General features: G+C 35.4%; 6 protein-coding genes across 6 annotated transcripts in view; 4 read left to right on the top strand and 2 right to left on the bottom strand.

Annotated features, from left to right (window-relative positions):
- The first annotated feature begins 48,271 nt into the window (after positions 1–48,271).
- Positions 48,272–49,172, top strand: LOC139864282 (uncharacterized). The gene is made up of 4 exons (XM_071852860.1): positions 48,272–48,307; positions 48,377–48,511; positions 48,591–48,719; positions 48,822–49,172. The coding sequence occupies exons 1-4, from the start codon at positions 48,272–48,274 to the stop codon at positions 49,170–49,172; spliced, it is 651 nt and encodes a 216-aa protein (XP_071708961.1).
- A 957-nt stretch (positions 49,173–50,129) lies between these two features.
- On the top strand, positions 50,130–50,631 carry LOC139864281 (uncharacterized). Its single transcript, XM_071852859.1, has 2 exons — positions 50,130–50,332; positions 50,421–50,631. Exons 1-2 carry the CDS (start codon positions 50,130–50,132, stop codon positions 50,629–50,631), a joined length of 414 nt encoding a protein of 137 aa, XP_071708960.1.
- Positions 50,632–51,885: 1,254 nt separating this feature from the next.
- On the bottom strand, positions 51,886–52,650 carry LOC139864280 (B3 domain-containing protein At2g32645-like). The gene has a single exon (XM_071852858.1). It carries the CDS (start codon positions 52,648–52,650, stop codon positions 51,886–51,888), a length of 765 nt encoding a protein of 254 aa, XP_071708959.1.
- A 17,755-nt stretch (positions 52,651–70,405) lies between these two features.
- Positions 70,406–133,032, bottom strand: LOC139864279 (uncharacterized). Its single transcript, XM_071852857.1, has 5 exons — positions 132,906–133,032; positions 71,863–71,927; positions 71,083–71,241; positions 70,586–70,747; positions 70,406–70,477 (listed from the first exon to the last, which is right to left on the bottom strand). The coding sequence occupies exons 1-5, from the start codon at positions 133,030–133,032 to the stop codon at positions 70,406–70,408; spliced, it is 585 nt and encodes a 194-aa protein (XP_071708958.1).
- A 9,503-nt stretch (positions 133,033–142,535) lies between these two features.
- LOC139862118 (uncharacterized) lies at positions 142,536–144,125 on the top strand. The gene is made up of 5 exons (XM_071850669.1): positions 142,536–142,702; positions 143,210–143,373; positions 143,462–143,684; positions 143,779–143,960; positions 144,089–144,125. The coding sequence occupies exons 1-4, from the start codon at positions 142,536–142,538 to the stop codon at positions 143,957–143,959; spliced, it is 735 nt and encodes a 244-aa protein (XP_071706770.1). The 3' UTR covers position 143,960; positions 144,089–144,125.
- Positions 144,016–144,179, top strand: part of LOC139864278 (uncharacterized) — a 13,554-nt gene continuing 13,390 nt past the window's right edge. Inside the window, exon 1 of the mRNA XM_071852856.1 lies at positions 144,016–144,179. This exon is cut by the window's right edge and continues 52 nt beyond it. Within this exon, the coding sequence (XP_071708957.1) occupies positions 144,016–144,179 (164 nt within the window).

Here is a 144,179-nt window from a genome sequence, read left to right as displayed (position 1 = left end):
CATCATTTTCACCAAGGTTTGACCATCATAACCCAAGTGTAAGTCTAAGACATGAAGCACAACTCACTTAAGTGTTGCAAGTGTTTTGATGAACCAAAGTTACATCAAAGTCTTAGATCTAACACATACATGAACTTTAAAACTAATAGTAAGTTACAAACTTGAAAGTGAACTTATGAAATCAAGATCTTAAGATATAGAACATAGTTCTTAGTTTGATCTTGAAGATCCAAGACTCAAAAGTCTAGATCTAACATAAGTGTACAAAGTTATAATTAAAGAAATCTTACTTACATGTTCTTGAACTTTTAAAGTTAACTTTAGTTCAAGATTAATGAGATCAAAGTTAACTAGTAACATTTGACCAATATTAACCAACAAAAAATGAATTTAAAGTGCATAATATGAAGTAAATAAACTAAGTAACTAGTAACTAATTCATGGGTTGTTCATACTTTAAAGATTCAAACCAAAGTTTGATCTTTAAGAAAGTAAACTTTAAAGTTTACTAACATGAATTACAAGTATGATTTACAATACATGAACCTTAAATCTTATGAAACAATAAGTGTAGAATCATGAGCTAGTAAGTTTATGTTCTTGAGTGTTCTTGTAAATACAAGATAAATAGAGAATGAAACTAGTAAGTTTGATTCTTGAAATATGTAAGTAAGTAACAACTAAGAATGAGTAACAATCAACAACAATGAACAAGTAAGTAATTAATCAACAATAACAACAAGTAATGATGATGATTATGTGTATATATGTCACAGTTTTGGGACAAAGAAAGAGGAGAGAAAAGTCTCAAGTCACTTACAAAATTGAGAGAGAAATGAGAGAAAGAAAGTTGCAAGTTTGAATGTGTGTGTAATTGTGAGAGGATGCAAGTAGAAGTAATACAAAAAAAAGAATTTGAACTCCCTCCCACCCCTTGGAAGCCCACGGTCAGCAGGAAAAAAGAAGGGGGGAAGAAGTTGATGTTTTAGCAGAGGTGTATAAAATACTATTAATTTTTAGCAGGAAATACTATTAAATACGATACAATTTTACCCAAGATATTTATTTATTTAGAGAATGGATATACTTAAACCTTGCTACAACACTTATAGGCAGTGTACCTAATCGTACAGTAGTGTAGTTTTTAGTAAGTCCGGTTCGTTCCACATGGAAAATCTTTAAACAAAGCTTAACGCTATATTAGTTTACTTTTATAAAAATACAAATATATATATAAGTAATATTATTATTATAAAGGGGGGTTTTTACCGTTTAATGACCGGTTTGTCGATTTTAAAACTTTAGTCGCAGTTAAAACCAAATGTAAAATAATAAATAAATACAAGACTTAATTTAAAGCGTAAAGTAAGTAACGATAATGAAATTGCGAATAATAAAAGTGCGATAAAATAAACTTGCAATAATTAAAAAGTACGATAATTAAAAGTGCAATTAAATACAATAACAATAAAAATACGATAATTAGAAGTGCAATTAAATATAAAATAAAGGAAATTAAATATGAAATAAAAGAATTATGCTTATTTAAACTTCCGTAATCATGATGTTTGACGTGTTGATTTTAGTTGATTCCCATGGGTTAATTGTCCTTTGTCCTAGATTATTTAATATGTCCGTCTGGTTTTTGTCCATAACAGTCCATCAGTCATAAATATAAAGTGCGAGTGTCCTCGTCAAATTATCCTTATACCCGAAGTTAAATATTCCAACTAATTGGGGACTTAAACTGTAACAAGATTTTAATACTTTGTTTAATAATTACACCAGGATGTCGACTGAGTGTAACCCAAGGTTTTAATATTTTGTTATCAATTATACCAAGTGTCCTTGTACATAATTTCACCCCTGTTTTAATTATTCTAGTGGCTATTAATCCATTCCCGTGTCCGGTTAAATGAACGATTATTCGTACATATAAATACCCCGCCCATCGTGTCCGATCGAGTGTATATGGTAATTTATAGGGACGCCCAATTGTAAATCTTTATATTAACATTAACAAACTATCATTTAGTTAAACAAATATAAAGCCCATTAATAGCCCATAGTCTAATTTCCACAAGTGTCGTTCTTTTGTCCAAACCCCAATTATGGTACAAAGCCCAATTACCCAATTTTAGTAATTAGCCCAACATCATGATTACTTCGGATTAAATAAGCATAATAATAACTTAGCTACGAGAAATTAAATTAAAAAGGTTGAACATAACTTACAATGATTAAAAATAGCGTAGCATTACACGGACAGAATTTCGACTTACTCCCTTACAACATTTGCTAACATACCCTTATTATTAGGATTTAAAATTAAAATTAAAATTAAAATATAAATTATATATATATATATATATTTACGTATATATTGAGAGAGAGATAGATTATGGATATATGATTGTGAAAAATGATCAGAATTCGGTTGGCTTTATAGGGAATTGAGTTCAGGGATACTCCGCGACTCGCGGTAATTTTTGCCTTCAAACTCCGCGAGTCGCGGAGTTTGAAAATACAGCTCACCAACTTTGGAGTCTTTCTTGCCGATGGATTTTTATTATTTATATAATATATAAATAATTATAAGAATTATTTAAATATTATATTATATTTATGTGAATAGTTGACTTGTAATTTTTAGTTCGTTGCGTCGAGCGTTGAGAGTTGACTCTGGTCCCGGTTCCGGATTTTCGAACATCCTTGCGTACAATTTAATATCTTGTACTTTGCGTTTTGAATCTTGTACTCTTGTAATTTCGAGACGTTTCTTATCAATAATTGGAACCTCTTTGATTGTATTTTGTACTTTTGAGCTTTTTGGTCGTTTGCGTCTTCAATTCGTCGAATCTGTCTTTTGTCTTCACCTTTTATTATTTAAACGAATATCACTTTTAAATAGAACAATTGCAACTAAAAGCTTGTCTTTCTTGAGGAATAATGCTATGAAATATATGTTCGTTTTTAGCATTATCAAATATTCCCACACTTGAGCGTTGCTTGTCCTCAAGCAATATCGTCTTGAAATACTAGAATCACTTCTTTATTCTTCACACTTTGTACATCAGTGATTTCTATACGGCGGTATAAACAATGGTAGTAACGATATGGTTTACAGTCCCACATGACTATAAAAATTTAGATCCATTAAGGAAATTGGATCTTTATGAAAACATTTGATCTTGTGAAAATTAAATTTAGTTTTTACCCTAGATAAGTTTTCTGGAATAACCCTTCACCGGTGTTTGCAAAATATTTTTGTGGGTTTGGTGGGTTTCAGATTTGAAAATTTTAGCTCAAAACTTATGGTTTTGTGTCACCCATTTGCTAACCTTGTATTTGGAAAGCAACACGTCCAGTTTACTTGTCCCGTATATTACCTTTCGGTAAACTACCGTCCGGTTGTAAAGGAAAGCGTTGAACAAGCAACTGTTAAGGCAATGTCCCCTGACATGCTTTTAATTATGGTCTATAACGTGTCAGACGCAATTACTATCCTTGGTAGGAGCAATAGTAAAGCTCATCCTTATGATTTTTCGGTCTGGCACAAGGTCCTGTCTTTGACCACTATGCAACCACCGTTCTTACGGTTGACACCCGATTTGGTTCAGGTGACCTAATGAATTCCAGGTGAATTTCTAGGATTTTACGTTCAATGATAATGAATGCATTGAAAATGGGTTTTCAGAAAACAAATCGGTTTATAATTTGATCAAAATATTTTCTCGTTCAAGCTCGAGTTTAGATATCATTGAATTCCATGAGTTTGAATTCTCAATCTTTAAGGTCAATCTCAAGGATTGAGTAATATCAGTCTTAAAAGCTGATTTTTAATCTTTAAGGAGATTATCCTTTCTGGGGATCTGATTCATTAGTCTTATCCAGCTAATTTGCATGGTGCCCCCATTGTACGAGATAAATCCTTCTCATGGTTAGGATAAATCTGACCACTTGGCGACCCTGTTTAATGCTGAGGTCCGTGGATTTCCTGCTGATTTTAGTGATGACTTTTCTAGATTTTTCGTCAACCTACAGCTGGTCTGGACGACAACTTCATGACCTAAATCAAGAAGCGCGTTTCTTTTTCGGAAGACTTTACTTCCTTTTAATGATGGAATTGATTCATCGTGTAGATCCATCTTTCTTACAGTAAATCAGGTAAAAAAATTTTAGATTAGTCCAAAGCAAAAGTATTTTCAGTTATTTGTACAAAAATATGTGACATATGTTTTGAATAACTTGGAGAATTTTCCCACACTTGGCTTTTATTTTCCTTTTTATTGTCCTCTATTCCATTTTAAATGAATTTTAATATTTTGGTTTGTTTCTCAATTTATGTCCTTTCCGAGGTAACAATAATTTCGGTGTTAAAACCTAGTTTTATCGTTCATAAATATGTATAAACATGATTTTGAGTTCATTTAATTGAAAATTTTGAAAATTTTTACTAGAATTGGGTAGTTAGTATATAAGACTAGGGCTGTTCTTTATTATCATAGAGCACTAGATTCTAATACAACTACTGCTTTACTAGTATTTTTAATGGTAACCAAGTGTTTAAGATAAAAATTATAAAATCCGAAAGAATTTAACCCCTTCCCACACTTAAGATCTTGCAATGCCCTCATTTGCAAGAAATCAGTAACAATTTAAATTATTGAGGGTGATTTGTGTGAAAATGATTAAATTTTTACCAAAGTTTCCAAATATATTGGCGTTTGTTTGCTGAATGATAAATGGTGCACATCATTTGTTCATTCCGTCTTGTTGTTATTTCACATATATTTTGCATCTTGTCGTCAAAATTAGTTGCTTTTGCTGAACTTAATGCCAGTCTTTGAAAATACGTTGTTTTACCCTGTTGTGTACATAAGATAAACTCTAAACATATATACATATTTTTGAAGTTTGGTATATTACCCCACATTCAAAAATTATTAAAATCTAAGAATAAAAGTTAGAAAATTATAAAAACTATTACAATATTAACATAAGTATTAAACGTATCAACATTACAAATAATAAAATAAAATAAAAACTAAGTAGACTAGGGATGAAACTGATACCAATAGGGGTACCATGCATAACCATAGGTACTATAAAATGCTTCGGCAGGGTTATACGTAGGATACGGTGGTTGCATCTCTATAGACCATGGAGGGAATATGGGCTTTGTAGTAGGAATATAGTTTCTACCTATATGTTGGCAATAAGCTATGATTTGGTTTTGATGAACTTGCCAATCTTCAAATGCTCTATGTCTAGCATTTTCGTACTCCTGTGAAGCTATAAACCTTTGCATTTCTTGCATTTCATTTCCCCCTCCTACATTACCTTGCTGTTGGTTTCTCTCAACCTGTGGATGTCTACCATGGTATTGTACTGCGGCGTTATTTCGCCTCTTCAAAACTTTCGCACCATGGTATACATTTAAACCTATTGTATCGCGGGGTTCTGGTTCTTCGACTAATAATCCCCCCCGACTTATATCCACACAGAGATATTCAGCAATCAAAGTAATAAAAATACCACCTCCTATTATGCTATGCGGTCTCATCCCCCTAACCATAGCTGATAAATAATAACCCACACAATAAGGTATACTTACAGCGCTTTGTGGGTCTCGAATACACATATGGTAAAACAAATCCTGTTCATTTACCTTTTCCTTGTTCTTACCTCTTTGTGTAATCGAATTAGCTAAAAACCTATGAATTACTCTTAATTCAGCTCTATCTATATCCAAATAAGAGTAATTTCCCCCTTTGAATCGGTGATGGCTTGTCATTTGACTCCATACACCATGTGTATCAAAATTTTCATCTATCTTTCTACCATTTAGTATCAACCCTCTACAATCGGCAGATGCTAACTCCTCAGGCGTATATATACGTAAAGCCTGAGCCATGTCTAGTAAAGACATGTGGCGCATTGAACCTCCTAACAAAAATCTAATAAAAGATTGATCGGTTAAACTATCTACCCGATCATTTAATTCTATACTACACAACAATTCTTCACACCATACTTTATATACAGGTCTACGCATGGTGAATAAACGTACCCAGTCATTAAAAGTAGAATAACCATACCTCTGTGCAAGTAATTCCCTAATTGGCTCGGCCAATTCTACAGCTTCTAATGGTCCCCATTCTATGACCCTAGGTACCTCAACAACTTTAGAATGAAGAGTATGCAAACCCCTTTGGTATTTTGCATAATCTATCCAAAGTCTATCAAATCTCAGGTTCGGGTGCAAATCTTCCAAGTGCATATCAGAAAATGTCATGACTGGATGAGGTATATCTTGCTTGTAGTAGTTATCCACCTCCTATTGTTCCGCATTCTCAGCAGGAGCATTGCGAGCTTGGGATGAAGATTCACCCCTTTCAGTCTGCAAAACACATCAAATACAATTTTTGTGCATCCAAATATGCATTAGTGTCAGCAAAATCATCAATCAAAATAATTACAATGACATGATCAATTTATATCAAACTTAAGCTCATTTTCATATTTTCATCAAATCTACACCTTTTCAAATAAGCATATACGAAAATGTTTGCCAAGTTCATAAGCGTTCAACTTAAATAACATGTCAAAATAATCATTACTAGCAATTAAACAAGTTTCAAATGGCATTATCTCTCAAAAATCAAGTTCATGAATTTTAGACTTGAAAAAGTCCACTTTAATTCTCAAAATCATGTTTAGGCTCAAAGTTTGGATCATTTAACTACCTAAACATGTTACACTACTTAATTTAGCAACAATTCATGACAAAAATCGGCCATAACCTGTTTATATCAAAAAGCCCCAAATTGCTCAAGAACACAAACCCTAGATTACTCAAAATTTAAAGTTTAAGGCTTCTAATCATGTTAAATAGCATCAATCTAGGTTATACAAGCATAATACATAAACAATTTAAGCATAATTACACTAAAAAGCATCAAAATCAAATTGGGTATAAAATTGCTCAAGAACACTAATTTTCGGATTAAATGGTGTTTAGGTGTAGAAATTTACCGTTTTTCTTGAGTAATTCCTTGATAGCATCCTTCTCAACATGATTTTAGTAAAAGATTTGATGATTAACGGTTAAAAATTGTGATTTTGAGGGTGTTTTTGCAGGTTTTTGCGGGTATTATTTTTGCAGTATTTTTGAGTTGTGTGTGTGGTCTGAGCTGTTCTGCGTTTTTATTTTTATTTTTCTGATTTTTGGTCCCTCCGCGAGTCGCGGGGTTTTTACCCTTTAAACTCCGCGAGTCGCGGAGTTTGTTTTTTTTTTTTTTACATCTTATACTAATTAAAACAATTAAGTAATTAATTTTAAAATTTTGTTTTCCTTGTTATTTAGGACGAGGTCGTTTCGGATCGATGTCCTAGTCCGTCCTTCGACAAAATTTTAAAATTTGTCTTTTTGTAGCGATTGTTTTAAAAGCTAAGATTTTTGGGTTTTTTTAATGTTTTTGGCATACTTTAATTCAATAAGATTAAAAATAATGATAATAAAAGTTCTCGTCCCTCTCTCGGGTAAAGCAATTTCGGTTCAAAGACCTAGTCTTCAACTTACGACGAAGTTTAAAAATCATATTTTTAACTTAATGAGATAAAGTAAATTTTTGTTTTTAAATTCACACCAAACTTAAAATAAAAATACATAAAATTCAAAATTAATATTAAAAATTCATACCAAACTTACAATTTAAAATGCATAAAAATAAAAATTCATATTTTAATAATTAAAAATTCATATTATAAATTCACATCAAACTTATATTAATTTTCCAAATATTTACAATTTTAAATATATTGATTTTACAAAGTTTATAATATTAATTTAAGATTTATATATTAATTTTAAAAACATGGTAAAAATAAAATTAAAAATCTTTTTGGCTTTTTATCCCACTTTAATCAATCGAATATTATCAAAAATATGCGCCCCTCTTTTCGGTAAAGTAATTTCGGTTCCAAGACCTAATTTAACTCATGACGAATTTTTGAAATATTTTGGGTTGATTGATTAAAGATATTTATACCTTAAGAATAAACGTTAAATTTCGCAGTGATGTAATAAATTTTTGAATGATATCAATAATTTCGGTCGCCAAACCTAATTTTATTCAATACCAATTTAATACTTTATAGCGAACAAATTAGCGTTTATTATCAAAAGGTTAAAAATAAAAATAAAAATAAAGACTGTACAGATTTACCTGTGAGATAGTATTCTTAGTTATATGATCTATCCCATTCATAAGATAGTCGGTTTAATTGGTTTTCCATGGCTACATAGGCGTAACCTCGAGCATTCAGTGTTTTTTCTTCTAAACATACGAACGGTCCGTCTCTGCATAAAGTAACAAATTCGGTGTTTGAATAGGTTTGATTATTTGAACATTTACCTCCATGTGACCATTTTCCGCATTTGTGACATCTTTCTAGGTGTCGTGCTCTTCTTTTCGCTGCGGATTTTGATTTTTCTTTACCAAATTGTAACTTATTATCTTCGCATCTGGATTCTTTTCTAACTCCGTCCAATCTTTCTCTGATTACTGATACTATTTCACTCGGAAGTGTGTCATTATTACGTTTAGTGATCAAAGCGTGTAGCATTAGACCATGGTTTAGTTCACAGGCAGTCTTCATTTCCTAAAAAAAATAAAAATTCAGAATGGGGGGAGAAGACTAGTTCTTTAGGGTCTGCTAGGGAAAGACCATTCGGGTTCCATTTTCGAGAACTACACGAAAACAGACAATCTAACTCTAACAGAAATACATATTATCCTTTAAAGACTTGATTCTCCCCACACTTAGTTAGCTGTGGTGTCGAAATTGTGATTAACTTCGTTGTCGACTTCCATCGAACCATGTATGTAATGTTTAACTCTGTGACCATTAACTTTAAATTCAATCCCATTTGAATTTATTAATTCTATCGTTCCGTATGGGAAAACTCTTTTGACTATGAATGGTCCAGACCATCTTGATTTCAATTTTCCAGGAAATAGCTTGAATCGTGAATTGAAAAGAAGAACTTTGTCTCCTTCTTTAAATTCTTTTGAACTTCTGATTCTTTTATCATGCCATTTCTTTATTCTTTCTTTATAGATTAACGAATTTTCGTATGCTTCATGTCTTAATTCTTCTAATTCGTTTAGTTGACTTAATCGTAGACGTCCGGCTTCATGTAAATCAAGATTACATGTCTTCAAAGCCCAAAATGCTTTGTGTTCAATTTCTACTGGAAGATGACATGCTTTTCCATAAACAAGTCTAAAAGGTGTGGTTCCAATTGGAGTTTTGTAGGCTGTTCTAAAAGCCCAGAGTGCATCCTCCAATTTAATGGACCATTCCTTCGGATTTGATCCTACGGTTTTCTCTAGAATACGTTTTAAAGCTCGGTTGGTATTTTCAACTTGTCCATTTGTTTGTGGATGATATGCGGTGGAGATTTTATGAGTTACTCCATATCTTTTAAGAACTTTCTCAAGTTGATTATTACAGAAATGAGTACCCCGATCACTTATTAAAGCTTTCGGTGTTCCAAACCTTGCAAAAAGATGTTTTAAAAAGTTGACTACAACTCGTGCATCGTTAGTTGGGAGAGCTTGTGCTTTCGCCCATTTAGATACATAATTAATGGCTACGAGAATATAGAGATTATTATGAGATTTTGGAAATGGACCCATAAAGTCAATACCCCAAATGTCAAATACTTCACATACTTGTATGACATTTTGTGGCATTTCATCATGTTGACTTATTTTTCCGGCCCTTTGACAAGCATCACAGGATTTGCAAAGAAGGTGTGCGTCTTTGTAAATTGTAGGCCAATAGAATCCAGCATTATAAACTTTTCTTGCTGTTAGTTGAGGCCCATAATGCCCTCCTGTTGGTCCTGTGTGACAATGGTTTAAAATTTTACTGGCTTCATCTCCAAATACACATCGGCGTATTATTCCATCGGGACAACTTTTAAACAGATGTGGATCTTCCTAGAAATAGTGTTTTAAATCACTGAAGAATTTCTTTCGTTTTTGGTACGATAATCCTTTTTCAAGGAATCCACATACTAAGTAGTTTGCATAGTCTGCAAACCATGGAATTTCTTTATAATCTATCTTCAATAGATATTCATCAGAAAAGTTGTCTTGTATGGCCGATTCATTTAGAACTTCTAATTCGGGATTTTCAAGACGAGAAAGATGATCAGCGGCGAGATTTTCTGCTCCTCTTTTATCTCGGATTTCAATATCAAACTCTTGTAAGAGTAAGATCCAACGGATTAATCTTGGTTTAGCATCTTGTTTTGAAAATAGGTATCTAAGAGCAGAATGGTCGGTATAGACCACCGTTTTTGCTAGAACGAGATATGATCGAAATTTGTCAAAAGCAAAGACAATAGCAAGGAGTTCTTTTTCAGTAGTTGTATAGTTCGTTTGTGCTCCTTGTAACGTCTTACTAGCATAATATATAGGTTGAAATCGTTTTTCAATCCTTTGTCCTAAAACAGCTCCCATTGCAAAATTACTTGCATCGCACATTAGTTCAAATGGTAGATTCCAATTTGGTGTTATCATGATCGGCGCATTAGTGAGTTTCTCTTTAAAAATATTAAAAGATTTGATACACTCATCTGAAAAGATGAATGGAGCATCCTTTTCTAGGAGTTTATTCATAGGAGTGGCAATTTTAGAAAAATCTTTTATGAAACGTCGGTAAAAACCGGCATGCCCTATAAAACTCCTAACTCCTCTAACATTGGTGGGATGTGGAAGTTTAGCAATTACATCTGCTTTAGCTCTATCCACTTCAATTCCTTCTTTTGAAATTTTATGTCTAAGAACGATACCTTCTTTAACCATGAAATGGCATTTCTCCCAATTAAGTACTAGATTTGATTGTTCGCATCTAATAAGCATTCGTTCAAGATTAGCTAGACATGATTCAAATGTATCACCGAAGACTGAAAAGTCATCCATGAAAACTTCCATGCATTCTTCTATCATGTCATGAAAAATCGCCATCATACACCTTTGAAAGGTTGCAGGGGCATTACAAAGTCCAAATGGCATGCGTTTGTAAGCAAAAGTACCATAAGGGCACGTGAATGTGGTTTTCTCTTGATCTTCGGGTGTTATTGGAATTTGAAAATATCCGGAAAAACCATCAAGAAAACAATAGTAACTGTTTCCGGCTAATCTTTCCAACATTTGATCAATGAAAGGTAAGGGAAAGTGATCTTTTCTGGTGGCGTCATTTAATTTTCTATAATCAATACACACACGCCATCCTGTTACGGTCCTAGTAGGAATAAGCTCATTTTTCTCATTTGTAATGACAGTCATGCCACCCTTCTTAGGCACGCATTGAACTGGGCTTACCCATGGACTATCAGAGATTGGATAAATTAGACCTGCATCTAGCAGTTTAATAATCTCTTTCTTAACTACATCTTGCATATTAGGATTTAGTCTTCGTTGGTGTTGCACATACGTTTTATGACCTTCTTCCATAAGGATTTTATGTGTGCAATACGAAGGACTTATTCCTTTAATATCATGAATCTTCCATGCAATGGCTGGTTTATGAGTTTTCAACACAAAAATGAGTTGTGATTTCTCATTTTCATTAAGAGAAGACGATATTATTACAGGTAATTCAGATTCACCATGTAAATAAGCGTATTCCAAATGGTTTGGAAGTAGCTTTAACTCTAATTTCGGTGGTTCTTCTATCGATGATTTGTATTGATATCTGTCTTCTTCTTTTATCATTTGAATTTCTTCTGTTGTTGGTTCATATCCATTAGCTATAAGTGTAGCTAACATTTCAGCTTCATCAATTAGTTCATTACCTTCTCCTAAAGAACATTCTCCTGTTCCTTGTAATTCTGGAAATTCTTCTAATAATTCTGCATGTGCATCTATAGTTTGAATATAATAACATGTATCATCTGCAGATTGTGGTTGTTGCATTGCTCTATCAACTGAAAAGGTAACACTCTCGTCCTCTATACTTAAGGTCAATTTCTTACCGAACACGTCTATAATTGCTTTAGCCGTGTTTAAGAATGGTCTTCCTAGTATGAGAGGAACTTGAGAATCTTCTTCCATGTCCAGAACAACAAAATCCACTGGAAATACTAAAGTACCAACTTTAACTAGCATGTTCTCCATTATCCCTCTAGGATATTTTATTGATCTATCGGCTAGTTGTATGCTTATTCTGGTTGGTTTCAATTCTCCAAGGTCTAGTTTAGCGTATAGTGAATACGGCATTAGATTTATACTAGCACCTAAGTCTGCCAATGCTTCTATTGAACTAAGACTACCCAGAAAACATGGAATTGTGAAACTTCCTGGATCAGATAATTTTTCTGGTATCTTATTCAACAGTACTGCTGAACAATTAGCATTCATAGTAACAGCCGAGAGTTCTTCCATTTTCTTTCTGTTTGAGATTAGATCTTTCAAGAATTTAGCATATCTAGGCATTCCTGAAATTACATCAATGAAAGGAAGATTTACATTTATCTGTTTAAACATATCCAAGAATTTGGATTGCTCGGCTTCAAGTTTCTCTTTCTTCATTTTACTCGGGTAAGGTAGTGGTGGTTGGTATGGTTTAACATAAGGTTTAGCCTTAACTGTGTTATCTTCATTAACCTTTTCAACTACCGGTTCTTTTTCCTTATCTTGATCAGGTTGTGGTTCTTGTGGAGTAGGAATAGCTTCATCAGAAGTTACAGGTATTTCAGGTGGTTTAAGTTTTGTACCACTTCTTGTGGTAATAGCTTTAGCTGTTTCATTCCGGGGGTTAGCATTTGTATCACTAGGTAGACTTCCTGGTTTTCTTTCACCTATTAACCTTGCTAGGTTACTTACTTCTTGTTCCAGATTTTGAATAGAAGCTTGTTGATTTCTAAATGCTTGAGCATTTTGTTCATTAGTTTGTTTCTGAGATGTGAAAAACTGCATTTGAGTTTCAACTAGCTTCGTCATCATATCTTCTAAATTCGGCTTTTTATCATCGGTTTGTTGTGGTGGTTTGTTTTGAAAATTAGGTCTTTGCTGATTGTAATTATTATTGGATACTTGTTGATTGCTAGGACCTTGTTGGTTGTTGTATGGAATATTTCGATTATAATTCTGGTTTTGATTGTAAATCGGTCTTGGCGGTTGATAATTATTCTGATAATTATTTCCAGGCCGTTAGTTTATGTATGAAATATTCTCTCTTTGTTCCATTGTTAATTCAATACTGAGACAATCTTTTGTCAAATGTGGTCCTCCACACTGCTCACAACTAATTCGTATTGAGTGAATATCTTTAGTCATCTTTTCCATTCGTCTCTCAACAGCATCTATCTTTACGGAAATGGAATCTAAGTCATGGCTAGAATCGGCTCTAGCTGCTTTAGATGATCTAACGATATCTTTTTCTTGGTGCCACTCATGTGAGTGGGAAGCAGTGTTATCAATAATTTTGTAAGCATCAGTTTCGGTTTTCTTCATAATGGAACCACCAGCTGCTATATCTATGTCTTTTCTTGTAGTGATGTCGCATCCTTGGTAGAATATTTGTACTATTTGATAGGTGTCTAAACCATGTTGCGGACATCCTCTTAATAACTTTCCAAATCTTGTCCACGCCTCATATAGAGTTTCATTCGGTTTCTGTGTGAACGTAACAATTTCTCCTTGAAGTCTTACGGCTTTAGATGCAGGAAAGAATTGTTTAAGAAATTTTTCAACTAAAACATCCCATGTATCAATTGCCCCTTCAGGTAACGATTCCAACCAATCTTTGGCTTCTCCCTTTAAAGTCCAGGGAAATAACATGAGATATATCTGTTCATCCTCCACTTCTCGGATTTTAAATAGTGTGCAGATCCTATTAAAGGTACGTAAATGTTCATTTGGATCTTCCTTCGGCGCACCACTAAATTGGCATTGATTAGTCACCATGTGTAGAATTTGTCCTTTGTTTTCATAATCTGGCGCATTAATGTCTGGATGAGTAATTGAGTGACCTTGGCCAGTGCGTTTAGCTCTCATTCGGTCTTCCATACTTAATGGTTCCAGATTCTCCATAATTGAATTTGTTGAATCGGAATCACGAAAGGATTCTGATTTAATGGTTCATTCCTCAACAATCTCTGTTTGAATGATTGGTGGTTCCGGAGGAAAGTTTAGTGGTTCAGGATCTATGAATCGTTCCTGAATATTCTCCGGATTCTCAATTGTGAGGTCGGGTTCAAAAAATGGATTATCGGAAATTTGAACTGGAGTACTTGGTCGACTGGATGACGATTCTAAAGAAAAATCAACGGCGGTAATATTTGCTAAATGTCTTGATCTAGTTACAGGTGGTGAACGTACAAAAGGTGGTGAACGTCTTGCTCGGTGCATTCACTGAATATCCTATTAGTTTTTAAAAGGAAAGAAAAATTATAATAAGTTATCCAATCAATAGACTTTTCTGATTTTGCCCACGTTTCGAATAGCCAAAAGATGCAGCAGAGGGGCAGGATTCGTTTGGTCTCAATATAATTGAGGACTGTTTGGCTCCAATAACCAGGTCCACATACAAATCCAACTATTACTACGAACCAGAAAATTTTGATGTCTATCAATTTAACCACTTAAAATAAATTTTCGTAATTTTAAGAAATTTAGATAAGAAGTAGATTAAAAAACTATGTCCTAAAAACTAGGATAGCGAGAAATAAGAAAGAAAAAGAGTTCGTCGAAAAAGGTCGAAAAAGAAAAATGGTTGAAAAATAAAAGGTGACGGAAAAATAAAAGAAACTTATAACACTTAAAAACACTTGACTAACCTAACCTTATTACTACAACTAACTTAAAATTATAATCGCAAATTGAGATTACTAATTGGAATGATAATTGATACATAGGTAAAAGTCGTCTAAAAATATTAAAGCTTACAAGAAAAACTATATCCCAAATGGAAATAACTTAAAAAGAAACTAAAACTTAAAAAGACGTCGCAAAATTCTAAAGTACCTAAATCTTAATCTAAAGAAAAAGCACTTAAGGAATTCTATGGCAAAGCCTAAAAATCTAGAAGTAAAAATAACTATGGCAAAAACTAAGTTTAAAACTAAATATGAGCGAAAAATACAAATATTACGCTAAAACGATTAAAAAGGGACAAAATATAAAAATATATACAAAAAGTTGTAAAAAGTACAATTTTTATAAAAATATTATTTTTATATTAATTATTTATTAAAACTATTAATTTTACAATTTAATTAAACTAATTTAACTAAAATATAAATTAAATAAAAAGTAAAACTAATTATAATAATAATAATTAACTAGGGTTAATAATAATAATAATTAATAATTACCCATAATTAAATGCAGATTAGGGTTTCTGTCGGTGTCAGGGTAGCTCCGCGAGTTGCGGTATTCCCAGCAGCAAACCCCGCGAGTCGCGGGGTTCCAAAATTCAACTCTGGTACAGTTTTAAATTTGACGCGTTTTTTTTCTTTCTTTTTTTTCTTTTTTTGGTTCTTTTTTATGTTTTAAATGAAAACAAAATACTTAAATAAAACTTATATAAAAATAAAGAAACTTTATAAAACTTAAATATTTAACAAAATCTTAAAAATACTTATATTTTTGTTTTTCTTTTTATATTTTCGAATATTTAAAACGTATTTTTATAAAAATGAATTTTAATAAAAGTAAACTAAAATTTTTTTATTTTTTTTTATATTAGCGTTGCGCTTCCGGCTTTTAAGTGATTCCCCGGCAGCGGCGCCAAAAATAACTTGATGTTTTAGCAGAGGTGTATAAAATACTATTAATTTTTAGCAGGAAATACTATTAAATACGATACAATTTTACCCAAGATATTTATTTATTTAGAGAATGGATATACTTAAACCTTGCTACAACACTTATAGGCAGTGTACCTAATCGTACAGTAGTGTAGTTTTTAGTAAGTCCGGTTCGTTCCACAGGGAAAATCTTTAAACAAAGCTTAACGCTATATTAGTTTACTTTTATAAAAATACAAATATATATATAAGTAATATTATTATTATAAAGGGGGGTTTTTACCGTTTAATGACCGGTTTGTCGATTTTAAAACTTTAGTCGCAGTTAAAACCAAATGTAAAATAATAAATAAATACAAGACTTAATTTAAAGCGTAAAGTAAATAACGATAATGAAATTGCGAATAATAAAAGTGCGATAAAATAAACTTGCGATAATTAAAAAGTACGATAATTAAAAGTGCAATTAAATACAATAACAATAAAAATGCGATAATTAGAAGTGCAATTAAATATAAAATAAAGGAAATTAAATATGAAATAAAAGAATTATGCTTATTTAAACTTCCGTAATCATGATGTTTGACGTGTTGATTTTAGTTTATTCCCATGGGTTAATTGTCCTTTGTCCTGGATTATTTAATATGTCCGTCTGGTTTTTGTCCATAACAGTCCATCAGTCATAAATATAAAGTGCGAGTGTCCTCGTCAAATTATCCTTATACCCGAAGTTAAATATTCCAACTAATTGGGGACTTAAACTGTAACAAGATTTTAATACTTTGTTTAATAATTACACCAGGATGTCGACTGAGTGTAACCCAAGGTTTTAATATTTTGTTATCAATTATACCAAGTGTCCTTGTACATAATTTCACCCCTGTTTTAATTATTCTAGTGGCTATTAATCCATTCCCGTGTCCGGTTAAATGAACGATTATTCGTACATATAAATACCCCGCCCATCGTGTCCGATCGAGTGTATATGGTAATTTATAGGGACGCCCAATTGTAAATCTTTATATTAATATTAACAAACTATCATTTAGTTAAACAAATATAAAGCCCATTAATAGCCCATAGTCTAATTTCCACAAGTGTCGTTCTTTTGTCCAAACCCCAATTATGGTACAAAGCCCAATTACCCAATTTTAGTAATTAGCCCAACATCATGATTACTTCGGATTAAATAAGCATAATAATAACTTAGCTACGAGACATTAAATTAAAAAGGTTGAACATAACTTACAATGATTAAAAATAGCGTAGCGTTACACGGACAGAATTTCGACTTACTCCCTTACAACATTTGCTAACATACCCTTATTATTAGGATTTAAAATTAAAATTAAAATTAAAATATAAATTATATATATATATATATATATATATATATATATATATATATATATATATATATATATATATATATTTACGTATATATTGAGAGAGAGATAGATTATGGATATATGATTGTGAAAAATGATCAGAATTCGGTTGGCTTTATAGGGAATTGAGTTCAGGGATACTCCGCGACTCGCGGTAATTTTTGCCTTCAAACTCCGCGAGTCGCGGAGTTTGAAAATACAGCTCACCAACTTTGGAGTCTTTCTTGCCGACGGATTTTTATTATTTATATAATATATAAATAATTATAAGAATTATTTAAATATTATATTATATTTATGTGCATAGTTGACTTGTAATTTTTAGTACGTTGCGTCGAGCGTTGAGAGTTGACTCTGGTCCCGGTTCCGGATTTTCGAACGTCCTTGCGTACAATTTAATATCTTGTACTTTGCGTTTTGAATCTTGTACTCTTGTAATTTCGAGACGTTTCTTATCAATAATTGGAACCTCTTTGATTGTATTTTGTACTTTTGAGCTTTTTGGTCGTTTGCGTCTTCAATTCGTCGAATCTGTCTTTTGTCTTCACCTTTTATTATTTAAACGAATATCACTTTTAAATAGAACAATTGCAACTAAAAGCTTGTCTTTCTTGAGGAATAATGCTATGAAATATATGTTCGTTTTTAGCATTATCAGAAGTCCACAAGTTAAATGCATGAAAAGCTTGAAAAAGTTGGTTATTAGATGGTTGTTCATGGGGATAAGGTGCTAACTAGATTACAAGGTGACTTAACTAACTAGTTACACTTACAAGTAATACTTACATGTCTTAGTTGGCTAGTTAATCCATATAAATGGGTAGGGTGGGCTTATAAGCCCATGTTCAAGAGTCCATAACATTAATCAAAGCCCAAGTTCAATTAATTAACAAATAAGTCCAATTAAAGCCCAAGTAATTAACTAATAACCATAGTTAATTAAAATGATTAATAAAACTAATCATGAATGTAAATAATACTTGAAAATATTATTTGTGTAAGTTTCGTGTGTCACCAAGACGTTTCGGGCAATTAAAGTCAAGTACGGGCAATCATGGCAACATGTAAATGTAATAACATACATTCGTTTAATCACACGTATTAATAATAATAATTATTAATAAATAAACGTTGGAAAATTCCAGGGTCGTTACATTACCCACCTGTTAAAGAAAATTTCGTCCCGAAATTTAAGCTGAGGTAGATGGAGGAGTCGGGAAAAGGTGAGGATACTTCCGCATCATTTGATCCTCTCGTTCCCAAGTAAACTCAGGTCCTCGTTTGGCATTCCATCGCACTCGGACGATCGAAATCTTGTTGCGTTTCAAAGTTTTGATCTCTCGATCCATAATTTCAACAGGTTCTTCCACAAAGAGGAGTTTGTCATCAATTGTAAGTTCTTCCAGTGGCATGATAAGTTTGGGTGCAGCAAGACACTTCTTCAAGTATGACACGTGGAAGGTAGGATGAACTGAGCTCAACTGTGCTGGTAGATCCAAACGGTAAGCAACGGGTCCAACGCGTTCCAAAATTTCGAAAGGAACAATGTATCGCGGGTTTAACTTTCCGCGTTTTCCAAAGCGAATCACACCCTTCCAAGGTGCAACCTTCAACATTACACGATCACCAACATTGAATTCAAAGTCCTTACGTTTAAGATCCTCATAACTCTTTTGGCGATCACGGGCAGTCTTAAGTCTCGCTTGAATCTGAGCAATCTTCTCCGTTGTTTCATGGACTACCTCGGGTCCAGTGATTTGCTTTTCGCCTACTTCGGCCCAACAAATAGGAGATCGGCACTTACGGCTATACAATGCTTCAAAAGGTGCGGCATTAATGCTTGAGTGATAAATGTTGTTGTACGAGAATTCGGCGAGTGGCAAATGCCTTTCCCAGGCCTTTTCGAAATCGATAACACATGCACGCAACATGTCTTCCAAGGTCTGAATCGTTCGTTCACTTTGCCCGTCAGTCTGAGGGTGATAAGCAGTACTCATGTCGAGACGGGTTCCCATGGCTTCTTGCAAAGAACGCCAGAATCTAGAAGCAAAACGGGGATCGCGATCTGAGATGATCGATAAAGGTACACCATGACGAGATACAACCTCCTTGATGTATAGATGAGCAAGTCTTTCCATTGTATTAGTTTCCTTCATCGCTAGGAAGTGTGCAGATTTGGTGAGACGGTCAACAATAACCCAAATAGTATCGTATCTGCCCACTGTCTTTGGCAGCTTAGTAATGAAATCCATTGTGATCCTTTCCCACTTCCATTGTGGGATTTCCGGTTGCTGAAGTAACCCAGAAGGTCTCTGATGCTCGGCTTTGACCTTTGAGCAAGTCAAACACTTACCAACATAAGTCGCAACGTCCTTCTTAAGATTCGGCCACCAATACTGTTCTTTAAGATCGTGGTACATTTTGCCCGCTCCAGGATGAATCGAATATCTCGATTTGTGTGCTTCATCAAGTATAAGGTTCCGTAGATCTCCATAATGAGGTACCCAAATTCTTCCGGCATAACATCGGAGTCCAGACTCCCTAACCTCGAATCGAGAGACAAGTATGTTCAAATGTTCGTGAGATATGTTCTCCTCCTTGAGAGCCTCATCTTGGGCTACTCTGATCTGGCTGTTGAGGTTCAAATGGATGGTGATGTTCAGAGCCCTAACACGAAGAGGTGCCGCCCTCTCCTTTCGGCTCAAAGCGTCAGCTACAACATTGGCCTTGCCAGGATGATAACGAAGTTCACAATCGTAGTCGTTTAGCATCTCGATCCATCGACGCTGTCTCATATTCAGTTGTTTCTGATCGAAGATGTGCTGGAGACTCTTGTGATCGGTGAAAATAGTGCTCTTAGTTCCATACAAATAATGTCTCCACAATTTGAGTGCAAAGACAACGACTCCAAGTTCAAGATCGTGAGTAGTGTAGTTCCGCTCGTGAATCTTCAATTGGCGGGAGGCATAGGCAATAACTTTTGATCGTTGCATCAGTACACAACCAAAACCACTTTTCGATGCATCACAATAAACAACAAAGTCGTCACTGCCCTCAGGAAGTGATCGGATAGGTGCGGTGGTTAACTTCTTCTTCAAAGTTTGAAATGCTGATTCGTGTGCGGGTTCCCAAATGAACTTCTTGCCCTTGTGAGTCAGCGCGGTCAAAGGACGCGCAATCAGAGAAAATCCTTCAATGAACCTTCGGTAGTAACCGGCGAGACCTAGGAATTGGCGAATATGCGTCAGAGTAGTGGGGGTCTCCCACTTGCTGATGGCTTCAATCTTGGCGGGGTCAACTTTGATACCCTGGTCGCTCACAACATGACCCAGAAATTGGACTTCCTTCAGCCAAAATTCACACTTGGAGAATTTGGCATAAAGTTGCTCTTGCCTCAAGAGTTCAAGTACTAGTCGGAGGTGTTACTCATGCTCTTCTTCGCTCTTAGAGTAGATGAGGATATCATCTATGAAGACGATAAAAAACTTATCCAAGTACGGCTTGCAGACACGATTCATGAGGTCCATGAACACGGCAGGTGCATTGGTTAATCCGAATGGCATCACGAGAAACTCATAATGACCATAATGAGTTTTAAATGCAGTTTTCATCACGTCACTTTCCTTCACCCTCAACTGGTGATAACCGGATCGTAAATCGATCTTTGAGTAAACGCTCGATCCTTGTAGTTGATCAAAAAGATCATCAATTCGTGGAAGAGGATACCGATTCTTGATAGTCAATTTGTTGAGCTCACGGTAGTCGATACACATACGGAAGGATCCATCCTTCTTCTTCACAAATAGAACAGGTGCGCCCTAAGGCGAGAAACTTGGTTGGATAAATCCACGGTCAAGTAGTTCTTGTAGTTGACTCTGTAATTCTTGCATCTCAGAAGGTGCGAGTCTATAAGGTGCGCGAGCTACAGGTGCAGCTCCTGGCATTAAGTCGATCTGAAACTCTACTGCTCTCGATGGCAGTAATCCAGGCAATTCTTCAGGAAAGACATCGGAAAATTCGTTCACAATTCGAACATCGTTCACGCTCTTCACCTCAGTTTCTACCGTTTTCACATGCGCTAGGACAGCAAGACGTCCCTTCTTCATAATCTTTTGCGCTTTCACGCAACTAATGAGGTTCAACTTTGAAGTACATCTCTCTCCGTAGATAACCAGTGGCTCACCGTCTCCTTGTGGTATACGAAGAGCTTTATCTCCACAGATAATATCGGCCCTTATCTTACTCAACCAATCCATACCGAAGATCACGTCAAAACTTTCCAATTTGATGGGTATCAAATCAATTTCGAAATCTGCACCAGCTATGTTGATAATAGCTCCTCGACTAATATGGTCAACTTTCTCAAGTTTTCCATTGGCGACCTCGACAAGCATACTCTCTTTTAACGGGACTAATGACCAATTAATCTTATCGCAAAAATGTCTACATACATAACTTCTATCAGCACCAGTATCAAACAAGACAGAAGCTAAAAGATTGTTGATTTTGAATATACCTGTCACCAAGTCGGGGTTTTCGCATGCGTCCCTTGCATTAACATTGAAAGCTCTAGCGAGGGGTGGTCCGCCATCTTTTCGCTTATTTGGACACGCATTTCTGAAATGGCCCGTCTGTCTGCATTCGTAACACTTCCTTGGCCCTGTGGGGTTCGGCTTCCCATTCAAAGTGGTGACCTTGCAGTCTTTTCCAACATGCCCAGACCGTTGGCTCTTCTCACAGATAACATTGCAATACCCAGTGTGTTGTTTGTAACACCTCTTGCATTGAGGTAGGGTTCCCTTGTAGTTCGGGTTGGAGTTGGAGTTGTTGTTGGGGTTGGGGTTTCCACCGTTGTTGTTTCCTCTGAAACCCTCATGTCGTTTCGCCGGGTTCTGTTCATAGTTTCTTCCCCTGTTGTTGTTGTTGTTGTGGTTATCCCATTTGCGCTTCTCGCTAGTACCCGCTTCAGACTTAGTTTTCTCCGGTTCATCAATGGTTATTTGATTCATTAAAGTATGCGCCATACGCAACATTTGGTGGTTTGGATGAGGTGACGTTTCCCTTAATGCTCTTAGGAAGTCCCCAGAAGTATCTCTCCATTCGCTTAAATTCTGGGGTGCCAATTGTCGGACACATCAGGGCTAGTTCCAAAAATCTCCTATTGTAACCATCAAGGTCGTTCCCAACGGCCTTTAACTGCATGAATTCCATTTCCATCTTTTGGATTTCGGTTCTCGGACAATACTCCTCAATCATGGCACACTTAAATTCCTCCCATGGCGTAGCATACGCCTCATCAATGCCTTGTGCCTGTGCCATTGTGTTCCACCATGTGAGCGCACCGTCAGATAGCGTGCAAGAAGCAAATTTGGTTTTACTGTCCTCCGAACAGTTGCTAACTCGGAATACTGATTCAAGTTTCTCGAACCATCTGGTGAGACCAACCGGTCCCTCAGTGCCGCTGAAGTTATGTGGTTTACAGCTCTGGAATTCCTTGTAAGTACACCCATTTCGAACGGGTTGAATAACCGGTGGTGGTGGCGGTGGCGGTGGAGCTTGGGGTTGCATTTCCGCAATGGCTGCGGCTACACGTTCTTGGATCATCTCTTCAATTTGAGCAGCAGTAGGTGTGGATCGACCGTTAGCCATGGTGTTCTATACAAACATTTTGACTCGAGTCAAAATCAAGCATTCAATATATAATAATATAGTATATAACAACCAACATGTAAACAGCACAACACATGTTAATTAAGTAATGCAAGTTGATACAAGTACCGCAAAACACCATACAGTAACGTAAATAGAACACTTGTGCAAAAAGTAACATCACAGAGTTTCCATTCATTAATAATAAGTTTCATACATCATGATAGATTCGTACAATACATAAGTGAAATATGAAACTACAACTAGATTACATCATGAAATCTAACACAAAAGGTCCTACGGTGAAGGTGGGTGTAGGTTGTCTAAAACCTGAGCCAACTGCTCCTCGAGCTCAGTAACCCGAGCTCGGAGGATTCCCACCTCCCTCCTCAGTTCCTCGTTAGAGGGGGATGGTGGGGCAGGCGGTGCAGGTGGTGAGGGTGGTGCCGGTGGTGCGGGTGGTACAGACCGCACGAAACGGGGTGCAGACGTTCCGGCTCCAGAAATAGTCAGTACGTAACGGGGTGCCTTACGCACTTGTGGGTCGGCAGGGTACGGCACAAGCCGCTTATGAGCAGTAACCCTACGACGTCGACCAAACGCGTCAGTGAAGGCTCGTCCTCCGTTGATCCTCAGAATGATGGTACCGTCGAAGTGATACTGCTTCTTCAGCGGGGTGGAGGGTGGCTGAATAGGTATATCAGCAGGGTCCTCATCATCATTGGAGTCGTCTGAGGAGGTGTCGTCGGATGAAGCATCAGTGGATGACGGGTCGTCCGAATCATGTGGTGGCTGTACGGGTGACTGAACTGGTCGTCCGTGGGCGGCCATCATCTGTCTATATCTGCCTGGCGGAATCGGCACTAAATGTCCATTAGGAGTGCGTCGGCACGGCATGCGCATATGGTTACGGAATGGCCCTTCCCCGAACTCCGCGAGAATCACAACACCACCGATGCGGGGCTGTGGCTCCGAGGGTCCGGGAGCAGACGGAGCTGGAATCTCCATAGGGTCCACGTGTCCGTCAATAGTAGCCACTGGTGCCGGCGCACTACTACTAGCTCCGGAAGACGAAGCGCCGGGGTCACTGGTGCGTATCAGGATCGGTGTGTCGGCAGCAGCAGCAGGTGGGGTGGCTGACGAGTCTAAACTGCCCAAAACGATAGCAGGTGGAACATCCGACATCTGAACAAGGAAAAATAAATTTTTCATGTCAGTAAGTCATAAAGCAAGTACGTATTAGGTCAACAGCTTAAATCATGTATAACAATAAGTAGCATGGCAATAATAACGAATCGTACAGAAGTAGCATGCAATCGAAAGCAAGTAATATCATACAGTAGTGAAATCATGTAGTAGCATACGGCATGTAGCAGTAACAGTAAGCAGCAGCATGCAGTAAGTTCAGCGAAAACAAGTAAACTAGTAAGTTGTAGATTAGTCCTATTAGTGAATCCTACTCGGGTCGGTCTTGACTCACTAATGCAACCTAATTCCCTACAACCAATGCTCTGATACCAAATGTGATGCCCCGTACAAAACCATCGTGTACAAATCATCAACAACAGGATCATTACAAGGTTAAGTACTACATGCTGTAATAAAAGAAGTTGCATTCATGATAAAAAGGTGACGTCATAACCGACATCAAATGTTTTACACCAACAGTATGCTTCTACGAATAGCAAGCATGAATAAATGTATGTGACCCTTAGGTCGTTACAAAACATAGTTTCAAATGTATTAAAGTTTAAATGCAAGATAAACAGTTCATACGGTGATAACACTAGAGCAGCGGGTGTCTACGGCAAGACTAGCACGACAGCGGAAGCAAATAACCTTAAGCACCTGAGAAAAACATGCTTAAAAATGTCAACACAAAGGTTGGTGAGCTATAGTTTAAGTATAACAGTATGTAAGGTAGGCCACGAGATTTCAGTGCTACAAAGAGCGTTTCAAAACAGTATGAAAAAGTATATGTTAACCGTGGGCACTTGGTAACTAACTTAACGTTTATACCCCCTGAAAGTACACTTGGCAAGTGCGTATGTCTACGAAGTATTAAACACTCATTAAATGCTAGCGCTACTAGCCCGAGTGGGGATGTCAAACCCTATGGATCCATATCTAAGATTCGCGTTCACGGTTCAAAAACCAATGATTAAACGTTACCGAGCTAAAGGGAATGTTTATGCCGTTGTATAACCCACACATATATAAGTTTATGTACTCGTGCCAAGTATGTAAAACGTAAAATGCGCATGTATTCCCAGTTCCCAAAATAGTTAAAGTAAAAAGGGAATGCTATAACTCACAATGATAAAGTAGCGGTAAAGTATGACTCGGAAAGTAAGCAAGTAATGAAGGTTGTCTAAACGGGTCCTCAACCTAAGTCAAATAGTAATAAGTCAGTGAATCGTCCGAATAGGTTTAAAAGTATGAAAATAAGGTCTTAAGGGTCATCATCATTCATCATCAAACAAAAGGTGTAAAGTAGGTTTCATTCATGAAAGTAGTTTAAAACAAAGGCGACTTCAATCAGTCACCACGGCCTCTACCCTTACTGAATTAAGGTGAGACCAGTGGCCATGGCTCCGTATATGAGTCCTTTAAGTGTGGTAAAATTTACAGAAGCAAACTCGTATTCATTTGACCGTGGCTACGGTCTAAGTGCGAGTAGGTCAGAAATTTCTGCACAACGTTAAAAGGACATAGTGACGATCGGAGGGCCATAAATCCTAAACTGTAACTCGGATTAAGATGAGTCCTAAAAATCAAGGTTACAGTAGCCCAGGTGTAATGGTATGTTACAGAACCCAGAAAACAGTAGGCAGAAGACAGAAAACAGAAAAATAGTGGGTTCCGGTGGACTTGGTGCTCGATGCTTATCACGGTTCTCATCCTTGATGTATATAGCTTCAAGTGTACAACTCGTTGATGTGTTTGCATCATTTTCACCAAGGTTTGACCATCATAACCCAAGTGTAAGTCTAAGACATGAAGCACAACTCATTTAAGTGTTGCAAGTGTTTTGATGAACCAAAGTTACATCAAAGTCTTAGATCTAACACATACATGAACTTTAAAACTAATAGTAAGTTACAAACTTGAAAGTGAACTTATGAAATCAAGATCTTAAGATGTAGAACATAGTTATTAGTTTGATCTTGAAGATCCAAGACTCAAAAGTCTAGATCTAACATAAGTGTACAAAGTTATAATTAAAGAAATCTTACTTACATGTTCTTGAACTTTTAAAGTTAACTTTAGTTCAAGATTAATGAGATCAAAGTTAACTAGTAACATTTGACCAATATTAACCAACAAAAAATGAATTTAAAGTGCATAATATGAAGTGAATAAACTAAGTAACTAGTAACTAATTCATGGGTTGTGACGATCGCTCCAAATACATATGGACAATACGTCATTCATTGATTTCATTGCGAGGTATTTGACCTCTATATGATACATTTTATAAACATTGCATTCTTTTGAAAAGGCACACCATAAATGAATATTTAAATCAAAGGTTTTCGACATCTGATAATTTCTACATATAGACAATCACTGTAAATAATAGTTTACAATAGTACTTCCGTTGACAATGCAGTCAAAATAAGATACATGGTGATGATTTGGTGAATGCAACGTTTCCTTGAAAAATATGCCATGTATGACTCCATGCACATAGCTTGTCTAACATATAAGCAAACAGCGGAAGACTTCTAGGGAACCTGAGAATAAACATGCTAACAAGTGTCAACACAAAGGTTGGTGAGTTCATAGTTTTAGTGTTTCGCATAATCTGTATATAAAAGTGGATCACAAGATTTCAGTTGTTTCATCCAGAAACGTTTATCAATAGATTATATAAAAGTGGATCACAAGATTTCAGTTGTTTCATCCAGAAACGTTTATCAATAGATTCTACATAACAGAGCACTCTGGTAACTAAACTTTAACGTTATAATGATAAATACCCCATTCGTTTTAATACACGCAAACCAACGTGTCCTAAACTCAAATAACATACGTCCGTTAAAAGGCTAGCGCTCTAGCTCGGACGGGGATGTCAAGCCCTATGGATCCATATACAATTATTCGCGCCCACCAGTCCATATCCTATGTACTGGCAGCTACTAGTTACCAAAGCTAAGGGATTTTCGGTTTAACTCAGTGTAGGATTTAGTATGTACTTGTATCCATTGTGTTTAAAATAAAGTGCATGTATTCTCAGCCCAAAAATATAGATTGCAAAAGCAATTAAAAAGGGATCAATGAAACTCACCTTAGCAGCACATAAAGTTGTTCATCGTAATGTGACCGAAACTCGGAATATCAAATAATCGTAGATCTCAACGTATCAATATTGAGATTCAATATTGTAGGAAAGTACGTAGACGCAACGGAGATGATAAACACTAGGTTTGATTCACAAATATACCCCCGAACATTACCCATAATCTCCTTGGCAATAACTCATAATTTCCTTAGCTCTATCCCGCTTGAAAATCATTTTTGAAAGTGACACGCTCATGACCCCGTCGTAGTATTTTATGTATAATACTAGTTAATAATAATAATAATAATAATAATAATAATAATAATAATAATAATAATAATAATAATAATAATAATAATAATAATAATAATAATAATAATAATATAAATAATTAAATGTTTACGGAGTATATGAAATAAAATGAAATCAAAGTGCAGAAATCGATCAATTTATAGATGTAATCTGGAATCCATTGTCATGCGATCGCATGAGTTTCATTTGATATGGCCATGCGATCGCATGGCCAGCTGTACCTGGTTACAATATTTTAACTTTTTGTTTGTCGACATAATTTAATAATAATATATATAATTTAAATTAATTAATTATATATTATATTTTATTCCCGTGCTTAGTGGACTTGTAACTTTTGTTCCGATAAGTCGTACATCATCACTCGACTTATGTCTCAGTTCCGGTTTTTCGAATGTCCTTTCGTACGCTGAGAAAACTTGTACATTACATTTTGGGACACGTACCTTAGTCAAAATATAGCCTTAAATTATCCCTAAATTATATCACTCGAAATATAACTTATACATTTGTGTGTTTTGGTCATTTACTTCTATAAATCATCGTCTTGATATTTGTTAAAATACATTTTAAAATAGTGTTTTACTGTAGCAATTCACTGTAGCAAATAGTGATTTTCGAAAACACTGTAGCATTTTGGGTACTGTAGCAATTTGAAAATACTGTAGCAAATTAGTGTTTTAGTGGTTCATTTTAAACGCTTTAGTTAACTTATCTAAATATCAAACGAATCAATAAACGAATGTTACTATCGTTTACTAAATAACTTGAAATTATATATATATGAATATATCTTTTTAATATACATAAATCAGTTTTTAAATACACAATGGAAGTTATTTATAAATAAATTTTAATAATAAATATTTCAACTTATCATATATATTCAAATAGATATTTAAACCAATAAGTTTAATGTACGGTATCAAACAATTAATACATTGTTACCTTTTCAAGTTATAGTATATATGTATCTATTTACATATAATTGTTCGCGAAACGTCGAAAACAACCGAAGGGTATTTAAATATATAAAAGTAGTTCAAAAATTTTGAAATTCAACTTCATAGACTTTGCTTATCGTGTCAGAAACGTTAAAGATTAAGTTTAAATTTAGTCAAAAATTTTCGGGTCATCACAGTACCTACCCGTTAAAGGAATTTCGTCCCAAAATTTGAGTGAGGTCGTCATGGCTAACAATAAAAATGTTTTCATGACGAATATGAGTTGATAAATAGAGTTTTATCATCGTTGAATAATATGAATAAAATAATCCAATTACTCGAAGCGTATGAGAGAAGTTATCGTAATAGAGTGAAATGAAGAATAGAGATTCGTCTTAACTCTTGACGTAGTATCGATTGATTTCCGGAATTTAAGGAATAGAAAATCTTCATAATCTAAATAAGATTTGATTTTTTGAAATTGCGGAAATTAGGATTTTCTTTGATTTAATGCGTAATCTACCTCTATTGCTGTGTCCGATATTTCGCTATAAATTGACCAATTCCGTTTTATTATTTTCATCACCCCTACATCTTCTTCCTCATTTCATACTTCCAAAGATTGTGAAATGCTTCATCCAGTTCTGATTCTTGATATACTTCTAACTTTCATATCTGTCATTCTTCTTTTTCATCTACCACCAGAAGAAGTTATTTTCTTCTACCACTACCTTGGGGTTATAGTATTTTTCATTCTCTCGTGTCTTTATATTGCTATACGCATTGATATACATGGTTTGTAATATATGTGTTGTTGTCAGGCTTTATATTTTCCCTTATATTTAGGAGCTCCATGCTTTCGTTTTTCCTTCCCGACTTCAAGTCAAGCGAATAATGGTCCAGAATTCGTAGGTATGGAGTTTTGAATGATCATAATATACAAAGTAAAAAGGAAAGGTAATAGCACGATTTGATTTGTCAAATTACCAGAATATCTAGAAAAGACCGAATCATCAAGAAATATATTTTCTTGATATATTTAGAGATTATATAAAATGAAAGAGTTATGTAACATGGTTTATGATGAGGGTGTGATCTGTGAACCTTTGTTACGTTCCATTAGAAACTCAACATGACTTACTATAATATAATCACGTTGATCAAGTGTCATTATATTATACTAACTCATGCTTCAGTTCCCAACATTACTTCAAAACATCCATTTTTTCGAATTTTTCGGATTTTAGAAACTAAAATTGTTTCTTTTATGATGTAACACAGATAGCGTGAAGAGGTAATGATTTCAGATAATAATGGTTTCGAAAAATATCTTCAGAAATATGGAGGATATTTATAATGGGAGATATGATGATATCTTAGAATATTTAAGATAAGATGATGATGAAGAATATTGTCCGCAAAGGTTTTAGAGTAAGGAGCAAGGTATTCGCTAATGAATTCAGCAGACTCTGAATCATTTGGATTCTTTGAAGGTAGATTTAGTCTTTGTGATTTGTCCACAGCCTCCTTCATGGTCTGCTCAATCCGTTTTGGGCACTGAAGAACTCCAGCCAGCCGCAAATTGCGCCCACCAGCCGCAATTTGAGCCTGGGCCCTTTTTCGCATTTTTTTTGACATTTGTTTTGCTCGTAACTTTCAAGCCGTAACTCCGTTTTTGACGAATAAAATATCGTTGGAAAAGTAATAAGATTTACTTTCTAATGGTAAGGTTTTGAAATATCAACTCAAACTTTATTTGGAGTCGAAAAGGTATGTACACACCTTGTAACTCAAACAACGTCCAGTTTTCTTCGACATTCGAACAAGAAACACGTACACGCTTGGTACACTTCATGCACTCATCGTACAATCATCTTTATACTATTATACAACCAAGTATGAATATTCTAAAGATCAATCACGTACCTCGGACATGTATGACGAAAAATGGGATGTTACATAAACATCATTGATGATGTGAATTATTCCATTTTATGTGGGATTATGATATTGAAGATAATTATAAATATAAAGATGTCAATCTTTATTATATTATTATCTTGAGATTTGAATTACCTAATCAGATTTCAGATGTAGAAATGTAATTTGAGTGCGAGAACTTTGTAAAGTTTTCTAAATTCGATGTCTCTAGGATAAACCTAGAATATGACTAAGAATTGCCCAAATGTGCTAAAATGTGAATCACAAAAGATGTAACTCTTATGTGTGAACATTTGAACTTTCTTTAATTAGAATCATATTAGATATATATATATGAATATGATATCAAGTTGCAAGACATGTGGGGGAAGCTTTGAAATGATAAGCGGTAACCCTAGTTGGTTGTGTAAAATGAACACAATAGTTGGTTGTGTCTTGCATTTTGGTATCAAGAACATGATACATGATAATACATTCTAATGTATCTAATGAGTTGTACTTAATCCGACTTAGCATATGTTGTAAGCAAGCTGAGTAGATACAAGAGTAATCCAAGTACATCTCATTGGAGTTGTATGATTCCAGAGCGATAAGTGGATATGTATTTACACTTGAAAGTGCTGGTATTTCGTAGAAATCGTGTAAACAAATGGTTATCGCTAGACCCATGATGGAATCATAATTCACCGCTTTAGATAAAGCTGGTGAAGATGCAGAATGAAAGGACCCGTTCATATACATTATAAACGATTCACAATAGTTGATTACATCGCGAGGTATTTGACCTCTATATGATACATTTTACAAACATTGCATTCGTTTTTAAAAGACAAACTTTCTTTACAACGAAAGTTGACGGCATGCACACCATTTCATAATACATCCAACTATAATTGGCTTAATAATAATCTTGATGAACTCAATGACTCGAATGCAACGTCTTTCAAAATATGCCATGAATGACTCCAAGTAATATCCTTAAAATGAGCTAATGCACAGCGGAAGATTTCTTTAATACCTGAGAATAAACATGCTTTAAAGTGTCAACCAAAAGGTTGGTGAGTTCACAGGTTTATCATAACAATCATTTCAATATATTAATAGACCACAAGATTTCCGTTTATAAATATATGTACACTCGCAAGTGTATAAAAGTATTCTATAAGTTGTAGGCACCCGGTAACAAGCCTTAATGTTCATGTTTTACCCTCTGAAGTACACCAGATCAGGTGTGTTTAAAATAACCTCGAAGTACTAAAGCATCCCATAGTCAGGATGGGGTTTGTCAGGCCCAATAGATCTATCTTTAGGATTCGCGCCTACCGTACATAGACAAGTAGTTTAATGTTACCAAGCTAAGGGTATATTTCTGGTTTAAACCCACATAGAATTAGTTTTAGTACTTGTGCCTATTTCGTAAAACATTTATAAAAACAGCGCATGTATTCTCAGTCCCAAAAATATATATAAAAGGGAGCAAATGAAACTCACAATACTGTATTTCGTAGTAAAAATACATATAACGTCATTTAATAAGTGCAAGGTTGGCCTCGGATTCACGAACGTATCAATATTGAGATTCAATATTGCAGGAAAGTACGTAGACGCAACGGAGATGATAAACACTAGATTGACCTCACGAGCATACCCATGAACCATACCCATCACCATCATAGCTATAACCCATAATTTCCTTAGCTTCGACTCATTCAAAAAAACTATTTTGAAATCACTCGGACAGCACTCCGTCATAATATTTTATGTATACTAATAATATCTTGAAATAATATAGAGAAATATATATATATATATATATATATATATATATATATATATATATATATATATATATATATATATATATATATATATATATATATATATATATATATATATCAATTGAGAGAGTTTAGAGAAATATATTTTCAAGTTTCTATGAAATAATGAAACCTATTGAATTCTATTTATAATAGATTTTTGAATTATAAAAGTGAATTATTAAAGTATGAATTATTAAAGTAAATTATTAAAGTATGAATTATTAAAGTGAATAATTAAAGTATGAATTATTAAAGTGAATTATTAAAGTATGAATTATTAAAGTGAATTATTAAAGTATAAATTATTAAAGTGAATTATTAAAGTATGAATTATTAAAGTTAAAGTAAAGTAAAAGTAAAATAAAGGTAAAGTTAAAGTATAGTAAAAGTATAAAAAACTATGTATGTATAATACGCGTATAAATATATATAATATTAATTTAAATCGTTATATATATTTAATGAAATAAAATATAAATATCGTTATATTTATTATACTGGTTAAGTAATGAGTTGTCAAAAGTGATTCTAGATATTTATAAAAGTTATATACGTTTTAATAATAAAGTTCTTTTTAAACTGAAAACGTCTTTGTACGTTTGAAAATAGATTAATAGAATATTATGGAAACCAATTCTCCACTAACTTTTGTCTAACTTTCGTAAATGACACTTTTTGTTTTTATTTATAAATAGCTTTACAAATTATTCTGAATATCGTTAAGAGGAATAGATTTTCTCAAATCATAGTGGACCTCTCAACAGAGATTTGTAATCATAATTCAATGTTTCTGATAATTCAATCATTTAATATATATTTTTTTCGTCGAAAATCATATTGAAACAAATACGTTCGTGTAAAGTATTATACGTTTAATACTTTATTAATATTCTCAAGTTATAATATATATATACATATACATATCTATTTATATATAACGGTTCGTGAATCGTCGGAATTTGGTCGAGGTTATAATGAATGTATGAACACAGTTTAAAATTCTTGAGATTTAACTTAACAAACTTTGCTTATCGTGTCTGAATAATATAAAGATTAAAGTTTAAATTTGGTCGGAAATTTCCGGGTCGTCACAGTACCTACCCGTTAAAGAAATTTCGTCCCCGAAATTTGATAGAGGTCGTCATGACTAACAATGAGAATGTTATTATAACGATTATAGAGTTTTATCATGTTCAAGAAGAATGGATAAAATAATTTGATTACTCGAAGCGTATGAGTGAAGTTATCGTAAATGAATGAAATAAGATAATAGTGATTCGTCGTATCTTTTGACGTCATCACGATTGATCTCCGAAAAGAAAATCTTTGTAATCTATATTGGATTTGATTATTCGGCGATTAAGGAAATTATGATCCTCTTCGAATTAATGCGATAATCCATTTTGATTTCTCTGTCGGATATTTCACTATAAATCCACCTCATTTGTTTTCTTACAACTCACACCTTCTCAACTCATATTTTAAAGTATTTGTCAATATGCTTCATCCAGTGCTGATTCTTCATATACTCCTCACTTTCATATCTGTCGCTCTTCTTTTTCATCTGCCTCCGGAAGAATCTATTTACTTCTACTATACTCTTGGTTTTATAGTTTTTTAGTTCTCCCGTGTCTTTATATTGCTATATGCATTGATATATACGGTTTGTGATTTCTGGGTTGTTGTTGGGTTTTATATCTTCCCTTATATTTCAAAGTCCTTGCTTCTTCTATAATCATTGTCATCCACAGTTAATGCTCTCTTCTATTTGCTATGATTTATACTCCCATTTCTAGTTCGGAGCTTTGTCCTTTCGTTTCTTCTTCTTGCGATTAAGCACCGCTTGTAATGGTCCAGAATTCGCAGATATAAATTTCGGAATGAACATTGTTAATGTTCTAGGAAGGAAATTGTAATGACACGATCTTGACTTGTCAAATTACCAGAATACCTCGGAAAAGGCCGAATCATCAAGAAATATTTTCTTGATATTTAGAGATCAAAGAGAATACAAGAGTCGTGTAACATAACACATGATGACGTTATGATCTGTGAATCATCATGTTTCATTTAGAAACTCAGCATGAATTACTGTAATATAATCACGTTGATCAAGTGTCATTATAGTATACTAACTCATGCTTCAGCTCCCAACACTTCTTCAAGAATATTCCTATTTTAAACTCGAATGTTTCAGAATTTAGAAACTAAAATAGTTTCTTTTATGATATAATACAGATAGCGCGAAGAGGTAAATGATTTCAGATAAGAATAATTATAAAAATATCTTCAGAAGTATGGATGATATTTATAATGAAAGATACGATGATATCTTAGAATGTCTAATATCAGAGGATGATGAAGGATATTGTCTGCAAGGGTTTAGAGTCAGGAGCAAGGTATTCGTTAATGACTTCAGCAAGTACTGAATCATTTGGATTCTTTGAAGGCAGGTTCAGCCTTTGTGATTTGACCACAGCCTCATTCATACTTTGCTCAATCCGTTTTCCAGTTCCAAAGCTTCTCTTTTTCTGAGCTTTACCAATATACTATCCTTTATCATCCAACTTTTTACTATTAAGGTCATTTACAGTTTTTGCTGCTTCATCAGCATTTTTCAAAATTTCGAGAACTGGTTCGCAGTTTAGGGTGTTTTTCAGAAATTTCTCATTCAAAGAATGTAAGTCTTGGAGGTAGACGTTGTGTGTATATGTAATTGTTGATGTAGACATGCTGCGAGGTTTCAAAATACTGATTGCTGATTCTCAATAATTGGTATGGCAATTCTTGTTATAAGGTACGAATGAGTATATGATAGGGTTTCGATAATTATAATGATTTTTTTTTTGGAAAGTCAAAGATCAATGAAGTTGTTGGTAAGTTTATTGCTAATGTGGTGAATATAAACGATTCCCCGGTAACGTTGGCGAAAGGGCAACGTATCTATCGAGGTTATAATAAGACTGTTTTGATTGAGAAGTCGAAGATGACTTGCTGGAGCTGTGACAAAACTGTCTATTTTGAAACGGAATTGAAAAGTTATTTTAGCTAGTAAATGCCAAAGGGTCTAACACGGATACGTGTCAAACTATGACTTGGGTTTTGAGAGTTTTTCAGGTGTATAACTGTGGGTAACATGTGGTTGGATCATCATCTCGATTGTTCCTTAGTTGAAGTGTCTTCAGGAATTTCGAAGGGTTTGAGCACATATTGTAATCGTTAATACATATGATGTTCTAACACAGTTTTGAAGTCAAAGTATAGCTTTGAAAGATATAGGAATCTAAGAGTGATGATACTGGTTATATTTCGAATTGAATTATGCGATTTCAAAATCAGAATATGTAATTGAATTTGAATGAGTATGATTGTTTTGATTTATATGAAAGAATGGATATTGTTGTGAAAGTAGGGAGTATAGTTGATGATTGCTGAATCAGTTTCGAAAAATGTAATATATTAATTGTGAATTTATATATCTCTCGGGTATTACCTACCCGTTAAAAAAAAATTCACAATTAATATTTTGTACAAAAGAAGTTTATTACAGTCTTTATGAAAATATATGTGTATATTTTCTTTAGATGTAATATAGATTTAATGAGTTAATATTAAATTAAACTCATTTGTTTTATGGTTGGAACTAGAATTGAGTAATCCCTAAAACTTTATAAATTGCATAAGTATTTCTTCAATAATATTGAAATTATGAATCATTACTTTGTTATTTGTTGGTTTTCGTGAAATTCTTGTGAACTTCGCAAGGTACGAATGATGTTATTTGAAAAGTTTCGAGTACATCGATGATGAAAGCGTAAAATCAAACATATATTCGAATAATACACTTGATTTATTATAAATTGGATTTTTTATTGAATTGAGACAGAGATTGTAATTAACGATGGTTAAGTTGCGGACGAAGGACGTACATCATTGCATATTTGTAATATGAATTAACTGAGTAGTTAAGATTCACACATAATAGCTTAGTACGGGAAGATTTATTATGGTTTAAAAATTTATACATATAAAATATACATATAAATCTTTCGATTGGAAATGAGTTAATACTTCATAACTCGTTGATACAATATATTTGTTGTTGATTCGTAATGATGTCCACAATGATTCTTGAACTGACAGAGTTTGTGATGTTACAGGTGCTGTTGATTCTGACGATATTGACGGCACTGACTGTGTTGATGATACTACGGTCCTGTTGATGCTGTTGGTAAAACAATCCTAGCTTGTAAATCGTACACCATTTTCGATCAAAGTTTCTACTCTACCATCTCCGTTCACTCATCCGATTTACGGTCAGAATTAAATAATCTCTAAGATTTTGGCGATTACATAACTGCCGCAGAGATATCTCTTCAATGAAGTTTATGAATTAATACTTTATCGTTTGTTGTTGTTGATATTCCTGAATATTTACAGGGCGTATGACGTTGATGTTTGAGATACATATTGTGATGTTGCGTTGTGGGATGTGGATGTTGTTGTTGGTGGTGGTGATGGTACTGTTGGTGTTGCTGATGTTGGTACTGTTTATGCTGATGGTGGTACTGTTTATGCTGCTGGTGCTGCTGCTGGTGTTTGTAACCTTTGCACCATATTCTCCAAAGCCACTACCCGAGCGCGAAGCTCGTTGACTTCTTCTATTACACCGGGGTGATTGTCGGTTCGGACGAGCGGATAAATAAAATCTAAGAATTTGGTGTAGTATGTAATCGTGACGAGATACTCTAGAATAAGAGAGAAAATGGTGTTTCGGATAGGTTCGCCGGTAAGTGCTTCAGGTTCTTCGCCAAGAGGGCAATGTGGTGGATGGAAGGGATCACCTTCTTCTTGTCTCCAATGATTAAGGAGGCTACGAACCCATCCCCAATTCATCCAGAATAGATGATGACTAATTGGTTGATCCATTCCGGTCACACTGCTTTCGGAACTTGAGTGGGATTCCATTTCGGAATCCGAGGGACTTGAACTAATGACGAATTCCATTTCGTACGATTGAATAAACAATTTTTCGATATGAAATGATTTTCCGACTATCGGGTGGTATTCTAATTATATAGAGCAAAAGGTTTCGTAGATTACGGAGGAATTTACGGAATATGTCAGGCAAAGTTTACAGTAACAGATACGCTAAGATATGAATTAGCAGATACGCTAAGATATGAATTCTGTCTATACACTATTCATGCAATCAATGCAATAAGATGTGTCTAGACTAAGAATGATAAGCAGGTAATTTCCGACAAGAATGATGAGCAAAACTTTTGAAATGCAGACACGGTCGAAGTCCAGACTCACTAATGCATCCTAACGACTATCAGTTAGACACACTAATGCAGATCTGGTTCGCTAAGACCACCGCTCTGATACCAACTGAAAGGACCCGTTCATATACATTATAAACGATTCACAATAGTTGATTACATCGCGAGGTATTTGACCTCTATATGATACATTTTACAAACATTGCATTCGTTTTTAAAAGACAAACTTTATTTACAACGAAAGTTGACGGCATGCACACCATTTCATAATACATCCAACTATAATTGGCTTAATAATAATCTTGATGAACTCAATGACTCGAATGCAACGTCTTTCAAAATATGCCATGAATGACTCCAAGTAATATCCTTAAAATGAGCTAATGCACAGCGGAAGATTTCTTTAATACCTGAGAATAAACATGCTTTAAAGTGTCAACCAAAAGGTTGGTGAGTTCACAGGTTTATCATAACAATCATTTCAATATATTAATAGACCACAAGATTTCCGTTTATAAATATATGTACACTCGCAAGTGTATAAAAGTATTCTATAAGTTGTAGGCACCCGGTAACAAGCCTTAACGTTCATGTTTTACCCTCTGAAGTACACCAGATCAGGTGTGTTTAAAATAACCTCGAAGTACTAAAGCATCCCATAGTCAGGATGGGGTTTGTCAGGCCCAATAGATCTATCTTTAGGATTCGCGCCTACCGTACATAGACAAGTAGTTTAATGTTACCAAGCTAAGAGTATATTTCTGGTTTAAACCCACATAGAATTAGTTTTAGTACTTGTGCCTATTTCGTAAAACATTTATAAAAACAGCGCATGTATTCTCAGTCCCAAAAATATATATAAAAGGGAGCAAATGAAACTCACAATACTGTATTTCGTAGTAAAAATACATATAACGTCATTTAATAAGTGCAAGGTTGGCCTCGGATTCACGAACGTATCAATATTGAGATTCAATATTGCAGAAAAGTACGTAGACGCAACGGAGATGATAAACACTAGATTGACCTCACGAGCATACCCATGAACCATACCCATCACCTCCATAGCTATAACCCATAATTTCCTTAGCTTCGACTCATTCAAAAAAACTATTTTGAAATCACTCGGACAGCACTCCGTCATAATATTTTATGTATACTAATAATATCTTGAAATAATATAATATAGAGCAAATATATATATATATATATATATATATATATATATATATATATATATATATATATATATATATATATATATATATATATATATATATATATATATATATATATATCAATTGAGAGAGTTTAGAGAAATATATTTTCAAGTTTCTATGAAATAATGAAACCTATTGAATTCTATTTATAATAGATTTTTGAATTATAAAAGTGAATTATTAAAGTATGAATTATTAAAGTGAATTATTAAAATATGAATTATTAAAGTGAATTATTAAAGTACGAATTATTAAAGTGAATTATTAAAGTATGAATTATTAAAGTGAATTATTAAAGTATGAATTATTAAAGTGAATTATTAAAGTATGAATTATTAAAGTTAAAGTAAAGTAAAAGTAAAATAAAGGTAAAATTAAAGTATAGTAAAAGTATAAAAAACTATGTATGTATAATACGCGTATAAATATATATAATATTAATTTAAATTGTTATATATATTTAATGAAATAAAATATAAATATCGTTATATTTATTATACTGGTTAAGTAATGAGTTGTCAAAAGTGATTCTAGATATTTATAAAAGTTATATACGTTTTAATAATAAAGTTCTTTTTAAACTGAAAACGTCTTTGTACGTTTGAAAATAGATTAATAGAATATTATGGAAACCAATTCTCCACTAACTTTTGTCTAACTTTCGTAAATGACACTTTTTGTTTTTATTTATAAATAGCTTTACAAATTATTCTGAATATCGTTAAGAGGAATAGATTTTCTCAAATCATAGTGGACCTCTCAACAGAGACTTGTAATCATAATTCAATGTTTCTGATAATTCAATCATTTAATATATTTTTTTTTCGTCGAAAATCATATTGAAACAAATACGTTCGTGTAAAGTATTATACGTTTAATACTTTATTAATATTCTCAAGTTATAATATATATATACATATACATATCAATTTATATATAACGGTTCGTGAATCGTCGGAATTTGGCCGAGGTTATAATGAATGTATGAACACAGTTTAAAATTCTTGAGATTTAACTTAACAAACTTTGCTTATCGTGTCTGAATAATATAAAGATTAAAGTTTAAATTTGGTCGGAAATTTCCGGGTCGTCACACAGAATGACTACGTCAATTATGTGAGGATATACCAAGATGGCCTAAGCCGGTGTCGGCCATAAGTATACATTGTGATAGCTGATCGGTGATTGGTAGAGCTCATATCACAATGTGTAATGGTATGAATAAACATATGACGTAGACATAATAAAGTACGATAACTAATCTCTAGAGGAATTACAATTGACCATGTGAAGTCAAAGGATAATGTTGCGAATCCGCTGAAAAAGGCTTAAGTAGAGAGTTAGTGTATGAGTCGTGCGTGAGAATGGGACTGAAGCCCATGAAAAGCTAAGTTTATATGAAGGAAAACCTAACTCAGTTGACTGGAGATCTCAAGATATGAGTTCAATAGGACAACCTACTTGTATGAACTGGCGACGGTCACTGTGAGGGAGATAATTACTAAACTAGAATCCCTTACACTTTTTAAAGGGAGTTTACTAATTAAGAGTAGACTTCCTAGTCCATTCCTAAAAGTGACATGTAATAGGATAAGCCTAAGGCTTTTAATGATTCAACTGAAATAACCATGCGTGGTTAATCGGTAGCCATTCGGTGGTGAATCACCTATGTGAGAGAGAAGTGGGGTCGCTTCGAATGGTATTGTTAGGGCACAATACTTGATAAGCTCTCCCAGAACCAGGCTAATGTTCATGACCATAACGAACATAACTATGAGGACTTGAATTTGTCAGGGAGAGTCTTGTGTGAAGCGTATTGTCGCCTACACAAACGGCAGACGAGTTCAAAGACATCGTCGTCTACTCAGAGCCAGTAGACTAAGTGCGTTTTCACAAGCGAAAGTTCAAAGGGTAACACCTACTTATCGTATGCAAGATTCAACCGCTGAAACTTAATCGGAATATTGTTGTTTCTGAGATCGATCTACATTCATGTGGGGGATTGTTGGAAAATTAGTTAAAAATAAGTGTGTTTTTCACCAACTTTGGACACTAATTAATATATGATAAATTTATATATATTAATAATCATTTAGTGGGTTTTGTAGTCCTTGACGGGGGCTTTACAACGACCTAAAGTGTGTCCAAAAAGGATTAAAGGTGAATGAGATATCGAGTCTCAAAGTTGCTAGTTTTGTGCAAAATTAACTTGAAGAATAAGTTAAGTGTTTTTGTCCCACATCGGTTGTAGGAGCAAACCTAAGGCTATAGTCTTCACTATAAATAAAGGTCTTAGGCTTGTAGAAATACACACCAAAAACTAGAGAGCACAAACACAATTAGTTTTTCTTTCTCAGCCGCAACAAGGTCTCCCCGTTTTGGTTACCTTTCAGGCAAGTGTTCAAGTCCGGCAGTACGCTGCTTCGATCCGGTGTACCCTGGGAACAGACGTCGAATCTGTTTAAGGGAATTGTGTCAAACACAAGCCCGGTTCAACCCTTCAATTCTGTTAGATCGTCAAATCGGTTAGATCGTTCTATCTTTTTCGTTCTTATTATGATTATTTATTATACATATTGTCTATCTGATTATTACGTTTATGATAATATGTATAATAGTTTCAACTTCGTATATATTTTACGTACAAATATATGATACAGCAGGTTTTATGCACGAAATATATGTTTTAGGAAATCTTCGACCCAGTTAGCATGCTTCTTTTCTGAGATGATACCTTTTACTATACCTGTTTGATTGATCCGTACACTACAACAAATGAGCCCTTTCCAGATGACATTTTGCGACAACATGTCATCTGGAAAGCCCTATCTGTGATGCCCCTTACAAAACCATCGTGTACAAATCATCAACAACAGGATCATTACAAGGTTAAGTACTACATGCTGTAATAAAAGAAGTTGCGTTCACGATAAAAAGGTGACGTCATAACCGACATCAAATGTTTTACACCAACAGTATGCTTCTACGAATAGCAAGTATGAATAAATGTATGTGACCCTTAGGTCGTTACAAAACATAGTTTCAAATGTATTAAAGTTTGAATGCAAGATAAACAGTTCATGCGGTGATAACACTAGAGCAACGGGTGTCTACGGCAAGACTAGCACGACAGCGGAAGCAAATAACCTTAAGCACATGAGAAAAACATGCTTAAAAATGTCAACACAAAGGTTGGTGAGCTATAGTTTAAGTATAACAGTATGTAAGGTAGGCCACGAGATTTTAGTGCTACAAAGAGCGTTTCAAAACAGTATGATAAAGTATATGTTAACCGTGGGCACTTGGTAACTAACTTAACGTTTATACCCCCTGAAAGTACACTTGGCAAGTGCGTATGTCTACGAAGTATTAAACACTCGTTAAATGCTAGCGCTACTAGCCCGAGTGGGAATGTCAAACCCTATGGATCCATATCTAAGATTCGCGTTCACGGTTCAAAAACCAATGATTAAACGTTACCGAGCTAAAGGGAATGTTTATGCCGTTGTATAACCCACACATATATAAGTTTATGTACTCGTGCCTAGTATGTAAAACATAAAATGCGCATGTATTCCCAGTTCCCAAAATAGTTAAAGTAAAAAGGGAATGCTATAACTCACAATGATAAAGTAGCGGTAAAGTATGACTCGGAAAGTAAGCAAGTAATGAAGGTTGTCCAAACGGGTCCTCAACCTAAGTCAAATAGTACTAAGTCAGTGAATCATCCGAATAGGTTTAAAAGTATGAAAATAAGGTCTTAAGGGTCATCATCATTCATCATCAAACAAAAGGTGTAAAGTAGGTTTCGTTCATGAAAGTAGTTTAAAACAAAGGCTGACTTCGATCAGTCACCACGGCCTCTACCCTTACTGAATTAAGGTGAGACCAGTGGCCATGGCTCCGTATATGAGTCCTTTAAGTGTGGTAAAATTTACAGAAGCAAACTCGTCTTCGTTTGACCGTGGTGACGGTCTAACTGCGAGTAGGTCAGAAATTTCTGCACAACGTTAAAAGGACATAGTGACGATCGGAGGTCCATAAATCCTAAACCGTAACTCGGATTAAGACGAGTCCTATATGAAAAATTATCTACTCGAAAAGATCTATCTGAAAATCATGTTTACAGTAGTCCATGTGTACGTTTCTGTTACAGACCCAGAAAACAGTAGGCAGAAGACAGAAAACAGAAAAATAGTGGGTTCCGGTGGTCTTGGTGCTCGATGCTTATCACGGTTCTCATCCTTGATGCATATAGCTTTAAGTGTACAACTCGTTGATGTGTTTGCATCATTTTCACCAAGGTTTGACCATCATAACCCAAGTGTAAGTCTAAGACATGAAGCACAACTCACTTAAGTGTTGCAAGTGTTTTGATGAACCAAAGTTACATCAAAGTCTTAGATCTAACACATACATGAACTTTAAAACTAATAGTAAGTTACAAACTTGAAAGTGAACTTATGAAATCAAGATCTTAAGATGTAGAACATAGTTCTTAGTTTGATCTTAAAGATCCAAGACTCAAAAGTCTAGATCTAACATAAGTGTACAAAGTTATAATTAAAGAAATCTTACTTACATGTTCTTGAACTTTTAAAGTTAACTTTAGTTCAAGATTAATGAGATTAAAGTTAACTAGTAACATTTGACCAATATTAACCAACAAAAAATGAATTTAAAGTGCATAATATGAAGTAAATAAACTAAGTAACTAGTAACTATTTCATGGGTTGTTCATACTTTAAAGATTCAAACCAAAGTTTGATCTTTAAGAAAGTAAACTTTAAAGTTTACTAACATGAATTACAAGTATGATTTACAACACATGAACCTTAAATCTTTTGAAGCAATAAGTGTAGAATCATGAGCTAGTAAGTTTATGTTCTTGAGTGTTCTTGTAAATACAAGATAAATGGAGAATGAAACTAGTAAGTTTGATTCTTGAAATATGTAAGTAAGTAACAACTAAGAATGAGTAACAATCAACAACAATGAACAAGTAAGTAATTAATCAACAATAACAACAAGTAATGATGATGATTATGTGTATATATGTCACGGTTTTGGGACAAAGAAAGAGGAGAGAAAAGTCTCAAGTCACTTACAAAATTGAGAGAGAAATAAGAGAAAGAAAGTTGCAAGTTTGAATGTGTGTGTAATTGTGAGAGGATGCAACTAGAAGTAATACAAAAAAAAGAATTTGAACTCCCTCCCACCCCTTGGAAGCCCACGGTCAGCAGGAAAAAAGAAGGGGGGAAGAAGTCCACAAGTTAAATGCATGAAAAGCTTGAAAAAGTTGGTTATTAGATGGTTGTTCATGGGGATAAGGTGCTAACTAGATTCCAAGGTGACTTAACTAACTAGTTACACTTACAAGTAATACTTACATGTCTTAGTGGGCTAGTTAATCCATATAAATGGGTAGGGTGGGCTTATAAGCCCATGTTCAAGAGTCCATAACATTAATCAAAGCCCAAGTTCAATTAATTAACAAATAAGTCCAATTAAAGCCCAAGTAATTAACTAATAACCATAGTTAATTAAAATGATTAATAAAACTAATCATGAATGTAAATAATACTTGAAAATATTATTTGTGTAAGTTTCGTGTGTCACCAAGACATTTCGGGCAATTAAAGTCAAGTACGGGCAATCATGGCAACATGTAAATGTAATAACATACATTCGTTTAATCACACGTATTAATAATAATAATTATTAATAAATGAACGTTGGAAAATCTAGGGTCGTTACACTATCCCGACGACATGTCGTCCCTTATGTGTCGTCCCTAAAGCCTCGTCGCGAAAAGGTTTTCCCGACGCCTATTTTACGTCTATCCCGACGACGGTGGGACCCACTTTGACTGACACAGTCAAAGATCAAGTGGCTCCTTTCGCGACGACTTTTTGCGACGGCATGTCGTCAGACATGAAAAAGTCAATTGTTGACTGATTTTGACATTTTTGGTCAAAATCACCTTTCGCGACGAACCTTTTGCGACGACATGTCGTCTGGAAAGCTTGTATTAATTTTTTTTACAGCAGCTTCAAAAAAGCTGTTGTCTAGCCGAATTCGTCACATAAAATACAATTTCTGCCCAGATGTTCAAAACAAAAAACATACCATAATATAATAAATATAAATAAATGTAAATGATAAACATTTAAAATAAAATCACAAATTGCCTGCGATTACCACGATGGCTATTCATTACACACATAATTTACATCATCATCATCATGTTTGGGAGTTACAAAATATGATAGCGGCATAATTAGCAAAAGCTATACACAAAAACTATACTCAAAAACTATAAGGTTGTTATAATTGAGTGCCTTTAACTACATAACAAAAAATATACACTCAACCGGTTGTAAGTTGCTAGCAGCTATAGCTAACATCGCTTCCTCTTTGTTCATGCACCTCCTTTGGCGGAATCCTGGGAAGTGGTCAAAGTACAATATGTATGTTCAATAATATAACATAAGAATAAAATATATTGTTGTATAAACGAAAACATAACCAAAATCAATGATTTCATAAGATAAGGAAATTGTTACAAATGAAATAAGGATGAACTCATTACCATATCCGCCTCCTATGCTCGAATGTCTTTTTATCACTTAACAAAGCTACACAATGAGGCACAAAAAAAGAAACTACTAATCTTACACAATAAATGAATATGAAGAAATCACACAATCAGCTGTAAAAAAATTGATTAACAACTTTGTGCTTCTCAAAGTTATCAGTTAAATGCTTTAAAGGGCTGCAATTGTTTTATCATAAAAATAAAACAAGATGTTTCAGTTTGAAGTAAAAACTTACTTTGAATGGTAGCAGGCCGAAGATAGTCTGCTTTATCGTCATCTTTATCATGAAAATAAAATCTATCCATTAAACCAATAAACAAAATGAATCTTAAAATATGAAACAACAATCTTCAACAAAAAAAAGGTGGACAATATATCATAAGTAAAATCTTTGTAAAATATTAAAATTACCTTTTCTTTCAATGGCATGCTTCTGTTCTGTTTTCATGCCATAAACATCTTAACCAAATATTTCTATCTTTCTAGTTCATAAACCTGCACATTTGAACATACCCACTTATAATTAACAGTGAAGAGATTACATATGTGAACAACAATTATGAAACAACTATAAATGATAAACATGAACACTCATAAATCTGCAAAATCTAACAATTCTCTAACTTTAATCTTTAATAAATTAACTAAACACAATTCATAACTTTAATCTATAACAAATTAACTAAATAAAGACCTAACTTCATAGATATAACAATTAAACACATCCCCTAACTTTAATCTTTAATAAATTTACTAAACACAAATCCTAACTTCATAAATCATCACAAAACCGCAAGAAACAAGTTAAAGCATATGGATTAAGCCACAATTGCAAAAAAAAATTCGGATTGAGCAACAATATCTCAAAAAGGAAAAATAATAAAGAAAATAAAACGATAGAAAAATCATACCTTGGAGCGGATTAGAGGAGAAATTGGTGGTGGAAAGCTAAAAAATTGAAGAAACCTTCGAATTTTGATGAAAACCGCCGAAGTGTTAGAGGATTTGTGGGTTTTTGTTTGTGTAAAGTGAAGGAGCAGAAGGCAGTAAAGGGGATTTGATTCTAGTACTTTTCCCGACGACCCTTTCCTGACGACAAGTCGTCTGGATCGGAAATTTAATGAATTGAATTTCGTTGACTGGGCATCTGGAGGGAAACGAAAATTACCTGGAGGGAAACGAAAATTTATTGTACCTTCTATCCAGACGACATGTCGTCGGGATAGAGCTAACTAATTATAAATTAATTTTAAATAATATAAATTAAAGATATATTCCGCATTACACCGTAATATTATACCATTATATTACACCGTTACATTCTACCATTACATTACACCGTTACATTACATCGTTAATTTAATAACCTTACATTACACATTACACCGTAATATTATACCATTATATTACACTCCTACATTAATACTCTATCATTACATTATCTTACATTGGGTTTAAGGCTAGGGTTGACTTTTACATTACACAATCACATACCACCATTTACATTACAACGTGGACATTCTTCCATTACATTACACCGTAACTTTCTACCATTGCATTACACCTTCACTTTCTACCACAATATTACACCGTTACATTTCACTTTTATATTACACCGACACATTCATGACTACTACATTCCACCGTTATACTACACCTTCACATTCTATCATTACATTACACCGTTACATTCCACTGTTATATTACACCGTCATATTCCACTACTACATTCCACCGTTATACTACACCATAACTTCTACCGTTACATTACACCGTAACATTCTACCATTACATTACACCATTACATTACACAGTCACATTGTACCATTACATTACACATTCACATTCTACCATTACATTACATCATTACATTCTACCATTACATTACACCGTTAATTTAATAACCATTACATTACACATTATACCGTAATATTATACCATTATATTACACTCCTACATTAATACTCTATCATTACATTACATTGGGTTTAAGATTAGGGTTCATTGGTACATTACACCATCACATACCACCATTACATTACAATGTGAAGATTTTGACCATTACATTACACCGCAACTTCCTACCATTGCATTACACCTTCATTTTCTACCATTACATTACACCGTTACATTCCACTGTTATATTGCACTGTCACATTGTACCATTACATTACGCTGTCATATTCTACCATTACATTACAGCGTTACATTACATCGTTAAATTCCACATGTAACTTCTATCATTACATTACACAATTACATTTTGTCATTACCTTTCGTCGAGATTAGTATCCTTTTGGCGGGTAACTTTTCGTTGAAAATCTTTGGTTGAATATTCCTGGCACGAATATTTTTGGAGGGAAACAAATGGCTGGATTTTTTGGTGCCAAAATCCAACAAATTCGATCTATTTATACAACTGCAACCCTCACCATTTACATCTACTCAATTTGTAATGGTAGGATGAAAAATAATTTTCCTTTTCTTAATTCATAATGATGAACTACTGTGGATGTGGCGAACATGCAATTATCCGAACATATTGTGTCCCGTAACCAAATTTCTTTTTTCTAAATGTTGTTTTAAATTAATTTATCTTCATTAAAAAGGAAAAAAATGAATTGGATCAATGCCGATGACATGTCGTCGGTAAGTTGGAATGGAATTATTTTCCTGATAAGCGCCAAAACATAAAAAGGAAAAATTAAAAATGGTTGGCATTCCCGACGACATGTCGTCTGGAATGGTTGGCGGGAAATTTTTATTTATGTTTGCCGCCAAGACATAAAAGTGAAAGAAATCGGTATATTAATAGCGACGACTTTCCGTCGGGATAGGTCGGTCAACAAAAAACTACGAAAAGTCTGACAAAGAAGTGAAATTTTTGTCGTTTTGTGGTATTAATCCCGACGACACATGTCGTCGGGAAAAGTGTCGTCGGGAATGTTCACTTTTCTTGTAGTGGTAAGAGATGATACATAAATACATAATCTGAAATGACCCATTTAACTGGGTTGAATTCACCACATCTGGTATGTTCTCACATGGAACTATACTACTTGTTTAGACGCTTACGTTGAAAAGGTCTTTTTTTATGCTAGAAATTAATTGTACCAACCAAAGATACTAGCATACAAGACATGGACGTTTTCGATGAATATCTTGTACTTTACATCAACAAAAAGGATTCTTCTTTCATTTGTTCCATCAAAATGCCAATTCAATCTAACAATGAGGTACATAGATAAGATCTTTACGTGTCACCTACGTTATTAAGTTGATGGAAATGCGTTCTTAAATATTTTGTTATTGCAGACGAATAACGAGATTGATGATCTTGATCCATGGTATTTTCCTCTACCATCAAACCCATGTAGCATTGTTCCGGGTTCGAATCATGACTATATGAACTCCGTATATCGAGCTGTACTTTCTTCTCCAGTGGTATAAACTACTCATAAATTTTTGAAAAATATCACGACTTTTATAAATCGAGTAACGGATAATGTGTTATCAATTCTAACAATTTCACATTTTGAACTGCAGATGCCTGATTTAATAGTTGACTATAACATGTCAAAAAGAACATTTTGTATTGTACATCAAGAGGAGGTATTAGGCATCTCTTCAAAATCTCAAAACAACGACGTACGTGAATGGATAAACGACGTTTCGGATTCATATTTATGTGAAAGAAAAGAAGTTATTTCCCATGATGGGACAATCATTCCTCTAACAATCTTGTATTCTCGTGGATCCCGTGATAAAACGGGTGAATCTCCTGGGGTCCTACACGGGTATGGATCGTACGGTGAAGCTTTGGACAAAAGTTGGTGTGCTGAGCGACTGAGTTTACTTGATCGAGGTTGGGTCGTTGCATTTGCTGATGTTAGGTAGGTATACTTGACCTGTGTTTTCTTTGAAAATTTTAGCGTAATCTACACCTGGTGGTTATATTGACCCATTTTAAATACAAATGGGTTAATATTGATTAGGTATACTTGACCCATTCCAAATCCACCTGATTTTCTCATTTTGTTCTTACGGTTGTCTTATATGTGCAAAGGTGGTGGTGGTGATCCATCATGGCATAAAAATGGCAGTGGGTTGAACAAATTAAACTCGATATACGATTTCATTTCATGCGGAGACTATCTCATTAAAGAAGGTTACGTTTGTAAAGACAAACTTGGTGGTGTTGGGCATAGTGCTGGTGGTCTTCTTGTTGCTGCAGCCATTAATATTCGTCCCGAATTATTCAGAGCTGCCATCTTGAAGGTAAAATGGCATTCATATTACCTATACCTGGCAAACGGGTCATGTTGGGTCGGTTTGGGTCATGGGACAAAACGGTTTTGGGTTGAAATGGGTCATGGGCCATACGGGTCTGATTTTTAAATGGATTCAAATGGGTCAGGTTGGGTAAGGGTCAAAACGGATCATGGGTCAAAAAAATTGTTATATTTATTGTTATTTATTATTTGTATTTATATTTATTTTTATTTTTATACTTGGCGAGTACTTGGTTTCTGAAACTAGGCGAGTACTCGGTCAAACTTGGTCAAACTAGGTCAAAAGTTGGGATTACTCGGAAAATCGGTCACAACTCGGCCAAAACTCAGGATTACTCGGCAAATAGTTCGAAATTGGTCAAAACTCGGTCAAGTTCGGTCAAAGTCAAAGATGGTCAACATCCTAGTACTCTCCGAGTTGCCCAGTATTCCCTAAAAAGTCCAGATCGAGTACTCCCCAATTAGCGAGTTTTGCAACCTTGATCTTGGTATCGTTTTCTTTTAATTATGTAATAAAAATGTATATGTGGATTTGAAAATATAAACTGAGAATTTTTTTGACATGGTTCCATTTTTGGATATCTGCAATACATTATTGGATCCAAGCTTGCCGCTAACAGTATTAGACTATGAAGAATTTGGAAACCCTCAGATTAAATCGTATTTTGATTCAATTATGAAATATTCTCCGTACGATAATATATCTACTACTAAAGGAATGTGCTATCCTGCAATGCTAGTGACATCATCTTTTCAGGACTCGAGGTACACTAGCTTCTCAGTACATTATTAGAATTATTACATACGAATAATTTTGTGTTATGATGACTGATCAAGTGATTAATGAGTGCAGAGTTGGAGTATGGGAAGCTGCCAAATATGTGGCAAGAATACGGGAAAACACATGTTTGAGTTGTTGTCGTTCAGTGATTTTGAAGACGAATATGAGTGGGGGCCATTTTGGTGAAGGCGGGCGTTCTGGACAGTGTGAAGAACTGGCCTTTGAATACGCTTTCTTAATGAAAGTTATGGGCCAATCAGATGGTAAATCGGAGATATTTTGAATGAAACAGTGTATGTCGTATTGAAAGTACTGAATTAATTAGATGCGGAACACTACCAGAAGATGATTAACAGATTTATCGACGTATGCAACAGCAAAACACAATTGTTTCTTCGTACCAAAATGGACCACACTTGTTCCTATCTTTAGATGACCCTTATAATGGTATATATTGACATATATTTTAAACTGGGTCGATCTTTCAGTAATTGTATTATTATTTAATATAAAGATTATAATTGTATGTATGATTATTATAATTTATTTATACTGGATACATATTATTAGAATCATTACATTTGATATCAAGTATGGATGACGACTTTTGATAGCTCCACTACTTTCTATTTTTTGTGCAGAGGAAATAATCCCGTGCTAACAAGCACATTGAGTCTCCACTACTTTTATATATTTATATAAATATAAATTCAATAGATCTGTTCATTAACATATATTTTAATGTATACACAAGTAATAAAAATATAAAGATTCCATACGAGAAAAGTAAGAACTACTTTTAAATAAGTTTTTAGACATAAGTCTGAATTACTTCATGTTTAAAAATAGGATATCAGTTTTTATCATGAGGATGTGTAAATTTATAAGCAAAGCGAATTGCTCATTGCAGCTATGAAAGTTCACCATACAAGACTTCGGACAACTTGCAAAGAAAGTTGTTGCAACGAGATTAGTTAGACCATTACAGGCAAAAAAAAGTGCAAACTGACTGTGATTAAGCACTGACATTTTTTAACCGGTGTGTCAGTTTTTGTGTCAAATATTGAGTAGGGTGATGTGGTAAAATCTGATTGAAAATGGAGTGAGAAAAATAAATTAATAATAATAAATATATATTAATTAAAATTAAAAATTATGTGATTGGATGAGAGAGGAACTCACGGATGAAAAAAGCTCGTCACCCCCATGACTAACGAAATTTGGAGGAACTAACTGACGCCCCGTTAGGGGCCGTCAGATTTCGTCAGATGTTGCCAACTAGGACTTTTAATTAACCATTGAATTTCGTATTCACGTGATAACAGTAACTTTTAATTAACCACCTAAATATAGAGACTGAAAATAGGTATAAAATAGAAAACACAATAACTGTAAAATTAAGGTTATTACAGTTAAAATAGAAAACACAATAACTGTAAAATTAATACTTAGATTTAACCATCACTATATAAAACTAAAATCTTTCTTCATCAACTAATCCTTCATGCATTGTATTACCTCAACAGGCCCTTCTTCATTAATTCTCCACCTTCATATTCGTCACCGGTTTATTCACACAAGCAATCGCAAAACACAGTCGATTTTCAATACGAAACGACCACACTTGAATCAGTTCACCTTCCTTCAAATCAACCTCATTCTTCTCCCAAAAATCAAACCAACACCTTTTCAACACATAATTCTTACTACTTGACATACTCCATACCTTCAAATCCATCAATTCCTCGTACATTCGTAAATTCGGGCCCACCAATGGAACCTCTATCTCCATATTCATATCAAGATAATGTTTCTCATCTTCAGTCAAAAAGTCATGCGTCAGCACTTGTAACATCGGCATATTCAACCGATTTAGATTCCTTCTAGTATCCGATTCAGTAATATGTTTCTGAATCAACACATTTATCTCTGAACCATTCATCTCGTTCTCGATAAACTTCTTTAACCGCTTTGTTACGTCGTTATAAACCAATGGGACTACTTGTTTATGATTAATTATGTTTCTTAGCCTTTTGTTCCAATAATCTTCTTCTACGGATGACATTCTTGCTGGACGTTTATTTGGTTTAATTTTTTTTTTTTTAATTTTCTCACAAAATTCATTCTCTTTAGGTGTAAATAATTCCATCTTTTCGTTCACGAGTTCTTGAATTTTTCGAATGTATTTTTCCTCTTCTTCGTTCTTCGTATCGTCATAATCATGATGTTCGGTACCACCAGAACAAATTCCGTTGCTTGTTGATAGACCACAATAGTACTTTGATCGCCTAATTGGTGCCATGAAGATCAGAAATCAAGAATTAATTGAAGTGTTGAATAAACAAAATTTGAGTAGCTAGGGTTTAGAATATGGGTTGATAATAAATGGTGTATTTGTGTTTATATAAGGTGAAGTCCGTTTAATTAGGGTTTATTAGGCGGAGTACTTGTAAATAAACGAAGTTCTTGGAATTTTGTGGTTTCCGTACGATTTTGTACAGCTGTAATTTATTTATATAAAAGGTATGAAGGTATAAAACTTGATGCATGGTGTACTAGCTTCTATATAGCTTTTGTTGTGATTTATTTATGTGGTAAGGATAAAGGATTATGTATATCTAAGGTAATTGATTATTGATATTTTCAAAAGGATTTAAGGTAATCTCAAGCGGTTGATCAGTAAATGAGAACTCAAGATTTTATGAAACTGAATACACTATATGGTATTTTATATTATACACCTTTATATTCGATTATATCGCGTCCTTTTTTTTTTTTTTTTTTGAAAGGCCGTAATTATTTTTATTAAATATCTCAATAGCAGTCCCACAATTTAAACTGCCCAGTTCACAATACATAACACATATATAAGATGCCAAGGAGGCAACTCAAGTAACTTATTTACAACTAATCACACTATAAATCTCAAGCACACAATAAAATAAAGAAAACTCAAGCGATGCACCGAGGATTCACTACTAGAAAAATGACTTTTCCGAGCGACGAATCCGGACGACAAGTCGTCCGCATAGGTCAATTCAGACGAGTTCTATTACGTTTATTGTTCTATTTGTTATGTACTTGATATTTCAGTCATATATGTACGTGGACACTTATACTTTGTGTTTATGATGCTTAGTATAATGTCGTGGTTTTGAGGAGTTGTTTAGAACAGATGACGAAGTTTTGAATCGAAGGTGTAAAGAGAAAGAGAGAACTGAGGTTTTGCCTGAAGGGTTCTTGCCAGTCAAGTATAATGATGAGGTTGCTGCGAAGTTAGAAGCTGACTGGCGTGATATTTTGAGGATTCGAAAGTATTGTGAAAAACCGAAGCTTGAGCCAAAGTATTTGAAGATGCTAAATTTGAGGAAAGGTGCGAAAGGAAGGATCTTGGCCTGGGCATACATTGAAGAATTCAACATGTTTGCAATTAAACGAGAGTTTGGAGTTGACTACATCAAACATGGTCATGAGTTCAAGTCACTGCCGTATTTTGAGCTTATGCAGATTGCCAGGTTAAAGATGTTGTATTGTGGAATGAACGATCGCTCATCATTGTTGGTTAAGAAAGTTCGAATCGCGTACAATTCGAATAACTGGAAGGATTTTAGACCATACAGGGTTGATCCTATTAATGGAGTATCTCGACAAATTTTGAAGTATAAGCCGGCAAAGACTATGAAGAAGGTTCCGTTAAGAAAATTGCCGCAGAATTGGAGTCAGAGATTTCGTTGGTGGTTTTATGATGATCGTTCTGAGGAAGCTGTGATTGTTTTAGATAAGCTAAAGGAAGATGATATCGATTGTATTCGTGTGTTGGATCCGATCTGGTTAAGGAACTGTACCGAAGCTGATATTTTTACTTTGTACTATAACCGTATGCTTTATCGTCGTGAAAACAGGGTACAGGCTGAACAGTATGTTAAAGTGGCTAAGCTGTGCTACTTGAACAACATGGTGATCGATCCGTATGATGCCTGAAGACTTATGGAATAGAACTAGGTCTTAGGGGGAGTTTGTTGGTGCATAAATCCCGAGTTCTATTACGTTTATTGTTCTATTTGTTATGTACTTGATATTTCAGTCATATATGTACGTGGACACTTATACTTTGTGTTTATGATGCTTAGTATAATGTCGTGAATAGGTCAAGCAGTCGGTTGGCTGCTCAAGACCATCGACCGATGGTAGGGACCATCGGTTGAGGGACTGTCACCATCGGCCGAAGGTCTCCGACCACCGGCCGATGGTCGCTGTATTTAGTATAAATACGGGTTTCGTGGTTTTGTGTTAGGTTACACACCATAAACCCTTAGGCCGTCGTATTACTTGCTGCTAATCGTCCCAAAACCCTTACCAACCGAATACACAGTCTTAGGCATCGATTCTATCAATTATTCATTGGTTAATTCGATCCCGTTAGTCTAATACGTATTCGACTCATTCTAATTAGTGTTTCCGCCATTAATCTAGATACAACGTATGATCTAAGGTCCAAACTACATCTACAAAGTGGTATCAGAGCCTTGTGTTGCTGATCCATACGTTTTTGAGTCGAATTTTTGATTTTTGTGATTAGGGTTTGTGTCAAAACGGGTTTCAATTAAAAGGTTGGAACTTTTACGTTTAAATCCAGTGTTTTCGAGTGTTTTTGTGTTCAAAGGTGTTTTTGTGAAGTTTTCATCGGTTTTGTTTGAGTCCAGAACGTTAGAATCAATCAAAATTTGAGTTTTGGCCAAAAACCCTAGTTTTTTCTGCCCAGATACGTAAGAACTACCCTCGGCAGATCGTCATTGACCTTCGACCGATAGTCACTCACACTCGACCGATCGTCTTAAGTTGAACCGGAGGACAGTTTGTGATAACCTTGAACCGTTTGTCTAGACCATCGACCGAGTGTCTTGACCTTCGACCGATAGTCACTCACACTCGACCGATCGTCTTAAGTTGAACCGGAGGACAGTTTGTGATAACCTTGAACCGTTTGTCTAGACCATCGACCGTTCGTCCTTAGACCATCGACCGATTGTCTCAGTCCTCCGACCGATCGTCTCAGTCCATCGGTCGATCCTCTTTTAATCCAGAATAATTTAATTAATCCATAATTAATCACTTAATCAGTTAATAATGTCTGATACAAACGAGAAATTAACAAACGAATACAGTGCACTTGTTATTGCACCCGGAATTCAAAGACTATTATTAAGCGAAAGTGAATCAGGATCTAACAATAAAGTTCCGAGGCTTGAAAACTTAAAAGACTTTTTAGAATGGAAAGTTAGGTTTGTGATTTACCTTAATGGACAAGATTCTCGACTTTGGGAGTGTATTGAGACTCCTTTTGTTTGGCCATCAGGGGCTGACGGTGAACCTAAAGAAACTCATGATTTTGATCCCGCAGAATGCGAAGGGTATAATCTTGAGTGTCGGTGTTATGCTCAGTTAACGCAAGCATTGTCTAAGGAAATCTTCGGTCAGTTTAAGAACCGTTATAAGACGTGCTATACTCTTTGGCAGGCTATTGTGTCCGCAACTGAGGGTACTGCTACTTATAAAGCAACTAAAGGTAAAGTGTTGAAGGATGAGTGGAAGGTGTTTGCAGCCCTTCCAACAGAAACTTTGAGCCAGACTTTAGAAAGGTACAGGTTATTGGTTGCCGAGATGACGGATTATGGGATTGAGGTAAAAGATGATAAGGCAATAAAAGTGTTGGCACTTGGTCTTCCTGAGAAGTGGGATTATGAAGTAGAGAAGATCCAAAACCTATATGTTGCTTCTGGACGTCCTTTGACATTGACTGCATTTACTTCAAAGTTAATGGAGAAGGATATTCAGGTTGAGGCCAAAAGGAAAAGGCTTGGTACTGTAGCAGCCAATGTCACATCTAGTGCTTCTTCTTCTGGTCATGCTCCATTGCAGACAGCGTACATCACAGCAAATGCAAATCAGATATCTGCACCAAAGTCACAATCTGGTTACTTTAATGCCAAAATACAGAACTCTACAATTAAGATGATTGAGGACGTTCCGACTCAGCAGACTCAGATTCCACCTCAGACTCAGACTCAGAGTCCTATGTTTCAAACTGACTATATCAGGAAAAGATCTATTGAGTCCATTCAGGAGGACATGGCTTTAGCTGCTATCGTTGTTAACTCTTACAACGATATGATTAGTGGACAGGTTCTTAACAATCATCTCGAGAATGAAGATTATGATCAGATCGATGAAGATGAGCTAGAGAGGATGGACATTCTGTACTGTATGGGTAGCATTGTTAGGCGTGCAAGGAAGTATTTAAAGAGAACTGGTCAACGATCTTTGAGTTTAAACAGGGATTCTAAGTTTGGTTTTGACATGGCGAAGGTTAGATGTTACAACTGTGATGAACTTGGTCACTTCAAGAAGACTTGTACTAGACCACCAAAGGCTGGTTATCATGATCCTTTTCTTAGTACAACCATCTCAGTGACTCCCCAACACGTCATTGTTGAGAAGGAATCATCTGGTTCTGCTCAACCTAAAGCCTTAACTGGTTCCACAATATATCCTGATGAAGTTTGTGACTGGTCTATTCCAGTTGATGCTCAGAAAGCTAATGTTGTATTTGTGGGAAAGAGTCCGGCTGAAATTGAGGAAGAAAGAGTAGTTCGAAGAAGAGCAGGTTGTAAGGGTAAAGATAATCCAAACTGCACATGCTACGTGTGCAAGTGTGATGCAAGGTTAAAGAGAGCTGAGGAGCTTATGAAATGGTGTTTCAGAAAGAGGGTTAAGGAACAGCTGTATGATAAGTTCCGGAAAGCCAAGGATTTGTCAGACATTGAGTTTACTACTGATCCATCCGATGAAGAAGAAGGTAAAAGTTGTCATGAGGGTACTTGGTTCAGAGAAGAGTTGGGTCATTTGCTCAACCGTGATTTTGTGAGTGGTGATAAGAAAGTTGTGACGGTTCAAAGTCAAGTTAGTTCAGATAATAGTGAGGGTAAGGAAGGTTATGAAGCTGATTATTCGGACAGCACAAGTTCGGAGTACGAATCAGAGTCAGATGCAGAATCACAGGATGGAAGGAATAACTATGCTTTTATGGCTAATACTTCCAGTAACGATAAGGTATGTACTGATTCAATTTCTAAATGTGCTTATTGTTTTGGTTATGAACAGGAAATTGAAAGACTTGAATGCGTTATTTCTAAGCTAAGTGAAATACCTGTTACTTGTGAGACCTGCCCTAAACTTAGGACTGACCTTAAGAACCTAAGCTTAGAAAATCAGACCAACAAGAAGAACTATGAAGATGCCCTTTTCTACCTTAACAAACAGAAAGAATATGTTGAGGTGATTAAGTCTCTAGAAAACCAAATAGGTCACATGAAATCAACCATTAGAGATGATGAAAAGGTGATCACAATGTATTTGGGGCAAATAGAGACTCTTAAGGCTGAAAAGGATTCTTTTAAGTTAAAATATGAGTCTGAGAAAGCTAGAATAGATAACTGGCAGAGGATGTCGTATGTGACTCAGACTTTTAATCATCCTAAACGGGAGGGTCTGGGATATTCTGAGGTTGCACCACCTCTTATGGGTGAGTATGTTAATAAGCCCGTAGAGAAGTTTAAGGAACCAGTGGTGGAACCACCATATGGTAAACCTAAGGAGACCCCAGTAGTTAGTGCTAGTAAGGTTGTTGATTCTAAGAACCCTACAGAGGTTGTTTATGAGACTGAGTCTGATACTGACATAGACACTGAGAAAGATAGCAAACCATTTGTGCCAGTGACTAAGCCAGTTACGATTCTTAAGAATCCAAAACACAGTGAGAATAGGAGTGAGAGTCTTAAGACGCCGACAAAGAGTGTAGAAAGGCCCAAACAGAGTAAAAAAAAGACCACTTTGTCTACTCCTATTAAGTTTGTTAAAGAAAATAATTCAGGAAAATAGCAGGTTAGTGTTCCTAAGGTAGAACAACCACCTAAAGGTGGGAGTTCTAATTCTGAGAAAGTGTCCAAGTATGTTCCGCCTAGTCGGCGTCAGACTGTTGAAAAACAGGTTTTGACACCCCCTACGATTAGACAACGTACTGAACAGCCTAGGAGACAGTTTTCACCGATTAGACGCAGGTTGTTTAACGTTAATGATTTTGATAATGTTAACTGTTTCAAATGTGGGAGGCTGGGACACAGGGCTGTGGATTGTGGACCCATTAGACAGACACCCCGCAGGAAGATTGATCTCAGCCCAAATCGTTCTTTTTATAGAAGATCATCTTCTCCTGTGCACAATTCAAATGTGAAAGTAATTGATTCAAAGGTTTTTCAAACTAACGATTATTATAGAAAACCATTGCCTAAAAATACATTTTGGAGACCAAAATCTGAGGTGAAGGGTGTTCAACGTCCTGCAGGTCCTTCGGGATCCAAGGGACAATGGGTGGAATTGCCAGTTGTTGGCATTGACGGGAAACCCACTGCCATTAGGGCATGGGTTGCCCTTTCTAACTAATCCTCTTACTTTAATGTGCAGGTCGCCTACAATCCACGCTGCAGTACATGGATTGTTGATAGTGGGGCGTCCAGGCACATGACAGGGAACTTGTCCTTACTTTCTAATGTGAAAACAGTGGATGGTGGACCGGTTTCTTTTGCTAGTAGTGAAGGAGGGTTTATTACTGCTCAAGGTGTAATCGCGAATGAAAATGTCAGCTTTGATAAGGTTAATTTTGTGGAGCAGATGTCAAACAATCTGCTTTCAGTCTCTCAGGTTGCTGACAAGAAGTATACAGTAGCATTTGATGATAAACAATGCTATATTTTGAAGAAAGAATTTGTTATTCTGGAAGACATGATTCTGATGACTGCTCCCAGATGCAAGGATCTCTATATCCTTGACATGCGTAAGGCTCATGTAAAGGAAGCTACTGGCCATCAGGCTTTCGTTTCTAAAGCTACTGAACAAGAGTCTATCATATGGCACAAGCGTATGGGTCATTTGAGTCTGAGGAAGATGAACAATCTAGTCCACAATGGATTAGTTGAGGGTGTTAATCTTAAAAGTTTTCATATTCCTGATGTGTGTCTTCCATGTAAACAGGGGAAACAAACGAAAAAGTCACATGCTACCAAAAAGCATCATTTTGTTAACATTCCTTTGGAGCTGTTGCATATGGATCTCTTTGGTCCAATCAACTGTAAAACTCTCACAGGAGAATCCTATTGCTTGGTAGTTACTGATGAATATTCACGTTTTTCTTGGGTGGTGATGTTGAAGAATAAGTCGGATACTTTTGAGCATATTAAGGTGCTGATTCTAAAGCTCGAAAGTTTATATAAATTGAAAGTGAGAAAGATTCGTACTGATAATGGTACGGAGTTTAAGAACAATCAGATGCTGCAGTTTTGTAACGAAAAGGGGATACAACAGCAGTTCAGTCCTGCTTATACACCACAGTCAAATGGTGTTGCTGAGAGAAAGAACAGGACTTTGATTGAGACCGCAAGAACAATGTTAGCTGATTCATGTCTTCAGATTGCCTTCTGGGGTGAAGCAGTGAGTACAGCGTGTTATGTTATGAACATAGTTCTCGTGGTGAAGCATCATGGTAAAACTTGTTACGAGCTGCTGCATAAGAGAAAACCTAATATTAAACATTTCGAACCCTTTGGCGCACCTTGTACTATTTTGGTACGTGATGCTGGAGGAAAATTTAATTCAAAGGTTGTTTCTGGTATCTTCTTGGGTTACGGGAATCCGAACAAGCGGGTGTACAACAATGAGACAAAACGTCTGGAAGAACAGTTTGAAGTTGATATTCAGCGCAATGCACCGCCTCGTGTCAGTAAAGGTTATGCATGGCAGTTTGAGTATGATAAGCTTTTTGATTCATTCAATCTTCCACCACGTGCTACAGAGGAAGAACTTCTGACTCAGATATTGTTTGATTCTCGGAATTCTTCAGAAAATGTTATCACTATTCCTACGCAGGTTCAGAATCCGGTTTCTAGCGTGCAACCAAGTCCACAAAGTGTTCAAGGTAATCTTGAGTCTAATAAGGACGGGGTAGTTGATACAGATGAAGATAGTGAGTTAGATGATGATGTGGAACGTACAGTATTGACAGAGAGACATCTGAATCCTCTATATAACCAACCATCTACTGTGACTGATCCAGAACAGATAGCAGATGCAGGAGGTGTACGGAGATCGAATCGTGTTATTCTGCCACCAAAGCATCTGGCAGACTATTATGTGGATACAAGAGGACTGCCTAGTGTCAATCCTCCTTAAACTACTACATCTGGGGCATCCACGTCAGGAGTTATCTCTACATCCGAGGTTCCCACGGTTACTGAAAATATGACTGCAGTTGAAGATATTCAAAGTGAAAGTGCGAATTTGGTGACAGCTTTTTATTCATCATTGAACAAGACAGGGAGAGTGTTTGTTCATGCCCACTCGTGTTATGTGTGTCAAATCGAGCCGGAAGATGTATACGAAGCTTTAAAGTACGATGAGTGGGTAAGTGCTATGCAGGAAGAGCTGTTGCAATTTAAACATCTTAAGGTTTGGAGGTTAGTCAATCCACCGCATGGTTGTGTACCCTATGGTCTTCGTTGGGTTTTGAAGAATAAGAAAGATGAGCAGGGTATAGTGATTCGTAATAAAGCTAGATTGGTGGTTAAGGGATATCAGCAAATCCCGGAAATTGACTATGATGAGGTTTTTGCTCCAGTTGCGAGACTGGAGGCTATCAGGATTTTCTTGTCCTTCGCGTCCTATATGGGTTTCAAAGTTTATCAAATGGATGTGAAGAGTGCGTTTTTGTATGGTGAGATAAACGAGAAAGTGTTTGTTGAACAACCGCCTGGTTTTGAGGATCCGCATTTCCCAGAAAAGGTGTATCGACTAGAAAAGGCGCTATATGGTCTACACCAAGCTCCTAGAGCTTGGTATGCAACGTTGTCCAACTACATGCTTGAAAATGGTTTTCGGAGAGGTGTCATTGATCAGACACTTTTCATCAAGAAGAAAGGACAACATCTTATGTTAGTGCAGGTCTATGTTGATGATATTATTTTCGGGTCTACAGATCAGAGTATGGTTGATGAGTTCGAGAAGGTTATGCAATGGAAGTTTAAGATGAGTTCCATGGGAACTATTAAGTTTTTCTTAGGTTTGCAGGTAGCTCAAACCGATAAAGGCATCTTCTTACATCAGACGAAGTATGTTGCTGATATCCTTAAGCGCTTTCAGGTAGATACAGAGAGACCAGCTAAGACTCCGTTGTCGGTTAATCATGGGATTTCACCAGATAAGGAGGGTGCTCCAGTAGACCCTACTTTGTACAGGGCTATCATAGGTTCTCTAATGTACCTAACTGCTTCTAGACCAGATATAATGTTTGCGGTGTGCCTGTGTGCTCGTTATCAGGAAAACCCTAATGTTCATCATATGTTAATGGTCAAGAAGATTCTGAGGTATCTAAAAGATACTCCCAGCTTAGGGTTATGGTATCCGTGTAAGGATGGTTTTGATCTCACAGCGTACAGTGATTCAGACTATGGAGGTTGCAAGAAAGATTTCAAGTCAACATCAGGAGGGTGTCAATTTCTTGGTAGCAAACTAGTAACCTGGCAGTGTAAGAAGCAGACAGCAGTGGCTCAGTCCACTTGTGAAGCAGAATATATTGCCGCGGCCAGCTGTACATCACAGGTTATCTGGATACAACAGCAACTACGTGACTACGGTTTGAAAATCTCTAACACTCCTATTTATGTTGATAATACTGCTGCCATAGCTGTCACTAAGAATCTCGTAAATCACTCTAAAACGAAACATATAGGGATTAAATACCATTTCATTAGAGATTGCTATGAGAAAAAGTTAATTGATGTAGTGCAAATTGACACTACAGCCCAAAGGGCTGATCTCTTCACAAAAGCTTTTGATAAACCACGTTTTGAATTTCTATTAAATGAGATAGGTGTTAAGTTTCTTCAAGATGTAGTTCTTGAAACTGAAATTCCTGAAACTGAGGTTCCTGACACAGAGGAATCTAAGACTGAGACTGAGTTATGAATGGTTAGAAACTGCTTGTAGAGTTTGAATAGTTTTGCATGATAGCTTCTAGATCATTTGCATTTTTCGTTTGCATGATAGATTAGTTTTTACTGAAATTTGCATGTTTGCTTATGTTTTTAGATAGTTTTATGCTTTTGTACAGAGAAAATCAAAAAGCCATAAAAATTGAAAAACCAGAAAAACAAATAAAAATTAGAAAAATAGAAAATCCATAAAAAGTGAAAAATCAGAAAATGAGTTGCTTGTTATGTTTTTGGAGAAGTGATTGCAATACTGAACTGACATGTAAGTTGTGAAAAACAAGTAATACAGGATGATTGATAATATGTTGGTAAACTTTATTGATCTAATTCTAGATAGAGATGATCACACTAATAACGCGTAAATATCATGATGAGGAAATCGTGGAAAGGTTTACAGCGGTTGAGGGTAGTCACCTACTTATCACTGAATATGTACCGAGAAATGATTGAACAGAAACTCGACAGACGGTTGAGGTCTCCCCTACTACGATTTATACTCGGTAGCAAAAGGATAATTTTGTGAGTCCCCAAGGTGAGCATATTTTGTCTAGGATGCATACTTGTTTCTATTTACCTTTATTACTTGGACCGAAATCCAACAACATACATATCGGGTACCCAAAGGGAGGTGTTTTCTCTAAAAGGGTTGAGAAGTGCAGTTTTGTATCACAGACACAGAATGATTTTTAAAAGGCAACATCATCGGGTTCTAGATTTCCACATACGAAGATTGGTTTTCCGTGCAGTTATAACAAATGTCAAAGACAGTGGTGCGTCATCATCATGTTTAGTTGTAATGATTTATTTATTTATTTTGTTTATGTATTATAAGGAGAAAATGCAACATCAGAAAATCCAAAAAAAAAAAAAAAAAAAAAAAAAAAAAAAAAAATTTGCAAGTTATGGATTGTTTATGTTTATTTATGTATTTATTTCAATTTGTAAATAACATGATGCACTACATAGCTGTAAGAGAATCATGGATCAAGAATTGAACAGAGTTTCAGAGATTCCTCGGTTATCAATGTTTGAGACAACATACATTCCAATCGGAGACTTATTTGAACGATTTCGTTATCTACATCCGAGGGGGAGAATTTATCAGATCATCAGATATAGAGAACTTAAATCATTTAGTTCACATCTCAATTAGTGAACTTTACATCTTTTGTCTGTGATATGGGATTGTGCCTATTGACCTGGATAGAGGGAATATCTTCTGGAAGGTATCTTAGCGTTCCATCACTCAAATATATATATCACTTCCATCCATCCAACACCATACATCATACTATTTCCGTTTAAGTATAGGGTTTATAGCGGCCGGTATGCGTCCTTAACAGAGTATGCAATAAATTTGAGATTAACAATGTTATCTGAAACGAAAGGTATAAGTTTAAGGTAGAAGCCAAAGGCTGACAGGGTTGCTAGAAACATCGTGAGATGGTTCTGTTCAATAGAATCGAAAGTACATTGATGTGATAAGAGGAAACGTCAACAGGTTTGTGCTCAATTGTTCTACCCGAGAAATCGTGCGATCTCAAACGAGGACTGACTTTGTGATGTAAATCTGACATTGAAAAATGTTAAAGTAATTAATCTAACGTGATCATCGAAGTCTAGGGTGAAAGTTGATGAATGTTTATTGATATATTTGAAGGTTGTTCTGTATATGCTTTAATGAATAAGTTCGTGAATGAACTATGGAATAACATGTCAATATAGTTCAGTTCTGATCCCCGAATCAAAAAGATTCAATCAATTTTATATGCCAACTCACAAAACGATATGTTATTCTTCTGGAAGTGTGACTGATGATAAGCAGTATTATTTGTTCCTATGCTGATAACATCATGAATTTGTTAATGTTAATGCTTTATGAAACTGATGTTAAAGGTTTATTATCCACAGATCTAAAAGGTTAAATGTTACTGATTATATCTGTTATTATATTGCTGATCATGATACACTTGATCTTGTACAGTTATTTGCTTTGTGTATTTGCATGAGCATGCATTTCTGAATTAGTTTGCATTCATGTGTTAGTTGCATGTGCATTTATATTTCATCTTTTAAGTCCACAACTCAGTTCTGGGTAAGGTTTACTGTGAAAGGAACCTTAGGTTTCTTATTGTTTTGAATATAAGTTGTTTTGAGCTTAAAGGAACAAAGCGTGATGTTTTTTATTGTGGAGATCAGTCCCAGGGGGAGTTAGTGTAAATGGGTAAAAGTCTGATATTGAAAAGTGTTAAGTTTTAAAAGTTTTCAAATGTCAGACCACTGGCCGACAGTCTTTACATCCGGACCGAGTGTCAAGACCATCGGACCGACGGACTTGACCATCGGCCGATGGTCACTGACAGGGTATAAAAGGACCCAGCGACGAACGGGTCAGTCACTCTGGCCAAAATTGTGTGATTTTACCCTAATTTTCTGAAGTTAAGGAGAAAGGTTTTGATCCAGTTTTTATTATTCATCTTTTCTTTGTGATCTTAGCGCCGTAAACAAGGTAACATAACTCTTAATCGTTTGTTTGTAATCGATGATTTAGTGTTCGAAGTATAAACTTTAAATCGGATGAGTTTTATTTGAGATCTGTTGAAATTGATGTTTGATTATGTTAAACGGCCCCTTTAGCATCTTTCATGTGATGAAAGATTTTCTTGAATCAGAAGAACCATTCCCATATGCAGCTTTACTGTATAACTTGTTTGAGAAACTTGGTGTGATTGAACATGAAGAAAAGTTAGTGCCAGAGGATCCCATAATGGGATGATTGATTCTGATGTTATGTTTATGTTTGATTATTTTCAGATTATTGTGTAATTTGATAATGCTAGCCTGTTAGCATTGATACGGTATCTTATGTCTGTAATGATCTAACTTTGAACATGTGATTATGTAACCGTGATCGTATTAATGTGATATGTTCTGTGATGATAAATCAGTGATACTTAATTAATCATGAATTTAACGCTGATTAAGAATTGTGTTTGCAGTTTTTGTTAATCATGTCAGGTGCACAAATGGATCAAGAACAAGCTGTCCACAGTTCTGAGACTGAATCATCAGGAGGACCCACATCTGCTAGTCTTCCAGGGTTGAAGGCGAGCCCTAACTCTAATCTGATGGCGTGTCTAAATGACAAAGGTCCAAATGCTAGCAAGTACAAGACTGTGATTGAATTCTTGAAGCGTTCAAGGATATTTGCTGCGGTGTCAATGCCATGTACTGCTTATTATTCTCATCAGAGAGAATTCTGGGCTAACGCTAGAGTGGAAACTGTTGATAATAAGCCTGTGATAGTAAGTCGAGTATGTGATCAAGAGGTTAAGATATCTGAGTATACTATTCGGAACACGTTTTTGTTTGAGGATGATGAGAAAATGCCCAAGAGACTGTCGAAGACTAAGATTACTGGATGTGTGCTGAGATGTGAGTATGCTGGTGATATTACACGTGCTACGATCAAAAGAAGCGGATTCACTCCACCGTACAGATATCTGTCTTTAGTGATTGTTAAGTGTTTGAGTACGTTACAAGGCGGATTTGATGAGCTGAGTGAGATTTATCAGGGAATGTTTGCTGCCTTGATTCTGAAAGCTGATTTCAATTTTTCGGGTGTTATCTTTGATCTGTTGATGGAGAATGTTACGAGCCAACAATACTTGATTTATCCGAGGTTCCTGCAGATAATGATTAATGCTCAAACTATGGATCTACCGAGATCAAAGAAGGACGTCATCGAGCTGAAACATATGACTGATCTTACGTTTAATCGATTAAATCAGAAGAAGAGTGCTAGTGATGGAAAGCTGGTGTGTCATCTTGCGAGGGAAGATTATCAATGTCCACCAGGCAAGAAGTGGAGGAATGAGAACAGTCTATCTGGTCATGAGCCTGATTTTGAGCTAGCAAACAGTGATGAAGAGGTTGATCAGCCGATGAATACTCAGGGTACAGGTGGTTCTGGTACTGGAGGTTTGGCTGATGAGCCCGTTGATGTTAATACTGGTATTGGTGAAGAAGCTCCTAGAGGTGAGAGGAGACGTCTGGTAGAAGATGAAGGTTCTCAGGTTTCTACAAAGATGAGACCGAGCAAGAGGTTTAAGTTGGTTTTGAAGAATCCAGGTGGTTCTGCTACAGGTGCTACACAAAGAACTGCACCTACTCAAGCACAAAGTCAACAACAGCAACAAAGTCAGCCACGGCAACAAACTCAACCGCAACATCAATCACCGCAAATTGTTCAACAATTGTCTCAAGAGACTGTGTCTACTCCAACTCCGGAGGCACCACATACAGGAGTAGAAGGAGGAGTTAGTTCATCTGCGCTTCAGAATCTGAATGATTTGTATGTTCAAGCTATGGCTGATAATCTGAGAATGAAGAAGGATATGGATGCGAAAGTGGAGGAGTTGAGAGAAGAGAATCGTGTGAAAACTGAGGATGTTACTAGGTTGAGAACTCAGGTTGATTTGTTACAGAAGAAAGTTGGTGATCAATCATTGTTGTTAACTGCTGCAAAGAAAGAAGCTTCTGAAGCTAGAAAGGTGGCAGAGTCGGCTTTGGCTAAGATTACTGCTTGGGAAGAGAAGTTTGATCTGGTTGAATTGCCAGAGGGAGAAACTGATGTTCAAATGGTGGTGGCTCCTGGTACTTCAAAAGAAACAGCACTGTCAGTAATTCCTTTACAAATTGATTATAGTTTTAGTGAATTCTTTTCTAAACAGGATGAGCTCAAGCATTCTGTTGTTTATGATGATTTAGAGGAGGGGGAGATCCCTCGCAACTTCACCAGAGCTGAGCTGGACGAGCTGGTGCGTCTAGAGCAAGAAGAAGCTAAAGCTGCTGACGCACAGTCCGATGATCCTCCATCAGAGGATGATTCTTTTGGCCCTGAGATTTCTAAGGATATCGATGATGGGGAAGTTGATGGTTTAATGGAAGATGTTACTTTTGAAGAATATCCTACGTATATGAATGATAGGAATCAAGATCTTCCTGGTTTTGAGGAGTTGTTTAGAACAGATGACGAAGTTTTGAATCGAAGGTGTAAAGAGAAAGAGAGAACTGAGGTTTTGCCTTAAGGGTTCTTGCCAGTCAAGTATAATGATGAGGTTGCTGCGAAGTTAGAAGCTGACTAGCGTGATATTTTGAGGATTCGAAAGTATTGTGAAAAACCGAAGCTTGAGCCAAAGTATTTGAAGATGATAAATTTGAGGAAAGGTGCGAAAGGAAGGATCTTGGCCTGGGCATACATTGAAGAATTCAACATGTTTGCAATTAAACGAGAGTTTTGAGTTGACTACATCAAACATGGTCATGAGTTCAAGTCACTGCCGTATTTTGAGCTTATGCAGATTGCCAGGTTAAAGATGTTGTATTGTGGAATGAACGATCGCTCATCATTGTTGGTTAAGAAAGTTCGAATCGCGTACAATTCGAATAACTGGAAGGATTTTAGACCACAGTATCCGAGGATTAAGTACAGGGTTGATCCTATTAATGGAGTATCTCGACAAATTTTGAAGTATAAGCCGGCAAAGACTATGAAGAAGGTTCCGTTAAGAAAATTGCCGCAGAATTGGAGTCAGAGATTTCGTTGGTGGTTTTATGATGATCGTTCTGAGGAAGCTGTGATTGTTTTAGATAAGCTAAAGGAAGATGATATCGATTGTATTCGTGTGTTGGATCCGATCTGGTTAAGGAACTGTACCGAAGCTGATATTTTTACTTTGTACTATAACCGTATGCTTTATCGTCGTGAAAACAGGGTACAGGCTGAACAGTATGTTAAAGTGGCTAAGCTGTGCTACTTGAACAACATGGTGATCGATCCGTATGATGACTGAAGACTTATGGAATAGAACTAGGTCTTAAGGGGAGTTTGTTGGTGCATAAATCCCGAGTTCTATTACGTTTATTGTTCTATTTGTTATGTACTTGATATTTCAGTCATATATGTACGTGGACACTTATACTTTGTGTTTATGATGCTTAGTATAATGTCGTGAATAGGTCAAGCAGTCGGTTGGCTGCTCAAGACCATCGACCGATGGTAGGGACCATCGGTCGAGGGACTGTCACCATCGGCCGAAGGTCCCCGACCACCGGCCGATGGTCGCTGTATTTAGTATAAATACGGGTTTCGTGGTTTTGTGTTAGGTTACACACCATAAACCCTTAGGCCGTCGTATTACTTGCTGCAAATCGTCCCAAAACCCTTACCAACCGAATACACAGTCTTAGGCATCGATTTTATCAATTATTCATTGGTTAATTCGATCCCGTTAGTCTAATACGTATTCGACTCATTCTAATTAGTGTTTCCGCCATTAATCTAGATACAACGTATGATCTAAGGTCCAAACTACATCTACACTTCTAGTATCCGATTCAGTAATATGTTTCTGAATCAACACATTTATCTCTGAACCATTCATCTCGTTCTCGATAAACTTCTTTAACCGCTTTGTTACGTCGTTATAAACCAATGGGACTACTTGTTTATGATTAATTATGTTTCTTAGCCTTTTGTTCCAATAATCTTCTTCTACGGATGACATTCTTGCTGGACGTTTATTTGGTTTAATTTTTTTTTTTTTTAATTTTCTCACAAAATTCATTCTCTTTAGGTGTAAATAATTCCATCTTTTCGTTCACGAGTTCTTGAATTTTTCGAATGTATTTTTCCTCTTCTTCGTTCTTCGTATCGTCATAATCATGATGTTCGGTACCACCAGAACAAATTCCGTTGCTTGTTGATAGACCACAATAGTACTTTGATCGCCTAATTGGTGCCATGAAGATCAGAAATCAAGAATTAATTGAAGTGTTGAATAAACAAAATTTGAGTAGCTAGGGTTTAGAATATGGGTTGATAATAAATGGTGTATTTGTGTTTATATAAGGTGAAGTCCGTTTAATTAGGGTTTATTAGGCGGAGTACTTGTAAATAAACGAAGTTCTTGGAATTTTGTGGTTTCCGTACGATTTTGTACAGCTGTAATTTATTTATATAAAAGGTATGAAGGTATAAAACTTGATGCATGGTGTACTAGCTTCTATATAGCTTTTGTTGTGATTTATTTATGTGGTAAGGATAAAGGATTATGTATATCTAAGGTAATTGATTATTGATATTTTCAAAAGGATTTAAGGTAATCTCAAGCGGTTGATCAGTAAATGAGAACTCAAGATTTTATGAAACTGAATACACTATATGGTATTTTATATTATACACCTTTATATTCGATTATATCGCGTCCTTTTTTTTTTTTTTTGAAAGGCCTTAATTATTTTTATTAAATATCTCAATAGCAGTCCCACAATTTAAACTGCCCAGTTCACAATACATAACACATATATAACATGCCAAGGAGGCAACTCAAGTAACTTATTTACAACTAATCACACTATAAATCTCAAGCACACAATAAAATAAAGAAAACTCAAGCGATGGACCGAGGATTCACTACTAGAAAAATGACTTTTCCGAGCGACGAATCCGGACGACAAGTCGTCCGCATAGGTCAATTCAGACGACTAGTCGTCCGCAATGAATCGTCCGGAAAGCTTCGTGCCTAAAGGTTTTCCGGACGGCTTTACCCGACTTTTTCGGACGACATTGGAGCCCACATTGACTTTTTCAAATGTGTTTCTGGACGGCCTTTTCGGACGACCATTTGCAACGACTTGTCGTCCGGAAAGGTATAATAATTAAATATTCAACTAATATTAAATAAAAAATTAATTAAATCAAAAGCTTTCTGGACGACTTTTCCGGACGATTTGTCGTCCGGAAAGGCCACTGTTGTTTTTGAAAAATAATTTTTTGCTGTATATTTTTCAGCCGTATAACCGGCACATTTCAATATTAAAACCTGCTTTACAATAATATTTGACATTCAACAACCGACAATAATATTAAATAAATCCAACAATTACAATAATTATTCAAACCGAGCTACGTTCCATCAAACAAACATTCACAAAATAGTTTAACCCTAAACGCCTTCGTGCAACAAACTACAATGTATCAAACAAACGACAATCCAACAAACTACAAACCAGAAAAGCCTTCGTCGTCATCGTCCGCATCGTTTTGGCTAGTTGGAGTATTGAAATTGGAACTACCAGGATTATTGTCATTGGAACTACCGGGAGTATTGGCATTGATCCTCCCTCAAGTTTTTCTACAACCCATCCTGATTGCAATAACAGCCCTCTTATTGAATTATTTTGCTTTGGTTGTAATCCTGCTGCTATCTCTTTTGGCAATGAAGCGACTACTACCACCTGATAAACACAATTAGCACTTTCATTTATTTATTTTTAGATAATATAAATATAAAATATATATACTCCCTCCGTCCCAAATCTATTGTCTCTAGACAAAAAAAAAAACAGTTTTAGAAAATCCCACTAACTTCATTCTCCACCAATAATATATCTTCTCTCTCCAGATTAACCTCTTTTGATTGGTTGAAAAAGAATCTGGACAATTAATTTGGGACATCTAAAAATGGAATAATAGACAATAGATTTGGGACGGAGGGAGTATCAAACTAACAAAAGAGAAGTAAATAAGCATAGTTTACAATTGAAGTTAATCATAATTGATGAATTATTACCAGAGTCGCATCATCCATTGTTTCTCGTCTCTCATACACGATGAACTCTCTGTTACGAAAAAGTGGCTTTGAACTCTCCCCAAACTTTAACCGTATAATGCCAAGGTTTTCATCAAGATCCCTTATGTACCTTGCTTCTACCAAATCCGAGTCCCATTGCTGTTCAATAAATTGAGTTTCAAAATATTCAAACATAACAGCAAATATTTTTTTTTGAAAATGTAATTTGTATAATTTCGCCCTAATCTAATCTGTTGACATTACAAGCAAACTCGGGGCTCATTTTCATTGTTGCATAGAACTTTTTTTTGAAAGGCAAACTCACACACCCACGTAATATTAACACGAATATATATACCACCAAGTGCCTAAGAAGAACTCGAACCTTCAACCTCAAGGTTGTAAGGGTGACCTCGATATATTATTTTCTGATGCATTCCTACATATATTATTTTATATGTAGTTAAAAAGTATCAAACTTGCTCCTGTCTTATGTCATATAAATATTCCTCTTAATGGCTTAAATTATTCTATAAAATTTGCTACTTGCACAAGCATGTAGCCCTTTTCGAATAAATCACACTTGCAAACATAAAAAAAACAGTTTTCATTAGCGTGTGTTTATGGTTCTAAAAACACAGTTTGCATTTACAAGTGTATAAAATGAAGTCATACAAAATGGAAGAAAAAAAATACTCATAGCAGTTACATAAAATAGACGAAAGGTATAAAATTGTACTGTTTAAAAACATGCAGATATCAAAATAAAATCATGTGTACCTTGGCAGCATCGATAACGTTAGCAACGTTCATGAATTGTTCTGGTGAGCAACGGTCATGTAGCCCTTTTCGAATAAATCACACTTACAAACATTTAAAAAACAGTTTTCATTATCCATTAAAACTGACCTTGTCGTCCTTTGAAAATTCCAACACAATGGGATGTAAATATCTTACCCAAACGACCACATGAAGAATCTTGATTAATAGAATTTATTAAATTCGATTTACACACAATAATGGCTAAAAGAAAGGGGCTTTCACTGCATTTAGAACATATAAAATTAAATCTTTTCATACCATGCATTTAAACTACTAAATCCCAAACCACTATCAGATCAAACCCTAAACCCTAGAAAGTCAGATTCAAGAATCTTAATCTCAATAGCCTAATCAAGCTTCAACAATACAAAGATTCAATCTTTAAAAAAAAACCTTACAAAATTAACAAGCGTGAATAAAAATAAACCCTAATTTATTTCAAGATTTCAAAAGGGGTTTTTTCATTAAAGGGGTTCGTGGTGCATACAATAACAAAAATGGAGTACATAATTGAAGCATGTAATTGTGTATATAAAGTAAATGAAGAACAACCAAACTTTTCAAAAAAAAAAAAAAAAGACATACCTTGTTAGCACTTTGGGATGGAAGATTATGTAACGAACCTGGATTTTCCAACGTTTATTTATTAATAATTGTTATTATTAATACGTGTGATTAAACGAATGTATGTTATTACATTTACATGTTGCCATGATTGCCCGAACTTGACTTTAATTGCCCGAAACGTCTTTGTGACACACGAAACTTCACGAATAATATTTTTAGATATTATTTGCATTCATGATTAAGTTTTATTAATCATTTTAATTAACTAAGGTTATTAGTTAGTTACTTGGGTTTTAATTGGATTTATTTGTTAATTAAGTGAACTTGGGCTTTATTAGTGATAATGGACTCATGGTTTTGGACTTATAAGCCCACCCTACACCTTATTGGACTAACTAGTCCATTACTACTACTTGTAAATATTACTTAGATCATGAACTAGTTAGTTTGTACATGAGGAATCTAGTTAACTTGTTATCCCCATGCACATACACCAAGTAACCACTTTTTTTTCAAGCTTTACATTCTAGTGACCCTTGAATTCTTCCCTTCCCCCTTTTGTTTCTGCTGCAGGCCGTAGGCCTAGAGGGACTTGGAGGGATTTTTTGGTTCATTTCCTTGCATTACTTCATTACTTGTAAACCTCATTCAAACACACACACACTTACTTGCAAAAATCCTCTCAACTTTCCTCTCATTTTTCTCTAGTTCTTGTAAGTAAACTTGAATCTTTTCTTCCTTCTTTTTCTCTTTGTAAAACCGAACCAAGATCATTCATCATCATCATTCTTTTGTTTACTTGTTACTTGTCTTTGATTACTTGTAATTACTAGTTGTTTTTGTTATTTACTTATGATCTTCTAAGAAGCAAACTTATTAGTTTGATTCTTCATCTATCTTGTTCTAACAAGAACACACAAGACATAAACTTCTTAGTTTATGATCTCCAATACTTGTTAAAGAAAGAAAGTTCTTGTGTTGTAACTCATACTTGTAGTTCTTGAAGTAAACTTAAAGTTTAATTTACTTAAAGATCAAACCTTGGTTGAATCTTTAAAAGTATGAACAACCATGAACCTTTTACTTGTTTATTTAGTTTTACTTGCACTTTAATTTTATGATTTTGGTTGTTGTTGGTCAAGTACTACAAGTTAGTCTTGATCTCATATCTCTTGGAACTAAAAGTTAACTTAAAAGTTCAAGAACATGTAAATAAGTTTTCTTTAAATATAACGTTGTATACTTATGCTTGATCTAGACTTTTGGGTCTTGGATCTTCAAGATCTAACTAAGAACTATGTTCTACATCTTAAGATCTTGATTAGTTAGTTTACTTTCAAGTTTGTAACTTATTATTAGTCTTAAAGTTCATGTATGTGTTAGATCTAAGACTTTGATGTAACTTTGGTTCATCAAAACACTTGCAACACTTAAGTGAGTTGTGCTTCATGTCTTAGACTTGCACTTGGGTTATGATGGTCAAATCTTGGTCAAGATGATGCAAACACATCAACGAGTTGTACACTTGAAGCTATATTCATCAAGGATGAGAACCGTGATAAGCATCAAGCATCAAACTCACCGGAACCCATTATTTTTCTACTTTCTGTCTGCTACCTACTGTTTTATGGTTTCTGTAACAGACCATAGACCTGGTGTAGTGACCCGAACTTTTCCATGTTTATATATATTAATTGAGATTGATATTTACATGATTAAATGTTTCCAACATGTTAAGCAATCAAACTTGTTAAGACTTGATTAATTGAAATATGTTTCATATAGACAATTGACCACCCAAGTTGACCGGTGATTCACGAACGTTAAAACTTGTAAAAACTATATGATGAAATATATATGGATATATATATATAGTTAACATGATACTATGATAAGTAAACATATCATTAAGTATATTAACAATGAACTACATATGTAAAAATAAGACTACTAACTTAATGATTTTTAAACGAGACATATATGTAACGATTATCGTTGTAAAGACATTTAATGTATATATATCATATTAAGAGATATTCATACATGATAATATCATGATAATATAATAATTTAAAATCTCATTTGATATTATAAACATTGGGTTAACAACATTTAACAAGATCGTTAACCTAAAGGTTTCAAAACAACACTTACATGTAACGACTAACGATGACTTAACGACTCAGTTAAAATGTATATACATGTAGTGTTTTAATATGTATTTATACACTTTTGAAAGACTTCAATACACTTATCAAAATACTTCTACTTAACAAAAATGCTTACAATTACATCCTCGTTCAGTTTCATCAACAATTCTACTCGTATGCACCCGTATTCGTACTCGTACAATACACAGCTTTTAGATGTATGTACTATTGGTATATACACTCCAATGATTAGCTCTTAGCAGCCCATGTGAGTCACCTAATACATGTGGGAACCATCATTTGGCAAATAGCATGAAATATCTCATAAAATTACAAAAATATGAGTAATCATTCATGACTTAATTACATGAAAACAAAATTACATATCCTTTATATCTAATCCATACACCAACGACTAAAAACACCTAAAAATACTTTCATTCTTCAATTTTCTTCATCTAATTGATCTCTCTCAAGTTCTATCTTCAAGTTCTAAGTGTTCTTCATAAATTCTACAAGTTCTAGTTACATAAAATCAAGAATACTTTCAAGTTTGCTAGCTCACTTCCAATCTTGTAAGGTGATCATCCAACCTCAAGAAATCTTTGTTTCTTACAGTAGGTTATCATTCTAATACAAGGTAATAATCATATTCAAACTTTGGTTCAATTTCTATAACTATAACAATCTTATTTCAAGTGATGATCTTACTTGAACTTGTTTTCGTGTCATGATTCTGCTTCAAGAACTTCGAGCCATCCAAGGATCCGTTGAAGCTAGATCCATTTTTCTCTTTTCCAGTAGGTTTATCCAAGGAACTTAAGGTAGAAATGATGTTCATAACATCATTCGATTCATACATATAAAGCTATCTTATTCGAAGGTTTAAACTTGTAATCACTAGAACATAGTTTAGTTAATTCTAAACTTGTTCGCAAACAAAAGTTAATCCTTCTAACTTGACTTTTAAAATCAACTAAACACATGTTCTATATCTATATGATATGCTAACTTAATGATTTAAAACCTGGAAACACGAAAAACACCGTAAAACCGGATTTACGCCGTCGTAGTAACACCGAGGGCTGTTTTGGGTTAGTTAATTAAAAACTATGATAAACTTTGATTTAAAAGTTGTTATTCTTAGAAAATGATTTTTATTATGAACATGAAACTATATCCAAAAATTATGGTTAAACTCAAAGTGGAAGTATGTTTTCTAAAATGGTCATCTAGACGTCGTTCTTTCGACTGAAATGACTACCTTTACAAAAATGACTTGTAACTTATTTTTCCGACTATAAACCTATACTTTTTCTATTTAGATTCATAAAATAGAGTTCAATATGAAACCATAGCAATTTGATTCACTCAAAACGGATTTAAAATGAAGAAGTTATGGGTAAAACAAGATTGGATAATTTTTCTCATTTTAGCTACGTGAAAATTGGTAACAAATCTATTCCAACCATAACTTAATCAACTTGTATTGTATATTATGTAATCTTGAGATACCATAGACACGTATACAATGTTTCTACCTATGATGTCGACACATCTATATATATTTCGGAACAACCATAGACACTCTATATGTGAATGTTGGAGTTAGCTATACAGGGTTGAGGTTGATTCCAAAATATATATAGTTTGAGTTGTGATCAATACTGAGATACGTATACACTGGGTCGTGGATTGATTCAAGATAATATTTATCGATTTATTTCTATACATCTAACTGTGGACAACTAGTTGTAGGTTACTAACGAGGACAGCTGACTTAATAAACTTAAAACATTAAAATATATTAAAAGTGTTGTAAATATATTTTAAACATACTTTGATATATATGTATATATTGTTATAGGTTCGTGAATCAACCAGTGGTCAAGTCTTACTTCCCGACGAAGTAAAAATCTGTGAAAGTGAGTTATAGTCCCACTTTTAAAATCTAATATTTTTGGGATGAGAATACATGCAGGTTTTATAAATGATTTACAAAATAGACACGAGTACGTGAAACTACATTCTATGGTTGAATTATCGAAATCGAATATGCCCCTTTTTATTAAGTCTGGTAATCTAAGAATTAGGGAACATACACCCTAATTGACGTGAATCCTAAAGATAGATCTATTGGGCCTAACAAACCCCATCCAAAGTACCGGATGCTTTAGTACTTCGAAATTTATATCATATCCGAAGGGTGTCCCGGAATGATGGGGATATTCTTATATATGCATCTTGTTAATGTCGGTTACCAGGTGTTCACCATATGAATGATTTTTATCTCTATGTATCGGATGTGTATTGAAATATGAAATCTTGTGGTCTATTATTATAATTTGATATATATAGGTTAAACCTATAACTCACCAACATTTTTGTTGACGTTTTAAGCATGTTTATTCTCAGGATTTGGAGTCCATGCTTGTATGATATTGTGTAAAAACTGCATTCAAGAAACTTATTTTGTTGTAACATATTTGTATTGTAAACCATTATGTAATGGTCGTGTGTAAACAGAATATTTTAGATTATCATTATTTGATAATCTACGTAAAGCTTTTTAAACCTTTATTGATGAAATAAAGGTTATGGTTTGTTTTAAAATGAATGCAGTCTTTGAAAAATGTCTCATATAGAGGTCAAAACCTCGCAACGAAATCAATTAATATGGAACGTTTTTAATCAATAAGAACGGGACATTTCAGTTGGTATCCGAGCGTTGGTCTTAGAGAACCAGAAAATTTTGCATTAATGTGTCTTATCGAGTTTGTTAGGATGCATTAGTAAGTCTGGACTTCGACCGTGTTTACTTGAAAAATGATTGCTTAACAAATTTTGTTGGAAACTATATATTTTTAACATGTGAATATTATGTGATATATTAATCTCTTAACGCGTTTGATATTATGTGATGGATGTCTACCTCTAGAACAAGTCCCATTGACTCACCTAATAATAATGAAGAGTCAAATGTAAATTGGAATGATTCGTGGACTGATTCACAAGTTCCCGAAGAGGAACCGGAAGAAGAGTCGGAACCGGAAGAAGAATCGGAACCGGAAGAAGAATCGGAACCGGATGAAGAAATAGAACCGGTGGGGGAAATAATAAAACGGTTAAGTAAAAGAAAATCCTCAACCAACCGACCAAGGTTAATTATGGTCAATGGTGTTTCCGCCAAGGAAGCAAAATATTGGGAGGATTACCAATTCTCCGATGAATCAGATTCCGACGAGAATTCCGATGATGTTATAGAAATTACCCCAACTGAATTTAAAAAGGCAAAATAAAATAATAAGGGAAAGGGCATAAAAATAGAGAAATCTAATTCCAACCCCGATGAACTTTATATGTATCGTCAACCCCCGAAGCCCTTAAGTTGTAACAATGACCCGGGAACCTCTAAACCACCAGGTTTTTCTAAACCGTTGTGGAAAACGACGGCTCGTATTAGGGGAACGTCATATATCCCTAGAAACTTGGCAAAACGAACCAAAACCGAAGAAAAATAAACAAACGAGTCGGAATAAGATAGTTGTATTCGTGTGGTGTAATATATGTAATATAGTGTGCTTATGCTTTATGATATATGTAAAAATTGCTTGTATTAATAAGTATTTTTTTTATGAATCTAACTCTTGTCTATTTTACAGTATAAAAACACAAAATGGATAGACAACCCAATATTTTAAAAGACCTACCCGGAGACATGATTGATGAAATCTTGTCTAGAGTCGGTCAGAATTCCTCGGCACAACTATTTAAGGCGAGATCAGTTTGTAAGACATTCGAAGAACGTTCCAAGAATGCCTTGGTTTATAAAAGGCTTTCGTTCGAAAGATGGGGGATATCACATTGGGAAATCCATAAGTTACGATGTGTTTACTTTGACGCATATATTGCGAGGAACCCAAATGCTATTTTACGCAATGGGTTAAGAAATTATTTTGACTCAATATATCCGAATATTGGACTTCGTGATTTAGAAAAAGCGGCTAACATGCAACATAAAGAAGCATGTTATGCTTACGGATTAGTAATGTTCGCTTCTCACCAAAGTGAGAACAAGAACATCGGGCTACAACTATTAAACAAAACGTTCCCACAAGTGACGGAGTCGGTAATTGGGGTAAGAAATGAGGTTTTTAGATTGTTACAGGACTGTTGGACATTACGTAACCCTCGTCCCTTTGACGACGTTACAACACGCTGTCTTATCAACGGCCATAACGGTTATGTTCCACAAGACCAAGGATGGGAAGTAATCCTAGTAAAACCAGAATGCATGACTTGTTTCTGGACGTATGAATTACGTGTCTTTATTGCCTTTGCTGAACGACTTGTGTACTAGCTAGAATTATCTTCACAACTATCTTGTATCAAAGTTATTGTGTGCTATATTTCATGCTTTATGTAAAATAAGCGGTATTGTAAGTTTGTAAAATATTGTATAAAAGTTTGAACGCGAAATATTATTATAATCAGTTTTTCATATAGAATTGTAGTAGTTGAATTGTATATTAGCTACTAAGTATGAACTTAACGGGTAGGTACTACCCGAATTTAAACTTATAAAACGCTAATATGAAGAAAAAGCTTTTATAAATGAGTTCATATTATGCTACGAAATACTATTAACTACTCTTAATATTCTGTATGATTAACTTGTTCCATTTGACTATTTTGAAGGAAATGGCACCGACTACTCGACACACCGTGAATATGAATGAAGAGGAATTCCGTACTTTTCTAGCTTCAAACATAGCCGCAGTACAGGCTGCGCTACATACCAACAATAACATTGGATCTAGTAGTACAGGAAATCGTGTAGGATGCACCTACAAAGAATTCACTGCCTGCAAACCTTTGGAATTTGATAGAACCGAAGGACCGATCGGATTGAAACGGTGGACCGAGAAGGTCGAATCGGTGTTTGCCATAAGTAAGTGTGTAACGTCCTCCCAATAGGGTCTGGAAGAAACGTTACTAATATCAAATAAACCAACATATTATAATACGAGAACAATACTAAATGAGAAAATTTAACTTTATTGAGTACGCAGCGGAAAATGAAATGTCGTTACAATAATGGAAATAACGATAAAGTAATTGTTCATATGCAGAAGTAATAAATGCGATATCTCTTGATCCTAAGTCCAAGTAGCATCACATAAGTAGTAGATAAGAAAGCTTGAATCAAACAGCACCTGAGACAAAACATGCTAAAGTGTCAACCAAAAAGGTTGAGTGAAGTTCATAGGTTTAACAAAAGTAGTTATCGTTGTTTTTAGACCACAAGATTTAGTTGTAAAGTTGATCTCCCGCAGGATCAAAAAGTAGATCTCGCAGATCCAAAAGTAGTACTGATTCGTGATATTTTAGACTAAACGTTTGTTTTGTTGCCCCGATGATAAGTTGGCAGTACCTTATCACCATGTTTAAATCATTATTAAGTAATACAAAGACATCACGGTCAAATGTATCGGGGACGTTACTCCCAATAGGCCTACCCCCAATAATTAAGAATGCCTTATCCTGAAAGCAATTAAAAAATATCACCGTGAGGTCTTAGTAGCATAAGCTAGTCATAGTACAGTTTAGGTTCGTACTTGTGTCTAAGTTGTTTAAAGTATAAAAGCAGCATGTGTCTCACCCCAGTAAGTATAAAAAGTGCTATAGCAATAAGAGTGGGGCTATGAAAGTCACCTTAGTAAGTAGAGAGAGAGTTATTCCTCGGAATAAAGAGTTGAACGAGTGAGCAGGAAAGTCAACCTATTGACATTTAAGAGTAGTTAAGTGTTTTGCCCATGTTTAAGTTTAAGTATGTGTTTAAGTATAGTTTGTTTTACTAAGTTTCTATTCCTAGTAAGTTACTATTTTTATAAAGTTTCCATTTTTAGAAAGTTTCTTATTTTACTAAGTTTCTATGACTAGAGAGTTTCTACTTTTATGAGTGTTTTTCATTTTAGGATACTTGCCGTATTAGATAAGCTTCCAATCACCCCTTTCCCTTCGAATGGCTAATTTAGATCTAGGGGCTTGAGCCATAGGACCCTTTAAATCGGAAATCCAAACCCTCTTCCTAGAATCTCGTAGAAACCATTCGTCAAGAAAGTTCGAAGATCTATACATCTCTAATACATATCCCAAAATGTTTTTGTGCTACAATATAAGTAGTAGGTTATAGGTGCTAGTAATAGTAATAGTGTATACATGTTAAGTACTAGTATAAGTAGTATTAGGGTTTAAGGTTTTAATATGTATATGTATATATAATTCGTATATATACATAAATTTTTTTTTTTTTACATGTATATATGTATATATAAATCTAGGAGTGTTTATGTATATACTTATGAATAACAAGTTTATAATATGAATATGAATTAACAAAGATTAAAGTTTATGTAAATAGTTTAGGGTTTATGTTATACCTTTGAAGATTCAAGATAATTAACAAAGAAAAGATGAACACAATGAAGATGGAAGATCAAAGCCTTAAAAATCTTGAAGAACTCCTTGAAGATTCTTGAAGAACACGAAGAACAAGCTTGGAGATCCGAATACCACAAGAGAGGGAGAGGGAGAGATTGTTTTTGAGAGAGGATTTTGGTGTGATTTGTGAATGAGAAACTAGGAGTCTAGGAGTGTTTATATAGTGCAAGTATTAGAGTGTTAGTTAACATAAGGATGTTCTAATTAATGATTTTATTTTGTTTTATAATTTTTAGTCAACAAAAGGTGGTACTAGTTTATAATTAGTCAACATAAGGATGTACTAGTTTATACTTTATTTTTAGTCAACATAAGGATGTAATTGTTTAAGATTCTTTAGTCTCATTATTATTACTATTATTATTATTATTATGTTTATTATTATTTTTACATTTACTACATGATAAGTATTATTTTCTTTTTACTAATTCATGACTTGTATTTATTTTTATTTAGTTCCCAATTGTTTTATTATTTATATAAATGTCACTTTTTATTTATTACTTATAGATTAATAGTTATAAATAATATTATTGAAATGCATAAATTTTAATTAGCAGTGAGTGTCGAATAAAAGTTTATTATTTGGTCAACGTTAAATTGATTGTGTATATAACAACCCTTAAATAATTAATACGTATAGTCAGACAGTAAACCCTAGGGTCATTTCAGTAATTTCAGAAGTTAAAAAGTGAGGGTTGTTATAGTACCTCCCCGTTAATAAAAACTTCGTCCCGAAGTTTTAGGTATACTTCTCGGATGCATCAGCAGTTGAGAAGAGATGGGGATATTTCCGTTTCATATGGTCTTTGCGTTCCCAGGTATATTCGGGGCCTCTACGCGAATTCCAACAGACTTTAATGATAGGTATGTTGCTTTTACGCGTTTGTTTGACCTTTCCTTCCATGATTTCTATAGGTTCTTCAACGAAGTGCATTTTATCATTAATGCGAAGATCATTCAAAATGATGATGTTATACAAGTCATTTCAGTAAATTGGATACATGAAATGTGTTATGAATGGTATTGAGCTCATTTAAAACCTTGAGCATTTTATGCCACAATATTAGGGCAGACAAACAGAGAGGAGTTCGTGAAAATCACAGTCATGAAATTTGATAGAGATCTTCATTGTTTACAACAAGAATATTTTAATGATGAATATAAGTTGAAAAATAAAGTTTTATCACTATTGAATAATATGGATAAAACGATTCGTTTATAGGAAGAGTATAAACGAAGCTATCATAAAAGAGTGAAATGAGAAAATTAAATGTTCGCCTTAACTTTTGACGTAATCACGATTGATTTCCGGAATTCAAGGAATTAAAGAAAATCTTCATAATCTATAAGATTTGATTCTCCGGTATTTACGAAATTTTGAGATTTGTTTGATTAAATGCGGTGATTTGCCTCGATTGATGTGTTTGGAATTTTGCTATAAATTAGCTTCTTCCGTTTCATTATCTTCACCACTTCTATACTTTCTTTCTCAATTCAAACTTCCAAAAGATTAAGAAAATGCTAAATCCAGTTCTGATCCTGGTTATTATATTGACCATCTATGCAGTCATTCTTCTTTTTCTTTTACCGCCAGAGGAATCTGTTTACTTCTTCTATGCTCTTGGGGTTATAGTGTTTTTAATTATCCCGTGTCTTTATATTGCTATACGCATTGATATACACGGTTTTTAATTTCGGAGTCGTTATCGGGCTTTATATTTTCCCTTATATGTCGGAGCTTTATGTTTTTGTTTCTTCTTCCCGACTTCAAGTCAAGCGAGTAATGGTCCAGAATTCATAGGTATGAAGTTTTGAATGATCATAATATATAAAGTAGAAAGGAAAGGTAATAGCACGATTTGATTTGTCATATTACCAGAATATCCGAAAAAGACCGAATCATCAAGAAAAATATTTTCTTGATATGTTTAGAGGTTAAATAGAATGTAAGAGTCGTGTAACATGGCAAATGATGATTATAAAATCTATGAATCATCATCTTCCATTAAAAACTGAGCATGACTTACTGTAATATAATCACGTTGGCCTGACGTCATTATATTATATTAACTCATGCTTCAATTCCCAATCACTTCTTCAAAGCATTTATAATTTAAACTCGAATTTTACAGAATATAGAAACTAAAACAGTTTCCTTTATAAAGATATCGCAAAGAGATACTTAATTGCGGACATGAATCGTTATGAAGATATCTTCCGAAATATAGAGGATATTTATGATGATATTTTGGAATTTCTAAGTTCGAAAGTTGATGAAGAAAAATTTTCTGCAAGCTTTTAACATGACTTTGGAGCAAGATATTCTCTAAAGATTTCACCGGATTCAGAATTTCCTGGATTCTTTGAATATAGGGTTTGGCCCTTGTGTTTGTCCTTGGTCTCCTCCATGGTTAGCTCAATCCGTTTTTCAGTTCCAAATTTTCTTTTGGGCTTTTCCAACGTACCATTCTTTATTATTAAACTGTTAGCCCTTAAGAACATCTATAGCATTTGCTGCTTCGTCAGCATTCTCAAGGTTAACGAATCTGAATCATTGATTGACAACCCGAGATGGTTTCAAGAAATTTTATTTTTAGATGATTAAACGCTGATTGTAATCGTCAATGGATCTAATGGTTGACGAATAGGCGTTGTTGATTTCAAAAGTAATGAATGATAATTTTGGTGGTTTGATGTGATAATTCATCATAGAATACGAATGAATATAATTCATGAATGTAGTGATCTTTAGGAAGATAACATCTGCTATAGCTTTACTTAAATTCTGATATGTCAAATTCAGAATATGTAATTTGATTTGAATGAAAATGGTTGTTCTTTGGTGCGCGGATACATATGTGGATGTAAGTAGTATAGTTACTGATTATTGAATCAGAATTTGAAGAATGTACAATGTAACATATTAATGTGAGATATAAATATTTCTCGGGTATTACCTACCCATTAAAATATTTTCACAATTAACAGTTTGTACAAAAGAGAAGATATACGTTCATATATGTATTCTTCAGATATAATATAGATTTAATGAGTTAATATAATATTAAACTCATTTGATTTGCCGTTGAAACGAGAATAAATAATCTCCAAAACCTTAGAGATTTCATAATTGTCGCGAAATATTTCGCTAATGAAGTTATGAATCAATACTTCATCGTTCATTGTTATTGATATACCCCAGTATATGATGTTGGTGCTCGTGGAATTCTTGTGAAATTCATAAGGCACGAATGATTTTTTCTAGAAAGTTTCGAGTATATCGAAAATGAAAGTATACAATCAATCATGTATTTGAGTAATACACTTGGTTTATTATGAAATGGAGTTTATTGTGTTGAAGCAGTGATTAACAATTGTTAAGTCATTAACGAAGGATGTACATCATAGCATATTAATGATATGAATTAATCAAGTAGTACATACTAGTTAAGATTCACACGTAATAGCTTAGTATGAAAAGATTTATTATTGTTCCAATCCATATATATAAAGTATACATATGTAATTCTTCAGGAAGAATGAGTCAATACATCTTAACTCATTATTACTAATATTCCTTGGTATCTATGGGGCGTATGATGTTGATGTTTGAGGTACTGAGTGTGATGTTGAGGCGTGGAATGCGGATGTTTTCGTTGGTGAAGCTGGTGATGTTGGTGGTGATGCCGATGGTACTGGTGGTACTGGTTATGCTGCTGGTGCTGCTGCTGGTGTTCGTAGGTTTCGCACCATATTCTCCAGAGCCACTACTCGAGCGCGAAGCTCGTTGACTTCTTCTATTATTCCGGGATGATTGGCGGTTCGGACAAGTGGATGAATAAGATCTAAAATTTTAGATATTATATATTCGTGACTGGATATCCTGGAAATGAGGGTGAAAATAGTGTTTCGAACGGGTTCGCCAGTAAGTGCTTCAGGTTCTTCACCAAGAGGTGAATTCGGTTGGTGGAAGGGATCACCTTCTTCTTGTCTCCATTGATTAAGTTTACTACGAACCCATCCCCAATTCATCCAAAATAGATGATGGCTGATTGGTTGGTTCATTCCGGTTACGCTGCCATTGGAGCTCGAAGAGTTCGAGGAATCCATATTATGTGTTTGGAATTAGGGTTTTTGATATGAGATTAGTTTTGAATACTGGATGATATATTCGTCTCCTCGAATACGTGTATATAGCAAAAAGATTTCCGTAATTTATGGAGGGAATTTAGGAAAAGTGTTAGACAAAATCTATTAGGATAGATACGATAAGATATAATAAGATATGATGTGTCTTTACTTTAATAATGGCAGTATGATGTGTCGAGATCATAAAGTGATAAGTATGTAATCTAATAATCTTTTGATTAAAGACTTTCAATTCGTATACTGTGATAACCCAATGACATTTTTCAATTCGCAAACCGATGCATAAAGGCATAAGGCATATAGGTACGTGATATAACAGAGAGTTATATACTTTTGAGTGTGAGTAGTAATAATTATAAGAATTTCAAAATCATGGATAATATTTCATGTAATACATATGTAATACACATAACCATGATAGATGACTTATGAATGTCAAGAATTTCTGAAATCATTGTGTCGCATTTAGATGCAGTGGTGTAATTGGATAGTACTCAGGAAAGTGAGCAGAGTTCTTAGATTAGCTCGGCATTCTAAGATAAGTAAAGTTTCTAAAGTATAGTGTAGCATTTAACAGTTAAAGGCAACAATTAAAGGCACTATGGTCAAGGAAAGTTGTAGTCCTACATTAGAAAAGAGACTTTGATTAGAATCTTTAAGTCAAGTTTGGTAAAGCATGATTGTTAAGATTATAAGGCAATTCTAAATGCTTTAAGTCTAAGGCAGGAAAGGTTATAGTTTCCTAGATTACTAAGGCACCCTAGCTAGCAAGTAAGGCACACATAAAAATGCAATCCTGGTTCTCTATAACAGCCTGGTTATGCTCTGATACCAATCTGTAACGTCCTCCCAATAGGGTCTGGAAGAAACGTTACTAATATCAAATAAACCAACATATTATAATACGAGAACAATACTAAATGAGAAAATTTAACTTTATTGAGTACGCAGCGAAAAATGAAATGTCGTTACAATAATGGAAATAACGATAAAGTAATTGTTCATATGCAGAAGTAATAAATGCGATATCTCTTGATCCTAAGTCCAAGTAGCATCACATAAGTAGTAGATAAGAAAGCTTGAATCAAACAGCACCTGAGACAAAACATGCTAAAGTGTCAACCAAAAAGGTTGAGTGAAGTTCATAGGTTTAACAAAAGTAGTTATCGTTGTTTTTAGACCACAAGATTTAGTTGTAAAGTTGATCTCCCGCGGGATCAAAAAGTAGATCTCGCAGATCCAAAAGTAGTACTGATTCGTGATATTTTAGACTAAACGTTTGTTTTGTTGCCCCGATGATAAGTTGGCAGTACCTTATCACCATGTTTAAATCATTATTAAGTAATACAAAGACATCACGGTCAAATGTATCGGGGACGTTACTCCCAATAGGCCTACCCCCAATAATTAAGAATGCCTTATCCTGAAAGCAATTAAAAAATATCACCGTGAGGTCTTAGTAGCATAAGCTAGTCATAGTACAGTTTAGGTTCGTACTTGTGTCTAAGTTGTTTAAAGTATAAAAGCAGCATGTGTCTCACCCCAGTAAGTATAAAAAGTGCTATAGCAATAAGAGTGAGGCTATGAAAGTCACCTTAGTAAGTAGAGAGAGAGTTATTCCTCGAAATAAAGAGTTGAACGAGTGAGCAGGAAAGTCAACCTATTGACATTTAAGAGTAGTTAAGTGTTTTGCCCATGTTTAAGTTTAAGTATGTGTTTAAGTATAGTTTGTTTTACTAAGTTTCTATTCCTAGTAAGTTACTATTTTTATAAAGTTTCCATTTTTAGAAAGTTTCTTATTTTACTAAGTTTCTATGACTAGAGAGTTTCTACTTTTATGAGTGTTTTTCATTTTAGGATACTTGCCGTATTAGATAAGCTTCCAATCACCCCTTTCCCTTCGAATGGCTAATTTAGATCTAGGGGCTTGAGCCATAGGACCCTTTAAATCGGAAATCCAAACCCTCTGCCTAGAATCTCGTAGAAACCATTCGTCAAGAAAGTTCGAAGATCTATACATCTCTAATACATATCCCAAAATGTTTTTGTGCTACAATATAAGTAGTAGGTTATAGGTGCTAGTAATAGTAATAGTGTATACATGTTAAGTACTAGTATAAGTAGTATTAGGGTTTAAGGTTTTAATATGTATATGTATATATAATTCGTATATATACATAAATTTTTTATTTTTTTTACATGTATATATGTATATATAAATCTAGGAGTGTTTATGTATATACTTATGAATAACAAGTTTATAATATGAATATGAATTAACAAAGATTAAAGTTTATGTAAATAGTTTAGGGTTTATGTTATACCTTTGAAGATTCAAGATAATTAACAAAGAAAAGATGAACATGATGAAGATGGAAGATCAAAGCCTTAAAAATCTTGAAGAACTCCTTGAAGATTCTTGAAGAACACGAAGAACAAGCTTGGAGATCCGAATACCACAAGAGAGGGAGAGGGAGAGATTGTTTTTGAGAGAGGATTTTGGTATGATTTGTGAATGAGAAACTAGGAGTCTAGGAGTGTTTATATAGTGCAAGTATTAGAGTGTTAGTCAACATAAGGATGTTCTAATTAATGATTTTATTTTGTTTTATAATTTTTAGTCAACAAAAGGTGGTACTAGTTTATAATTAGTCAACATAAGGATGTACTAGTTTATACTTTATTTTTAGTCAACATAAGGATGTAATTGTTTAAGATTCTTTAGTCTCATTATTATTACTATTATTATTATTATTATGTTTATTATTATTTTTACATTTACTACATGATAAGTATTATTTTCTTTTTACTAATTCATGACTTGTATTTATTTTTATTTAGTTCCCAATTGTTTTATTATTTATATAAATGTCACTTTTTATTTATTACTTATAGATTAATAGTTATAAATAATATTATTGAAATGCATAAATTTTAATTAGCAGTGAGTGTCGAATAAAAGTTTATTATTTGGTCAACGTTAAATTGATTGTGTATATAACAACCCTTAAATAATTAATACGTATAGTCAGACAGTAAACCCTAGGGTCATTTCAGTAATTTCAGAAGTTAAAAAGTGAGGGTTGTTATAAAGTGTACTGAAGAGGACAAAGTGAAGTACGCTACGCATACCTTCACAGGTTCTGCGTTAACATGGTGGAATACCTATCTAGAGCAAGTGGGACAAGATGATGCGTACGCACTACCGTGGTCAGCATTCAAGCACTTGATGAACGAGAAGTACCGTCCCAGAACCGAGGTCAATAAGCTCAAGACAGAACTTAGAGGGTTACGAACCCAAGGATTTGATATTACCACATACGAAAGACGATTCACAGAATTGTGCCTATTGTGTCCGGGAGCGTTCGAAGATGAGGAAGAGAAGATCGACGCGTTTGTGAAAGGATTACCGGAAAGAATCCAAGAAGATATAAGTTCACACGAGCCCGCCTCCATACAACAGGCATGTAGAATGGCTCACAAACTAGTGAACCAGATTGAAGAAAGAATTAAAGAACAGACTGCTGAAGAGGCCAATGTGAAGCAAGTCAAAAGAAAGTGGGAGGAAAACGGTGATAAGAATCACCAATACAACAACAACAGCAATTACAACAATAATCGCAACAATTATCCCAACAATCGCAACATCAATCGCAACTACAACAAACGGCCCAACAACAACAACAACAACAACAACAGCAACTACAACAATCATCCCAACAACAATAATAACCGCAACAACAACAACAATCAGAAGCAGCTATGCCAAAGGTGTGAAAAGTATCACTCGGGGTTCTGCACCAAATTTTGCAACAAGTGTAAAAGAAATGGTCATAGCGCGGCGAAGTGTGAGGTCTACGGACCAGGGGTTAATAGAACGAAAGGAACAAATGGTGTCGGAACGAGTAATGGCGGAGCAAGTAGTGTCGGGGCAAGTTATGCCAATGTAGTTTGTTATAAATGTGGAAAACCGGGCCACATTATTAGAAATTGCCCGAATCAGGAGAACACGAATGGACAAGGCCGCGGAAGAGTTTTCAATATTAATGCAGCAGAGGCACAGGAAGACCCGGAGCTTGTTACGGGTACGTTTCTTATTGACAATAAATCTGCTTACGTTTTATTTGATTCGGGTGCGGATAGAAGCTATATGAGTAGAGATTTTTGTGCTAAATTAAGTTTTCCATTGACGCCTTTGGATAGTAAATTTTTACTCGAATTAGCAAATGGTAAATTAATTTCAGCAGATAATATATGTCGGAATCGAGAAATTAAACTGGTTAGCGAAACATTTAAGATTGATTTGATACCAGTAGAGTTAGGGAGTTTTGATGTGATAATTGGTATGGACTGGTTGAAAGAAGTGAAAGCAGAGATCGTTTGTTACAAAAATGCAATTCGCATTATACGAGAAAAAGGAAAACCCTTAATGGTGTACGGAGAAAAGGGCAACACGAAGCTACATCTTATTAGTAATTTGAAGGCACAAAAACTAATAAGAAAAGGTTGCTATGCTGCTCTAGCACACGTCGAGAAAGTACAAACTGAAGAAAAGAGTATCAATGATGTTCCCATTGCAAAAGAATTTCCCGATGTATTTCCGAAAGAATTACCGGGATTACCCCCACATCGATCCGTTGAATTTCTCGGTAGTGGGTAGCGGTTCTTGATGGTAAGTTTGTTCAACTCTCGGTAGTCGATACACAACCTGAATGTACCATCTTTCTTCTTGACAAACAAAACAGGAGCTCCCCACGGTGATGTGCTTGGTCGAATGAAACCACGCTCTAAAAGTTCTTGTAATTGGCTTTGCAGTTCTTTCATCTCGCTGGGTGCGAGTCTGTTTATTCAAAGATTGACTTACGTTCCGGGTATCATCAAATGCGGGTGAAAGAAGATGATATTCCAAAGACTACTTTCAGAACACGTTACGGTCATTACAAGTTTATGGTCCTGCCGTTTGGTTTAACTAATGCACCAGCTGTGTTCATGGACCTTATGAACCGAGTGTGTGGACCATACCTTGACAAGTTTGTCATTGTTTTCATTGATGACATACTTATTTACTCAAAGAATGACCAAGAACACGGTGAACATTTGAGAAAGGTGTTAGAAGTATTGAGGAAGGAAGAATTGTACGCTAAGTTTTCAAAGTGTGCATTTTGGTTGGAAGAAGTTCAATTCCTCGGTCACATAGTGAACAAAGAAGGTATTAAGGTGGATCCGGCAAAGATAGAAACTGTTGAAAAGTGGGAAACCCCGAAAACTCCGAAACACATACGCCAGTTTTTAGGACTAGCTGGTTACTACAGAAGGTTCATCCAAGACTTTTCCAGAATAGCAAAACCCATGACTGCATTAACGCATAAAGGGAATAAATTTGAATGGAATGATGAACAAGAGAAAGCGTTTCAGTTATTGAAGAAAAAGCTAACTACGACACCTATATTGTCATTGCCTGAAGAGAATGATGATTTTGTGATTTATTGTGACGCATCAAAGCAAGGTCTCGGTTGTGTATTAATGCAACGAACGAAGGTGATTGCTTATGCGTCTAGACAATTGAAGATTCACGGACAAAATTATACGACGCATGATTTGGAATTAGGCGCGGTTGTTTTTGCATTAAAGACTTGGAGGCACTACTTATATGGGGTCAAAAGTATTATATATACCGACCACAAAAGTCTTCAACACATATTTAATCAGAAACAACTGAATATGAGGCAGCGTAGGTGGATTGAATTATTGAATGATTACGACTTTGAGATTCGTTACCACCCGGGGAAGGCAAATGTGGTAGCCGATGCCTTGAGCAGGAAGGACAGAGAACCCATTCGAGTAAAATCTATGAATATAATGATTCGTAATAACCTTACTACTCAAATAAAGAAGGCGCGACAAGGAGTTTTAAGAGAGGGAAATTTAAAGGATGAAATACCCAAAGGATCGGAGAAGCATCTTAATATTCGGGAAGACGGAACCCGGTATAGGGCTGAAAGGATTTGGGTACCAAAATTTAAAGATATGAGAGAAATGGTACTTAGAGAAGCTCATAAAACTAGATACTCAATACATCCTGGAATGGAGAAGATGTACAAGGATCTCAAGAAACATTTTTGGTGGCCGGGTATGAAAGCTGATGTTGCTAAATACGTAGGAGAATGTTTGACGTGTTCTAAGGTCAAAGCTGAGCATCAGAAACCATCAGGTCTACTTCAACAACCCGAAATCCCGAAATGGAAATGGGAAAACATTACCATGGATTTCATCACTAAATTGCCAAGGACTGCAAGTGGTTTTGATACTATTTGGGTAATAGTTGATCGTCTCACCAAATCAGCACACTTCCTGCCAATAAGGGAAGATGACAAGATGGAGAAGTTAGCACGACTGTATTTGAAGGAAGTCATCTCAAGACATGGAATACCAATCTCTATTATCTCTGATAGGGATGACAGATTTATTTCAAGATTCTGGCAGACATTACATCAAGCATTAGGAACTCGTCTAGACATGAGTACTGCCTATCATCTAAAAACTGATGGGCAGAGCGAAAGGACGATACAAATGCTTGAAGACATGCTACGAGCATGTGTTATTGATTTCGGAAACAGTTGGGATCGACATCTACCGTTAGCAGAATTTTCCTACAACAACAGCTACCATTCAAGCATTGAGATGGCGCCGATTGAAGCACTTTATGGTAGAAAGTGCAGGTCTCCGATTTGTTGGAGTGAAGTGGGGGATAGACAGATTACGGGTCCGGAGATTATACAAGAAACTACCGAGAAGATCATCCAAATTCAACAACGGTTGAAAACCGCCCAAAGTCGACAAAAGAGCTACGCTGACATTAAAAGAAAAGATATAGAATTTGAAATTGGAGAGATGGTCATGCTTAAAGTTGCACCTTGGAACGGCGTTGTTCGATTTGGTAAATGAGGGAAATTAAATCCAAGGTATATTGGACCATTCAAGATTATTGATCGTGTCGGACCAGTAGCTTACCGACTTGAGTTACCTCAACAACTCGCGGCTATGCATAACACTTTCCACGTCTCGAATTTGAAGAAATGTTTTGCTAAAGAAGATCTCACTATTCCGTTAGATGAAATCTAAATCAATGAAAAACTTCAATTCATCGAAGAACCCATCGAAATAATGGATCGTGAGGTTAAAAGACTTAAGCAAAACAAGATACCAATTGTTAAGGTTCGATGGAATGCTCGTAGAGGACCCAAGTTCACCTGGGAGCGTGAAGATCAGATGAAGAAGAAATACCCGCATCTATTTCCAGAAGATTCGTCAACACCTTCAACAGCTTAAAATTTCGGGACGAAATTTATTTAACGGGTAGGTACTGTAGTGACCCGAACTTTTCCATGTTTATATATATTAACTGAGATTGATATTTACATGATTAAATGTTTCCAACATGTTAAGCAATCAAACTTGTTAAGACTTGATTAATTGAAATATGTTTCATATAGACAATTGACCACCCAAGTTGACCGGTGATTCACGAACGTTAAAACTTGTAAAAACTATATGATGACATATATATGGATATATATATAGTTAACATGATACTATGATAAGTAAACATATCATTAAGTATATTAACAATGAACTACATATGTAAAAACAAGACTACTAACTTAATGATTTTTAAACGAGACATATATGTAACGATTATCGTTGTAAAGACATTTAATGTATATATATCATATTAAGAGATATTCATACATGTTAATATCATGATAATATAATAATTTAAAATCTCATTTGATATTATAAATATTGGGTTAACAACATTTAACAAGATCTGTAAGACCCAAATATTTATTGTACATAATGTATTTATGGTGTACAATGCGTGTATGATGTTTACGTGTTGCTTGCTCGGACGCCGAAGGAAACTGGACGTTGTCTGAAGTGACAAGGTGTGTACGTATCCTTTCAACCCCAAATAAATTTTGTGTTGATGTTCCAAAGCCTTACCATTGGAAAGGAAATCTTATCACGTTTCCAACGATATTTGATTCATCAAAAACGGAGCTACGGTCAAAAAGTTATGGCCAAAACAAGAAACTGAAAACTGACCTGAAGGTTGGAGCGGCGCTCCACCTTTCGGCGCGGCTCGCCGAACCCGTCTGATGCAATTTTCAGCCTTTTTAAAAGGTCTAAATGAAGGGTACTTTGGTCTTTTCACTTGGGGTCGGTTTGGGGTTATCAAAACTGATCTTTGATCAGTTTGGATCACATTTTCACTCATCAAACACTCCCAACCTTATCTAGTGAGAGAGTAAGAGTTTTAGAGAGAGGGAGAGGTGGATTTAGAGAAGAAGGAGGCGGATTCTCATCAAAGCTCGAGTTCTAAAGTTGTTCCTCTCGTTCTTGGCTACGCGGTGATAGTATTGGTAAGCTCAAACTCCGAATTTCATCTATTTGATTTGATATTCAAGTTAGGGTTTGAGTTAGTTTGATGAAAAACCCTTTTAGATGATGAAATGGGTTTAGTGATGCTAGTAATTGGGTTTATTGTTAATTGTTGGTGGATTTTGGGTTGGTGAACTAATTGACCATGTTTAGGACTTGAAATTGAGTTTAATCACTTAAGTTAGTGATTATGGAAGTATTGAAACCCATTTAAGGTTATTTGGTTGACTAATTGTGACTTTGGGTCAAATTAGGGTTTGGTGGTGATTATGACCCATTTGGCGATTTAATGAGGTTTATAAACTTAAAATGGATTAAGTTGAAGTATTAAACCGAGTTAAATGTGTTTTGGTGTTAAAACTTGTAAATGGTGAGATTTTGACTTAATGGGTCAAAACTAGGGTTTTAGTGTCAAAATGGGTATGACGCGTGTTTAACACTTGAGTTCGGGTTTAATTGGCGTATTAGGACCATTCTCACTTGTGTTAGTGATTATTGGTTAGTTTTGGGCACGGTTTGTGCTTGGAAGTGCATTTGGGTCGAAATTGCACTAAGTGACGAATTGGGTTGATTTGTAAATCCACTCTAAGTGTATTGTTGTAATTGTGATAATGGAATAGGTACTTTCCATTGGCGAGTTGCGGATTACTTGGAAGCATTCTTCAAGACTTCAAGGTGAGTGATAATATCCTATGTGCATATGTATGTGTAGGATGGGTGCGGGTCGGGTGAAGTGACTCTCGGCTATAGAGCTCACTTCATATATAGATGGATTTGATGGACTTTTGTATGAGTCCAATTGGCACGGTTGTGCGTTTTGGTTGACCATCTTTGGCGAAGTACGCGTTCGCGTGTACATTATCACACGTGGTTGTGATGTGGTTGATATAACCCCAATGGCGAAGGGTATAATATTGAGAAGTGAATCGCGTGTGTATTCGGATTCATGATGACGCATGTGGTTTCGGTCATCTTATTGTATTGTGGAAATGAATCTCGTGTAGTTCGGATTCATGGTGACTCGTGTAGTTCGGTCATCTTATTGAGGTAGTAATCTCGTGTGGTTTCGGATTACTAAGGCTCGTGTAGTTCGGCCAACCTCGATGTTGTGAAGATAGTAATCTCGTGTGGTTTCGGATTACTAAGGCTCGTGTAGTTCGGCCAATCTTCATTGTGGTATTTGGTTCTCGGTATCGGGTTAAGGTGTTAACCTTGTTCGTTTATATTGTTATATATTAATGTATTGTTGTGTTGTAGCTAACCCTCCGGGTGTAGCTATTTGGCGTTGTTCACATCGTCATTGGTGAACTTATATTGTTGTTGTATCTTTAGCTCGTTGCTTAGAGATCGTACGGTATGCTTAGTGTAGTGCCTTATATATGGATGCCTCGGTATGCGGTATTTGTTATTTTGTGGCGTGTCCATTTTATACATATATATGTATGTAGTATATTATCATTCACTAAGCGTTAGCTTACCTTCTCGTTGTTGACTCTTTTTATAGATTGCATGCGGATGGTGGCTCGGGTAAGCGCGAGGATTAGAGGACTTGCATAGTTTGCGTAGAAGGCTTGCTTTTGGATTTATTAGGATTGGGTAGCGTATCCCCAATCGCCATGCTCGGCTTTGTTTTGTATTAAAAGTCTTATGGTCGAAAATTGTATTTTGATACTTAAAGGGTAATTTGGGTCGATGTGGGCCCCGCTTCGTAAACATAATTTTATTAATAGAACGTGCTAGTTTTTATATATGGAACATGGGGTTAAAAGCGTTACGCCTAAATATGTCAGGAACTAGTCAAACATTTTCGCGTTTAAAGACTTTCCGGACAGACAGGTTTGGCGCGCCGCGCCAGGTGGCAGTTCAGCAAAAATTTTTTTTTTTTTTTTTTGTAATTTTACACGGTTTAATTGCGGGTTGGTTTGGGTTGTTACAAGTGGTATCAGAGCATGGTCTAAGGGATTTAGGTGACTTGAGATAGGTGCCTAGACTTAGACTTTTGTGTGTGCTTAATTGTTGCGGGACTTGTAGGATTACGGGTCGGAATGGGTTTGGTTAGTGCCTTGGCTATAGGTTGACTAACGTTTATATTAGTAATGCGGATATTATTAATATGTTGTTGTGTTGTGATAATAATTCTCACGTGTGTTTGTACCGCGTAGAATTTTGGTTGTGTTTGTGTATATCATCGAGCGAGACGGTCGTTGTACTAACGAGTCGATGCGGCTTGTGTGCGTAATAAGAACTTGCAAACCTTATTACGGGTGCAAATCGTGTCTAACAAGTGATGTACGATGAGTGTTTAGCAAGATGGGGCTGTGTCGTGCGTACGGTTTTACACGTTCGTGGACTAATCGTTTTGCATTCTTTAGAATGACGACGCAAAACGAGACCGAGGCGAATGACGTGGAGTTTAACGCTAGGGTTGCGGCCGCCGTTGCGGAGCAAATGGGTGCGTTAGAAGAAAGAATGGAAAGGAGGTATTCCGAACTTCAAAGTAGTGGTGAAATGGAGCGTTATCTTAAGAGCTTCATGAGGACTAAACCCCCGATGTATGATGGAAAGCCGGATCCTTTGGTAAGCACAACTTGGATTTCGGACGTCGAAGGGTGTTTCCGTACTATTGATTGCCCTCCCGAGAGAAATACGAGACTCGCTACGAGTTTGTTGCGGGGTAGGGCAAGGGATTGGTTGGATGGTAAGATTGATCTTGTCGGTGGCGAGACGTTTATGGCTTTATCGTGGGACGACTTTAAGGAGGAATTCTTCGAGGAGTTCCGGACTTCGGCCAATTTGTGGGAATTGCGTAATGAGTTGCGAAATTTGCAACAAGGACCTATGGATTTGAGTACTCTCAAGACGACCTTTATGGCGAAGGCTCGTTTTTGTCCGAAGTATTTGGGGAATGATCGTTTGTTGATGGGAGATTTCTATCGGACCTTGAATGATGACTTGAAAAGTAAAATTAGCCGGGGTCAAGCGAAATCGTTTTCGGAATTATTCGACTTGGCTAGAGGTTTCGAGTCGTATTCACGATCGAAAAAGGGTGAACCTTCAAGTGAGCGAAGGGTCGTTTCTTATGGTGCTCCGAGTAAGAGGGCTAAGGGTCCGAGTGTGAGCACGGGTGGTACGCGAACGGGTATGTCGGATTCTAGTGCGGCTAGATGTTACAATTGTGGCGTGAGGGGTCACAAGTCTTGGGAATGTTCGGTACCAAAGGGTGATGGTATAGTGTGCTTCAATTGCCAAAAAGAAGGACATCGTAAGTCGGAATGTCCCAAGTTAGCGGGGACGGGTGCGGCAAGGAGACGTTAAGGTACGTTTAATTTTGATAAATATGTCTTTTGATTATTTATTAAATGCCGTTTGAGTTTGAGTTGCGTGCCTTTGTTGTGCATGTTATGCTATGGGTGACGTTCCTAATGGAAGTACCCTATGTTGATGTTTGATTGATGGGCGAAGGGCGTAAGACTTGGCGTAACTAAGCATTCCTTAGTATTTGGAAAATGTCTCTACCAAGCCATGGAAATGAGTTTTGGTGTTCGGATGTTAGAGCATGTTCGCTCTCGTGTTGAAGTTGATGAACCATGAGGTTCGACGGGTGGGATGAAACCCGAGAAATCGAGTGTTTTGGATCTCGATGTATGTTGGTAAAGGATTCTACGTGACGCGACATTAGGTGCCTCTTTTATACCTACTAGCGTGGTGTTCGACTCCGATTGTGTTGCGGTTACATTGTACTTAGTGTACCGAAGTGAAACCCTTAGGTTCATGAGTGATCAGGTGAAATTCGACAAACTAAAGCAATTGGATGATTACGAGTGTATAGTTCGTGTAATTTGTGGTACACTTTTCGTTCGAAATGTTCAAGGATAGGTTAGGATCCTTAGTATGCTCAAAGTTGGAACAAGACATGGTGATGGGCCGTGCGAACCCAATTATTGGTAAAGTCTACCTTTGGTAGCATTGTACAGGTGTACGAGATGCGGTTATGGAACGTAATTCCAAGTGGGGGAGTTACACTCCCGCACGAGGAGGTTTTAGTGTGAGATTTCGGACAATGTTTTAGTAAACCGAAACTTGTGTCGGGACCTAGATTTGGTCGATTGTGGTAGAGTACAATTTCGGTTAAATTGTACTTATGATTTTGGATTTGAATTATCACCAAGGTGGTAATGTGGTAAATCTCGTTGAGAGATAATGGACGTGTTTGGCAAGCAAGGTGAAATCCCTCGGTTAAGGGATGTGTGTGTCGGATTCTCTTTTAGAGAATTATTGTTTTGTACCTATGTTTGGTATAGGTGGTTCTTGCTTGATTATGGTATGGTTGTTTGATGAAGCATGATCTTTAGGGTCCGCTGACTTCATCATGGGAATACGTGATTGGTGGAGCATGACTTTCGGGGTCCGCTGACTTCATCATGAGCGTGGTGTTATATCGGTGAAGCATGATCTTCGGGTCCGCTGACTTCATCCGGTGTTGAGATTGGTGGAGTATGACCTTTGGGGTCCGCTGACTTCATCAAGGGAGTAGTGTTATGTTGGTATGGTGTAACACTATCGGGAAATGCGAGTACCGGTGGGAAATGCGAGTACCATTCCTATGTTGAGATTGTGAATCGCGTGTGGTTTCGGATTCACGATGACGCGTGTGGTTTCGGTCATCTTAACTAAATGAATCTCGTGTAGTTCGGATTCATGGTGACTCGTGTAGTTCGGTCATCTTATTGAGGTAGTAATCTCGTGTGGTTTCGGATTACTAAGGCTCGTGTAGTTCGGCCAACCTCGATGTTGTGGAAGTGAATCTCGTGTAGTTCGGATTCACGAATGACTCGTGTGGTTTCGGTCATTGTATTGAGGAGTGAATCTCGTGTAGTTCGGATTCACAATTGACTCGTGTAGTTCGGTTATTCCTCCGGGATAGTGACTCTCGTGTAGTTCGGATTCACTAAGGCGCGTGTGTTTTCGGCCAGCCTTCGTGTGTTGTGTGATTAGTGATGCGATAGCCGTGTTTCGCTCACGTGTTGTTACGGGTGTGATGATCGTCGATTTTGTACACCTTAGGATTAGCGTTGCTATAGTCGTTTTGGGCGCTTTTGGTTTTAGTCGTTGCTTATGATGTTAGGATAGTGGCGTATTGGTTGTATTGCGCACTACAAAGGATGTTTAGTGGTAAGAGTAATCCGTGAGGATTCATGTGGTACGATCTTCAACGTTCGGATTGTTGACTTTAGGTTGAGACTTGGTCACTTTTAGCGTTGTCCGTGGTAAAGGTACGCTAAGGAATTTATATCTCGGTACGAGTTTGGTTGAGTTTTTCCCGATATGGGAAATTGAGCAGGTTTTAGTGCTCGGATTGTGGTTTTGATAAATCACGGTTGACGATTTTAGTTGTTAAAAGTGATCCATTGGGAAGAATTGTCTAGGAAAGTTCGTATTGGGACTTGAGTGAGGATCGTTGAGTAGGTCCGGATTGGTTAAGTGAAGAAGATCACGAGGACGTGATCGAGTTTAAGTGGGGGAGAGTTGTAAGACCCAAATATTTATTGTACATAATGTATTTATGGTGTACGATGCGTGTATGAAGTTTACGTGTTGCTTGCTCGGACGCCGAAGGAAACTGGACGGTGTCTGAAGTGACAAGGTGTGTACGTATCCTTTCAACCCCAAATAAAGTTTGTGTTGATGTTCCAAAGCCTTACCATTGGAAAGGAAATCTTATCACGTTTCCAACGATATTTGATTCATCGAAAACGGAGCTACGGTAAAAAAGTTATGGCCAAAACAAGAAACTGAAAACTGACCTGAAGGTTGGAGCGGCGCTCCACCTTTCGGCGCGGCGCGCCGAACCTGTCTGATGCAATTTTCAGCCTTTTTAAAAGGTCTAAATGAAGGGTACTTTGGTCTTTTCACTTGGGGTCGGTTTGGGGTCATCAAAACTGATCCTTTGATCAGTTTGGATCACATTTTCACTCATCAAACACTCTCAACCTTATCTAGTGAGAGAGTAAGAGTTTTAGAGAGAGAGAGGTGGATTTAGAGAAGAAGGAGGTGGATTCTCATCAAAGCTCGAGTTCTAAAGTTGTTCCTCTCGTTCTTGGCTACGCGGTGATAGTATTGGTAAGCTCAAACTCCGAATTTCATCTATTTGATTTGATATTCAAGTTAGGGTTTGAGTTAGTTTGATGAAAAACCCTTTTAGATGATGAAATGGGTTTAGTGATGCTAGTAATTGGGTTTATTGTTAATTGTTGGTAGATTTTGGGTTGGTGAACTAATTGGCCATGTTTAGGACTTGAAATTGAGTTTAATCACTTAAGTTAGTGATTATGGAAGTATTGAAACCCATTTAAGGTTATTTGGTTGACTAATTGTGACTTTGGGTCAAATTAGGTTTTGGTGGTGATTATGACCCATTTGGCGATTTAATGAGGTTTATAAACTTAAAATGGATTAAGTTGAAGTATTAAACCGAGTTAAATGTGTTTTGGTGTTAAAACTTGTAAATGGTGAGATTTTGACTTAATGGGTCAAAACTAGGGTTTTAGTGTCAAAATGGGTATGACGCATGTTTAACACTTGAGTTCGGGTTTAATTGGCGTATTAGGACCATTCTCACTTGTGTTAGTGATTATTGGTTAGTTTTGGGCACGTTTTGTGCTTGGAAGTGCATTTGGGTCGAAATTGCACGAAGTGACGAATTGGGTTGATTTGTAAATCCACTCTAAGTGTATTGTTGTAATTGTGATAATGGAATAGGTACTTTCCATTGGCGAGTTGCGGATTACTTGGAAGCATTCTTCAAGACTTCAAGGTGAGTGATAATATCCTATGTGCATATGTATGTGTAGGATGGGTGCGGGTCGGGTGAAGTGACTCTCGGCTATAGAGCTCACTTCACATATAGATGGATTTGATGGACTTTTGTATGAGTCCAATTGGAACGGTTGTGCGTTTTGGTTGACCATCTTTGGCGAAGTACGCGTTCGCGTGTACATTATCACACGTGGTTGTGATGTGGTTGATATAACCCCAATGGCGAAGGGTATAATATTGAGAAGTGAATCGCGTGTGTATTCGGATTCACGATGACGCGTGTGGTTTCGGTCATCTTATTGTATTGTGGAAATGAATCTCGTGTAGTTCGGATTCATGGTGACTCGTGTAGTTCGATCATCTTATTGAGGTAGTAATCTCGTGTGGTTTCGGATTACTAAGGCTCGTGTAGTTCGGCCAACCTCGATGTTGTGAAGATAGTAATCTCGTGTGGTTTGGATTACTAAGGCTCGTGTAGTTCGGCCAATCTTCATTGTGGTATTTGGTTCTCGGTATCGGGTTAAGGTGTTAACCTTGTTCGTTTATATTGTTATATATTAATGTATTGTTGTGTTGTAGCTAACCCTCCGGGTGTAGCTATTTGGCGTTGTTCACATCGTCGTTGGTGAACTTATATTGTTGTTGTATCTTTAGCTCGTTGCTTAGAGATCGTACGGTATGCTTAGTGTAGTGCCTTATATATGGATGCCTCGGTATGCGGTATTTGTTATTTTGTGGCGTGTCCATTTTATACATATATATGTATGTAGTATATTATCATTCACTAAGCGTTAGCTTACCCTCTCGTTGTTGACTCTTTTTATAGATTGCATGCGGATGGTGGCTCGGGTAAGCGCGAGGATTAGAGGACTTGCATAGTTTGCGTAGAAGGCTTGCTTTTGGATTTATTAGGATTGGGTAACGTATCCCCAATCGCCATGCTCGGCTTTGTTTTGTATTAAAAGTCTTATGGTCGAAAATTGTATTTTGATACTTAAAGGGTAATTTGGGTCGATGTGGGCCCCGCTTCGTAAACATAATTTTATTAATAGAACGTGCTAGTTTTTATATATGGAACATGGGGTTAAAAGCGTTACGCCTAAATATGTCGGGAACTAGTCAAACATTTTCGCGTTTAAAGACTTTCCGGACAGACAGGTTTGGCGCGCCGCGTCAGGTGGCAGTTCAGCAAAATTTTTTTTTTTTTTTTTTTGTAATTTTACACGGTTTAATCGCGGGTTGGTTTGGGTTGTTACAAGATCGTTAACCTAAAGGTTTCAAAACAACACTTACATGTAACGACTAACGATGACTTAACGACTCAGTTAAAATGTATATACATGTAGTGTTTTAATATGTATTTATACACTTTTGAAAGACTTCAATACACTTTTCAAAATACTTCTACTTAACAAAAATGCTTACAATTACATCCTCGTTCAGTTTCATCAACAATTCTACTCGTATGCACCCGTATTCGTACTCGTACAATACACAGCTTTTAGATGTATGTAATATTGGTATATACACTCCAATGATCAGCTCTTAGCAGTCCATGTGAGTCACCTAACACATGTGGGAACCATCATTTGGCAACTAGCATGAAATATCTCATAAAATTACAAAAATATGAGTAATCATTCATGACTTAATTACATGAAAACAAAATTACATATCCTTTATATCTAATCCATACACCAACGACTAAAAACACCTACAAACACTTTCATTCTTCAATTTTCTTCATCTAATTGATCTCTCTCAAGTTCTATCTTCAAGTTCTAAGTGTTCTTCATAAATTCTACAAGTTCTAGTTACATAAAATCAAGAATACTTTCAAGTTTGCTAGCTCACTTCCAATCTTGTAAGGTGATCATCCAACCTCAAGAAATCTTTGTTTCTTACATTAGGTTATCATTCTAATACAAGGTAATAATCATATTCAAACTTTGGTTCAATTTCTATAACTATAACAATCTTATTTCAAGTGATGATCTTACTTGAACTTGTTTTCGTGTCATGATTCTGCTTCAAGAACTTCGAGCCATCCAAGGATCCGTTGAAGCTAGATCCATTTTTCTTTTTTCCAGTAGGTTTATCCAAGGAACTTAAGGTAGAAATGATGTTCATAACATCATTCGATTCATACATATAAAGCTATCTTATTCGAAGGTTTAAACTTGTAATCACTAGAACATAGTTTAGTTAATTCTAAACTTGTTCGCAAACAAAAGTTAATCCTTCTAACTTGACTTTTAAAATCAACTAAACACATGTTCTATATCTATATGATATGCTAACTTAATGATTTAAAACCTGAAAACACGAAAAATACCGTAAAACCGGATTTACGCCGTCGTAGTAACACCGCGGGCTGTTTTGGGATAGTTAATTAAAAACTATGATAAACTTTGATTTAAAAGTTGTTATTCTGAGAAAATGATTTTTATTATGAACATGAAACTATATCCAAAAATTATGGTTAAACTCAAAGTGGAAGTATGTTTTCTAAAATGGTCATCTGGACGTCGTTCTTTCGACTGAAATGACTACCTTTACAAAAACGACTTGTAACTTATTTTTCCGACTATAAACCTATACTTTTTCTGTTTAGATTCATAAAATAGAGTTCAATATGAAACCATAGCAATTTGATTCACTCAAAACGGATTTAAAATGAAGAAGTTATGGGTAAAACAAGATTGGATAATTTTTCTCATTTTAGCTACGTGAAAATTGGTAACAAATCTATTCCAACCATAACTTAATCAACTTGTATTGTATATTATGTAATCTTGAGATACCATAGACACGTATACAATGTTTCTACCTATCATGTCGACACATCTATATATATTTCGGAACAACCATAGACACTCTATATGTGAATGTTGGAGTTAGCTATACAGGGTTGAGGTTGATTCCAAAATATATATAGCTTGAGTTGTGATCAATACTGAGATACGTATACACTGGGTCGTGGATTGATTCAAGATAATATTTATCGATTTATTTCTGTACATCTAACTGTGGACAACTAGTTGTAGGTTACTAACGAGGACAGCTGACTTAATAAACTTAAAACATCAAAATATATTAAAAGTGTTGTAAATATATTTTAAACATACTTTGATATATATGTATATATTGTTATAGGTTCGTGAATCAACCAGTGGCCAAGTCTTACTTCCCGACGAAGTAAAAATCTGTGAAAGTGAGTTATAGTCCCACTTTTAAAATCTAATATTTTTGGGATGAGAATACATGCAGGTTTTATAAATGATTTACAAAATAGACACAAGTACGTGAAACTACATTCTATGGTTGAATTATCGAAATCGAATATGTCCCTTTTTATTAAGTCTGGTAATCTAAGAATTAGGGAACAGACACCCTAATTGACGCGAATCCTAAAGATAGATCTATTGGGCCTAACAAACCCCATCCAAAGTACCGGATGCTTTAGTACTTCGAAATTTATATCATATCCGAAGGGTGTCCCGGAATGATGGGGATATTCTTATATATGCATCTTGTTAATGTCGGTTACCAGGTGTTCACCATATGAATGATTTTTATCTCTATGTATGGGATGTGTATTGAAATATGAAATCTTGTGGTCTATTATTATGATTTGATATATATAGGTTAAGCCTATAACTCACCAACATTTTTGTTGACGTTTTAAGCATGTTTATTCTCAGTTGATTATTAAGAGCTTCCGCTGTCGCATACTTAAATAAGGACGAGATTTGGAGTCCATGCATGTATGATATTGTGTAAAAACTGCATTCAAGAAACTTATTTTGTTGTAACATATTTGTATTGTAAACCATTATGTAATGGTCGTGTGTAAACAGGATATTTTAGATTATCATTATTTGATAATCTACGTAAAGCTTTTTAAACCTTTATTGATGAAATAAAGGTTATGGTTTGTTTTAAAATGAATGCAGTCTTTGAAAAACGTCTCATATAGAGGTCAAAACCTCGCAACGAAATCAATTAATATGGAACGTTTTTAATCAATAAGAACGGGACATTTCACCTGGGCTGTTGTGATTATGATTTTAAAATAGATCTTTTCAAGTAGATAACTTTTCATATAGGACTCTTCTTAATCCGAGTTACGGTTTAGGATTTATGGCCCTCCGATCGTCACTATGTCCTTTTAACGTTGTGCAGAAATTTCTGACCTACTTGCACTTAGACCGTCGCCACGGTCAAACAAAGACGAGTTTGCTTCTGTAAATTTTACCACACTTAAAGGACTCATATACGGAGCCATGGCCACTGGTATCACCTTAATTCAGTAAGGGTAGAGGCCGTGGTGACTGACTGAAGTCAGCCTTTGTTTTAAACTACTTTCATAAACGAAACTTACTTTACGCCTTATGTTTGATTATGAATGATGATGAACCTTAAGACCTTATTTACGTACTTTTAAACCTATTTAGATGATTCACTGACTTAGTACTATTTGACTTAGGTTGAGGACTTTCAGACCGATTACTTGCACACTTTTCCCGACTCGACTTTACGACTACATTATCATTGTGAGTTATAGCATTCCTTTTTACTTTAACTTATTTTGGGAACTGAGAATACATGCGGATTTTATGTTTTACATACTAGGCACGAGTACTTAAACTTATATATGTGTGGGTTATATAACGGCAGAAACATTCCCTTTAGCTCGGTAACGTTTAATCATTGGTTTTTGAACTGGTGAACGCGAATCTTAGATATGGATCCATAGGGTTTGACATCCCCACTCGGGCTAGTCGCGCTAGCATTTAACGAGTGTTTAATACTTCGTATACATACGCACTTGCCAAGTGTACTTTCAGGGGGTATAAACGTTAAGTTAGTTACCAAGTGCCCACGGTTAACATATACTTTATCATACTATTTTGAAACGCTCTTTGTAGCACTGAAATCTCGTGGCCTACCTTACTTACTGTTATACTTAAACTATAGCTCACCAACCTTTGTGTTGACATTTCTAAGCATGTTTTTCTCAGGTGCTTGAGGTTAGCTTCCGCTCGTGCTGTAGACACCCACTGCTTAGAGTTGTTATCGCATGAACTACTTTATTTTACATTCAAACATTAGTACTTTTGAACTATGACTTGTAACGACCGTTGTGGTCACATACACTTATTATTTGCTTCTCCTTAGTGAAGCATACTTTGGGATTGTAAAACATTCGATGTTGGTTTAGACATCACTTTATTAATGAATGCAAACTCTTTTTGAAAACGCATATAGTACTTAACCTTGTAATGATCCTATTGTTGATGATTCGTACACGATGGTTTTGTACGGGGCATCACATTTGGTATCAGAGCATTGGTTGTAGGGAATTAGGTTGCATTAGTGAGTCTAAGACCCGACCAAGTAGGATTCGCTAATAGGACTAATCTACAACTTGCTAGTTTACTTGTTTCCGCTTAGCTTACTGCATGTTGCTGCTTACTGTTACTGCTATATGCCGTATGCTACTACATGATTTCACTACTGTATGATATCACTTGCTTTCGATTGCATGCTACTTCTGTACGATTCGTTATTTTTGCCATGCTACTTATTGTTATACATGATTTAAACTGTTGGCCTAATACGTGCTTGCTTTATGACTTACTGACATGGAAAATTTATTTTTCCTTGTTCAGATGTCAGATGTACCACCTGCTATCATTTTGGGCAGTTTAGACTCTTCAGCTACTCCACCTACCACCGTTGCCGATCCACCGATCCCGATACGTACGAGTGACCCCGGCGCTTCATCTTCCGGGACTAGCAGCCAGTCGCCTGCACCAGTGGCTACTATTGACGGACACGTGGACCCTGCGGAGATTCCAGCTCCGTCTGCTCCCGGATCCTCGGAGTCACAGCCCTGCATCGGTGGTGTTGTGATCCCCGTGGAGTTCGGGGAAGGGCCATTCCGTAACCATATGCGCATGCCGTGCCGACGCGCTCCAGATGGATATTTAGTGCCGATTCCGCCATTCAGACACAGAGAGATGTTGGCCGCCTTCGAACTGCCAGTTCTGCCACCCGTGTCACCACCACATGATTCGGATGACTCATCATCCGCCGATTCTTCATTAGATGATTCTTCATCAGACTCCAGTGACGACGAGGACCCTGCTGATATACCTATTCAGCCACCCTCTACCCCGCCGAAGAAGCGGTACCGTCCTGATGGTACCGTCATTCCAGGGGTGAATGGAGGTCGTGCTTTCACTGACGCTTTTGGTCGGCGTCGGAGGGTTACTGCCCGTAAACGGCTTGTGCCGTACCCTGCCGACCCACAGATACGTAAGGTTCCCCGTTACGTACTGACTATTTCTGGAGCCGGGACATCTGCACCCCGTTTCGTGCGGTCTGCACCATCCGCTCCACCGGCCCCACCTGCACCACCAGCACCGCCCGCCCCACCAGCTCCCACTGTCGAGGAATTGACAAGGGAGGTGGGAATCCTCCGAGCTCGGGTTACTGAGCTCGAGGAGCAGTTGGCTCAGGTTTTAGACATCCTACACCCACCTCCACCGTAGGACCTTTTGTATTAGATTTCATGGTGTAATCTAGTTGTAGTTTCATATTTCACTTATGTATTGTACGAATCTATCATGATGTATGAAACTTATTATTAATGAATGGAAACTTTGTAATGTTACTTTTTGCACAAGTGTTCTATTTACGTTACTGTATGGTGTTTTGCGGTACTTGTATCAACTTGCGTTACTTAATTAACATGTGTTGTGCTGTTTACATGTTGGTTGTTATATACTATATTATTATATATTGAATGCTGGATTTTGACTTGAGTCAAATTTTTTGTTTAGAACATCATGGCTAACGGTCGATCCACACCTACTGCGGCTCAAATTGAAGAGATGATCCAAGAATGTGTAGCCGCAGCCCTAGCAGAAAGAAACCTCCAAGCACCACCGCCACCACCACCGGTTATCCCACCCGTTCGAAATGGGTGTACTTACAAGGAATTTCAGAGCTGCAAACCACATAACTTCAGTGGAACCGAGGGACCGGTTGGTCTCACCAGATGGTTCGAGAAACTTGAATCAGTATTCCAAGTTAGCAACTGTTCGGAGGACAACAAAACCAAGTTTGCATCTTGCACGCTGTCTGATGGCGCACTAACGTGGTAGAACATGTTAGCTCAAGAGAAAGGCATTGATGAGGCGTATGCTACGCCATGGGAGGAATTCAAAGCTGTTATGATTGATGAGTATTGTCCGAGGACCGAAATACAAAATATGGGATGGAATTCATGAAGTTAAAGGCCGTTGGGAACGACCTTGATAGTTACAACAGGAGATTTTTGGAACTAGCCCTGATGTGTCCGACAATGGTCACCCCAGAATTCAAGCGAATGGAGAGATACTTCTGGGGACTCCCTAAGAGCATTAAGGGAAACGTCACCTCATCCGAATCACCGAATATTCCCGAAGCAATGCGCATGGCGCATACTCTCATGAACCAAATCATTATTGATGAGCCGGAGAAGGCTAAGTTTGAAGCTGGTAGTAGCAAAAAGCGAAAGTGGGATAACAACAACAACAACAACAACAACAACAACAACAACAACAACAACAACAACAACAACCACCACTACCACAACAGGGGGAAACCTATGACCAGACCCCCGCCAAGAGGCACAACAATGGTGGAAACCTCAACCCCAACAACAACACCAACTCCAACCCGAACTACAAGGGAACCTTACCACAATGCAAGAGGTGTTACAAACACCACACTGGGTATTACAATATTATCTGCGAGAAGTGCCAACGGTCTGGGCATATCGGAAAAGACTGCAAGGTCACCACTTTGAATGGGAAGCCGAACCCCACAGGGCCGAGGAAGTGTTACGAATGCGTGCAGACGGGCCATTTCAGAAATGCGTGCCCACACAAGCGAAAAGACGGCGGACCACCCCACGCTAGAGCTTTCAATGTTAATGTAAGGGACGCACGCGAAAACCCCGACTTGGTGACAGGTATATTCAAAATCAACAATCTTTTAGCTTCTGTCTTGTTTGATACTGGTGCGGCTAGAAGTTATGTATGTAGACATTTTTGCGATAAGATTAATTGGTCATTAGTCCCGTTAAAAGAAAGTATGCTTGTCGAGGTCGCCAATGGAAAACTTGAAAAGGTTGACCATATTAGTCGTGGAGCTATTATCAACATAGCCGGTGCAGATTTCGAAATTGATTTGATACCTATCAAACTGGGAAGTTTTGACGTGATCGTTGGTATGGATTGGTTGAGTAAGATAAGGGCCGATATTATCTGTGGAGATAAAGCACTTCACATACCACAAGGAGATGGCGAACCACTGGTTATCTATGGAGAGAGATGTACCTCGAAGTTGAACCTCATTAGTTGCGTGAAAGCGCAAAAGATTATGAAGAAAGGACGTTTTGCTGTCCTAGCACATGTGAAAGCGGTAGAAACTGAGGTGAAGGGCGTGAACGACGTTCGAATTGTGAACGAATTTTCCGATGTCTTCCCAGAGGAATTGCCTGGATTGCCGCCACAGAGAGCAGTAGAGTTTCAGATTGATTTAGTGCCAGGAGCTGCACCTATAGCTCGCGCACCTTATAGACTCGCACCTTCCGAGATGCAAGAATTACAGAGTCAACTACAAGAACTACTTGATCGAGGATTTATCCAACCAAGCTTCTCGCCTTGGGGCGCACCTGTGTTGTTTGTGAAGAAGAAGGATGGATCCTTCCGTATGTGTATCGACTACCGTGAACTCAACAAATTAACTATCAAGAATCGGTATCCTCTTCCATGAATTGACGACCTTTTTGATCAACTACAAGGATCGAGTATCTACTCAAAGATCGATTTGCGATCCGGTTACCACCAGTTGAGGGTGAAGGAAAGTGACGTGATGAAAACTGCATTCAGAACTCGATATGGTCATTATGAGTTTCTCGTGATGCCATTCGGGTTGACAAATGCACCTGCCGTGTTCATGGACCTTATGAATCGTGTCTGCAAGCCGTACTTGGATAAGTTTGTTATCGTCTTCATAGATGATATCCTCATCTACTCTAAGAGCGAAGAAGAGCATGAGCAACACCTCCGACTGGTACTTGAACTCTTGAGACAAGAGCAACTTTACACCAAATTCTCCAAGTGTGAATTTTGGTTGAAGGAAGTCCAGTTTCTGGGTCATGTTGTGAGCGACCAGGGTATCAAAGTAGATCCCACCAAGATTGAAGCCATCAGCAAGTGGGAGACCCCCACTACTCCGACGCATATTCGCCAATTCCTAGGTCTCGCCGGTTATTACCGAAGGTTTATAGAAGGTTTCTCTCTGATTGCGCGTCCTTTAACTGCACTGACTCACAAGGGAAAGAAGTTCATTTGGGAACCTGCACACGAATCAGCATTTCAAACTTTGAAGAAGAAGTTAACCTCCGCACCTATCTTATCGCTTCCCGAAGGCAGTGACGACTTTGTTGTTTATTGTGATGCATCGAAGAGTGGTTTTGGTTGTGTACTGATGCAACGATCAAAAGTTATTGCCTATGCCTCCCGCCAATTGAAGATTCACGATCGGAACTACACTACACATGATCTTGAACTTGGAGCCGTTGTCTTTGCACTCAAATTGTGGAGACACTATTTGTATGGAACTAAGAGTACTATCTTCACCGATCACAAGAGTCTCCAGCACATATTTGATCAGAAGCAACTGAATATGAGACATCGTCGATGGATTGAGACTCTCAACGACTACGATTGTGAACTCCGTTATCACCCTGGCAAGGCCAATGTTGTAGCTAACGCTTTAAGCCGAAAGGAGAGGACGGCACCTCTTCGTGTTAGGGCTCTGAACATCACCATCCATTCGAACCTCAACAGTCAGATCAGAGTAGCCCAAGATGAGGCTCTCAAGGAGGAGAACATATCTCACGAACATTTGAACATACTTGTCTCTCGATTCGAGGTTAGGGAGTCTGGACTCCGATGTTATGCCGAAAGAATTTGGGTACCTTGTTATGGAGATCTACGGAACCTTATACTTGACTAAGCCCACAAGTCGAGGTATTCGATTCATCCTGGAGTGGGCAAGATGTACCACGACCTTAAAGAACAGTATTGGTGGCCGAATCTTAAGAAGGACGTTGCGACTTATGCTGGTAAGTGTTAACTTGCTCGAAGGTTAAAGCTGAGCATCAGAGACCTTCTGGGTTACTTCAACATCCGGAGATCCCACAATGAAAGTGGTAAAGGATCACGATGGATTTCATTACTAAGCTGCCAAAGACGATGGGCGGATACGATACTATTTGGGTTATTGTTGACCGCCTTACCAAATCTGCACACTTTCTAGCGATGAAGGAAACGGATACAATGGAAAGACTTGCTCAATTATACATCAAGGAGGTTGTATCTCATTACGGTGTACCTTTATCGATCATCTCATATCGCGATCCCCGTTTTGCTTCTAGATTTTGGCGTTCTTTGCAAGAAGCCATGGGAACTCGTCTTGACATGAGTACTGCTTATCATCCTCAGACTGATGGGCAAAGTGAACGAACGATTCAGACCTTGGAAGACATGTTGCGTGCATGTGTCATTGATTTGGGAAAGGCATTTTCCACTAGCCGAATTCTCATACAACAATAGTTATCACTCGAGCATTAACGCCGCACCTTTTGAAGCGTTGTATGGCCGCAAGTGCCGATCTCCTATTTGTTGGGCCGAAGTAGGCGAAAAGCAAATCACCGGACCCGAGGTAGTCCACGAAACGACGGAGAAGATTGCTCAGATTCAAGCTAGACTTAAGACTGCCCGTGATCGCCAAAAGAGTTATGCCGATCTTAAACGTAAGGACTTTGAATTCAACATTGGTGATCGTGTAATGTTGAAGGTTGCACCTTGGAAAGGTGTGATTCGTTTTGGAAAACGTGGAAAGTTAAACCCACGATACATTGGTCCTTTTGAAATCTTGGAACGTGTTGGACCCGTTGCATACCGTTTGGATCTACCAGCACAATTGAGCTCAGTTCATCCTACCTTCCACGTGTCAAACTTTAATAAGTGTCTTGCGGCACCGGAACTTATCATACCATTGGAAGAACTTACTATTGATGACAAACTCCACTTTGTGGAAGAGCCTGTTGAAATTATGGATCGTGAGATCAAAACATTGAAACGCAATAAGATTTCGATCGTCCGAGTACGATGGAATGCCAAACGAGGACCTGAGTTTACTTGGGAGCGAGAGTATCAAATGATGCGGAAGTATCCTCACCTTTTCCCCGCTCCTCCATCACCTTCAGCTTAAAATTTCGGGACGAAATTTTCTTTAACAGGTGGGTAATGTAACGACCCTAGATTTTCCAACGTTTATTTATTAATAATTGTTATTATTAATACGTGTGATTAAACGAATGTATGTTATTACATTTACATGTTGCCATGATTGCCCGAACTTGACTTTAATTGCCCGAAACATCTTTGTGACACACGAAACTTCACGAATAATATTTTTAGATATTATTTGCATTCATGATTAAGTTTTATTAATCATTTTAATTAACTAAGGTTATTAGTTAGTTACTTGGGCTTTAATTGGATTTATTTGTTAATTAAGTGAACTTGGGCTTTATTAGTGATAATGGACTCATGGTTTTGGACTTATAAGCCCACCCTACACCTTATTGGACTAACTAGTCCATTACTACTATTTGTAAATATTACTTAGATCATGAACTAGTTAGTTTGTACATGAGGAATCTAGTTAACTTGTTATCCCCATGCACATACACCAAGTAACCACCTTTTTTTCAAGCTTTACACTCTAGTGACCCTTGAATTCTTCCCTTCCCCCTTTTGTTTCTGCTGCAGGCCGTAGGCCTAGAGGGACTTGGAGGGAGTTTTTGGTTCATTTCCTTGTATTACTTCATTACTTGTAAACGTCATTCAAACACACACACTTACTTGCAAAAATCCTCTCAACTTTCCTCTCATTTTCTCTAGTTCTTGTAAGTAAACTTGAATCTTTTCTTCCTTCTTTTTCTCTTTGTAAAACCGAACCAAGATCATTCATCATCATCATTCTTTTGTTTACTTGTTACTTGTCTTTGATTACTTGTAATTACTAGTTGTTTTTGTTATTTACTTATGATCTTCTAAGAAGCAAACTTATTAGTTTGATTCTTCATCTATCTTGTTCTAACAAGAACACACAAGACATGAACTTCTTAGTTTATGATCTCCAATACTTTTTAAAGAAAGAAAGTTCTTGTGTTGTAACTCATACTTGTAGTTCTTGAAGTAAACTTAAAGTTTACTTTACTTAAAGATCAAACCTTGGTTGAATCTTTAAAAGTATGAACAACCATGAATCTTTTACTTGTTTATTTAGTTTTACTTGCACTTTAATTTTATGATTTTGGTTGTTGTTGGTCATGTACTACAAGTTAGTCTTGATCTCATATCTCTTGGAACTAAAAGTTAACTTAAAAGTTCAAGAACATGTAAATAAGTTTTCTTTAAATATAACTTTGTATACTTATGCTTGATCTAGACTTTTGGGTCTTGGATCTTCAAGATCTAACTAAGAACTATGTTCTACATCTTAAGATCTTGATTAGTTAGTTTACTTTCAAGTTTGTAACTTATTATTAGTCTTAAAGTTCATGTATGTGTTAGATCTAAGACTTTGATGTAACTTTGGTTCATCAAAACACTTGCAACACTTAAGTGAGTTGTGCTTCATGTCTTAGACTTGCACTTGGGTTATGATGGTCAAATCTTGGTCAAGATGATGCAAACACATCAACGAGTTATACACTTGAAGCTATACGCATCAAGGATGAGAACCGTGATAAGCATCAAGCATCAAACTCACCGGAACCCATTATTTTTCTGCTTTCTGTCTGCTACCTACTGTTTTATGGTTTCTGTAACAGACCATAGACCTGGGCTATTTTGATTATGATTTTCAAATAGATCTTTTCGATTAGATAACTTTTCATATAGGACTCGTGATAATGCTAAAAACGAACATATATTTCATAGCATTATTCCTCAAGAAAGACAAGCTTTTAGTTGCAATTGTTCTATTTACAAGTGATATTCGTTTGTATAATAAAAGGTGAAGACAAAAGACAGATTCGACGAATTGAAGACGCAAACGACCAAAAAGCTCAAAAGTACAAAAGACAATCAAAAAGGTTCCAATTATTGATAAGAAACGTCTCAAAATTACAAAAGTACAAGATTCAAAACGCAAAGTACAAGATATTAAATTGTACGCGAGGACGTTCGAAAATCCGGAACTGGGACCAGAGTCAACTCTTAACGCTCGACGCAACGGACTAAAAATTACAAGTTAACTATGTATATAAATATAATATAATATATAATTAATTATATTAATTATATATATATTATATTTATATATAAAAAACCGTCGGCAGAGAAACTCCAAGGGTGTGAGCTGTAAATTCATCCTCCGTGACTCGCGGAGTTTGAAGAGGCTTTTGCCGCGAGTCGCGGAGCCCCAAATTTCAACTCTGGCTATAAAGCAAACCGAATTCTGATCATTTTTCATATTCTATTTTCTCTCTTCTCTATCTATACGATATATATATATATATATATATATATATATATATATATATATATATATATATAATTTATATTTTAATTTTAATTTTAATTATAATTCTAATAATAAGGGTATGTTAGCGAATATTGTAAGGGTGTAAGTCGAAATTTTGTCCGTGTAACGCTACGCTATTTTTAATCATTGTAAGTTATGTTCAACCTTTTTATATTAATGTCTCGTAGCTAAGTTATTATTATGCTTATTTAAAACGAAGTAATCATGATGTTGGGCTAATTACTAAAATTGGGTAATTGGGCTTTGTACCATAATTGGGGTTTGGACAAAAGAACGACACTTGTGGAAATTAGACTATGGGCTATTAATGGGCTTTATATTTGTTTAACTAAATGATAGTTTGTTAATGTTAATATAAAGATTTACAATTGGGCGTCCCTATAAATTACCATATACACTCGATCGGACACGATGGGCGGGGTATTTATATGTACGAATAATCGTTCATTTAACCGGACACGGGAATGGATTAATAGCCACTAGAATAATTAAAACAGGGGTGAAATTACATTCAAGGGTAATTGGTGTAATTGTTAACAAAGTAGTAAAACCTTGGTTTACACGCAGTCGATAACCTGGTGTATTCATTAAACAAAGTATTAAAACCTTGTTACAATTCGAATCCCCAATTAGTTGGAATATTTAACTTCGGGTATAAGAATAATTTGATGAGGACACTCACACTTTATATTTATGACTGATGGACTGTTATGGACAAAAACCAGACGGACAGATTAAATAATCCAGGACAAAGGACAATTAACCCATGGGCATAAAACTAAAATCAACACGTCAAACATCATGATTACGGAAGTTTAAATAAGCATAATTCTTTTATTTCATATTTAATTTCCTTTATTTTATATTTAATTGCACTTCTAATTATCGCACTTTTATTTATTATTATTTAATTGCACTTCTAATTATCGCACTTTTATTTATTATTATTTTATCGCACTTTTATTATTCGCAATTTCATTATCGTTATTTACTTTACGCTTTAATTTAAAGTCTTGTATTTATTTTATATTTTACATTAGGTTTTAACTGCGACTAAAATCTTAAAATCGACAAACCGGTCATTAAACGGTAAAAACCCCCCTTTATAATAATAATATTACTTATATATATGTTTGTATTTTTATAAAAGTAAACTAATATAGCGTTGAGCTTTGTTTAAAGATTTCCCTGTGGAACGAACCGGACTTACTAAAAACTACACTACTGTACGATTAGGTACACTGCCTATAAGTGTTGTAGCAAGGTTTAAGTATATCCATTCTATAAATAAATAAATATCTTGTGTAAAATTGTATCGTATTTAATAGTGTTTTCTGCTAAAATTAATAACTATTTTATATACACCCCCTACGACATCAAGTATTTTTGGCGCCGCTGCCGGGGATCTATCTTAAAAGCCGGAAGCGCAACGCTAATATAAAAAAAAGAGTTTTAGTTAACTTTTATTAAAATTCGGTTTTGTAAAAATACGTTTTAAATATTCGAAAATATAAAAAGAAAAACAAAAATATTAGTATTTTTAAGATTTTGTTAAATATTTAAGTTTTATAAGTTTCTTTATTTTTATTTTAGTTTATAAAAATATAAGTTTAATTTTAATATCTTTTATTTATATAAAAATTAAAAACAGAAAATAAAATAAATAAATAAATAAATAAAGAAAAACGCGTTGAAGATAAAACCTGTCAGCTGAAATTCTGAACCCCGCGACTCGCGGGGTTTTCTTTATAAATTGCCGCGACTCGCGGAGGGTATCTGACAGGCGACAGGAAGCCCTAATCGAGCATTAATTACGGGTTATTATTAATTATAATTATTATTTAAACCTAATTATTATTATTATTATTATTAGTTTTAGTTTTATTTTTACTTTTTATTTAATTTATGTATTTAGTATTAATTAGTTTTATTAAATTGTAAAATTAATAGTTTTATAAAATAAATAATATAAAAATAATATTTTTATAAAAATTGTACTTTTTACAACTTTTTGTATATTTTTATATTTTGTACCTTTTTAATCATTGTAGCGTAATATTTGTATTTTTAGCTCATTTTTAATTTTAAACTTAGTTTTTGCTATAGTTATTTTTACTCCTAAATTTTTAGGCTTTGCCGTAGAATTCCTTAAGTGCTTTTTCTTTAGACTAAGATTTAGGTGCTTTAGAATTTTGCGACGCCTTTTTAAGTTTTAGTTTCTTTTTAAGTTATTTCCATTTGGGATTTAGTTTTTCTTGTAAGCTTTAATATTTTTAGACCTTTTACTATGTATCAATTATCATTCCAATTAGTAATTTCAATTTGCGATTATAATTTTAAGTTAGTTGTAGTAATAAGGTTAGGTTAGTCAAGTATTTTTAAGTTTTTATAAGTTTCTTTTATTTTTCCGTCACCTTTTATTTTTCAACCATTTTTTTTCTTTTTCAACCTTTTGCGACGAACTCTTTTTCTCTCTTATTTCTCGCCATTCTAGTTTTTAGGACTTAGAATTTTTTCTACTTCTTATCTAAATTTCTTAAAATTACAAAAATTTATTTTAAGTGGTTAAATTAATAGACATCAAAATTTTCTGGTTCGTAGTAATAGTTGGATTTGTACGTGGACCGGGTTATTGGAGCCAAACAGTCCTCAATTATATTGAGACCAAACGAATCCTGCCCCTCTGCTGCATCTTTTGGCTATTCGAAACGTGGGCAAAATCAGAAAAGTCTATTAATTGGATAACTTATTATAATTTTTCTTTCCTTTTAAAAACTAATAGGATATTCAGTGAATGCACCGAGCAAGACGTTCACCACCTTTTGTACGTTCACCACCTGTAACTCGATCAAGACATTTAGCAAATATAACCGCCGTTGATTTTTCTTTAGAATCGTCATCCAGTCGACCAAGTACTTCAGTTCAAATTTCCGATAATCCATTTTTTGAACCCAACCTCACAATTGAGAATCCGGAGAATATTCAGGAACGGTTCGTAGATCCTAAACCACTAAATTTTCCTCCGGAACCACCAATCATTCAAACAGAGATTGTTGAGGAATGAACCATTAAATCAGAATCATCTAGTGATACCGATTCAACAAATTCAATTATGGAGAATCTGGAACCTCTAAGTATGGAAGACCGAATGAGAGCTAAACGCACTGGCCAAGGTCACGCAATTACTCATCCAGACATTAATGCGCCAGATTATGAAATCAAAGGACAAATTCTACACATGGTGACTAATCAATGCCAATTTAGTGGTGCGTCGAAGGAAGATCCAAATGAACATCTACGTACCTTTAATAGGATCTGCACACTATTTAAAATCCGAGAAGTGGAGGATGAACAGATATATCTCATGTTATTTCCCTGGACTTTAAAGGGAGAAGCCAAAGATTGGTTGGAATCGTTACCTGAAGGGGCGATCGATACATGGGACGTTTTAATTGACAAATTTCTTAAACAATTCTTTCCTGCATCTAAAGCCGTAAGACTTCAAGCAGAAATTGTTACGTTCACACAGAAACCAAATGAAACTCTATATGAGGCGTGGACAAGATATGGAAAGTTATTAAGAGGATGTCCGCAACATGGTTTAGACACCTGTCAAATAGTACAAATATTCTACCGAGGATGCGACATCACTACAAGGAAAGACATAGATATAGCAGCTGGTGGTTCTATTATGAAGAAAACTGAAACTGATGCTTACAAAATTATTGATAATACTGCTTCCCACTCACATGAGTGGCACCAAGAAAAAGATATCATTAGATCATCTAAAGCAGCTAGAGCCGATTCTAGCCATGATTTAGATTCCATTTCGGCAAAGATAGATGCTTTCGAGAGACGAATGGAAAAGATGACTAAAGATATTCATGCTATACGAATTAGTTGTGAGCAGTGTGGAGGACCACATTTGACAAAAGATTGTCTCAGTATTGAATTAACAATGGAACAAAGAGAGAATATTTCATACATAAACCAAAGGCCTGGAAATAATTATCAGAATAATTATCAACCGCCAAGACCGATTTACAATCAAAACCAGAATTATAACCGAAATATTCCATACAACAACCAACAAGGTCCTATCAATCAACAAGTATCCAATAATACTTACAATCAGCAAAGACCGAATTTTCAAAACAAACCACCACAACAAACCGATGATAAAAAGCCGAATTTAGAAGATATGATGACGAAGCTAGTTGAAACTCAAACACAGTTTTTCACATCTCAGAAACAAACCAATGAACAAAATGCTCAAGCATTTAGAAATCAACAAGCTTCTATTCAAAATCTGGAACAAGAAGTAAGTAACCTAGCAAGGTTAATAGGTGAAAGAAAACCGGGAAGTCTACCTAGCGATACAAATGCTAACCCCCGGAATGAAACAGCTAAAGCTATTACCACAAGAAGTGGTACAACACTTAAACCACCTGAAATACCTGTAACTTCTGATGAAATTATTCCTACTCCACAAGAACCACAACCTGATCAAGATAAGGAAAAAGAACCGGTAGTTGAAAAGGTTAATGAAGATAACACAGTTAAGGATAAACCTTATGTTAAACCATACCAACCACCACTTCCTTACCCGAGTAAAATGAAGAAAGAGAAACTTGAAGCCGAGCAATCCAAATTCTTGGATATGTTTAAACAGATAAATGTAAATCTTCCTTTCATTGATGTGATTTCAGGAATGCCTAGATATGCTAAATTCTTGAAAGATCTAATCTCAAATAGAAAGAAAATAGAAGAACTCTCGGCTGTTACTATGAATGCTAATTGTTCAGCAGTGCTGTTGAATAAGATACCAGAAAAATTATCTGATCCAGGAAGTTTCACAATTCCATGTTTTCTGGGTAGTCTTAGTTCAATAGAAGCATTGGCAGACTTAGGTGCTAGTATAAATCTAATGCCGTATTCACTATACGCTAAACTAGACCTTGGAGAATTGAAACCAACTAGAATAAGCATACAACTAGCCGATAGATCAATAAAATATCCTAGAGGGATAATGGAGAACATGCTAGTTAAAGTTGGTACTTTAGTATTTCCAGTAGATTTTGTTGTTTTAGACATGGAAGAAGATTCTCAAGTTCCTCTCATATTAGGAAGACCATTCTTAAATACGGCTAAAGCAATGATAGACGTGTTCGGTAAGAAAATGACCCTAAGTATAGAGGATGAGAGTGTTACCTTTTCAGTGGATAGAGCCATGCAACAACCACAATCTGCAGATGATACATGTTATTATATTCAAACTATAGATGCACATGCAGAATTATTAGAAGAATTTCCAGAATTACAAGGAACAGGAGAATGTTCTTTAGGAGAAGGTAATGAACCAATTGATGAAGCTGAAATGTTAGCTACACTTATAGCTAATGGATATGAACCAACAACAGAAGAAATTCAAATGCTAAAAGAAGAAGACAGATATCGATATAAATCATCGATAGAAGAACCTCCGAAATTAGAGTTAAAGCCACTTCCAAACCATTTGGAATACGCTTATTTAAATGGTGAATCTGAATTACCTGTAATAATATCGTCTTCTCTTACTGAAAATGAAAAATCACAACTCATTTCTGTGTTGAAAGCTCATAAACCAGCCATTGCATGGAAGATTCATGATATTAAAGGAATAAGTCCTTCGTATTGCACACATAAAATCCTTATGGAAGAAGGTCATAAAACGTATGTGCAACGCCAACGAAGACTAAATCCTAATATGCAAGATGTAGTTAAGAAAGAGATTATTAAACTGCTAGATGCAGGTTTGATATATCCAATTTCTGATAGTCCATGGGTAAGCCCAGTTCAATGCGTACCTAAGAAGGGTGGCATGACTGTCATTACAAATGAGAAAAATGAGCTTATTCCTACTAGGACTGTAACAGGATGGCGTGTATGTATTGATTATAGAAAATTAAATGACGCCACCAGAAAAGATCACTTTCCCTTACCTTTCATAGATCAAATGTTGGAAAGATTAGCCGGAAATAGTTACTATTGTTTTCTAGATGGATTTTCCGGATATTTTCAAATTCCAATAGCACCCGAAGATCAAGAGAAAACCACATTCACGTGCCCTTATGGTACTTTTGCTTACAAACGCATGCCATTTGGACTTTGTAACGCCCCTGCAACCTTTCAAAGGTGTATGATGGCGATTTTTCACGACATGATAGAAGAATGCATGGAAGTATTCATGGATGACTTTTCAGTCTTCGGTGATACATTTAAATCATGTCTAGTTAATCTGGAACGAATGCTAATTAGATGCGAAAAATCAAATCTAGTACTTAATTGGGAGAAATGCCATTTCATGGTTAAAGAAGGCATCGTTCTTGGACATAAAATTTCAAAAGAAGGAATTGAAGTGGATAGAGCTAAAGTAGATGTAATTGCTAAACTTCCACATCCCACAAATGTTAGAGGAGTTAGGAGTTTTCTAGGGCATGCCGGTTTTTACCGACGTTTCATAAAAGATTTTTCTAAAATTGCCACTCCTATGAATAAACTCCTAGAAAAGGATGCGCCATTCATCTTTTCAGATGAGTGTATCAAATCTTTTAATATTCTTAAAGAAAAACTCACTAATGCACCGATCATGATAACACCAAATTGGAATCTACCATTTGAACTAATGTGCGATGCAAGTGATTTTGCAATGGGAGCCGTTTTAGGACAAAGGATTGAAAAACGATTTCAACCTATATATTATGCTAGTAAGACATTACAAGGAGCACAAACAAACTATACAACTACGGAAAAAGAACTCCTTGCTATTGTCTTTGCTTTTGACAAATTTCGATCATATCTCGTTCTAGCAAAAACGGTGGTCTATACCGACCATTCTGCTCTTAGATACCTATTTTCAAAACAAGATGCTAAACCAAGATTAATCCGTTGGATCTTACTCTTACAAGAGTTTGATATTGAAATCCGAGATAAAAGAGGAGCAGAAAATCTCGCCGCTGATCATCTTTCTCGTCTTGAAAATCCCGAATTAGAAGTTCTAAATGAATCAGCCATACAAGACAACTTTCCTGATGAATATCTATTGAAGATAGATTATAAAGAAATCCCATGGTTTGCAGACTATGCAAACTACTTAGTTTGTGGATTCCTTGAAAAAGGATTATCGTACCAAAAACGAAAGAAATTCTTCAGTGATATAAAACACTATTTCTGGGAAGACCCACATCTGTTTAAAAGTTGTCCCGATGGAATAATACGCCGATGTGTATTTGGAGATGAAGCTAGTAAAATTTTAAACCATTGTCACACAGGACCAACAGGAGGGCATTATGGGCCTCAACTAACAGCAAGAAAAGTTTATGAAGCTGGATTCTATTGGCCTACAATTTACAAAGACGCACACCTTCTTTGCAAATCCTGTGATGCATGTCAAAGGGCCGGAAAAATAAGTCAACGTGATGAAATGCCACAAAATGTCATCCAAGTATGTGAAGTATTTGACATTTGGGGTATTGACTTTATGGGTCCATTTCCAAAATCTCATAATAATCTATATATACTCGTAGCCATTGATTATGTATCTAAATGGGCGGAAGCACAAGCTCTCCCAACTAACGATGCACGAGTTGTAGTCAACTTTTTAAAACGTCTTTTTGCAAGGTTTGGAACACCGAAAGCTTTAATAAGTGATCGGGGTACTCATTTCTGTAATAATCAACTTGAGAAAGTTCTTAAAAGATATGGAGTAACTCATAAAATCTCCACCGCATATCATCCACAAACAAGTGGACAAGTTGAAAATACCAACCGAGCTTTAAAACGTATTCTAGAGAAAACCGTAGGATCAAATCCGAAGGAATGGTCCATTAAATTGGAGGATGCACTCTGGGCTTTTAGAACAGCCTACAAAACTCCAATTGGAACCACAACTTTTAGACTTGTTTATGGAAAAGCATGTCATCTTCCAGTAGAAATTGAACACAAAGCATTTTGGGCTTTGAAGACATGTAATCTTGATTTACATGAAGCCGGACGTCTACGATTAAGTCAACTAAATGAATTAGAAGAATTAAGACATGAAGCATACGAAAATTCGTTAATCTATAAAGAAAGAACGAAGAAATGGCATGATAAAAGAATCAGAAGTTCAAAAGAATTTAAAGAAGGAGACAGAGTTCTTCTTTTCAATTCACAATTCAAGCTATTTCCTGGAAAATTGAAATCAAGATGGTCTGGACCATTCATAGTCAAAAGAGTTTTCCCATACGGAACGATAGAATTGATAAATTCAAATGGGATTGAATTTAAAGTTAATGGTCACAGAGTTAAACATTACATACATGGTCCGATGGAAGTCGACAACGAAGTTAATCACAATTTCGACACCACAGCTAACTAAGTGTGGGGAGAATCAAGTCTTTAAAGGATAATATGTATTTCTGTTAGAGTTAGATTGTCTGTTTTCGTGTAGTTCTCGAAAATGGAACACGTATGGTCTTTCCCTAGCAGACCCTAAAGAACTAGTCTTCTCCCCCCATTCTGAATTTTTATTTTTTTTAGGTTTTTACAAAATGAAGACTGCCTGTGAACTAAACCATGGTCTAATGCTACACGCTTTGATCACTAAACGTAATAATGACATACTACCGAGCGAATTAGTATCAGTAATCAGAGAGAGAATGGACGGAGTTAGAAAAGAATCCAGATGCGAAGATAATAAGTTACAATTTGGTAAAGGAAAATCAAAATCCGCAGCGAAAAGAAGAGCACGACACCTAGAAAGATGTCACAAATGCAGAAAATGGTCACATGGAGGTAAATGTTCAAATAATCAAACCTATTCAAATACCGAATTTGTTACTTTATGCAGAGACGGACCGTTCATATGTTTAGAAGAAAAGACACTGAATGCTCGAGGTTACGCCTATGTAGCCATGGAAAACCAATTAAACCGACTATCTTATGAATGGGATAGATCATATAACTAAGAAATCTATTTCACAGGTATGTCTGTACAGTTTTTATTTTTATTTTTAACCTTTTGATAATAAACGCTAATTTGTTCGCTAAAAAGTATTAAATTGGTATTAAATAAAATTAGGTTTGGCGACCGAAATTATTGATATCATTCAAAAATTTATTACATCACTGCGAAATTTAACGTTTATTCTTAAGGTATAAATATCTTTAATCAATCAACCAAAATATTTCAAAAATTCGTCATGAGTTAAATTAGGTCTTGGAACCGAAATTACTTTACCGAAAAGAGGGGCGAATATTTTTGATAATATTTGATTGATTAAAGTGGGATAAAAAGACAAAAAGATTTTTAATTTTATTTTTACCATGTTTTTTTAAATTAATATTTAAATCTTAAATTAATATTGTAAACTTTGTAAAAACAATATTTTTAAAATTGTAAATATTTGAAAAATTAATATAAGTTTGGTGTGAATTTATAATATGAATTTTTAAATTAAGTTTGGTGTGAATTTTTAATTTTTAAAATATGAAATTTTAATTTTATGCATTTCAAATTTTAAGTTTGGTGTGAATTTTTAATTTTTAATTTTTAAATTTGAATTTTATATTTAAGTTGTGTGAATTTAAAAACAAAAATTTACTTTATCTCATTAAGTTAAGAATATGATTTTTAAAATTCGTCGTAAGTTGAAGACTAGGTCTTTGAACCGAAATTGCTTTACCCGAGGGAGGGACGAGAACTTTTATTATCATTATTTTTAATCTTATTGAATTAGAGTATGCCAAAAACATTGAAAAAACCCAAAAATCTTAGCTTTTAAAACAATCGCTACAAAAAGACAAATTTTAAAATTTTGTCGAAGGACGGACTAGGACATCGATCCGAAACGACCTCGTCCTAAATAACAAGGGAAACAAAATTTTAAAATTAAATACTTAATTGTTTTATAAGTTAAAGATTATATAAAAAAAAAAAAAAAAAAAAGAGCAAACTCCGCGACTCGCGGAGTTTGAAGTGAAAAACCTCCGCGACTCGCGGAGGGACCAATTTACAGAAAAAAAAATATAACGCAAGAACTGATCAGTTTCACTCCCCCACACACAAAACAGAAAAATACAGCTCGAAAATAACTGCGAAAAACCCGAAAAACACCCCCAAAAATCCCAATTTTTAACCGTTAATCACCAAATTTTTTGCTAAAATCATGTTGAGAAGGATGCTATCTAAGAATTACTCAAGAAAAACGGTAAATTTCTACACCTAAACACCATTTAATTCGAAATTTAGTGTTCTTGAGCTATTTTTTCCCCAATTTGATTTTGATGCTTTTTAGTGTAATTAAGCTTAAATTGTTTATGTATTATGCTTGTATAACCTAGATTGATGCTGTTTAACATGATTAGAAGCCTTAAACTTCAAATTTTGAGTAATCTAGGGTTTGTGTTCTTGAGCAATTTGGGGATTTTTGATATAAACAGGTTATGGCCGATTTTTGTCATGAATTGTTGCTAAATTAAGTAGTGTAACATGTTTAGGTAGTTAAATGATCCAAACTTTGAGCCTAAACATGATTTTGAGAATTAAAGTGGACTTTTTCAAGTCCAAAATTCATGAACTTGATTTTTGAAAGATAATGCCATTTGAGACTTGTTTGATTGCTAGTAATGATTATTTTGACATGTTATTTGAGTTGAATGCTTATGAACTTGGTGAAAATTTTCGTATATGCTTATTTGAAAAAGTGTAGATTTGATAAAAATATGAAAATGAGCTTAAGTTTGATATAGATTGATAATATCATTGTAATTGATGATTTTGCTGACACTAATGCATATTTGGATGCACAAAATTTGTGTTTGATGTGTTTTGCAGAATGAAAGGGGTGAATCTTCATCCCAAGCCCGCAATGCTCCTGCTGAGAATTTGGAACAACAGGAGGTGGATAACTACTACAAGCAGGATGTACCTCATCCAGTCATGACCTTTTCCGATATGCATTTGGAAGAGTTGCACCCGAACCTGAGATTTGACAGACTTTGGATAGATTATCCAAAATATCAACGGGGTTTGCATACTCTTCATTCTAAGGTTGTTGAGGTACCGAGGGTCATAGAATGGGGACCCTTAGAAGCTGTAGAATTGGCCGGGCCAATTAGGGAATTACTTGTACAGAGGTATGGTAATTCTTCTTTTAATGACTGGATATGTTTATTCACCATTCGCAGACCTGTATATAAAGTATGGTGTGAAGAGTTGTTATGTAGTATAGAGTTGAATGATCGGGTAGCTAGTTTAACCGATCATTCTTTTATTAGATTTTTGTTAGGCGGTTCGATGCGCCACATGTCTTTACTGGACATGGCTCAGGATTTACGTATATATACGCCTGAGGAGTTAGCGTCTGCCGATTGTAGAGGATTGATACTAAACGGTAGAAAGATAGATGAGAATTTTGATACACACGGTGTGTGGAGTCAAATGACAAGCCATCACCGTTTCAAAGGGGGAAATTACTCTTATTTGGATATAGATAGAGCCGAATTAAGAGTGATACATAGGTTTTTAGCTAATTCGATTACACAAAGGGGTAAGAACAAAGAAAAAGTAAATGAACAGGATTTGTTTTACCATATGTGTATTCGAGACCCACAAAGCGCTGTAAGTATACCATATTGTGTGGGTTATTATTTATCAGCTATGGTTCGGGGGATGCGACCACATAGCATAATAGGAGGTGGTATTTTTATTACTTTGATTGGTGAATATCTCGGTGTGGATATAAGTCGGGGGGGGGGGATTATTACTAGAAGAGCCGGAACCCCGCGATACTATAGGTTTAAATGTATACCATGGTGCGAAAGTTTTGAAGAGGCGGAATAACGCCGCAGTACGATACCATGGTAGACATCCACAGGTGGAGAGAAACCAGCAACAAGGTAATGTAGGAGGGGGGAATGAGATGCAAGAAATGCATAGGTTTATAGCTTCTCAGGAATACAAAAATGCTAGACAGAGAGCATTTGAAGATTGGCAAGTTCATCAGAACCAGATCATAGCTCATTGCCAACATATAGGTAGAAACTATATTCCTACACCGAAACCCGTCTTCCCTCCTTGGTCTATAGAGATGCAGCCACCATATCCTACGTATGACCCTGCCGAAGCATTCTATAGCACTTATGGTTATGCCTGGAACCCCTATTGGTACCAATATCATCCTTAGTTTACTTATTATTTTTTATTATTTTGTAATTTGTAATTATTGATACGTTTAATACTTTTGTTAATATTGTAATCATTTTTATAATTATATAACTTTTATTCTTAGATTTTAATAATTTTTGAATGTGGGGTAATATACCAAACTTCAAAAATATGTATATATGTTTGCAGTTTATCTTATGTACACAACAGGGTAAAACAACGCATTTTCAAAGACTGGCATTAAGTTCAGCAAAAGCAACTAATTTTGACGACAAGATGCAAAATATATGTGAAATAACAACAAGACGGAATGAACAAATGATGTGCACCATTTATTATTCAGCAAACAAACGCCAATATATTTGGAAACTTTGGTAAAAATTTAATCATTTTCACACAAATCACCCTCAATAATTTAAATTGTTACTGATTTCTTGTAAATGAGGGCATTGCAAGATCTTAAGTGTGGGAAGGGGTTAAATTCTTTCGGATTTTAAAAAATTTTTACTTTATACACTTGGTTACCATTAAAAATACTAGTAAAGCAGTAGTTGTATTAGAATCTAGTGCTCTCTGATAATAAAGAACAGCCCTAGTCTTATATACTGACTACCCAATTCTAGTAAAATTTTTCAAAATTTTCAATTAAATGAATTCAAAATCATGTTTATACATATTTATGAACGATAAAACTAGGTTTTAACACCGAAATTATTGTTACCTCGGAAAGGACATAAATTGAGAAACAAACTAAAATGTTAAAATTCATTTAAAATGGAATAGAGGACGATAAAAAGGAAAATAAAAGCCAAGTGTGGGAAAATTTACCAAGTTATCTTAACATATGTCACATATATCTGTAACAAATAACTGAAAATACTTTTGCTTTGGACTAAACTAAACTGTTTTACCCGATGAAAGAAAAGAAGAGATGGATCTACATGATGAATCAATTCCATCATTAAAAGGAAGTAAAGTCTTCCGAAAAAGACACGCGCTTCTTGATTTAGGTCATGAAGTTGTTGTCCAGACCAGCTGTAGGTTGACGAAAAATCTAGAAAAGTCATCACTAAAATCAGCAGGAAATCCACGGACCTCAGCATTAAACAGGGTCGCCAAGTGGTCAGATTTATCCTAACCATGAGAAGGATTTATCTCGTATAATGGGGGGGCACCGTGCAAATTAGCTTGATAAGACTAATGAATCAGATCCCCAGAAAGGATAATCTCCTTAAAGATTAAAAATCAGCTTTTAAGACTGATATTACACAATCCTAGAGATTGACCTTAAAGATTGAGAATTCAAACTCATGGAATTCAATGATATCTAAACTCGAGCTTAAACGAGAAAATATTTTGATCAAAATTACAAACCGGTTTGTTTTCTGAAAACCCTATTTTCAATGCGTTCATTACCATTGAACGTAAAATCCTAGGAATTCACCTGGAATTCATTAGGTCACCTGAACTAAATCGGGTGTCAACCGTAAGAACGGTGGTTGCATAGTGGTCAAAGACAGGACCTTGTGCCAGACCGAAAAATTATAAGGGTGAGCTTTACTATTGCTCCTACCAAGGATAGTAATTGCGTCCGACACGTTATAGACCATAATCAAAAGCATGTCACGGGACATTGCCTTAACAGTTGCTTGTTCAACGCTTTCCTTTACAACCGGACGGTAGTTTACCGAAAGGTAATATACGGAACAAGTAAACTGGACGTGTTGCTTTCCAAATACAAGGTTAGCAAGTGGGTGACACAAAACCGCAAGTTTTGAGCTAAAATTTTCAAATCTGAAACCCACCAAACCCACAAAAATATTTTGCAAACACCGGTAAAGGGTTATTCCGGAAAACTTATCTAGGGTAAAAACTAGATTTCAAAAGATCAAATGTTTTCATAAAGATCCAATTTCCTTAATGGATCTAAATTTTTATAGTCATGTGGGACTGTAAACCATATCGTTACTACCATTGTTTATACCGCCGTATAGAAATCACTGATGTACAAAGTGTGAAGAATAAAGAAGTGATTCTAGTATTTCAAGACAATATTGCTTGAGGACAAGCAACGCTCAAGTGTGGGAATATTTGATAATGCTAAAAACGAACATATATTTCATAGCATTATTCCTCAAGAAAGACAAGCTTTTAGTTGCAATTGTTCTATTTACAAGTGATATTCGTTTGTATAATAAAAGGTGAAGACAAAAGACAGATTCGACGAATTGAAGACGCAAACGACCAAAAAGCTCAAAAGTACAAAAGACAATCAAAAAGGTTCCAATTATTGATAAGAAACGTCTCGAAATTACAAAAGTACAAGATTCAAAACGCAAAGTACAAGATATTAAATTGTACGCGAGGACGTTCGAAAATCCGGAACTGGGACCAGAGTCAACTCTTAACGCTCGATGCAACGGACTAAAAATTACAAGTTAACTATGTATATAAATATAATATAATATATAATTAATTTTATTAATTATATATATATATTATATTTATATATAAAAAACCGTCGGCAGAGAAACTCCAAGGGTGTGAGCTGTAAATTCATCCTCCGCGACTCGCGGAGTTTGAAGAGGCTTTTGCCGCGAGTCGCGGAGCCCCAAATTTCAACTCTGGCTATAAAGCAAACCGAATTCTGATCATTTTTCATATTCTATTTTCTCTCTTCTCTATCTATACGATATATATATATATATATATAATTTATATTTGAATTTTAATTTTAATTATAATTCTAATAATAAGGGTATGTTAGCGAATATTGTAAGGGTGTAAGTCGAAATTCTGTCCGTGTAACGCTACGCTATTTTTAATCATTGTAAGTTATGTTCAACCTTTTTATATTAATGTCTCGTAGCTAAGTTATTATTATGCTTATTTAAAACGAAGTAATCATGATGTTGGGCTAATTACTAAAATTGGGTAATTGGGCTTTGTACCATAATTGGGGTTTGGACAAAAGAACGACACTTGTGGAAATTAGACTATGGGCTATTAATGGGCTTTATATTTGTTTAACTAAATGATAGTTTGTTAATGTTAATATAAAGATTTACAATTGGGCGTCCCTATAAATTACCATATACACTCGATCGGACACGATGGGCGGGGTATTTATATGTACGAATAATCGTTCATTTAACCGGACACGGGAATGGATTAATAGCCACTAGAATAATTAAAACAGGGGTGAAATTACATTCAAGGGTAATTGGTGTAATTGTTAACAAAGTAGTAAAACCTTGGTTTACACGCAGTCGATAACCTGGTGTATTCATTAAACAAAGTATTAAAACCTTGTTACAATTCGAATCCCCAATTAGTTGGAATATTTAACTTCGGGTATAAGAATAATTTGATGAGGACACTCACACTTTATATTTATGACTGATGGACTGTTATGGACAAAACCAGACGGACAGATTAAATAATCCAGGACAAAGGACAATTAACCCATGGGCATAAAACTAAAATCAACACGTCAAACATCATGATTACGGAAGTTTAAATAAGCATAATTCTTTTATTTCATATTTAATTTCCTTTATTTTATATTTAATTGCACTTCTAATTATCGCACTTTTATTTATTATTATTTAATTGCACTTCTAATTATCGCACTTTTATTTATTATTATTTTATCGTACTTTTATTATTCGCAATTTCATTATCGTTATTTACTTTACGCTTTAATTTAAAGTCTTGTATTTATTTTATATTTTACATTAGGTTTTAACTGCGACTAAATCTTAAAATCGACAAACCGGTCATTAAACGGTAAAAACCCCCCTTTATAATAATAATATTACTTATATAAATGTTTGTATTTTTATAAAAGTAAACTAATATAGCGTTGAGCTTTGTTTAAAGATTTCCCTGTGGAACGAACCGGACTTACTAAAAACTACACTACTGTACGATTAGGTACACTGCCTATAAGTGTTGTAGCAAGGCTTAAGTATATCCATTCTATAAATAAATAAATATCTTGTGTAAAATTGTATCGTATTTAATAGTGTTTTCTGCTAAAATTAATAACTATTTTATATACACCCCCTACGACATCAACTCATCTTAATCCGAGTTACGGTTTAGGATTTATGGCCCTCCGATCGTCACTATGTCCTTTTAACGTTGTGCAGAAATTTCTGACCTACTCGCACTTAGACCGTCGCCACGGTCAAACGAAGACGAGTTTGATACTGTAAATTTCACCACACTTAAAGGACTCGTATACGGAGCCATGGCCACTGGTCTCACCTTAATTCAGTAAGGGTAGAGGCCGTGGTGACTGACTGAAGTCAGCCTTTGTTTTAAACTACTTTCATAAACGAAACTTACTTTATGCCTTATGTTTGATGATGAATGATGATGAACCTTAAGACCTTATTTACGTACTTTTAAACCTATTCAGACGATTTACTGACTTAGTACTATTTGACTTAGGTTGAGGACTTTCGGACCGATTACTTGCACACTTTTCCCGACTCGACTTTACGACTACATTATCATTGTGAGTTATAGCATTCCCTTTTTACTTTAACTTATTTTGGGAACTGAGAATACATGCGGATTTTATGTTTTACATACTAGGCACGAGTACTTAAACTTATATATGTGTGGGTTATATAACGGCAGAAACATTCCCTTTAGCTCGGTAATGTTTAATCATTGGTTTTTGAACCGGTGAACGCGAATCTTAGATATGGATCCATTGGGTTTGACATCCCCACTCGGGCTAGTCGTGCTAGCATTTAACGAGTGTTTAATACTTCGTATACATACGCACTTGCCAAGTGTACTTTCAGGGGGTATAAACGTTAGGTTAGTTACCAAGTGCCCACGGTTAACATATACTTTATCATACTATTTTGAAACGCTCTTTGTAGCACTGAAATCTCGTGGCCTACCTTACTTACTGTTATACTTAAACTATAGCTCACCAACCTTTGTGTTGACGTTTTTAAGCATGTTTTTCTCAGGTGCTTGAGGTTAGCTTCCGCTGTGTACTAGTCGTGCTGTAGACACCCGCTGCTTAGAGTTGTTATCGCATGAACTACTTTATTTTGCATTCAAACATTAGTACTTTTGAACTATGATTGTAAAACATTCGATGTTGGTTTAGACATCACTTTATTAATGAATGAAAACTCTTTTTGAAAACGCATATAGTACTTAACCTTGTAATGATTCTGTTGTTGATGATTCGTACACGATGGTTTTGTACGGGGCATCACAGATTAGGTTGGATTGTGTATTTAATACCTTGAAATCTAAGCAAATCGCCTGAAATCGCCGGAGTAATTTTAGAATTGTTTTTTTGGTAAAAGTGAGAAAAAGTGCAGCTGTTCCTGTCCTTACTGTATTTTATCTTTCCGGACGACCCCTTTGCGGACGACTAATCGTCCGGAAAGGTCATGGAGGGAAACGAAAAGGATAAGCCCGCCAGTTTTTTCGTGAAAAGTTAAATATTTTTTAATTTTCTATTTATTATTAATTAAAACTTATATTTACTTATATTTACTTATATAATTTATATTTAACTTATATTTACTTATATCATTTATATTTAAATTATATTTTCTTATATAATTTATATTTAACTAATATAATTATTATATTTACTTTTTTAATATATTATTAATTGTTAATAAATATCTTATTATTATTTAAATAATTATAAATTTTATCAATTAAAATAAATATAAATATGTGTTTTATATGAATATATAATTTCAATAAATATTTATATATATTTTGGTGAAATTTTTAATTTTTTATATATAATTAATTTGAAATCTTTTAGTTACTTGTATTTTTATCATCGTCAAAAACCATTGTCATCATCATTTTTTCAAAGAACAACTAATATTATAAAAATGAGTTAAAAGGCTAAGAAGTGTACACCACAAGCACACAAGAATCCTTGGATTACCTCTCCATTCGCCTAAATCACACTGTTAATAATATTTTCATTGAAAATGGCCGTTTTGTTCTCCAAATGTGTGTGAACTACTTTGTTTCTCCAGTACTTCCATATAGACCATAAGAGAACATAATAATGTACTTTGTGAAATACTTTGTTTCTCCACTTTCATTAGGAATTGGAGTTGAGATACCCCACCAACACAATAATACCATCTGTCGGGGCAGTTGTCAAGGAGGCAGGCAACTATAAGAAGCCTTTTCCTAAACAAACCCTAATTAAACTCTAATTAAACCATAAACAACCCCTAACATTGTTAACTGATGTATTTTTCTTTTGGCGAGAAACTTTGGGTGGGAAAACATTGGCGGGAAAACAGATGGTAGGTTTTTGGGCGGGAAAATTCTTCTATATAACAACTCCACTAGTCACAACACTAGATGACTGCAATAATATGGATGAAAATTACCAGTATGGTCCATGGGAAACTTTGGCTGTTAAGTCTTGTCGAACTTGTGGTTCAAAGATGGTTATCAAAACTTGCTTGACTGATGAATACCAGTACGGTCGACGATATTATGGTTGTGATGGTCGGTTCGGAAGCTTGATGTCTGAACGTTGTAGAAGGTGACAAATTCGGATTGATCCGCTCTGGTCTGACAGGGCGCTTGAAGTGATACCGTCATTGTTAAGGTCCAATAGAGCTCTAGAACGTTCACTTGAAATCGCAAAACGTCAAGCAAAAAGTTTAAAACTGATGTTAATTTGTAGTTTGGTAGCATTTGTGTTGTGTTTCATTTTTAAGTAACTAATGTAATTTCTTTTGGAAGTAGTGTGTTGTAGTTTGTAGTTTCGAAAGTAATTTCGGTTTCTAGTAAATTATGTATTGTCTTTTGGAAGTAACTGATGTATTCTTTTGAAAATAATTTCTACTTAACAATTGTGTGTTATAAACACCGTTACATTACACCGACACATAAACATCGTTACATAACAACTTTACATAAAAATGACACATAAACACTGTTACATAACAACGTTACATTACACCAACACATAAACATTGTTACATAACAACGTTACATTACACCGACACATAAACACTGTTACATAACAACGTTACATAACACCGTTGCATTACACCGACACATAAACACTGTTACATAACATCGTTACATAACATGTACCACCGCGAACCAAATGTCACTCGATTGTCAATGACTGAAGCATGTCTTCACTAGTGCATAACTCACAACATCCAAGTAAATATTGCTCATTTGGTAGCTTCCCGAATGAATCAACTTCGTTATGCAGAAACGAGACCTCATCTTCCGTAGGGAGCATTTCTGAACCGTGTATTTACTAGTATTGGTGTAGTTGAAGGTCTGGTGGGATGACGTCCGATAACCACGTTACCTATCGACCGGTCCTTCGTTTCTGAAACATCGGCAACATCGAGCTCAGGTTCTGAAAGTTCGTCCACTAAATCGGATGCTCGTAGTCATCCTCGTCGTCGTTATTAATGTGTTTCAATACCAGCAACTTTGTAGTCGTGTGCTTGAAGTGTGCTTAATTCAGTAAGTGTGTTAAAATTTAGTAAGTGTGTTTAATTTTAGTCGTGTGCTTGAAGGATACGTAGGACGACGTCTGATAAGTACTTTACCTATCGTTGAAGTGTGTTTAATTCGGTAACTTTGTATTATATTAATTTAATGTTTGTCGTTTGTTGTGTTGAATTCAAAAAAATTCGTTTGTCTACTTAAATATTGCTCTTTATATATAATAATCGATTTATCTACTTAAAATCCGTTTTCATTCAAAACAAATGACAACAACATTAAAATTTCATTAAACATAACTAATACAAACAATACAAATACAACACAATAAAATATTAAAACAACAACATAATTAAACTGAAACACAATAAAGTATTACACAAACGACATAATTAAACTAATACATAATAAAAGTTTCTTCATCTTTCAAAAGTAAGTAAAGAGAAATTCGTCCGGAACGCCAATTGACGGTTTCTTTTATACCGCACCACTGTTCTTCGGTACGAAGATACTTAGCGGACAATTCTGGAACACAATCATCTTCAAAATACAAAACGTCAGTGTGTTCAAACGGTACATTTTCTTTCAAGAATTCTAACAAATCCTCTAAACCAAGGTCGCGAACGTCAATTTCTTCTAATGAATCTTTCGAACCACGCGTATAATCGTACTCTTTATTTTCATTACGGAATTTACTACCGTAATACACGTCAAATGAGACGATAATCGGTGAAGTCGTTATCATTTTTATATTGAGAAGTTTTTAAAAATTTAGTTGATGAGTTTGATGATTGTGTGTAGGTGTATAAATACACAAAAACAATCAGAACTAAAAATCGCCCGGAAAGCTTCCTGGACGATAAATCATCCGAAAAGGTATTCCCGCCAATTTTTTTGGAGCCAATTTTCTGGAGCCAAATTTTTTGGAGCCAAAAATTCTGTCGGGCACCTTTCCGAACGACAAGGAGTCGTCCGGAAAAGTCTGGTCGTTATCGGTGAAGTCGTTATCATTTTTATATTGAGAAGTTTTTAAAAATTTAGTTGATGAGTTTGATGATTGTGTGTAGGTGTATAAATACACAAAAACAATCAGAACTAAAAATCGCCCGGAAAGCTTCCTGGACGATAAATCGTCCGGAAAGGTATTCCCGCCAATATTTTTGGAGCCAATTTTTTGGAGCCAGATTTTTTGGAGCCAAAAATTCTGTCGGGCACCTTTCCGAACGACAAGGAGTCGTCCGGAAAATTCTGGTCAAAAAGCGAGACTGAAAAGCTGTTTTTTTGTCATTTAGCGGACTTTTGTGGACGATAAATGTCGTCCGGAAAGGTGTCGTCTGGAAAAGCTCTTTTTCTAGTAGTGATTGTAAATCCAAGTATGCCAGTCAATCGACTTCGTCTTGCACCTTTTTTAGATCCACTCGAAGCTTTTGCTTTGAATGTCACTTACCGCAACCGGGACGTTCCAACTTTTATTCTTGAAGATCTTCTCATTTCGGTTTTTCCATATAACATACACACTCACCCAAAGCATCCCTTGCCACAACTTTTCCCCCAAGTCCGAACCAAATTGTCCCAACCTCCCCTCAATAAGCTCAATAAGGTTCACATTCGGAGGAAGATTGACACCCCACCAATCAAAGAGCCTTTTCCAGACTTCCCACACCTTTTCACAAGACAAAAGGGCGTGCCTAATACACTCGAGATCATTGTCACATGATTGACAACGAACCGAATGAAAGTCAACACCCCTTTTATCTAATTCCAAAAGTACCGGTAATCTACCTCTTTTAGCTCTCCAAACAAACACCTCTACTTTTTTAGGTACAAAGTTATTACGAGAAATACATAAAGTAGACGAGTTCGAATGTAGAACCTTAGAGTCGATTATGTCCGTAAGTGTCTTTGTTTTGAATACACCATTGTTACCCGACAACCACTCCCACGAATCTCGACTTTGAGGATCCAACGACGTGTTGCTTTGTGACAGCAGGTCACATAAAACCCGTAGCTCCCCAGCAGCCCGACTTCCTGGGTTTCGAGTCCATTCCCAATTCCCTACCCATTCTAACCCGTTATAGCATAGCCTCGAACCAACAGTTGCCTCCGGATTAGAGTCAAGACGCGCGAGCCTGGAAAACCTGTTTTTAAGAGTCTCATTCCCGAGCCATAGATCATTCCAAAACGACGTTGTATTTCCATCACTAATCTTTCGCACAAAGGAGTTCCGAAAATTAATCCCAAGATCATCGACGCACCTTCCTGCCTTAATAATGTTGCTCCACACCGACTTATAAGAAATATCACAATGAAAATTAGTAGTAGCCAAAAGTCCCCCGAGGACCCATAGATGCTCGAAATAACCTTGACCCACAAAGAGGCGGTCTCGGATTTAAACCTCCACCACCACTTGCCGATCAAGGCTAAATTCTTGCTCTTTAAACAACCCAAATTTAATCCCCCCCTTTTCAAAAGGTAGGAGGGTATCTTCCCATTTAACCCAAGAAATTTTATTTTTATTACCCGTCCCGCCCCAAAAGAAAAAACGTCTTACGCTCTCAAGCTTTTTAGCACACATGACGGAGCACGGAAGAGCGAGAAGTAGTACAACGGAAGACTATTCAACACCGATTTCACAAGGGTCAAGCGTCCACCAAAAGACACCGCACGAGCCTTCCAATCCGAGAGTCGTTTCCAAAATTTCTCAATAACCGGGTACCAACTTTCCAATTTATTCATTCTACCCCCCACCGGAAGCCCAAGATAGATAAACGGAAAAGTGCCAATGTTGCACCCAAACATGTTAGCCATATTCACAACTTCCGCTTTTTCAACACCAACACCAAATAAATTACTCTTAAGATAGTTCACCTTCAAACCCGATGTGAGCTCAAAGCATTTGAGAAGCTTAAAGAGGTCACGTATATTACTCTCACTCCATTCACCGAAGAAAATAGTGTCGTCCGCATATTGGAGATGCGAGATCGGAACTTTATCATTTCCAACTTCGACACCAATGAATTTTTTGTTTCTTACCGCTTGCTTTGTTATCACATTTAGTACCTCCGCCGCAATGATAAAAAGGAAAGGTGATAGAGGATCACCTTGTCTAACATCACGCTCTAGTTTGAATTCACTAGTGGGAGATCCGTTAACGAGGACCGAAATAGAGGCCGAATTAAGACATGACAAAATCCACCCCCGCCACTTGACACCAAACCCCATAATTTCCATTACTTCCATCAAGAAATCCCAATTTAAGCAATCAAAGGCTTTCTCAAAGTCTACTTTGAAAATAAGACTTTTGAACGCTTGTACTTTAAAAAATCGATAGTTTCATTCGCAATTAGGGCCCCATCAAGAATATTTCGTCCTTTTATGAATGCACTTTGCTCAAATCCGACTAGGTTTGGAACCACCCGCCTTAACCTATTTGAAAGTATCTTCGCAATAATTTTGTAGTAACTTCCGATAAGGCTAATTGGGCGGTAGTCGTTAAGGGTCGAAGGATCCCATTTTTTAGGAACAAGAGTGATAAAAGAGGCATTACATTTTTATTAAAAATAATAATAAAATAATATTATAAATAATATATTCGAAGATCAATAACATATAAAACTGAATAATCAGGAATAAAAAATCTAGCCTACAACCACCATAAAAAACGAGAGAAACATTATAAGCCAAACAAATAAAGGGAACACCAACTGAATGGGAACTAATAAGTAAGCTAGCTAAAAATACAAAGCTAAAATCATAAAACCGGAAACATCTAAATCATCCCAAACAAAACAACGAAACATCGAGAGAACGCTGATACCCGCCGAGCCGTCGAAGATCATATAACTTAACTACTCTAATAGCCACGAAACTTTACAAGCCGCTTCAAAAATGATCCTAACCAGGGGCGGAGCCATGTAGTGCGTAATGGGGCCCCCGTGACCTCATTCATCAACAGGGGCGTTTTTATTAAGGGACCGGAGGGGGTGGGGCACTCACCCCAGTCAATTTTGAAATTTAGTGCAAAATTTTGGATTTTTCGACTTTATCCTAGTGGATTTTTTTTGTCTCATAACCTATATATTTTGCCCCAAAAACCTTCAAATTTTGGCCAAAATTCTTCAAATTTTGCCTCAAAACTTTCGAATTTTATCCACAAATCTTCAAATTTTGCCTAAAAACCTCCACTTTTTGCCCATAAAAGTTGCTACGGTCTTAATTTTTTTTTCTCCTTCGGTGAAAAAAATCCTGATTCCGCCATTGTTCATCAATCTACAAGTCACTAGTAAACTAGTTTATATAAAGTATGATGTAATGACCCCATTAACTTTTTTGGTAGCCCAATAACTTGTGTTCCCATCGATTTATCCAGGAGCCCAGTTGAAGTTTTTGAAGCGTAGGTGTGATCTCCCATACTTGTTACTTATAAGCCCATGTCATTAGAAGATATGAAATACACGTTATTTACACCAACTTATAATATACATTCCCAAGATCGTAAAATCTCATACTATAAATCCTTTAATTTAGGCTTTTAGTGGCTGTTGATTCAATTTATACTTTAAGAACCTATGATGAATCAATTATATTCGTTTCCAACGAAAGAAATATTGAGAGAACATTGATGTTGGAAGTTAATTTTATTCATAATGTGTCGATTAAATTTGTGTGACTCGACATATTTTCGTATTATTTTGTGACCCCAACCATCAACTATTCTGGCATCGCGCTGATCCCAACCTGAAAAAAAACGTCTCACCCCGAACAACCACAACCGGTGGTTACCATCACGCAAACCATAACAGATTAACAGTAGGTGGCTACCACCAACAGGGTGGTGTGCGCGCTACTAGCCACCCCCGAAATGACAGCTCCGACCAACTCTACTGCCAAGAAATCAGATCGTAACAAGTAATCACTAAATTTGTACACGAACATATTTTACTATATACATAAGTAATAAGTAATATATAAATTTAAAGATTTAATAAATTTTATTTATGATAGCTTCCCACAGGATGATATAATAATAATATAACTAATTAAAACATGTATTAATGACGGATTACAAATTAAACTTGGAAAAGGGAAATATAGATGGTTAAAAGTTAGATATGATTTCCTATAGTTAAATAATAGACATTGGAAAAGATTTAAGATAATGGAAATATCAATTAGATGGGCAGATTAACTATTGTAAATTGATTTTTAATTAAAAAGTTGACTAAAAATATAAAGACATATAGAGATCGAGAATAGGAAATAACTAATTAAACAAAAATTACAAGGATTGCAGCAAAGAAAGAATGAACATTAAACTGTAAAATAACTGTATCAGTCTATAAACTAAACGTTTGATCATCAACTAATCCTTTATGCACGCATGCCATATATCGTTAAACCTGATCAACAGATCCTTCTTCATTAGTTCTCCACCTTCATATTCGCCACCGGTTTATTCACACAAACAATCGCAAAACATAGTCGCTCTTCAATACGAAACGACCACACTTGAATCAATTCACCTTCCTGTAAATCAACCTTATTCTTCTCCCAAAAATCAGACCAACACCTTTTCAACACATAAATCTTACTATTTGACATACTCCACACCTTAAAATCCATCGATTCCTCATACATCTGTAAATTCGGGCCCACCAATTGAACCTCTATCTCCTTATGCATATCAAGATAACGTTTCTCATCTTCAGTCAAAAAGTCGTGCGTCAGCACTTGATTCATCGGAATATTCAACCGGTTTACATAACTTCTTGTATCTGATTCAATAATATGTTTCTGAATCAACACATTTATCTCTGAACCATTCATCTCGTTCTTGATATACTCCTTCAACCGCCTCGTTACGTCGTTATAAACCATTGGGACAGCTTCTTTACGATTAAGTAAGTTTCTTAACCTTTTGTTCCAATAATTTTCTTCAGCGGATGACATTCCTCTTGGACGTCTCTTTAGTTTATTTTTTTCATTAATTTTTTCAAATAACTCTTTCTCTCTAGCTGCTGCAAATAATTCCATCTTTTCAGTCGCGAGTTCTTGATTTTTGGTACAAATTCCTTATCGGTACTGCGATGACGATAAGAAATCAATAAAATATATATCGAAGTAATGAATAAACAAATTCGATCGAATAGGGTTTAGAATATGGGTGTCGTATATATATATATGGTGTATTTGAGTTTATATATGGTAAGATACGCTCAATTAGGGTTTATTACTTGTAAACGAAGTTTGTTGAAATTTGTAGTTTCCGTACGATTTTGTACAGCTGTAATTTTTAACAAGGTATGAAAAGTATATAACTGAATGCATAGTGTACTAGTTTCTATAGCTTTTGTTAATTGTGATTTATTTGTATGGTAACATTATTGATATCTTTAGTAATTTCACGCGCTTGATCACTAGATGAGAACTCAGGATATATACAGGTAACCTGTATACAATATATTATTTTTTATACATAGAGCATACAGTAGAAACTCTATAAAATAATACACTTGTCACTACCAAAATTTATTAATTAAAAAAGTTATTAGTTAATCGATAAATTAATAATTATTAATTTATATATTAATTAATATTTTATTAATTTATAGTAGAATACTTAGTTTACAAACACCTTTCAACCTTTCACTTAATTATTGTACACAATGCATGTATATCAAATGAACGGCCCAATTTGAAAGAAACCTTCAATCTCCCACCTTATTATACTTCTTGTGTTCAATGTATCACTTTATAGACATTAGAAATATTTTTTATATAAATACAAGATCAAAATAGGTTAACACAAACAAATCATACACACAACATGGCTTCCCATCTTAAAGGTGTGAAAAAAACAACAATGACAGACGAGATTCGAATAGCATTATGCAAGCACAACAAGGATAATCCAAGTCTCACTCAAAAGCAATTGCAAGAATGGGTTCATAGTAACTATGATTTGCAGGTGAGTCAAGCAACAATATCAAGGGGAAATTGATTTCAACAAAAAATAAAAGACAATTGAGTCATTTTTCAAGAAACCTTCATAAATCATTCATGTACTGTAATATGCTATATACTGTATAAGGAACTATTAATTTATATTTTATATGGGGTCTAAAGAAATTATCAAAATTGTATTATCTTATAATTTTAGCGAATTATTAATTTAGCACTCTATCTCCGAGTCGGAACCGACAAAAAATATTATCTTAGAGAGTTTATTAAATAATCGAGTATTAATTTATCGATTTTCTACTGTATACAAGTATATCGCTTCCGTAAAACTGTACAAGTTCTATAGTTTTTTGTTAAGTTTTTATTACTTACCTCTTATCAAAAATATAAAATATTACAAATAACATATCCAAAGATAAATAAAGTACAAAATCAAATCATCACGAATCAAATTTCCAATGTAAATCCCTAATTGAGCTCAAGAGGACATTGTCAAGGATTGAATCTGAGACGTACAACTTCATTAGGAGTCCTGGTGACCACATGAGCAAAGGACAAGTAGTTTTGAACAAGTCTTAACTATTTGGTTAAAGACAATTTTGGTTTAAGCCTAATGGTTTTATTTCTCATGTTTTAATCTTTTGTAGAGGATGATCATGAGCACATCTGCACATGTTAGGTTTTCATGCAATTCCAAGAAAATTAAAGCTTGATCAAAAGGAAAGTTTTATTATGTATTTATTTATTTTTTATTTGGTAAAGGCAAGTTTACTTAACACTAAAATTGAAAACAAAACCAAAATAGGAAAATTTATGTTAATTAGGCTTTAAAACGAAACCAAATACTCGTATTAAATTAGGTATTTTTAGCCCAACTACTTTACAAAAAAAGGTGAAACATTTTTAGGGTTATATACAAATGTCTTAAAATCTATAAAATTTGAGAAAATATGTCTTGATGCATGACATTTTATCAAAATGTAACAGTTAAAGTAACTTAAACTTTGGTGAGTTGAGTGGTTACTTCCTTCTGGGTGTTCGTGAAGTCTCGAGTTTGAGTCTCGACTGAAGATTTCATAATACAATTTTCTTTGTAGTTAATCATGGAGTTCTTGGAGGCATTGTTTTCTGAGCCTGTCCTATGACAGTTGTTAAGAGGGAGATTTCAAAGGGTGACTACATGCATAGCCTGTCCTTTAGGCAGTTGTTTGGTGAAACATTACTGACACGTGGTGGGAACTTCTTTGGTGGTCCCGTCAGTGACTTCAATCAATTTTTTTTTTTTTTTTTACTGATTTTATCAACAAGTTCTGGTCTTAAATTCCTATTTGTCTTTAGGGGCAAGTCATTATGGGTCAAGCCCAAACATTGTAAAAGCTCCAAAAGTTGGCCCAGAAAAATAACATGAGCCCCATTTTCTATTCTCACTGTTTTAGACAATTATTCACAGACCTCAACAACCTTCTCTATCGCCATTTTCATGGCTTCCTTCTTGAAATCATTCAAAAAACCCAACAGATTACTCTCAACAATTCACCCTATTAACAAAAGACACATCTACTTTTTATCATCACTCTGCCACAAAACAAATCCACCATTATCATCACCAAAATCACCACCAGTAGCTAAAAAGGTGCCATTTAAAATTACGAGAAGATCCATATCACTGGATGTCAAAAACCCATGACCCGGATTTCATTAGTTACGTTCAAAATGAAAATAATTACACGGAAGCTTTTATGGCGGATACACACAACCTGCAACGCACTCTGTTTACTGAAATGATTAACAGAATACCTGATAAAATTTCCACCCCACCTGAAGTTTGGTGTCCCTGGTAATAAAAAACATATTTATTACTAGTTTCATTTATGGATGTGTTTTAATTCTGTAGTTGAATGAATTGGATATTTGACTAATTTGTAGATATATTGTTATTGATAGTTGATTTAAAACGTCAATTTGTATGAGTTTGTAATTGATATTTGATCTGTGATTGTAATTTTAAGAGGGTGACTTGAAAGTATTGCAAATTCAGCTCAAAAGTGTGCATTTTTGTTTTTTTGTGATATGTATAGTATATTACCTCCGTCCCCAAAAGTAGAAATTGAAAAGGTCTAATTTTGACTTTTGGGAGTCAAAGTAAGATTGAAGAATATGTGATGAATACGTTCAGATGCTGCAGAACTAGTATGAAGATGATTGCTTTAGTGAATTCTTATAAAGTTTGTATCTTTAGTTCCATAAATTAAATTCGGGTTAGCAGTGGTTGTCATGAAACATGATTTGTTTTTATGTTTTTTTTTTTATTTTTTTTTTATTTTTTTGTTGTCGTGTTGATTAGGTTGTATTATCAATATATACCGGAGAAGAAAGAATACCCTGTGTTATGTCGAAAGTTGGCAGTTGCAAGTGCAAATTGGGTGAAGCATATGATCAATAATGCAACAAGAGGATTTGTTAGTGAAGAAATATTGCTTGATTGGAATGAAATTGCAGACGAATATGGTAAATCGAATCGTTTACTACTTGAACAAGTGTAGTTTCAATCAAAAAGTCAAAGTCAAACCTAGTAACGATCCTTCGTTATGTTCAGGTTATGTTCATGTGGGTACATGTAGAATATCACCAGACCATCGCTTTCTCGCGTACACTCTCGACGTAACTGGTGACGAACGTTTTTTTCTACAAGTTAAGAATCTCGGACGTGGGACCATTATTCCAACGTTAAGAGTTGAAGATGTTGTTAGTTTGGCGTGGGCCCAAGATAGTTGTACATTATTTTATACTGTTTGTGATCAAAGCCAACGACCATATAGGCAGGCATCAAGCTTTATAAACACAAATCATTTCATTAAAATTTCAAAAAGTGAAGTCTCTAACAATCGTTAAAAATGCATCTTGAATGAACAGGGTACAATACACATCATTGGGCTCGAACCCCGTTAGTGATGTCATCGTATATACAGAAAAAGATTCTAGCTTTTGTGTCGACGTTACGAGTACAAAGGATGGGAAATTTATATCGGTGAATTCAAACTCGAGGACTTCATCTGAGGAAGGAACTAATCTACATCACATAATTCATATTTAATGTGCATACTTTTTTTTTGTAAGACAAACTGATGAGTTTTATTTAATTTCGATGTTATGTTACAGGTGTATGTAATAGATGCAAATAACCCAAAAGATGGGTTGCGAAAGATTCATGATCGTGTTTCAGGTGTACAATTTTTCTTGGAACATCATAAAGGATTCTTCTATATTCTAACAAATGCACCTTTGGCTAGTGGAAAGGAGTTATTAGATGGAAA

Source organism: Rutidosis leptorrhynchoides, chromosome 8, assembly GCF_046630445.1.
Source record: "Rutidosis leptorrhynchoides isolate AG116_Rl617_1_P2 chromosome 8, CSIRO_AGI_Rlap_v1, whole genome shotgun sequence".
Taxonomy (NCBI): Eukaryota; Viridiplantae; Streptophyta; class Magnoliopsida; order Asterales; family Asteraceae; genus Rutidosis; species Rutidosis leptorrhynchoides.
The sequence above is the reverse complement of the archived record's forward strand: the minus strand, read 5'-3'. Positions and strand labels throughout refer to the sequence as shown.

Coding starts and splice junctions, on each gene's coding strand:
- LOC139864281 (XM_071852859.1), top strand. CDS start 50,130: ATGGTTCCATTTTTGGATATCTGCAATACATTATTGGATCCAAGCTTG. Junction 50,333..50,420: donor TCATCTTTTCAGGACTCGAG/GTACACTAGCTT, acceptor TAATGAGTGCAG/AGTTGGAGTATGGGAAGCTG.
- LOC139864282 (XM_071852860.1), top strand. CDS start 48,272: ATGACCCATTTAACTGGGTTGAATTCACCACATCTG. Junction 48,308..48,376: donor GGTTGAATTCACCACATCTG/GTATGTTCTCAC, acceptor TTTTTATGCTAG/AAATTAATTGTACCAACCAA. Junction 48,512..48,590: donor CAATTCAATCTAACAATGAG/GTACATAGATAA, acceptor TTGTTATTGCAG/ACGAATAACGAGATTGATGA.
- LOC139864280 (XM_071852858.1), bottom strand. CDS start 52,650: ATGGCACCAATTAGGCGATCAAAGTACTATTGTGGTCTATCAACAAGC.
- LOC139864279 (XM_071852857.1), bottom strand. CDS start 133,032: ATGACGGTATCACTTCAAGCGCCCTGTCAGACCAGAGCGGATCAATCC. Junction 71,242..71,862: donor ACGTTATCGATGCTGCCAAG/GTACACATGATT, acceptor TTTATTGAACAG/CAATGGGACTCGGATTTGGT. Junction 70,748..71,082: donor CAATGGATGATGCGACTCTG/GTAATAATTCAT, acceptor TGTGTTTATCAG/GTGGTAGTAGTCGCTTCATT.
- LOC139862118 (XM_071850669.1), top strand. CDS start 142,536: ATGTCAAAAACCCATGACCCGGATTTCATTAGTTACGTTCAAAATGAA. Junction 142,703..143,209: donor CCTGAAGTTTGGTGTCCCTG/GTAATAAAAAAC, acceptor CGTGTTGATTAG/GTTGTATTATCAATATATAC. Junction 143,685..143,778: donor CAAAGCCAACGACCATATAG/GCAGGCATCAAG, acceptor TTGAATGAACAG/GGTACAATACACATCATTGG.